The sequence below is a fragment of the Muntiacus reevesi genome, chromosome 7 (assembly GCF_963930625.1).
Source record: "Muntiacus reevesi chromosome 7, mMunRee1.1, whole genome shotgun sequence".
NCBI lineage: Eukaryota > Metazoa > Chordata > Mammalia > Artiodactyla > Cervidae > Muntiacus > Muntiacus reevesi.
In genome coordinates, this window is record NC_089255.1 from 92,008,295 (window position 1) to 92,152,473 (window position 144,179).

The following is a 144,179-nucleotide window of genomic DNA, read 5'->3' on the forward strand; positions in this document are numbered from 1 at the left end:
AAATGCATTTTGATTGACCTGCTGCAAATGAAATTAAAAATACCTATTGATACCTTCTTAGTATACAATTTATTTTAAAACTTTTCTCATTAAACTAATTTTGTAGGAGAGGTTTCATATAATAGAAATAAATAAAAGATGACTGGTTCCAGAAGTCAACTCCTTCTTGATTTGGTATCATCTCACTTGTGGTTCATTTTCATCATCATTTGCAGATTCCTTCTTTTATTACTGGCCTTATAACTTGAAGGGAAACCTTTCTTTATCCATATCTACACACTCCCTTAGTTTTCTGATCCAATCTTATTGCTTAATTTTTTTATATGCCAATGATTTCTAAATTTATCTCTAGCATGAATCTCTCCCTGAACTTGTGACTAATATATCAAACTACCTACTCTTTAGCTCCATGTGGGCATCTCATAACATCTCACACTTCACACTTCCCAAACATAACTGTTGATCTGAACTCTGCACACTTCACTCACAGTCTTCTCTGTCTCCTTCTGGGCTCTCAGTATAAAGTTGGAACTTTTTTTAATTGCACTCTTTCTTCCATATTCCATATCCAACCCATCAGTATATCCTGTTAATTGTTGCTAAAAACATGTGGTGGATCCAACTCCTTTTCCCACTTCCATTGTGGTCTCTCTAGTCCAAGCAGCCATCATCTGTTTTCTATGCTGCACTGGGCTTCTTACTGTATTTCTCCTTTCAGATCCTTGCCTATAGACCATGTCTATCATCTCTATTGCATCCAAGGTGGTCAAGTTAAAACTGAGATCAGATGATGCCCTCCTGTTTATAATCATCCAATGACAGCTCTCTAGGTGCATTTCTCAGGACTTCCAAAACAAAGTACCTCAAACTAAGTGGCTTAAAACAACAGAAATATGTTTTCACACAGTTATGGAAGTTAAAGTTGGAGATAAGTTGTCAGCAGGGCTGTGTTCTCTTTGAGGACAGTAGGAAAGAATCCTTCATTGCTTCTTTCCTGGCTTCTGGGGGTTACTGGTAATCCTTAGCACTCTTTGGCTTATAACTGCATAATTTCAGTCTTTACATTCACCATCACTCATCACTCATCACTTTACATCCACCATCACTTTCGTTCCTCTGTCTCCTCCAACAGGAGTCCTTCTTATTCCTTCTATGAAGACACTAGTCATTGGGTTTAGAGCCCACTCTAATGCAGTATGACTCATTTTAACTTGATTACTCTGCAAAGACCCTATTTTCAAAAAAGATCACGTTCACAGGTTCCAGGTAGATACAAATTTGAGGGAGGGGGTGGTGTTTTTCAACCAGTATACTCCTTCATTCCGTTTAGAGCAGTGTAGTGCTTAACTGGTGCAGTTTTGTTCCCTAGAGCACATGTGGCAACATGCAGAGACATTCCTGGGGTCCACAACCGGAATCAGCTTAGAGGTTAGAGGAATCAGCTTAGAGGTTAGAGGCCCAGACTTCGTTAAACATCACAGTGTGAGGTATTTATGCCAATTTATTTTGGTTCTAAACAATGGTCAATAAATGAATATTATGGGAAACATGATCTACAATCATTGTTTATTACTGAGATTATTAGAGAAATTAACTTTCTGGAAAATAAGATTGTTCTCTAAAAAAAAATTTTATATTTCCACTTGTTATTTGTTAAATAATTGCTGAATAATATTTGCATCTTTCTAATTTAATTTTCTTTGTGTTTTGTTAAAAAGAAGACTACAGACCCTAAAATGGAGTCACTTATGTTAAAGCCCATGTCATCAAAGGAGGACTTAATTACAGTTGGCTCTGTAAATTAGTTTCAAATGGAAATTCAAACCAATCAGGAATCACCTGATCAGCACTAGTTATCTGCCTGATAATTCACCATTTCTTCTTGCATATACCATAGACTTTACAGATATTTTTGAATAAAATATGTGAAATGGCAAAGTGGTATTTAACCCATGAGCCAAACCAGGTCCTTATAAAGATTAAAAACATCATAATGACTAATTTAACCATTTTATTATTACTCTTATTATTATTAATCACATGGTTATTAATTTAGTTTCATCAATTTCCCATATATTTTAAATGTTTATCTTGTTCTGAAAGCAAATAATTACTAAATTCATTTCCTTTTATTTCTAGTAGGTCACTGAATATTGTACTGTTTATGAAATAAAAATATCCTGAAATTTTGGCTCAATCCTTATTTGGGGCACTCAGATACAGATTTAAGCAAAATTTGGAAAAGGGCAATAAAAACATGAAAAAGAACTGACAGACTTAATTTATGAATTCAGATTAACATAATTACAGAGTAGATATTTTAGGGATTAAACAAATAATCCTAAAGGGAAACTAACATGAAAAAACACGCAGAACAACTACATCTGTGCAAGACAGTGAATTACATCACAGAGAAAGAGAAACAATGGATATATTTGTTTAAAAAGTTTAACACTGAACCACAAAGAAACCAGAACATTTAGAATAAAGATCAGAAATTATAATCTAAGAACCTCATAATAGCCACGGGATATTGTGTGAGGGAAACAAGAGGGGTCAAAATATCTGTTATTTACAATTGAATGAAACTAAGAAACCATTTTGGTTTCGGTTAAAGGTTAAGACTACTTCACAAATTCTATTTTTTAATTGTACACAAAATATATATTGGAAAGCATTCTGAGCAGAAGTACAGTTATTAAATTCTGAAGAGAGAGGATATTTAAATTTCTATTAGTTTTATGTTAGATAAACATCCCATCAGAGCACACAGCTGCAGCTTTTAGACAGCAAGAAGAGAGACCAGAAGTCAAGTTTTGATTTTCTACTCTGTTGGTATTTTGCCAAAGTCTAAAATAAAAAACCCGGAAATGACCCGTTCAGCAGGTGAACTGAAGGTTTCACTGGAATGATTAAATCGAGGGCTTGCTCTTCTTGGATAAATGATCTAACAGTAATGTACAGCTTTTCTAAAAGTGATTCCAAAGAGGTGTAAATCCCATCTTACTCAATTTCTCTTAACCTATTCAGTAAAACCTTTCCCTCTTTCTTAATCTCAAGTCCTCTTAACAGGTCTTATTAATTAGGTTGTCTCAAACAAAGTACAAATAAGAAAAAAAAAATTGGCATATGATGTACTTATGGTAAGAAGGACCAAATGAATCCCTTAGCTTGATTCATCCTCTTTCTTCCTGTCTTTGATGCTCGGAAAGCAAGTTCTTTTGCAGTTTGGGTCACCACAGCCACGACCATGACACATGATAATTTATGGTGTGAATTTTTGCTTGTCAGTTTTCGATGGGCTGTGAACTATGGCAGGAACATGGTTACCCTGAAGACATCTTCTGAGCAATCCTCTGACATTTGAAAAGAAAGGGAGACTGAAATAATCTCTGCTTGAGTTTGTCATGTGAAATTTCCAATTAAAATAGACTTTGCCTGCTGTATTTTTTAACTTTCAAATAGAAAAATATACACATTTGGGGATTTTTTAAAAAATCAAGCTGGAGGAATTATTATTTGAAATGTGAACTTAAATTCTTGTTCCAGCTAAATGATCAAGATCAGTGAAATCATGATGATCTGTGAGTCTTTTTTTTTTTTAATTAGTTGGAGGCTAATTACTTTACAGTATTGTAGTGGCTTTTGCCATCCAATGACATGAATCAGCGATGGATTTACATGTGTTCCCCATCCCGATCCCCTCCCACCTCCCTCCCCATCCCATCCCTCTGGGTCTTCCCAGTGCACCAGCCCTGAGCACTTGTCTCATGCATCCAACCTGGGCTGGTGATCTGTTTCACCCTTGATAGTATATTTGTTCCAATGCTATTCTCTCAGAACATCCCACCCTCGCCTTCTCCCACAGAGTCCCAAAGTCTGTTCTGTACATCTGTGTCTCTTTTTCTGCTTTGCATATAGGGTTATCGTTACCATCTTTTTAAATTCCACATATATGCATTAGTATACTGTATTGGTCTTTATCTTTTTGGCTTACTTCACCATCTGTGAGTCTTGAAACAAACATTTCATTTGCATGCTGACCTAGTTGCATCACGAATGAAGCAATGGGTTAAAAGATCTGTCCTGTTCCCTGGGTCTTGTGGGAACAGCATATGTAACTAAAAAGTAGAGTTGTTTTATGTCCCTCACATTGCTGAACACTTGTTAGACTTTAGGTGTATATTGTTAATTCCATCTCTCCATCTCGTTTGTAGTTACTGCACTTAATGTTCTTAAATACAGCTCAGAAAAAGACTTCCTTTAGAGTAAATCTTTACATTTCTTAGCAATTATAAATACACATGGTTTCTATAAATTTCTCTTCTCTCTTCAAGTATTAGAGCAGATTAGATGTGCTCACCTTTACACAAGAAATAAGGAAAAACTACACATTTCTAAAAGGATCAGAGAGATATCATTTGGCAAAGCAAGAAAAATATTATTTCAAAATGCTCATCCCTAACTGAAAATTAATTGTGACACTGAAAGTCTAGTTACCTTTGATGAAATTAAATGAAGATATGGACATAGGTAGAATTGCCAAGTATTAGCATTGATTTTGGCTGAAGGCTAATTTCCTGTTTATAAACTTATGCAAACATGAGATTTCCGTGTCTATGAGATTCTTTGAGCTTCAAATTTCGCACAAAAATGTATTCTCCCATTCTCAGGTTTATCTCTCTGCTGGGCTATGTTTTAAAGTGACAAAAAGAACAGTGGTCAGATTACTTCTTTAAAGCTTGATAGTGGTCCAGATAGCTCAGTTTGCACAATGGTGACTAATAATAGAAACAGAGAAATGTTAACTTAGGATGGTTTTTATTTCTTGAAACGAAGTTCATATAACCCTAAAATATTTTAATTCCTATTAAGTAAGTTATTTAAGCTTTGTTTGAGTTTCTTAATGCAAATTCATTGTTCAAATAATAACTTAAGAAGTGCACATAACTTTATTGAACTTAGTTTATAGGCTCTAACAAAATTAAAATATAGAAGTACAATTAGTTATAATGACTATATACATTGTGATTCTAGTGTATTGATTTTATAAAGGTTATTATAAAATATATTGGTTAGACATATTTAACAAACATGTTTAAATTACATTTCTTAGGATTAATATCATCATCTCTATCAAAATAAACATTCTTCCTAAAGTTTATAACAGATCTGAAGTTCAGGTAATTAGATATAAAATAACATAGCATTATGTATATCTATAGGCTTCCCCAATGGTTCAGTGAATAAAGAATCTGCCTGCACTGTAGGAGACACAGAAGACTCAGGTTCGATTCCTGGGTTGGGAAGATCCTCTGCAGGGAGAAATAGCATACCACTTCAGTATTCCTGCCTGAAAAAGCCCAGGAGAGAGAAGCCTGGCAGGCTACAATCCATGCAGGCTCAAAGAGTTGGATATGACTGAGCAGAAGCAGAAGGTATTAAGGGAGGTGGCAAGAATACACAGAAGAACTGTACAAAAATTATCTTAATGACCCAGATAATCATGATGGTGTGATCACTTACCTAGAGCCAGACATCCTGGAATGTGAAGTCAAGTGAGCCTTAGGAAGCATCACTACGAACAAAGCTAGCAGAGTTGAGGGAATTCCAGTTGAGCTATTTATAATACTAAAAGATAATGCTGTGAAAGTGCTGCAGTCAATATATCAGCAAACTTGGAAAACTCAGCAGTGGCTACAGGATCAGAAAAGGTCAGTTTTCATTCTAATCCCAAAGAAAGGCAATGCCAAAGAATGTTCAAACTACTGTACAATTGTACTCATCTCACAAACTAGCAAAGTAATGTTCAAAATTCTCAAAGCCAGGCTTCAACAACATGTGAACTTCGAATTTCCAGATGTTCAAGCTGGATTTAGAAAAAGTAAAGGAACCAGAGATCAAATTGCAAACATCCACTGGATCATCGAAAAAGCAAGGAAGTTCCAGAAAAACATCTCCATTTGCTTTCTTGACTACACCAAAACCTTTGACTGTGTGGATCACAACAAACTGTGGAAAATTCTGAAAGAGATCAGACCACCTTCCCTGCTTCCTGAGAAATCTGTATGCAGGTCAAGAAGCAGCAGTTAGAACTGGACACGGAACTACAGGCTGGTTCCAAATCAGGAAAGGAATATGTTAAGGTTGTACATTGTCACCTTGCTTATTTAACTTATATGCAGAGTATGTCATGCAATATGTTGGACTGGATGAAGCACAAGCTGGAATCAAGATTGCTCGGAAAAATGTTAATAATCTCAGATACACAGATGACAGCACCGTTTTGGCAGAAAGTGAAGGATAACTAAAGAGCCTCTGGATGAAAGTGAAAGAGGATTCATTAGGTCCCATTTGCTTATTTTTGCTTTTTTTCCCAATATTCTGGGAGGTGGGTCATAGAGGATCTTGCTGTGATTTATGTCGGAAAGTGTTTTGCCTATGTTCTCCTCTAGGAGTTTCATAGTTTCTGGCCTTACATTTAGAACTTTAATCCATTTTGAGTTTATGTTTGTGTATGGTGATAGAAAGTGTTCTAGTTTCATTCTTTTACAAGTGGTTGACCAGTTTTCCCAGCACCACTTGTTAAAGAGGTTGTCTTTTTTCCATTGTATATTTTTGCCTCCTTTGTTGAAGATAAGGTGTCCGTGGGTACATGGATTTATCTCTGGGTTTCCTATTTTGTTCCATTGATCTATATTTCTGTCTTTGTGCCAATACCATACTGTCTTGATGACTGTGGCTTTGTAGTAGAGCCTGAAGTCAAGCAGGTTGATTCCTCCAGTTCCATTCTTCTTTCTCAAGATTACTTTGGCTATTTGAAGTTTTTTGTATTTCCATACAAATTGTGAAATTATTTGTTCTAGATCTGTGAAGAATACCGTTGGTAGCTTGATAGGGATTGCATTGAATCTATAGATTGCTTTGGGTAGAATAGCCATTTTGACAATATTGCTTCTTCTAATCCATGAACACGGTATATGTCTCCATCTATTTATGTCCTCTTTGATTTATTTCATCAGTGTTTTATAGTTTTCTATGTATAGGTCTTTTGTTTCCTTAGGTAGATATACTCCTAAGTATTTTATTCTTTTTGTTGCAATGGTGAATGGTATTGTTTCCTTAATTTCTCTTTCTGTGTTAACTCTCCGACGTAAATCACAGCAAGATCCTCTATGACCCACCTCCCAGAATATTGGAAATAAAAGCAAGAATAAACAAATGGGATCTAATGAAACTTAAAAGCTTTTTCACAACAAAGGAAACTATAAGAAAGGTGAAAAGATAGCCTTCAGAATGGGAGAAAATAATAGCAAATCAAGCAACAGTCAAAGGATTAATCTCAAAAATATACAAGCAACACCTGCAGCTCAATTCCAGAAAAATAAATGACCCAATCAAAAAAGTGGCCAAAGATCTAAACAGACATTTCTCCAAAGAAGACATACAGATGGCTAACAAACACATGAAAAGATGCTCAACATCACTCATTATCAGAGAAATGCAAATCAAAACCACAATGAGGTACCATTACACACCAGTCAGAATGGCTGCTATCCAAAAGTCTACAAGCAATAAATGCTGGAGAGGGTGTGGAGAAAAGGGAACCCTCTTACACTGTTGGTGGGAATGCAAACTAATACAACCACTATGGAGAACAGTGTGGAGATTCCTTAAAAGACTGGAAATAGAACTGCCATATGACCCAGCAATCCCACTCCTGGGCATACACACAGAGGAAACCAGATCTGAAAGAGACACGTGTACCCCAATGTTCATCACAGCACTGTTTATAATAGCCAGAACATGGAAGCAACCTAGATGCCCATCAGCAGACGAATGGATGAGGAAGCTGTGGTATATATACACCATGGAATATTACTCAGCCATTAAAAAGAGTTCATTTGAATCAGTTCTAATGAGATGGATGAAACTGGAGCCTATTATACGGAGTGAAGTAAGCCAGAAAGATAAAGATCAATACAGTATACTAACACATATATATGGAATTTAGAGAGATGGTAACGATAACCCTATATGCAAAACAGAAAAGAGACACAGAAGTACAGAAAAGACTTTTAGACTCTGTGGGAGAAGGCGAGGGTGGGATGTTCTGAGAGAACAGCACTGAAACAAGTATACTATCAAGGGTGAAACAGATCACCAGCCCAGGTTGGATGCATGAGACAAGTGCTCAGGGCTGCTGCACTGGGAAGACCCAGAGGGATGGGATGGAGAGGGAGGCGGGAGCGGGGATAGGGATGGGGAACAGATGTAAATCCATCGCTGATTCATGTCAATGTATGGCAAAAAGCACTGCAATACTGTAAAGTAATTAGCCTCCAACTAATAAAAATAAATGGAAAAAAAAAACCAGAAAAAGAAAAAAAAGAAAAGAAAGTGAAAGAGAAGCGTGAAGAAGTTGGCTTAAAGCTCAACATTGAGAAAATTAAGATCATTGCATCCAGTCCCATCTCTTCAAGCAAACAGATGTGGAGACAATGGAACCAGTGAGAGACTTTATTTTCTTGGCCTCTAAAATCACTGCAGGTGGTGACTGCATCCATTAAATTAAAAGATGCTTGATCCTTGGAAGAAAAGCTGTGACCAATCCAGACAGCATATTAAAAAGCAGAGACATTACTTAGCCAACAAAGCTCCATCTAGTCAAAGCTATGTTTTTTCCTAGTAGAAATGTATGGATGTGAGAGTTGGACCATAAAGAAAGCGCAACACTGAAGAAATGATGGTTTTGTGAACTGTGGTGTTGGAGAATACTCTTGAAACTCTCTTGGACAGCAAGGAGATTCACCAGTCCATCCTGAAGGAAATCAGTCCTGAATATTCATTGGAAGGACTGATGCTGAAGCTGAAACTCCAATAATTTGGCCAACTGACTCATTGGAAAAGACCCTGATGCTGGGAAACTTTGAAGGCGGGAGGAGAAGGGGATGCCAGAGGATGAGATGGTTGGATGCATCACCGATTCGGTGGACAGTAGTTTGAGCAAGTTCCAGGATTTGGTGCTGGACAGGGAGTGCTGCCCTCCGTGGGGTCTCAAAGAGTCAGACAGGACTGAGTGACTGAACTGAACTGATTCAAGTCATCTAAAACAGGAAGTCAACCCTGTGTTCAGCAGCAGCTCCAGGCTTGCCAGTAGGAAGGAGAGGAGGCTGGTTACAGCTTTTCTCAGGTGAGTAACAGTATCATCTCTTCCGAGTGAAAGTTTTAGACTCTTTTCTGCACCCAGTGTTAAAACTGCAAATGTTTCGCTTCTCCCGAGAGCCTGAGAATTATGAGTGAAATTTTCATGTCTCGGTTTTAATTTTATCTCAGACTAACTAGGGGGCTTCCATTCACTTATTCAATCAAGAATCCACTGCATGTTAACTATATCTGCATGCCAGACATTGTGTTCCATGCTGGAAATGCCAGTTACCTGATTAGCTGGCTTGAATGTCCAAAGAACCAAATGTGTGCATGCACACTCACTCACACACACACACACACACACACACCAGTTCACAGAATAGATCCCATTTCTAGTCAATTTATACTCTTTCCTTGCTTTCAAAAACTATTGGCAGGATTTCCCTGGTGGTTGGGACGTTAAGAATCCACCTTCTAATGCAGGGCCTTTCTTGCTTAGTCAGCCAGTCTCTTCCGACTCTTCATGACCCCAAGAACTGTAGCCTGTCAGACTCTCTGTCCGTGGGATTTCCCAGGCAAGAATACTGGAGTGTGTTGCCATTTCCTCCTCCAGGCGACTAATGCAGAGCATGTGGGTTCAATTCCTGGTTGGGGAACTAAGATCTTACATGCGGAGGGGCAGCTGTGCTGTCTCACACCAACTACTGAATCCCTGTGCTCTGGAGCCCGTGAGCCACAGCCAGAGAAGCCTCTGTGGACTGCAAGTAGAGAAAGTCCACGTGTCTCAACGGAGACTCTCACAGACAAAAAAAAAAAAAGAAAAATTAAAATACATTTTTAAATACTGAATTGGCCAAAACGTTTTTCCCATAACATCTTATGGAAACCCAAACAAATGTTTTGGCCAACCCAGTATCTGCAGCCACATGCTAACCTTTCGACATGCCTGCTGTTTCTTCTTCTTCCTTTTGGCGGCTCTCTGAAGTCCTTCTCTGAAGTTTCTCCAGACGGCTCCATCCCCTGAAGGCTCAGAACGTGTTAGGACCTCTTTTCTCTGGCAGCCCCTGCCTGCACCAAGGCTAGGACATTTAGCACGCTGTTCTGGAGCACTCTGTTTATCTGTCTGTCTGCCCCCTAGACAGTGAGCGACTTGAGAGCAGGGCTTCCTCTCTGATCACTGACATATCACAAAAGCCTGTCTCGGAGTTTGGCAGAAAATGTATTGGAAAAAAGAAGAGAAATGAAGTGCAATGAAATGAATTGAAATAGACATCCTTGACAAGAGCCCATGGAGTCTCCTTGTCAGCCTCCTATGGAGGAATTCCAGCTTCTTCAGAATGCACATGTTGGGAAGAGGGGGTGACAGGTGTCACTGTCTAAATATTAGCCTCAAACACATTCCAGTAGCTTAAATCCCTTTTTTAAAAGCTAAAAGCATAGTACTTTGGCAGTAAAGGTATTATATAAATAAAAAAAAAAAGTAAAACAGAAATATATCACCCACAATCACTACTAAACACCTGGTGTCTGAGATTTGGGTGGAGGCCATTTCCCAGTGGAGATTCAAGCTGAGCCCATGCCAGTCTCCTGAGGCTGTTATTCAGAGATCTAGGTTAAATAGAACAAAGGGGAAGATCTACTTACTGCCTGGTGGCCCAAATGGTGCTCTTTCAACCCGGTATCTATCAAGATAGGAAGACGATAGCACCACTTTCCATCATTTACAGTGAGGCCAGAATGGCAGGAAGCAGGGGGGTTGATAGTGCATGGCTCACATTGCTTCCTTGAGGCTTTCTTAGCCTCAGAAACAATGCATATCTCTCTGAGGATTAGCTGGCTGAATGGCAAAAGAATCACACACGCGCAAACACCGCACCACCATCACCACACACACACACACACACACACACACACACATCACACACAAGCCACGGAGCAAAGCCAAGAGAGAGGGAAAGAGATGGGAAGTCCTCTACTCTAAAACTGAAAACAAATGTAAGCATCTTACCTTAACAAGGAAACACTAGCTGAATTCACTTCAATCTGATGTGCAAAAAATGGTGAATATGAATGAAAATGCTAACTTAAAGAAATCTTTTTAAAGCAGTGAAAAGAACAAAAGTGAAGACGTTTGGTCATGCCTGACTCTTTTTGACCCACACCGTAGCCCCCCAGGCTCCTCTGTCCATGGGATTTCCCAGGCAAGAATACTGGAGTGGGTTGCCATTTCCTTCTCCAGGAGATCTTTCCGACCCAGGGATTGAACCCAGGTCTCCCGCATTGCGAGCAGACTCTTTACCGTCTGAACCACCAGGAAAGTCTTAACTATAAATCATCTATAACATAACCACCCAGATTTAAAACAATTTGTATTACTGTATGTTATCTATTTCTCCATGCTTTCATAATCATATATTTAGTATATATTATTTTAAATATCAGATCAATAATTTCCCATTTTATTTTAGTAGTTAAATCCATTTTTATCATGCCCATGTGGCTTGCTATATGCATCCTAGGGAAACTGCTGCATCCTATTTGAGGCTGTATTAGATAATCAGGGCTTCCCCAATGGCGCAGCTGGTAAAGAACCCTCTTGCAATGCTGGAGACACAGGATACATGTGTTTGATCCGTGAGTCTGGAAGATCCTCTGGCGGAGGAAATGGCTACCCACTCCAGTATTCTTGCCTGGAAAATCCCATGGGCAGAGGAGCCTGGAGGGCTGCAGTCCAAGGAATCACAAGGAGTTGGACACAACTGAGCACCTATGCATACTATATACTAGATAATCCTGTAGTAAGCATCCACATACTATATATTTGTCTGCTTAGGATAAAGTTCAGGAGCAGAATTCCTTCCTTACCAGACATGAACATTGTTAGGGGCCTTGTTTTACACCAGCATGTTGCTTATTCAAAGTCTTGTTTGTGGTTATCATTTCAAGGATGATGAATGAACACATCGAGTTTACCAACAAATAGTAATGCCTTTTCATTTTTAAATAATACATTTATTTAATAAATCTAAAGGGTTGTTTTGGTTGCTTATATTTTATGAGTTTTTAAATTAGGGGTGACTCATTGCTTCGTGTACTCTGCCCATGTGTTTTTTTAGTGAATTGATGTTATAGATTGAGTAAAATGTTTGCACAGAATCAATGTTTGGCCTTTTTAAAGTAGTGGGTTGGTACAAAACTAATTGCGACCTCAGACCATGAATTTTAAATCATTATAACTAGGCTCAAACACATCTTTATTAATCAACATAGTAACCTTTACAATCAACACATTTTTTTTTTTTTTTTCCAAAGAGGAATAAGTTTTCTCTATTCATGTGTGTAAAAATCTTTCAGGAAAAAAGCTTTAGGGATTCAACAAACTCTTGGAAGGCATTTTTCTGCCTCCTGCTGGTCGTGGAAGTGTTTTTCTTACGAAAAGCTGTAAAGATGCTTGAAGAAATAGTAGCTGGTTGGCCAGAGGTCAGATGAATATGACGGATGAGGCAAAACTTCACAGGCCAATTCGTTCGACTTTTGAAGAATCGGTTGTGTGACGTGCGGTTGGGCACTGCTGTGCAGAAAAACTGTGCCCTTTCTGTTGACCAGTGCCAGCCGCAGACACTGCTTTGCATGCTTCTTGTCGATTTGCTGAGCGTACTTCTCAGATGCAATGGTTTTGCCAGGATTCGGAAAGCTGTAGTGGATCAGACCAGCAGGAGACCATAAACTGTGGCCATGACCTTTTCTCCATGGAAATGCTTCAGGCCTCTTCTCAGCCCACCACTGAGCTGGCTGTTACCGGTTGTCATAAGATCCACGTTTTGTCATATGTCGCAATCTGATGGAGGAATGGGTCACTGTTGCATACAGTAAGAGACTGCGCTTCAGAACGATGATTTTGTTTGGTTTTCAGCCAGCTCGTGAGATACCCACTTATCAAGCTTGTTCACCTTTGCAATTTGCTTCAAATGCTGAGTGACCACAGGATGGCTGACATTGACTTCTTGGGCCACTTCTCGTGTAGTTATAAGAGCATCAGCTTCGATGATGGCTCTCGATTGGTCATTGTCAGTTTCTGATGGCTGGTCACTATTCTCCTCGTCTTCAAGGCAAAACTTTGCAAAACTTCTTGAATCACCACTGCCCTATATGTCCCTTAGAAGTGCCTTGGCCAAATGCATTGTTCATATTGTGAGTTGTCTCCACTGTTTATGACTCATTTTGAACTTAAATTAAAAAAAAAAAAAACTACTCAAACTTGCTTTCTGTCTAACATTATTTCCACAGTCTAAAATAAATATAAAATAAACAGCAGGTAATGTCATTAGCAATAAATAAGTAAATAAAGCAAAAAATGCACATTAAATGATATATAGCATAACCACATTTATTTAAGAATGTATTCCATTATGAAACAGCAAAGTTCAACAATGCAAAACTGCAGTTACTTTTGCATCAATCCTGGTATTAAGTTTATAACACTTTTAAATGTGTATATATTAAATATCTTCAAATTTTCTTTGGGGATACAGCCATCATTACATAGCAGAGAAAGTTATATTTCTCCTTGGTTCTGATCCTATTTTGTTTTGGCCACTCTTGTTTTCCACCACACCTTGTTTTTGATAGAAAGCCGTTTAATTGTTTGTAATTTACTTAAGAGGATAGTACAATAAATGGATTAACATTCATCCTTTATAATTTTTTGAAATAAAAATTGCTATTCCATTATCTTGACATCATTTGTCACACAATCTTTTTTGATTCACCTGATTTTGAAGCTCACCTTTTTATACATAGTGAGCCTTTGTATGAGATCTTTTTATGACTTTTCATTGATATGTGCTTTTATTTTGTGCAAGTATTATATTATTTTGAAAATTGTTGCTTTTAAATGTGCCTAGTATCATTGCATTGGGTGGTACTCCTTATTCTCCCTTAATATTCCTTCAAAAAATATTACTGTCCTTTTGTTTTGTGTTGCTACTTTAAAAACACATTAGATTTTAAATTATCATCAATGGAAATAATCTTTAGATCTTCTTTAGTATGTGATCAATATCATAATTATACTAAACAAATCACAGAACATTTTAAAGTTGGATTTAGATTTTTTTTTTTTAAGAATTAGTCTTGTTAAAAAAAAAACAGAAATATGTGATTTTTCAAGACATTCTCTTCTGGATTTACCTTGGAGATTTTTATATTTCAGAGTTTTTCCTTGGAAATGACATTCAAGCCAAAAAAGTCTCTTTTATAGCTTGCAGTCAGATTTAGATATTAGATCCTCTAAGTATTGCCCATCTTGATAATTCACATAGTTCAGCAGACTGAACAGCAAAGGAATATTATTTATCTTTATTAACATGACAAAATATTGCATTGATGTGCATTCGATTAAACTAGAGAATGTTGATATATTTATGTAAATTACTTTAAGTAAGACAGTAGAAATTATTTCTAATTACATGTTGCTCAGGGTGTCCCAGGGAAATGATAAAGAATCCGCCTGCCAGTTGCAGGAGACACAAGAGACACAGGTTTGATCCCTAGATTGGGAAGATCTCCTGGAGGAGGAAACGGCAGCCCACTCCAGTAATCTTGCCTGAAAATTTCCATGGATGCAGGAGCCTGGCTATAGTCCAAGAGATCACAAAGAGTTGGACACGACTGAGGGAAGTGAACACAGCCCAGCACACATGTTACACAAAGGTGAATAGTATAAAGCTAGCATCAATTTCATCTAAATATTAGGGTAGTTGTGCACTCTGAGATTGACTGAGGCAAAATTATACAAATATTAGTCCTTTAATAATTAGTATGGGAGTGATCACACACAAAAATTTATGCTAAACCTTAAAAAATATTTAATGTGACACATTTAAATGAATTTTCTGTGACCTCTGAAGAACAATTGAGACACAATAGTTTTGAAAATAGATGTCTTAGCATTTTCTATGTTTCATCTATAGACCAGCGAAGCACATCACAGAAGCTTTTTAGATATGTGTCAAGGTCATGTTGGGTAAACAAGCCGAGACACAGAACCACTTCTCCTGAAAGAGTGGTTAGATCATTAGATTTGTAGGTCACTGATTATGGACTCATGGAAATTCACAACTAGGAGATCTTTTGAGAACATCTAATTTAAGCTCCACAAACAATGAGACAATTGTATCACAACAGAATGGTTTGATGTCTTAATGCTAACCAGATGCAGGACCATAGCATGCTACTCTTCCAATGTGTTCGGTTTAACACCTTGTAATTTGAGTGGTTAGTTTTTGCTTTTTTAGTCATACTTGAATAAAGAAAAAAATCCTAGCAAATATCCAAAATTAAGCTTAAAATTGAATTTATAATAAGGTTTATAATGATAAATAAGCTTTATAATATGTAGCTTAATTACATACTTGATACAATTAGGTTCCCCCTTACTTTATGATTCTAATACTAATGATAAAATTAAATACAATTATAAATTAACTGCAAACTACACTAAAACTTTAAATAGGAATCTTAATTTAGCATACTTTTTTTCTTATACTAAATCAGCTCTCATCAACTGAAGGCAGTAGTCAGTTTTGCTTATCTTTAATGCCATCTACCAGAATAACTCACTTCTACAGACACTCCCATCTATATAAACTGCCTGAATAGCTTTAATCATAAAGCATGACTTGGTGAACTTGAGTTTCAACTGTGTTTCAATTCCATTCAAATGGAATCCTTTTTGTGTTTGTGTAGTCTCGGTAAAGTCATTTCTATTTGTCTGCAATAATTTAGTCCAATGCCATAAAGTTTTGGACAGGTTCAAATTTTGGGGTTTGAAGTTTCCACAGCATAGGAAGCCTATTGAAAAACTGGACATTTAAAAAAACTTAAATATAAAATTAAGACTCTTAGAATGAGAAAAGAAGTCACAACCACTTAGACAGCTTTAAAATGTTGACAAATATTTTAAATATAAAAATTGAGAAAATAGCATGCTCATCAGTAAGTCCTCAATGATTAAAGAATATATATAAAATGAATTTAAAATCAAAGCACACATAATTAGAATCAAAAGTGTTTAAAGTGCCACTGCAATGTCTTCATTGGTGATCATGTGTAAGAACTTTCCTCACTGGAACTCCTGCATCTTCAGGTCATTTTGTGGCATTGCTAGAAATTTTACATTCTATTTTACCTGGAACTACTAGATTTTAACAACTCAAGATGAAGCAGTACTCAAAGATGGGATCTAACTTGTTGAAATTAGTAATATGTGACTTTACACACAGTTTGAATCTCTATTTTTAGTATTGCAACAGAGAAACTCTAATGAATTTTATAGGATTTCTATAAAAAAGGAAAATGTGTATCTTACATTGCTAATTTTATATGCTGCACTCTCAATTCTGCTGATAGCAGAGATATTACCTTCTATCAAATGCTAAGAACTAAATTTTTAGCATTCAAGTTTATAAACAGAAAGTTGAGAGGCTTTTCCACAGACTAGCTTCTTGGTGTGTATGCCTTAAAGCTTTTTTCTCCCTGACTATAGGCATACCTCATTCTATGGAGCTTCAGTTTAATATGCTTCTCAGATATTGTGTGTTTTGCTAATTGAAGGTTTGTGGCAACCCTGCTTTTTTCCATGTTTTTTCCAACAGCATTTATTTTTTGTGTCTCTGTGGCACATTTTGGTAGTTATCACAATATTTCAAATTTTGATGATTATTATGTTTGTTGTGGTGATCTGTGATCCGTGAACTTTGATGTTACTGTGGTAATTGTTTTGGGGCATCACTCTACCATACTCATGTAAGCCTGCAAACTTATATGATAAACATGTGTGTTCTGACTGCTCCAACAACCAGCCATCCACCTCCCCCCGCCATCTTCACTATTCTCTGAGACACAACAATGCTGAGATTATGCCAGTGAATACCCAGGAAGGAAGAAGCACATATCTTTCAATTTAAATCTGAAGCTAGAAATGATTAAATTTAGTGAGAAAGGCATATCAAAAGTCAAAATAGATTGAAAGCTGGGCCACTCGTATTTGTTAGCCAAAGTGTGAGGGCAAAGAAAAAAATGTTTGAAGGAGACCAAAAGTTCTATTCTAGTGAACATGCAAGTGATAAACAAAACCAGTCTTCCTGCTTGCATGGAGAATGTTTCAGTGGTCTGGATAGAAGATCAGACCAGGTACAACATTCCCTTAAGCCAAAGCCTAACCTGGAGCAAAGCCCTAACTCTCTTAAATCATTGAAGGCTGAGAAAGGTGAGGAAGCTGCAGAAGTCTGAACCTGGCAGAGGTTGGTTCATGAGGTTTAAGGAGAGAAACTGTCTCAATAACTTAAAGTTTAAGGTGAAGCAACAAGTGCTGTTATAAAAACTTCAGCGTTATCTAGAAGACCTAGTTAAGATAGTTAACGATGGTGGCCACACTAAACTAATTTTCAAATAGATGAAAGAGCCTTCTATTGGAAGAAGACATCATCTAGGAATTTCATAGCTAGAGAGAAGACCATGCCTGGCTGCAAAGGACAGGCTGCCTCTCTTGTTAGGGGCTAATGCAACTGGTGACTTTAGGTTGAAAGCAATGTTCATTTTCCATTCCCCAAATCCTATGGCCCCTAACAATTGTGCAAAATGTACTTTCAAAATCCTGCTGCTCATGGTCAATGCACCTGGTCACTCTGATAGAGGTATATTAATGCAAAGAGATGAATATTATTTTTCATGCCTCCTAGCACAACATCCATTTGGCAGCCCAAGGATCAAGGGGTCATTTTTATGTTCAAGTTTTATTATTTAAGAAATGCATTTGTAAGCCTATAGCTGCCATAGATAGTGATTCCTCTGATGGATCTAGGTAAAGTAAATTGAAAATCTTCTGGAAATGATTCAACATTTTAGATGTCATTAAAGAATTTCATGATTCAAGGGAAGAGGTCAAAATATTAATATTAGAAAGAGTATGGAAGAAATTGATTCCAACTCTCATGGATAATTTCAAGGAGTTCAAGATTTCAGTGGAAGAAGCGATTGCAGATATGATAAAAATAACAGAAGAACTAGAATTAGAAGTGGAGCCTGACATTGTGACTGAATTGCTACAATCTCAAGATAAAATTTTAATGGATTAGTAGTTGCTTATAGATGAGGAAAGAAAGTGGTTTCTTGAGATAGAATCTACTGGTAAAGATGCTGCAAAGATGGTTGGAATGACAGCAAAAGGTTTGGAATATTATATAAACTTAGTTGATAAAGATTCAGTTTGAGAGAAATCCCTCCAATTTTGAAAGAAGTTCTACCATTGGTAAAATGTTATCTAACAGCATTGCATGCTGCAGTGAAATCATTCATGAAAGGAAGTGTCAATCCATATGACAAACGTCTTTATTGTCTTATTTTAAGAAACTACCACAGTCACCCCGATCTTCAGCAACCATAGCTCTGATCCGTGAGCAGCCATCACCAGCAAGGAAACACCCTCTACCAACACAAAGATTACAAATGGCTAAAGGCTCATGTGACGTTTAGCGTTTTGTTTTTTTTTTTAGCAATAAATAAATTGATACGTACTTTTTTAGACACCATGCTGTTGTACATTTAATAGACTACACTATAATGCAAACAACTTTTATATGCACTGCAAGGCCAAGAGACATTCGTGTGACTAGCCTTATTGAGATATTCACTATATCATAGTGGTTTAGAACTGAGCTTGCCATGTCTCCTAGGTATTCCTGTCTTAATATCTTTCTGATGATAAGCAGTGTGGGCAATATTTATATTCTGATAAGACGTTCTGTCTGGATGTAGAGAGAGATGACATAATGGGCCAAATATTGCAACAGATGCCTGACCATGACTTAATCATGTGGACGCACCTGTAAATATCCGTATGTGTACGCGTCCTATTTAATGGTTGAATTCAGACCCCACAGACTCATATGTTGAAGCCCTAGTTCTCCATGCTTCAGAATGTGACTCTACTTGGGGATAGGGCATTTAAAGAGGTAACTAAGTTTCAAAAGTTCCTTAGTATGGTTCATAATTCAACCTGGCTTGTGTTCTTATAAGACATTAGGAGACAGAGAGAGAAACACCAGACACATGTCCACATAAAAGAAGGATCATCTGAGGACACAGCAAGACAGTGGCTAAAAATGAGGCCTCAGTTCAGTTCAGTCACTCAGTTGTGTCCAACTCTTTCTGACCCCATGAATCGCAGCACACCAGGCCTCCCTGTCCTTCACCAACTCCCGAAGTTTACTCAAACTCATGTCCATCAAGCCGGTGATGCCATCCAGCCATCTCATCCTCTGTCGTCCCCTTCTCCTCCTGCCATCAATCCCTGCCAGCATCAGGATCTTCTCAAATGAATCAGCTCTTTGCATGAGGTGGCCAAAGTATTTGAGTTTCAGCTTCAGCATCAGTCCTTCCAATGAACATCCAGGACTTATCTCCTTTAGGATGGGCTGGTTGGATCTCCTTGCAGTCCAAGAGACTCTCAAGAGTCTTCTCTAACACCATAGTTCAAAAGCATCAATTCTTCGGCGCTCAGCTTTCTTCACAGTCCAACTCTCACATCCATACATGACTGGGAAAACCATAGCCTTGACTAGATGGACCTTTGTTGGCAAAGTAATGGCTCTGCTGTTTAATATGCTGTCTAGGTTGGTCATAACTTTCCTTCCAAGGAGTAAGCATCTTTTAATTTCATGGCTGCAATCACCATCTGCAGTGATTTTGGAGCCCCCCCCAAAATCAAGTCAGCCACTGTTTGCACTGTTTCCCCTTCTAATTCCCATGAGGTGATGGGACCAGATGCCATGATCTTAGTTTTCTGACTGTTGAGCTTTGGGCCAACTTTTTTACTCTCCTCTTTCACTTTCATCAAGAGGCCTTTTACTTCCTCTTCACTTTATGCCGTAAGGGTGGTGCCATCTGCATATCTGAGGTTATTGATATTTCTCCTGGCAATCTTGATTCCAGCTTGTGCTTCTTCCAGCCCAGCGTTTCTCATGATGTACTCTGCATATAAGTTAAATAAGCAGGGTGACAATATACAGCCTTGACGTACTCCTTTTCCTATTTGGAACCAGTCTGTTGTTACATGTCCAGTTCTAACTTGCTTCCTGACCTGCATACAGGTTTCTCAAGAGGCAGGTCAGGTGGTCTGGTATGCCTCAGAAGATATCAAATCTGCCAACATCTTGAACTTGGATCTAGACATCACAACTGTGACAAAATATTTCTGTTGTTTAAACCACCCAATCTGTAGCCCTAGCAAGTTAATACTCTGTATCTATACCCCTGCCCCGAAAATACCATCACTACTTCCTTTGCTACCTGACTGAAATGAAAGAGAGGAAGGAAATGGCACTAGGGAGAGACAGTGATATTAACACACCTTATATTAGTAAATGTTGCAAAAATATATGACCCTGTATGCAGGTTCCCTTGCTACACCAAAGTAGAGGAGTCTTATGAAAACTTCTCTAAGCCTAGATGGCATAAAGCAAAGAAGCAATGATCTTAGGACGCATCTTTGTAACAAATGCACAAAGGAAGTTGGCATAGAGCTCATGATGGTTTACAGGCACTCTTCAAAGTTCCTGCGGCTCAAACTAAGATGCTAAGTGTAGTTCCAGAGAAGGAGTTTAGGTGGGTCACCGTCACTGCTGAGGTGCACGCTGCCTCTACAGTTTCCCTGCAAAACAAACTCTGAATATAATTTTCGTTTTTTGACTTTTTTTTTCCAATAAAAGAAAAAAAATCCTCTTTGAATTTCTTTCGGTTAGAGAAGACAAATACTCCTGTAGTAAAATGGATGCTTTTGAAAAGCAGGGGATTCCTGTACCCACTTTTAAGAGCATTCCAAGGGTCTTGGAATTAATCCATACAATTTAGGGGACATGACATTTCAGCATAAGTGTAGCCTTCCTAGTAAATAGTCCCTGTGACTATACGCATCCTCAGTCACTTCGCTCCTGTCTGACTCTTTGCAGCTCCACGGACTACAGGCTGCCAGGCGCCTCTCTCCGTGTAATTCTCCAGGCAAGAATGCTGCAGTGGATTGCCATGCCCTATTCAGGGCGTCTTCCTGACCCAGGGGTTGAACCCATGTCTCCTGTGTCCTCTGCACGGGAGGAAGATTCTTTACTGCTGGGCCACCGGCAAGCCCCAAGTATGCCCTGACTCTCTACACAAAGATATTTTTATGGTGCCAAATCAAAGTTTCAGCTTACTAAATGACCTAGAGTTATGTTCAATAAAATAATTCAATTTCAAATTTCCACTGAAAATAATGTATTTTGTATTTATAACTGCTAAACTAATTTAAAATGTTTGCACTGGAGGATATGGATGTGTTTTGTACTCTTAACATTAGAATATGCAATCCTTGTGGCCATCAGATATGAAAATTGCTATGTATATAGATTAATACTAACATAAAAAACTCACAAATGAAAATCACAACATTGCAAAGTAGCACCAAAACTAAAGGATAGCATTAGGTTATAGGGCTTCCCTGGGGGCTCAGACGATAAAGAATCTGCCTGCAATGTGGGAGACCTGGGTTCAGTCCCTGAGTTGGGATGATCCTCTGAAGAAGGCGACATCCAAGCCAATATTCTGGCCTGGACAATTCCATGGACAGAGGAGCCTGGCAGGTTACAGTCCATGGGTCACAGAGTTAGACACGACTGCACACACGTATATACATGTGTGTGTGTGTGTGTGTGTGTGATATTAGGTTATAATGTCGTTATCAAGATGATCCAAAATGTAATGATTAGGCCATTTAAAAATTATCATTGACATAGCAAACCTAAATTAAAAGCAAACACTTGGTTGGTCTGAAGGTAGTGAATTATTTCAATTGATTGTTCACAGTTAGTTACAGATTGAACTCCACATTCTACTTTATTCTTTCCCCCCTTTTCACTACAGCACTTGACTAGACTTAAAAAAAAAAGCTAACATGTATAGAGGGGAATTTGTGGGCACTGGACCTATCAGCCACAGCTTGACAAGCATTGCTCTGGATTTTGCTGCTTTCTTATGTCCTGTGAAAGAAAGAAAGTGATGTCGCTCTGTAGTATCTGACTCTTGGCAACCTCATGGACCATAGCCCGCCAGGCTCCTCTGTCCAAGAGATTCCCCAGGCAAGAACACTGGAATGGGTTGCCATTTTCCTCTCCAGCAGATCTTCCCGACCCAGGGATCAAACCTGGGTCTCCCACACTGCAGGGAGACTCCTTACCATCTGGGCCACCAGCGAGGCCTAGCTAATGTTCAGTGTTTCTTGTTGCTGATAGAATTTTAAAGTCACTTTGTTTATGTACTATTTAGGACAAGTTTGGATAGTTGAAGGACCATCGGAGCATCTTTATTTAGCTTCCCTTTAAGTTACTAACTCATCAGCTTTTCTGGAGAGAGAGAGCAGGACAGCTACAATTACAATCTATAAACACTTGTAAATGTGTTGTTTTCAAAATGTATATTCATTCTATAATTCTAAGATGAATCAAGTTGGCTTAAAACTAACAGTATTAAGTAGGATGAGCATACACCAGAGAGGACATCTATCTATATGAGATATAAGTAATGGTGCTCCAAAAAAAAAAAAAAAAAAAATGTGCTCATCATTGCCCTCGAGAATTGCACTTGAAAAGACATATAGCCAAACTAATTTCGAGCCATGAAGACCTATGGGAGTAGAGTGGATACTACAAGCATCTATAATTTTTCAGAATAGATAGAAAAATTATGCTTAGAACATAGTAAATATAATATGTGTCTGTTATATAAAATAAATAAGCAGTTCTTGCTGTAGCCTGGATAGCTGTGATTGGTGAGTCAACTGTTTTGTGGCTACTAGTTACACCAAGATTGTAACAGCATTTTTTCTTTCAAAAAAAAGAAGCTTTGTGAATAAAACCTTAACATTTTGGGTCTGTTTTTTAATGTTTTTCCTTTCAATGAATTTTCTTTTATATTAGGGCATTTTATGTGACAACTCTCAAAAGGTGTTAAGAATTTAATTGAAATAAACACATTCTTCTTTGTTAAAACTAAATAAAAATTAATGAATAAAATGATTAAAAGTAAATAATCCAAATAACTATAATTTTTAACTTTAAATCTTAAATACTGTTCCTTTTGTAATCTACATATTGATATACATTTATTTATAAAGTCAATCAATATACATTGCTGCTGCTGCTGCTGCTGCTAAGTCGTTTCAGTCGTGTCCGACTCTGTGCGACCCCATGGATGGCAGCCCGCCAGGCTCCCCCGTCCCTGGGATTCTCCAGGCAAGAACCCTGGAGTGGGTTGCCATCTCCTTCTCCGATGCTCACACGCACGCTGAGTCGCTTCAGTCGTGTCCGACTCTGTGCAACCATATAGACAGAAGCCCACCAGGCTCCTCTGTTCACAAGATTCACTAGGCAAGCATATTGGAGTGGGTTACCATTTCCTTCTCCCAATATGCACTAATGTACATATACTTATTGTTATTATTTAGCTTCAAAGTCATGTCCGACTGGTAGCTCAGTTGGTAAAGAATCTGCCTGCAGTGCAGGGGACCTGGGTTCGGTTCCCGGGTCCATCCCATTCCCTGGAAAAGGGAATGGGTACCCACTCCAGCACTCTTGCCTGGAGAATCCCATGGACGGAGGAGCCTGGAGGGCTACAGCGCATGGGGTTGCGAGAGTCCGACACGACTTAGCCCCTAAACCACCACCACCATGTCTGACTCTGTGACCCCATGGACTGTAGCCCACCAGGCTCCTCTGCCCATTGGATTTCCCAGGCAAGTATACTGGAGTGGGTTGCCATTCCCTTCTCCAGGGCACCTTCCCAACCCAGGGATCGAACCTGCATCTCCTGCCTTGTAGGCAGATTTTTTACCACTAAGCCCCTGGAGAAACTCCAGATGCATGTATACACAATACAAATAGAGAGATCATTTGATAGTGAAAATACCTACATCACCTCTGTGGTCAGTATTTAATGGATGGTCAATGGCCAAGGAGCTTAAGAAGTGTTTTTTAAAATCTTAATTAAGTATAGCCATTTTAAGGTAAAACTATCCAATTAGCCACTTTCATTAAAGATATTTTTCACTATAAATATTAGGTGACAGATTTTGCTCTGTCCTCTCTCTATCTCTCCTCCCTGTATCCCCCCTGTTTTTCCTTAAGAATTTTACCAGATAAAAAAAGACAGGAATATTTTAAAAAACAAAATACAATTCATAACGAAGAGTATTATCCCAGTGGAACAGGGTCCAAGAATAGAGTATACCAGATTACTTTTAAACCTGTTCTAGTATGTTAGAAATACATGACCTCGGAGACTTGAGACACCACAAACTCACTTCTTGGAATATCTTCTTGGGAACATAAATCCGTCCACAAAGACGACACCTGCAGAGCTTCTCGGAGCACTTTGTTGAGGATTTTGCAGCATCCTATCAACTCTGAAGGAAACAGCTCTGCAGTCTGTAAGTGATGGCTTCCGTGGATACTAGACAGATTAGCTGTGTGCTTTCTCATCTGTCAACTGTGGATGATGATATTTGCTCTGCATCTTTACACTGATGCTCTGAGAAGAACATGAATTGAAATCCGCTGATAACAGCAATCTGTGTTTAAATGTTTACACAAGGTAGTACATTTTGCAAAGCTCTTCTTTTAAAATTCTTATCCAAGTACACCGAATTTATCACATGTATCTTGAGAAAAAGAACAACGACCTGCTAACAATGCTGATTATTTGAAACTGGAAGTGGTTCTTGTGTTTGTCAGAGTTTATAACCATTCACAAGGGACCGACTAGCCATACCTGTGTGTGAACATACAGCTGTCAAGCTTCTCCACGTTGCTATTCTGTCAAGGGACCTCTATCTGATTACATATTCACGGCCACTTACTTCCTTTCTAAGTGTGCTGGCTGCTACAGAGGGATTCCCTACACATTAAATTATAAAGCAAAGGATTCTTTCCCTGTGACCATGATCTTACCACGTACAGTTTCCTACAATGGTGATTCTCTTGGCTCCTAAGAAGCAAAATGACAGTGAAGGACAATCAACTAATGCTCGTGTGGGCAATCAAGAATTTCATGGTAGCAACGTGGACTTCCATGATTTCCTCTTAGCCCATGTTTTCAGCCCTCCTCCTGTCCCCAAGGTAAATAAGCAAACGGAACACTTTTATAGTGATGAGGTAGGTCCATTCAGTTTAATTACATGTACACAATTTTTAATTAAAGCATTCAATATTTTCCATTTGATAGAACCTACTTGAAGGCAAGACTGTAGTTATTCGTGTCTTAACCTTGCTTCACACAGGGACAAGCACACACAGCTGTTCACATTTTCTTTCCATATATGTGCTATAATGGCTCATTATTTGTGCTGGTGCTGGGGACACAGTGGTGAGTGAGGGGGACACAGTGGTGAGTGAGGAGAACACAGTGCACACTCTAATATTAGAGCTTATAGTCTTAATAATATTTGGAGGAACTGCGAAGCAAAGGCATCATTTAGAAGGAGATATCATTACAAGATGGTTTTCAGAGGAGTATACGCAGCTGAGATTGTAAGGAAAAGATTTAAAAGGATTTAAAATACAGAAAAAGTATCTTCTGTTGAGACGGGAACTTCTTGTAGAGGACAGGTAAGTGTCAAATACCAGGCATTGTGTCAACCTCAGAGAGTGGCGTTCATGTGGAGGGATTAAAGGGTCTAAGAGAGAGACGGATCACAATAAACTGCTCACTTTATTAGCAGAGCCAAAGTTGGCTAGAGTATGGCCCAGTACCAACAGCTAGTTCACCGTCGTTATCAAATATCGTATTTGTGAGTCAGGGACTGGGAACAAATAAGATGCCTCCATAAGCATATCTGAACCCCGACAGAGACAAGGAGACCGTGCAAGCCACAGAAAGGCTCAGACTCCCTTCTCCTTGCTATCCAGAGGGAGCCACCTCTTACAAAACCAGCTGCATTTTTAATTCTCTTTTATTATTTCCATTTACTATTAAAATACATTGTGCACCTATATGAAACAAGTCAGACAGAGAAAGACAGGTACCATGTGACTCCACTTATACATGGCACAGAGAAAGCAAAACAATAAAAATAAATGAGCAAATCAAACCAGCCAAAAGCAAACACACAGCTACAGAGACCGGAGCAGAAGCTACCAGAGGGGGCACGGATGAGGGATGGGACCGGTAAAGGGGACCAGCTCTATGGTGACAGACGGAAGGGAAATTTCAGGCGGTGAGTGCACTGCAGTGTGTACGTAAGCTGACGTGTAAGGTTGCACACACATAAAACTTACACAGCGGTACCAACCAGTGTCCCTGCTGCCACCAGTTTATCTCTGTTTCTAACATTACTCAATCCAGAGCAAACTCCTGCTTCCTTGAAGCCTTCCCAAGTCTCCTAACACAAGTCCAGATCCTACGGCAAGCCCGTTCCAGCTCTCTCACGAAGACGCTCCATTGGTCCCATGGTGTGTGGCCTCTTTGTTACAGCGAGGAATGCAGCCACTGTATTACCTGGACTGTGGCTGTATTCCTGGTAGATGTGGCTGGTGAGTGTGAATATATTCAAAACATAGTCATGACAACTGTTGGCTGCAGTTGAAATGATGGAGGATCTAGGAGGACCTCTAAATCCCCCATGGACACTGCATGGTGAAACCATCCCGTGCAATTGGGGGTGAAGACGATGCAACAGGTTTGAACATATGACTGGGAAAGGAGGAAGAAAAAATGATTTAAAAAAAAAAAATTTTTAAGTTCACGAGTTATATCCAAAGGGAGATACCCAGAATGGTTCAAAGAGGTGCAGGATCAAACCTCAGCTCCATACTTCCACGAGAAGAGTAAATCTATTTCCATTAGTCAGAACTTCCTTGGTATTAATGACAGGGCCTTAGAAAACAAGGACTATTTATTTAAAATGATGCAGCTATAGCCACAGTAAAAATAAGGAGCGTGAATAGGACAGATGGCTAGGGAGTTAAAACTTTACAAGATAAATAACTTGTTTTCATTTAAAACTCATTGATTTTCAACAGTTTTTAATGCTCGCCCCTGCAATTTTACATATATTCTTTCCAGAAAGACATGGAACCTACAGTCTTGGAATAACAAGAGAAAGATAAACATCATGTTTATCAGAACGGATAGGGAAGAGTATATACAAAAGTAGGAAGCTGCCGGAAAAAATATATAAAACTGCACTCTCTTCCTGAGAACATGACTGAAGATGTTGAAGATGCAAATTGCAAAGGGATAGAATAGTCCTGTGTGCTTCGTGTTTTGGAATTCTTTCATGAAGATTTGAAAACAATTTAAGCAAATTATTTACGACAGTTCCTGTTTTGATTCTACCAGAGAGTAATATCTAAATTTACCTTCCCCAAGAAGTGAGCAGAAGTTAACGAAAGCTTTCTACATGAGGACATTTTCAGGTGGCACTTCAGGCTGACTCTAGCTGATGAGTGCTCTGTTATCCACATTAGGGCATTTTTAGGCATAAATTGGGCAGATTGAGATGAACATATATGCACTACAGTGTATAAAATAGATGACTAAAAGAGAACCTATTCTATAGCTCAGACAGAAAACAAAGGTAAAAAAGAAGTTCATACGCTTTGTTGGAGGAGAATGTCAATAGGTTTCAACTACTGTGCAACATTTAGGTAAAGGACATAAACAACAATCTAGGGGGAAATAAAATTCCCTTATTTGCAAAACTAGGGTTTGTCCTTCTTTGATACAGTTCAAAATAAAATAGCACCTAAGATAGATACTACTAAACGTGCTCTACACAGTGACAGAAACATGTTCTTTTAATCTCCAAAATGTCACCCACACTGATGAATTAACAGACCTGTTCCATAAGTTTTTTGACTTCCTCCAGCAACACTTCCTGTTACATACTAGTGATGCACAGAGGCACAGTGAAGCTTTTCTAATCTCTTTGTTATGAGTGTGGGTATGAATTTGAACATATCTGGATTTTTGGCTGAGTTTGCTCCAGGTTTTTACTGAGTGAGGTCATTCTGGCTGTTAATTCAAAGCAAGGAAAATCTAGACTATTTTGGTTTTGGGTGTGGAAGGCAAAGAGGAAACAATGTCTTTCAAGCGTTTGTAATGCGTCTTAGGAGGCAAGACATTTAAGAAGATTCATAAGCAGTTCTTGGTTCTATGACATAGAACTGAATCACAAAACATATGCTGAAAGCCCAAGATGTACCAGCCAATGTGTTTTACACTATTGGAACCATATGGTAGATATACTCCTTCCAATGTAAAAAATATACTACACTCCCATTGTAGCCAGAACAATGACAGCAATTATAACAGTTATGACTGGGGTCCCACTGTACCTACAGCGCTACTCTGATTGTTCTTTGAGAGTCTACAGGTTTCTTCTGCCTGAGTACCAACAGAGAGAGAAGGGTAGGTTTGATCCTCATCAATCACATGAATGGGAGATGCTCTGCCACTGTTTAAGAAATGCTAACTCCAAGCTCAAAATTTATGAATTCTTTACTTTCAGCTTCCTCAAAGGTTAATTCTGCATTCTTTTCTATTCCATAATGTCACTTTTCTCTTTTTTTAATTGTTATTAAACATAATTTTTGTAAAAATATTCAAGCAGTGTTGAGATTCTTGAAACAATAGCAGGTGGTTTTATATATCCCAGTGTTTCAATTAAATGCTTACTCATTTAATTCTTACTTTTTTCCATTCAGGGTAGATAACAAAAGTTTTAAACTCTCATTTTTTTGTGTATTAGTTTAAAATCACAAAGCTGGGAGAGACTTCTCTAGAGGCCCAATGGTGAAGATTCTTCCCTTCCAATGCATGAAGAATGGGTTCAATCCCTTGTTGATGAACTAAGATCCCATATGCTATCATCCCTCCCCACCAAAAAAAAAATTCACAAAGCTGATGAGTTGAAGACTGAGACCAGAAATAGTGCCTATTGTTTTCCATGCCACCACGGGGCTTCCTTTATAGGAGAAATGGGATAAGGACGCAAACAGGGTGGTCCAGGATGAGCATTCTTGATGACACAGGTTATTAATTTGGAATGAAAGGAAAAGGTTTTTAATCTAAAATGGAAGCATGGTTCCTTTGATCTAGTCCATGTTGAAAAGGAGCTCAGATCTTTTTCACTGTGTAAGAAAGATAGTTTTCACAGATCAGCCTCTGAAGCTTATATTAGTTTTTGTATGTGAATCAATAGAATACCTTAATACTATGTGTAGCATATTTACATAAATTTTCAAGTAGACAAGGGTCTTTTTTCAAAATTTACTGCATTGTCCCCAACATTGAAAGCCTGTTGATATACTGAATTAATGATTAATGCCTTGGTTGATGATAAAAGAAAGATGGACCATTTATATAAATAGAAATTTGCATCTAAAAATTTATTATAAATTAAGGTTTCCTTTGGTTTTTAATTATTTGACAGTGTTCATCCATAATCACTATTTAATTTCCTTTATCTAATCAAAATATGTATGAGAAAGAGTTCAACTGATATTTACTATCTAACCAGAGAGAAATGTCAGAAGTGCAAAAAGAATTAAGCGTTAAGTGGGTACTAGACAACATATTTTCCGAGCATTGGTTTCATATAGGCCTTTCTACTAAATGCAGTGATGACAATGTAAATTGTTTTCTCTGTATCCTTCTACCCCTATATCTAGGGCAGGAGTTTGAAATTAAATGCTGGCACTACTCTGGCTTCTTATCTTCCCCTTCTCCTCCCATCACAATTCTCTGTCAGGCATGTATTAAATATTGAGCCAGGGAAAGAGGAAATGACATTCTTCAACTCCCAAACACCGCTAAGTACAACTATAATTCACATGTAAAAGGGTGCTTTCTAAATGTTTATATTTTTTTGTGTGTGTTTCCTAAGATTTTACCCTCCACTCCTTCATCCAAACTTAACTTTTCTTTTCATTTCCAATCTCTTTTGATGTCATTCATTGTATATTTTAATGTCAGATTAATTTTTCCCAAACCCTGAATTTTCAAGGTGATTCCTTGCCCACAAATTTTCAATGGTTTTCCATGACTTAAAAAAATGTTCAGTTCTAATGTCAAGCATCAAAATTCTCCCTAATTTAGCTCAAAATTATTCCTAGAATTATAAGAACACTGGGAGGGACCTATTGTAGTGTCAATGACCCACATTCATTCTCATCTGTGTTTTGTTACCCCTCATATATCTGACACTTTCCATTCAAACCATCTCAATACTTTAGAACCTGGTTTAAGCCAAATTATTTTAACTATAGTTTTTTGAATCATTTCAGACTATAGCCTTTCTAACCACTCACAAACACTCCAAATTAGCACTCTGTTTTGTAAATCCTCACGCCCATATGTTGATACTACAAGACCATTCTGCAGTGTTTTAACTTTACGTTAGTATATCTCACCTGTCCAAATAAACTGTCCACTGTTTAAAGGAAGAGAATTCTTAACACTTCAATTCTTCATAGCATTTATTCTCATGTTATACAGAGTATCTTAGATGTTCAGGCAAAATTTGATCTTTGAAATCTGGACTTTACTCTGAACCAGAATTACTTTTTGTTTTCCCTCTCTTTGTACTTTATTATCTTTTTGACCAGGAGAATCTAAGAATGAATGAAATCAGTGTTTATGAAATATTAGCTTAATTACAGAATCAATAATAGTGTCAAGATAATAATGGTAAAGATTTGTGATAGAAACAGTGTAGATAGCTTAGTGATAAGTATTTGAATCAGGTAAATGTAATGAGAACCTAAAGAAGTAGGAATGTTTGAGGGATATTTTGCTGTAATATAGTTGAAAAACAAATACCCTATATGTTACTGCATTTCTGAATATCTGGGATCATTTTCAAGTTTTTCAATCATATTTGAATTAATTTCGGTAATTTTTATCACTGAACCATTATTGTAACTCTCTAAAATAGCTAAAATATGTGCAACTGACAGTGTAATCTTGAAAATAAAATATAATTCATGAAAAGCCCTTATAAAGTTTTTGACATAGAAGAAGCATGCTGCATCTATTTGTGAAAGTGGTACCTTAAAGTCACAGGTGCAAATATTGATAAAGTAACTCTTTAGTACTTGAAGCTTCAAAAACACTTACAAGTAACCCTATGATTTTTGATGTATACTTCCTTTTTCCTTCTACTTCCCTATTCCCTGAGCTCTCATTTTCATATCACTCTTTCTGATCTTTAACAATAGTGGATAAAGGAATCAGTCACCTTCAATCTGCTCTTTTAGAGCTTGCAAAAGTTTTAATATTATACAGATAATTGTACAATTGCACAAGTAATCAAATTGATGTGTTTTCACTGCAAACAAACTGAGATATAAGATAAAGCTTGCATGTGCGCTAAGTCGCTACAGTCTTGTCTAACCCTTTGTGACCCTATGGACTGTGGCCTGCCAGGCTCCTCTGTCCATGGGATTTTTCAGGTAAGAGTGGGTTGCCATTTCCTACTCCACGGGATCTTCCTGACCCAGGGATTGAACACATGTCTCCTATATCCCCTCTCTTGGCAGGTGGACTCTTTACCACTGTGCTACCTGGGAAGTCCTAGATATACAGATAGATAAACACATATAGATAGACAGGTATGGAAAGAATGAATAGTTTCCAGATAATGCTCTATCAGATAGTTTAATGAAAAACACTTAGTTTTGAAAATATTTTCAATAACAGACTTCCCATGAAGGAAAGATGGGGTGGTCTAAATGAGTAAGCTGTGGTGTGTAGTCAATACTTATATCATTGACAGGTCAAATTCATAAATGAAAATAAGCAAAACAGGAAAGTTTCTAGATATCCTACTCTACAATTTTAAAGAAATAAAATCACACATTGGGTTATTCAGCATAAAGAAGATAAGATGGAAGAATAGTTATCTGCAAGAGCCCTCTTAGTCTATGGATTTGCAAATTCTGGATCTTATAGAAAAAAAATAAAGTTAATTTTAGTTGAAGAAATGTTTTGCTGGCAATTGTAATCTTCTTTTGAATAATTTCTCAGTGCAGAATCTCTGTGGAATAGCCATGAAGCTTTGTTATTACACATGGGCCATAGGCAGAAGACACCAGAATTCAGAGTCAGACAGCACTCTTACAAACTGTTATAATTATTAAAAAGAGGATTCCAAGTTCTTCTACCTTTATTTTTAGAATGAGGTCAATACTAAAGCTTAGAAGTTTCAGTTATAAGGCTTCCTATATAGCGTAGAAAATCATTACTCATTTTTAAAGTTGAGCTAATTTTATGAATTTTATACTGCTGGATAACAGATTATCACAAGAGCTTGGAGTTAGCATCAGTTTATTATCTCCAAGTTTCTGTAGGTCTGTAGTTTAGGCAGACTGGGTTGGGTGCTCTGCTTAGGGTCTCATGTGGACTGCATGATGAGTCTCTTTAGTCATGGCCAACTCTTTGAAACTCTACGGACTGTAGCCCACCGGGCTCTTCTGTCCATGGGATTTTCCAGGCAAGAATACTGGAGAGGGTTGCCATGTCTTCCTCCAGGGATCTCCCTGATGCAGAGATCAGACCCGCGTCTCCTAAGTCTCCTGCATTGGCAGGCAAATTCATTACCACTAGTGCCACGTGTAGGGCCCCGAAGGTCTCACAAGGTCTAAATCAAAGCGAGAGCAGAGCTGCACTCTACCCTGAAGACATGAAGCTAAACCTGTTTCCAATACTATTCCGTTTGTTGACAGAATTTTCAATCTATTTGGTTGTAGGAGTGAGATGTTCATTTCGTTGCTGTATCATCTGCAGATCATTCTCGATTTCTAGAGGTCACCTATATTCCTTGGTTAGTGACCTCAACACCTCATCTTCAAAGCTGAAAATGGGAGGTCAAGGTCTTTTTGTTCTTCATATATCTTTAGCTAGCACTTACGCTATCTTCCTGCTTTTTTTGTTCTGACTTATTTTTCTATTTTTAAGGGATCATATAACTATGTAACTATATCTGGCCAACTAGAAAAATCCAAGATAACTTCCTTATATTGAGGTGAGTTAATTAATAACATTTATTTACATCTGCTCAGAGAAGGCAATGGCACCCCACTCCAGTCCTCTTGCCTGGAAAATCCCACGGATGGAGGACCCTGGTGGGCTGCAGTCCATGGGGTCACTAAGAGTCAGACACGACTGAGCGACTTCACTTTCACTTTTCACTTTCATGCATTGAAGAAGGAAATGGCAACCACTCCAGTGTTCTTGCCTGGAGAATCCCAGGGACGGGGAGCCTGGTGGGCTGCCATCTACGGGGTTGTACAGAGTTGGACACGACTGAAGGGACTTAGCAGCAGCAGCAGCAGCAGCAGCGTTTACATCTGCTAAGTGGCTTTATAATATAACACTCTCTGACACAGGGGAGAATGACCCTGGAGGCCAAAATTTTGCTTATGGTGCTAATTAAGAAGAAGGCTATGATTTGGGAGATGATAGAAAGAAGAGGCAATAGAAAAGGAGGGGAACTAGAGAATGACTGAAAAAGACTTAACTGCATTTACTTACCCTGTGCTTCAGTTTAAAGAATGAACCATGTTGCCAGTAAGTTAAAGGGACTTGATAAAGTCAAATCTGTGGCTTCCATTGCTCTGTGTTAGGAGGTTGGAAAGAGTTACTGTTTCACACTACCTCCTCTCTCAACCTGGAGCATTGCCAGAAATATTTGATTTAGCTTTCTCAAGAAACGCATGTGTCTCCTGTTTTCTAAATGTTGAGTTAAATGGTAGTTGCCACTCTGTGGAGCCTGCTGTGTCAAGATGAGGTGATTCTGAGTCAAGGGTTGGACACATGGAGAGCCATAAACTGGGTCTGGGTGAAAAACACTTACTTTTAAAAAAATATTCTCAATAATAGACTTCCCATGAAGGGAAGACAGGGTTTGACTTCCTTACGTATCACCCTAATAGTTGTTCCTTATTGGTCTTCATTTTTCTCAAACAAGCCAAGCTTCTTCTAACTAGAGAACTTTTGTCTTAATTGTTATTCATTTATATCTTACTGCAACTCTCCTTGAACTGTTTCTTACAATTTACGTTATAAGTTATAAGAATTTAATAATTCTACCACCATTCAAGAATCTGCAGCCAGCAAGATGCTCAGTTAGACAGAATGAGGGGACCTTGATCAGTCCATGAGTCACATTGTAGGAAAACTCAGCTATGAATGGCAGCGAGGCAAGAGGCCCCTGTTTGCTCTGCTTTCCGTTTCTTAAGGAGCCTCCATAGTGGCTGTGCCAATTTACCTTCCCACTAAGAGGAGTAGGAAGGTTCCCTTTCTCCAACCTTCTCCAGTATTTGGTAGTGCAGGGAACTCTGCCCAATATTCTGTGATAACTTAAATGAGAAAAGAATCTGAAAAACAGACACATGTGTATGTATAGCTGAATCATTTTGCGGTACACCTGAAACTAATATGACATTGTTAATCAACTGTATCCAGTATAAAATTGAAAGCCTTTGAACAAAGAAGCCCCTGGTGAAAAAGAGGCATGATATGGAATCCAGAGGATTTCGAAATTGTTCATGTTTGACACAGGGAGGCATTATGCTTTCTCCTTACCCAGTATGAGTCCTCTTGGGAAAAGAAACAAGAAAAGTAGTTAACTGAACAATAATTCCTCCCCTCTCCCCACCCCTGCCCCCTGCCTGCTAAACATTTCCTGAAGAAACAATTGAAATGTTGCAATTATCAGGATGAATTAAGTTTAAATAAGTTGGAGCCTTTAAATAACATGGTCTTCTGATTACCCTGTGTGGGGGACTTGCAGAAAAGCTCAATGTGTGGTAAACAACACCTGGACTATTTTTAGTAGGAAAGAAAAGTAATCTGAGGTGGGCAAACTTTAGCTATTCCATCCACCAGTTGATGGCACGTTTCAGACAAATGAGTGCTGTAATGCAGACATTTAGTAGTTAAACTTTATTAGCAAAGCAGTTACAAAACAGTTCATGAATTTCACTTTGTAAACTTTATGAAGTTTCACTACCGAGGTGCTCCCCTTAGAACCATAATTAAAGAGAAAGCTGCAAAATTCAGAGGTGGGATGCACAAATAGTGGTTTTTAATGGGGCCCATCCTCAAAGACGTATTACAGAGTTTTCTAGATATTAACACCATATTTATGCAGGAGTATTGAATTTGTATAAGGAATTTGTCACCCCACTTTGTTAATACCTCTAACCATTAATAAGACTCCACCCTAAACATTAGTCTTTCTAGCTGAGGGGACACCAATCTTACCAATAAAATGCAATTCCTCAGTGTGATGACGGAAAAACTCATACTGGCTCCACCCCCCCCCCCCCCCCGCCCGAGTACACGCTTTTTGCTATAAAAGTAGAATTAAATCATTCCAGGGATATGAATTCTTGACTAAGGCAGTAGATGCCCTTATATTCAAAGCTCAAGATAACTGACACATATGTATTATAAAACTATGCAACTTGACACTTCTAAGTAAATGAATATTATAATACAAGTCTCTTAATGTGAATTACTTTTAGCATGAATAAAATCAGATGGTAATGGAAGACGTCTGTGAGGTTACATTAAAATGAAAACCTAAAGTATAAGAAACAGTTCAAGGGGATTTATAGTAAGATAAAAATGAGTAAAATAAGAAAAAATCTTTCTAGTTAGAAGAATCTTGGCTTGTTTGAGAAAAATGAAGAAGATTAAGGGAACTTCAGAACAAGGTACAGTTATTAGGGTGGTACACAAGGAAGTCAAAGAAGAATGCAAGGCAGGTTAGATCCTGTGCAACCTTGCAGCCCCAGGATAGTATTGCGTATTGCAATAAATGAAATGCAAGTGCATTGGAGATTCTGAGATGGACATAACGTAATATGATTTATATTTATAAAGGATTATTCTGGTTCCTAGGGACTGTTGAGAAATAATATTCTAAAGGAAGAGACAAATTAGAGTCTAGAGCTGTACTCCTGAAAAGGTGATGGTGTTTTGCACAATTACAGAGAAAGTAGGGAGTAGCAACTCAATTTTGAATAAAATATAAAGTTAGCATGACTTGCTTATGATAGGATTAGCAATCCAGGCCTGAACACTTGCATCTCTTCAAAATGTTTGTGTTCAAACCTAAACCCCAGTATGATTGTGCTTGGAGGAGAGACATTGGGAGTTGATTAGATAATGTGAGGCTGGAACCCCTCTGCACAGGATGAGTGCCATTAAAGGTGAACCCAGGGAGCTCTCTTGCCCGCTGTGCCATTGTATATCTTGGACATGCTAAAAGATGGTCATTTATGAACCAGGAAGCAGAGATATCAATCTACTGTTGCAGAGTTGTAGGTGTAATGATGCTATTTCTTTATTATTCTTATGATAAAACTTTTAAAGGAGGTTCCATGACACTAATTTAAAGAATAGATCAGTGGCATATCAGATATATGTGCATAGGTTTTCTTCTCCTTTTCTTGATTCTTGTGGTTTCTATAGAAATTTTATCTATAATTATACATACACAAATATGCTTCCTCTATAAAAATGAATTTCATTGATAACCTGATGACATAACTTTCACAATGTGTCTATATTCTTATGTTGATTTATAAGGATATAACAATATAGCTCTATGTATCAAATAAATATATTCAGTACATCTGGAACCACATATAGCTACATACACAGTTCCATGCACACACATACCATGCACAAAATTTGTGTATTTATCAATCAGTTCAGTTCAGTCACTCAGTCATATCCGACTCTTCCCTACCCCATGAATCGCAGCACGTGAGGCCTCCATGTCCATCACCAGCTCCTGGAGTTTACTCAACCTCATGTCCATCGAGTTGGTGATGCCACCCAGCCATCTCATCCTCTGTCATCGTCCCCTTCTCCTCCTGCCCCCAAATCCCTCCCAGCATCAGGGTCTTTTCCAATGAGTTAACTCTTTGCATGAGGTGGCCAAAGTATTGGAGTTTCAATTCAACATCAGTCCTTCCAACGAACACCCAGGACTGATCTCCTTTAGGATGGACTGGTTGGATCTCCTTGCAGTCCAAGGGACTCTCAAGGCTCTTCTCCAACCCCACAGTTCAAAAGCATCAATTCTTTGGTGCTCAGCTTTCTTTATAGTCCAACTCTCATATCCATACATGACTATTGGAAAAACCATAGCTTTGACTAGACAGACCTTTGTTGGCATAGTAATGTCTCTGCTTTTTAATATGCTGTCTAGGTTGGTCATAACTTTCCTTCCAAGGAGTAAGCATCTTTTAATTTCATGGCTACAATCACCATCTGCAGTGATTTTGGAGCCCCCCAAAATAAAGTCAGCCACTGTTTCCCCATCTATTTCCCATGAGGTGATGGGACCAGATGCCATGATTTTAGTTTTCTGAATGTTGAGCTTCAAGCCAACTTTTTCATTCTCCTCTTTCACTTTCACCAAGAGGCATTTTAGTTCCTCTTCACTTTCTGCTATAAGGGTGGTGTCATCTGCATATCTGAGTTTATTGATATTTCTCCCAGCAATCTTGATTCCAGCTTCTGCTTCTTCCAGCCCAGCATTTCTCATGATGTACTCTGAATATAAGTTAAATTAGCAGGGTGACAATATACAGCCTTGACGTATTCGTTTTCCTATTTGGAACCAGTCTGTTGTTCCATGTCCAGTTCTAACTTTTGCTTCCTGACCTGCATACAGGTTTCTCAAGAGGCAGGTCAGGTGGTCTGGTATTCCCATGTTTTACAGAATTTTCCACAGTTTATTGTGTTCCACACAGTTGAAAATTTTTGCATAGTCAATGAAGTAGAAATAGATGTTTTTCTGGAACTCTCTTGCTTTTTCACTGATCTAGCAGATGTTGGTAATTTGATCTCTGGTTCCTCTGCCTTTTCTAAAACCAGCTTGAACATCTGGAAGTTCATGGTTCACGTATTGCTGAAGCCTGGCTTGGAGAAATTTGAGCATTACTTTACTAGCATGTGAGATGACTGCAATTGTGTGGTATTTTGAGCATTCTTTGGCATTGCCTTTCTTTGGAGTTAGAATGAAAACGGACCTTTTTCAGTCCTGTGGCCACTGCTGAGTTTTCCAAATTTGCTGGCATATTGAGTGCAACACTTTCACAGCATCATCTTTCAGAATTTGAAATAGCTCAACTGGAGTTCCAACACCTCCACTAGCTTTGTTCATAGTTATGCTTTCTTGACCTCACATTGCAGGATGTCTGGCTCTAGCTGAGTGATCACACCATTGTGATTACCTGGGTCATGAAGATCTTTTGTGTACAGTTCTTCTGTGTATTCTTGCCACCTCTTCTTAATATCTTCTGTTTCTGTTAGGTCCATACCATTTCTGTCCTTCATGAAATCCATCTTTGCATGAAATGTTCCCTTGATATCTCTAATTTTCTTGAAGAGATCTCTAGTCTTTCCCATTCTGTTGTTTTCCTCTATTTCTTTGCATTGATCGCTGAGGAAGGCTTTCTTATCTCTCCTTGCTTTTCTTTGGAACTCTGCATTCAAATGGGAATATCTTTCCTTTTCTCCTTTGCTTTTTGCTTCTCTTCTTTTCACAGCTATTTGTAAGGCCTCCTCAGACAACCATTTTATCAATAGTAGCTCTTAAAACAAGGTAAACATATATACTAAAAGCAAAATATATACATTTTAAATATGGAAAATGTTAAAGATACATGCTTTTTACAATTATAAGTTCATGGCTTTAAAAAAATAGATCTTTTCTAATTGTGGAAAAAGTGCCATAAGTCATAACACCCTGCTGTGTGGTTTTATGTGCATTTGGGAAACAGCATAGAATATGTCCACAATCATAGCAGCATGTATTCCCCAAAAGTACATGTTCACTGAAAATCAGCTACTGTTGAAAAATTAAAAAATGTTCTTCTTCTTAAGAGGCTATGAATTACCCTTAGGCAATCTTTATTAATTTGATTGAGAGCTTAAGGCAGAGAGAATTTATCTACCAGGGACATCTGGATATTACACAAATAATTTGCACTGGATACTGGACAATGCAGCAGTCAACACAGTGAATTGGCTGCCATAGAAGTGACCACAACAAATACAAGCACTGTAGATAAATTGTAATAAGTCTTTAGCATTTAATATATTTTTCAAAACTTACCAAGTTGCTCTTTTAACTTGACTCTTTATTAAGACATGCCAGATTAATATATAGGGGACTATGCATTGAAATATTTTACTAATGAGCAGAACAAGTAGAAATAAATGGCTGACACCTGTAGGATATTATGCCATTTTTATGTGTGGAAAATTGCATGGAATTTTGACACTTTTAGAATACTGTTAAAGAGGCACCTCACACATTATGCCATTGACTTTCCAATAAACCATTAAATTCTTTTTTATTTCTAACATAACTATTTAACTGCTAGACCAACATAACCCTGCCCAAATCCTCAGTAAATTGTGCAGACATTTCCATCCCGAAGAGGTAGGATTCAATGGCCTGGGTGCAAAGATCATTATGCAGTGCAGACCGCAAGCAAGAGGTTATTGTCTTCTGAATTTCGTGAATGAAGTGCTTTTTATCATGGTGGTGCACTCTTCACATTTGCCTAGTTATTGCAAAAGAAGTGCAGCAAACCCAGGCTTGTGCCTAGTTTGAGAGTTAGAAATAGAAGCAAAATCACTACCCCTCCATAGAGATGTTATGTACTCTTTGTCTTCCCCCACAGACAGTTGGGAAGACAAAAAAAAAAAAAATACTCTATAAAAGTTCAGAAAGCACATGAGTATTATTAAAGTGCTCACATCTTCTCAGAAGATTAGTCTGATTCATTGGTCTGATTTAGCCACTCTTCTTGCCTCCCAGAGCATGCTAAGGCTAAGTCTAATCCTACCCTGGAGTCTTTCATTATTTAGGTTCCTGTTTTCTTTGACAGTAGTTAGTGACCTTTAGAGGGTCTCATTAACTGAGTGCTTTTAACTTGATAGGTATTGTAAAGTCAAAGATGAGTGATTGTTGAATAAATTAATGAATAAATATATGAGTAAATTAATAAAGTATGCACTGATAAATGTAGCAGAAAGGGTAGATTTCAAAAATAAAGTAGAAATAACTATATTCATAGCCCTGGTATGCATCTATATATCTCTTGCTGAATTAATTCAGTTTCTCATCACATAAATTCTGCAGTATTAGGGTTTTCTTTTATTGCATCTTTTCTATATGTTTCCATTAATTTTGTGGGTATCTATCATCTATATTAGTCTGGGCTGCTTATAAGAAATAAATTTATTATAAAAATTTGGCCTACCTGGTTATGAAGGCTGAGAAATTCCAAAATCTGTAATCAGAAAGCTGGATACCTAGAAGGCCAATGTCACAGTTTTGGTTCTGGTCCAAAGGCTTGATTACCAGGTAAGTCAACAGTTAAGTTCCAGTCCATGTCCATATCTGAAGGCAGAAGAAGACCAATGTCCCGGCTTGAAGATAGTCAGGGAAAGCGAATCTTACTCAGATTTCTTGTTCTATTCAGCTCTTCAAGGGAATATATGAGACCCACTTACATTAAGGAGGGAAATTTTGCTTTCTTCAGTCTATCACACTAAATATGAATTTCATCCAGAAACCCCCTCAAAGACACACTCAGCATAATGCTAAATTGAATATGTGGGCACTCCATGACCTTGTTAGGTTGGAACATAAAATTAACTAGCACAAATTAGTCACTGATGTACAAAGCCCCCACCCAAATGAGCACTGCATTTGAACATGATAATGATGGGAAACCATCACTTAGAATAGAAAGGAAGAGTGATCCTTAGCTACAATTCGATTGCTTCAATTGATTCATTGCTAAAAAATAACTGTGACATAAAGTTCACACACAAAATATGTATTTCTTTATTTTCCTATGTAGTATAGCACTAAATTAAAACTTTTAAGATTATTCAGCCAAACTAGGCATTTAGCAAGTGTCAGATACTGAACTACCTTCTAGCAATACAATACGCAAATGCCAAAAGTTATGGATGTCCTTTTGAATCTCATGCTTTAGTTGAAAGGACAAGGAAGACACTAGCATAGAGTACATTTTATTGTCTTTATACAGCATAATGATCTTCAAAAAAAAAAAAAATAGGAGAAAAGGGATAAAACAGAAAACAGTTGAGATGAATGAACAAGAAATTAACATGGATATAAAGACTATTTTAGGTATGTCTAACCCTAGGTCTTTAATATCCCTCAGTGCAAACATTTGACTTCAGTCAAACCAAAATCCCTACTGTATAGTTTTCTACAGTAATAAATTGTCTTTATACTCTTGTTTCCATAGCTGCTAACCCTCATTTTTGATTAAAAACTTTTTTGATGTGTACTAGGAACACTTTATCATGAGTTGAGAAGTAGACTACCAACAAATAATATCATTGTGCTTTTTGTGGGTAGACTTTAACTGTCAGCATAAATAAGATAAGTTATTCATACAATTCCATAGCAAAGGAAAGTGAAAGTATCAGAGCAATGATACCCAGTTCTTTCACTCTCATTTTCCTTCTACAGGGTCACATTGTCTTCTGCCTGGCTCCTAGCCCAGATATGGCAAGTGCAGGGTTTCCTAGAGGTATTTGTTCCTCACTCATGTCCAATAGAGAAGAGATTCAATCTGATTGACATGGTTTAGAGCTCATAGACTCACTTGACCTTAGCATGGCGAGCAGAAAGACTAGACTTTTTGTGACCCCATGGACTGTAGTCCACCAAACTCTTCTGTGCATGGAATTCTTCAGGCAAGAATCCTGGAGTGAGCATCTAGTCCCTTCTCTAAAGGATCATCCCAACCCAGGGATCAAACCCAGGTCTCCTGCATTACAGGCAAATTCTTTACCATCTGAGCCACCAGGGAAGCATGGATGGTGTCAAATTTCCCATAGTCACATCACCTCCAAAATGAATATCTGGAATTGTTGGGAAGTGGAGTGCTGGTGGGGAGAAATTGACAAAGGTTATCATTGCTGTCATAAAAATATTTAAAATATTGGGATATATAACACCAGAACTAAATTCGCTAGGAATAAGGTCTAAAACATGTGTGATTTGCAATTGAGCTCCTTTGTTATGGCCAGAGTTTCAGCATTTGAAATTAACACCATTAATGGGTTAGTGAGGTACTATTAATCTATATTATTTGTATATTATTTGTTAGCAATAACCAACAAGGTTAGATAATTTATATGCTGTAGAAAACTATACAGGGAAGTCTCCTAACAAATCCAGTCTCAAGTAAAGATAAGCTTATATATCCCATGAGAAAATTCTGTAAAAAATAAAATTTTGTGAATGGTAATCAGAATCTATATGATGTTAACAGTTCTGTAAATTTCAGTCATAATTTTTCTTAGTCTATACTTAATTGAGAGTTCCCAAACATGAAACCGTGTACAGCAAAGATTTGAACGGTGAATCTGGGCTCCAAGACTGGTTTATCAGGTTAAGATAGTCAATCCTTTTTTTTTTTTTTTAATTTTTTTTATTAGTGGAGGCTAATTACTTCACAACATTTCAGTAAAAAAAAAAAAAAAAAAAAGATAGTCAATCCTATTCTTTAGTAAATTATTTTCTTTTGCTTCCTCTGTAAAAACAGAGCCATAAGCCTTTTGGGGCTGGCTTCTTAACAATTTCAGTTTAGACATGCCCTGAAGTAATTCCTACCAGGATTCAATTTAGTGGTTACTTTGTCTTTTTCAGTTAGACTTGAAGATCATGAAGAGCCCTTATACGACTCATATTCCGTGTTTCTACAAAAGTTTAATACCAAAAATTGACCATGAGATTCAGCAGCAGAAAGATCTCCATAGCAATGATAATTGTAAATGAGAGAAATGAACAAACTTCTTTTTTAAAGTACTGCAAATATACAATGAAAATTTCTTGTTAATTCAGCCAGTTCATTTTCATTAGGTTGGGTCCCATTCCCTTTATGGTGAAGGGCATTTATTTTTACTGACCACAGCACTAAGCAATCCACTTCATTAGGCTCAGTTTAAGTTTATTTGTACATTTCTCTCTCCTTCTCTTCCCTGTATTTACCCTTGTCTTCCCCTCTCTCTCCCCCTTTCTCTTTACCTCTCTCCCTCCCTCCCTCTCTTCCTTCCTTCTTTCCATCAACACAGATTTAACTAAATTATAGCTTATCTAAATCGTATTCCAGGGACCTAAAATACTGCACTGAGGGGTACAACCCTTTCCCTTCCATGATTCTTTAAAAGATGTGTTACATGACTTTCTGCCCTATGTGATCTCATTATGAGATTGAAGTTAAACTGCTCTTAATGATTGCTATATATGATCAGACCTCAAATCTTTCAATAGTCTGATATATACTTCTTTAGTCTTTTTAAGATGTCACTTTGTCCAAATGTATGTGTCTGCGTTATCTCAATTCTTGGCATATCGCTTTAAAATAACATTGTTTCAAGTTTCTCAGATGACATGGCACTATTCACAACATGTCCACAATATCCAGACAAGTTTGGAAATTCTTCCAGACACACTGATCCACAATTATTTTTTAACCACTGATGACTCATTAGTGAGGACAGAACCCTTGGCTTGTTTGTAATTTCTACCCTACACTCAAGTTCATTCAACATGTCAGTTCAACAATGTGTGATGTGTCAACTTCCAAAATTAAACAAGCCCGACAACACAGCACTTGCTCTACAAAGAAATTGGTTTGTTTCCCAACTTTCCATTGCTAGCAAAACTGCTTTTGACTTCTGTTTCCCACAAGCCTCATGTCTGGCTCAATTCTAACTTCTATTTTCTGTTTATTCATCAGAAACTTGCCTTATCAGCTGAGAAATATATCCAAAGATTTTTTTCATTTAAAGATCTTGTCTTTTTATGTAAATGTTTTCAGTTCTGACCCAGGGGTTACTGACAATTTAAGGTGCTTTTATTCTTTTTCAGAAACATTCTTGTAGCATATAAGGGAGATAATTATCCCTGTGTAAACTAAATTCTTCATTATTACTTATTTCTAGATATGAGGATCTCATTTCCTCTTGCTGTTCTTTGGCACAAATAAAATGTGAATGCTCAAAACTAGAACTGCAAATTAGAAGTATACATGATAAATCATGTACATCTATATGTGTATACAGACAAAAAGGTGGCAAATTGAAAACAACAAAATATCCAATTTTGTGTATTTATACACTCCCCTACCCCTCCATGGAAAGATCTATTCATGCTTGGTTAGTTTCCTGACCCTGCGTTTCGGCACAGAAATTTATTAATGAAACAAAAGAAAACTGAAAGAAAACCAAGAAACTGCTGCTCTTACAAACTGAGTTAGCAAGGGGAAATGAGAGGTTAAAGTAACCCAGCGTGGTCTGGGGTGGATCAGTCAGTGTGAAAACGGGTGAGACACCGAATCAACAGTAGGAAGAATGAGTCTGGAGAAAAAAGAAAGAAATTTCAAGACACTTTGATATAGCTCATAAACAATACTTGCTATTTTCACATAGCACTAAAACAAAGATGCTAAATCACCTTTAATTTTTATCACTTGGTAAGCTAACAAAATTTTATCTACAACCTTGTCATGTCAATACAGGGTGACAGATAATATTATGCAGGTTATATTTATTAACATGTACATTTATACATTTTTTAATAGCTGTTACTTCTCTACAGAAGGATTGAAGAGGGGTGAAGATTGATTTCTATGTATACTTTCTGTATGTTAAGTAAGAATACATTACGTTGTCAGTTAGAAAATAAGCAAATTAACACATTTTCTATAAATTATGACCCACAGAACACTAACATTTTGTTAATCTGGTTGGCAGTTAGTCAGTAAAGAGACATTTATCACCTTGGTGATAATCACTGACAGGGCAAAACAAGTATTAGTGAAAAATAATATCATTTCAAACAATGCAATTGAAGAAAATTCTAAGAATGTTTACATTGTCCTGAATCCACATGAACCTCTCACTCAGGTCCACTCTCTCTCAAAAAAAAAAAAAAAAATTGAAGGACAGTCTTTCTTGACCCAGTTATTTCCAATCCTCCTTGAGGTATTAGCTTTCACCGTGACCATAATTCATCACTAATCCAGAGAGGGTTTTCTTTCTTTCTTTTTTTTTTTTTTTTGTACCATATCTTTGAGTGCTGCCAAAAAAACTACAAAAACTCTCAAGCTTGTCATCAGCCCTCTGAGGCCCTCAGTATCCTTTGATTTTGAGCTACACTTTATTTCTGATGTAAATCCTAGTGAGAAGTTACTAGGAAGAGTCATGGATAGAAAAGATTGAGAATTGTTACTGAAAATGGGGGAAAAGAGAAAAGAAACTCATTATAGATAGCGAGCCTGCTCCCTGGTCCTTATGTTGTGTGTGTGTTATGTGTGTTAATCACTCAGTCCTGTCTGACTGTTTGTGATCCCACGGACTGTAGCCCACCAGGCTCCTCTTCCATGAAATTCTCCAGGCAAGAATACTGGAGTGATGCTTCCCTGTCCAGGGGTTCTTCCCAACCTAGGGATTGAACCTGGGTCTCTTGCATTGCAGGCAAATTCTTTCCCATCTGAGCCGTCAGGGAAGCCTCTTTATGCTGGGGAATGCTCCAACAGCAATACTGCCGGGTAACAATGCTCTCTTATACACAGATACTCAGATATCACAAAAATACCTGCTACACTGCTCAGAACTAAACTGAAGGACTTCTACTATGGAGAAGTAAGCATCCCTCACTACAGAGAAGCCAGAATAGAGCAGTCATTTTTTAAAGCTGTTCCTCTATAGAACAAATTAGTCACATTTGCAGAGAGATATGTTACAACTTAATAGAAATGTATCTTTTATCTCTCTGCTTATTGTCACTCTGCTTATTTAAGTTCTAGGCAGAGTACATCAAGTGAAATGCCAGGCTGGATGAATCACAAGTTGGAATCAAGATTGCTGGGAGAAGTAACAACCTCAGATATGCCGATGATATCACCCTAATGGCAGAAAGTGAAGAGGAACAAAAGAGCCTCTTGATGAAGGTGAAAGAAGAGAGTGAAAAACCTGGCTTAAAACTCAGCATTCAAGAAACTAAGATCATAACATCTGTTCCCCTCACCTTATGGGAAATAGGTGGGGAAAGAGCATCGAGGTGACGCTAGTGGTAAAGAATCTGCCTGCAGATGTGAGTGACACAGAGATCCCTGGGTCGGGAAGATACCCTAGAGGCAGGCATGACAGTCCACTCCAGTATTCTTGAAATTATTGGACATGATTTAGCAACTGAACAATAACAAATAAATTTTATTTCCACACTAAGACCTACATTGACTTGAACAAGAAAGTCAAAGATGTCCTTTTCCTGTCTGGAAGGAAGAACCAGTACCGTGTGCTTCTCTGACTCTGACTGTATGATTTGGACTCAAGTGACAAGCAGAATTAGAAATCTTGGTACCAGATTTGTACCAAGAATAGAATAGAGTTCCCAAATCATGCTGCAAAAACCAATTATGGATATTTTCAGAAATTAGGACTATAATCTTATGCTCAGAAATGTGGAGAACTACATGCAATATAGCCTCAAAAACACTAAGGATCATTTCTTTTGTATGTTCATTTCACAAAAAAATCATCCTGTAGACTGAGAGTCATTGCTACGAATGGATAGACTAGAAGGGGAAAAAGACATTTTCTACAGAAACATCCCCATCAACTCAATTTTTCTGACACTCTGGGTCTGCCAACACACACACACACACACACACACACACACACACACACACACACACACAAAATTCCCTGTTATGAACAGCAGCATTCCTTTGGCTATTTCAAAGCTGAAGGCAAACGATGAGTAGGAATACCTTTGAAACTGGAAAATGTTGTATGAAGGCATGAAACCTTATTAATGGTGACACTGAGCAATAATGAGGATTGATACGACTGTTTTCTCAAATGTGAAGTTGTAGAAGTGCTTCCAAATTTCTAGATAACTCATGTTAAGCATCTCTGCATCCACATATCTTTTTGTTCAATTAACTCATCTACCATGTTTTGATGTATTCAAAACATTCTTTCTGGTAACCATTTTCAAGATGTGAAACTTGATATAGGAAATGACATTTATTTTATTTTCCCATCATTTATCTTTTTGTGAATTTTAATTTCTAGTGTACCCTGTTTGGGGCTGAATTCTGAACCCCTAAAATTCATATGCTGAAGCCCTCCCCGTAGTTCTGAACATGAGTGTCTTTGGAAAGAGGGCCTTTAAAGACATGTTTAAATTCAAATGAGGCTGTTAGCATGGGCTTTAATCCAGTCTGACTGTTACCCTTGTAAGAAATGGGAATGTGGACACATGGAAAGTCACCATGTGTCCACTTAGAGGAAAGACGGTGGAGGAGGGCAAAAGTTGATCATCTATAAATCCAAGACAGAGGTCTCGGGAGAAATCAACCCTGCCGACATCTTAATCGCAGACTTGTAGTTTTCAGAAACATGAGAAAATAAATCCCTAGTCACTCAGTCACATCTGACTCTTTGCGACCCCAAGGACTGTAGCCCAACAGGCTCCTCTGTCCATGGAATTCTCTAGGCAAGTATACTGGAGTGGGTTGCCAGTTCCTGCTCCAGGGGATCTTTCCAACCCAGGGGTTGAACCCAGGTCTGCTGCATTGCAGACAGATTATTTAGTCTCGAAGCCACCAGGGAATAATGGATCAATAAACTATAAAAAAATTTGTATGTCCACACCTAGCTCTCTAAACAGCAGAATATTCACATTTCAGGAAACTTTTCTGAAGTTTAAGGCACATTTAAAATTAGGTCTTAGCTCCAGGCTTTCAGTGTATTCCACCAAGAAGGCCCGAATTGCTACCAAGACGGTTCTGAGAGCTCTCTGCGGCTTCAGCCTTCCAGGCAGGCCTCCCAGGTCGGACTGCGCACCATCAGGGGTGATGGAGCGTGAGAACCCAGGCTCTGGATCCACTCCTCCACCCTAGTCCCTGATTCTGCTTGGTAACAATGACCAGATGAGGTCATTCCAAAGCAGTCAGGAACAAATTACTCCATGGGCAGGTGCTTTGGTAAAGCTCTATATTTATGGGGATTACTCCTCATTTCCCATTACTATTATACCTGCGCCTTTAAAACTCTATGAGTTTTGGCCCGGAGAGACAGAAAAAAAAAAAAGCTTCTTTTATAGTCAGAATTTTTGCAGATGTCTTTTATGAATTGGTGAGACCTTCTTGTTATTTTATTCCATGGCCCCCTTTCACATAAATTCTATCAATAACTTCATGCTTAGTCCATGTAGATGTCTAGGATCCGTTCTGCTATTTATCTCTTCCTTCATCCAAGGCTGTGTTTGTGGTGGGTGATACAATTCAGGCAGAAGTTTGTAAAAGCTTCAACCTCAAACTTAATTAAAATGTCTATTTATCACCAAACATAACAAGTCATAAATTATATGGATGTTTCCATTTATTTGGCTCTGCAAACATGTCACTTTGTTCGATATAAATTTGACTTCACTCATGGACAGAAGCAGCCCTGAAAGTGACAGCTCAGTGATATTTTCTTCCCCAACAGAATTAAAGAAACCGTAGATGGAAGGCTGTCAGTTGAGTCTAAATAGGAAGTTGAGAACCAGAGAGTAGACAGGTCCCCAAGCAGGTAAGGGAAACTTGTAAGGAGCTTAAAAGAGGAAAAAAGATTATGGAAAACATGAGTAGCCATGGAGTTCTGTCATTCACTTTGCTACAGAATATTACAAAGGAAAAAAAAGTAAATAAAAACAGAGAGAAGTGATGAAGGTGTAGCAAGTTTTTACCTAAAGGGAGAAATACACACACAAAGTTTGAATTTTCACCAAAAGAAAATCAGAGAAGCATCCTCTGTTCATTTCTGATAGATGGATATGCAAATATTATAAGGAAAAAATGATCAAAAGAGAATTAACAGAAGGAGGTTGAAACATTTTGAAATCTGCAAATAAAATAACCTCATTTACAACCCACCCTGAAATTTAGGTATTTTTTTTTAATTGATAAAGTGTTATTTTTTAATAACTTAATCTTTTATTGAAAACTCCCAAATAGAACTGAATCAAGCACTCTGCTGCTTTTGCTGAATAAAGGGCTATAAGAGCTCAATAAATTTTCCTTGTTAGAATTCTCAAATGCAAGGTGGCCAGAGTAGATTTCTGAATAGCTAAAAAACATGACAACCTCTTTTCCTCATTAAAGTATAAAAATATGCTTTAGCTTGCCTGGATTTCATGAAGTCTTGCCTGCAGGTATAGAATTGGTATGTGTTAGGGGCCACAATTTGTTTGAACTTGGATGGTTTTATGGCCCATTTTAATTAATTTTCTTTGTCACATTCCATATATTTCCTTTACAGCATCCAAGGGACTGCGTAGAGATGCCCCAGGGTGGCTAATTTAACACCTGAAATTTCTGTTTTTTTCTTTTATGTCTTAGATTGACTAGTGGGCAATGATGCCATTGAGTGTGGCATAGAAAATTCCCATAGCAGGCATTTGGTATTGGATAACTACGCATTAAGAGCTCTTAATAAGGATAGCAGTATTTCCTTTGAAGTTCTGGGAAGGACCTCTTGTAATTCCCCATGTTGTTTTTATTTAGCCTGAACATATAGCTGCCCCGATGTTTGGTCTCAGCTCAAATTTCATTAGCTTGGTGTTTGCATTCACTACTTATGTAATGATGAAGAGTTTTTGATTTGAATAAGGCCGCTGGGAATATGTACATGTGCTGTGTGTACATGATTTGGTTAGAAATTCTCTGTGTAGTTAGGACTGAGGGGCCGAGAAATGAAGACATAACAGTAGACCTCCGTCTCTGACCAGGGCAATGATGCTGTGGGCAGATCACACGTAGACCTTCGGTTCCCTCACCTATGAACAGGGGCGCAACGGTGCTCTCTTGACAGAATTACTATGTGGATTAAATTAAAGAACAGGTAGAACAATACCTGGTAAACTATGAAACAATACATTAGTTGTTTTACAGTCAGGAAACAGGCATAACATGAGGCATTAAAGTCAGACGTAAGTCTGAGCTCATTTTCACCACTTTTTAGAGGCTTAACTTCTATCTGGGCTTCCCAGGTGGCTCATTGGTAAAGAATCTGCCTGCTAATGCAGGAAACTATGGTTTTTCCAGTGGTCCTGTATGGACGTGAGAGTTGGACCATAAAGAAAGCTGAGCGCCGAAGAATTGGTGCTTTTGGAACTGTGGTGTTGGAGAAGATTCTTGAGAGTCCCTTGAACTGCAAGGAGATCCAACCAGTCCATCTTAAAGGATATCAGTCCTGGGTGTTCATTGGAAGGACTGATGCTAAAGCTGAAACTCTAATACTTTGGCCACCTGATGCGAAGAAATGACTCATTGGAAAAGACTCTGATGCTGGGAAAGATTGAAGGTGGGAGAAGGGGATGGCAGAGGATGAGATGTTTGGATGGCATCACTGGTGCAATGGACATGAGTTTGAGTAAACCCCAGGAGTTGGTGATGGACAGGGGAGCCTGGCATGCTGCAGTTCATAGGTTGGAAAGAGTCGGACACAACTGAGCGACTGAACTGAATGCAGGAGACACGGGAGACATGGGAGTGATCGCTGTATTGGGAAGATCCTGTGGAGTAGGAAGTAGCAACCCATTCCATTATTCTTGCTAGGAAAATCCCATGGACAGAGAGCCTGGTATGCTACAGTCCATGGAGTCACAAAGAGTCTGACATGATGAACAACCAAGTGCACACACACTAACCTCTCTGCCTCAATATCTGTCATCTGTAAAATGGGAATAATAGAGCCTCTTCTTGTGAGTTTTGTGAGGCATGGCTAAAACACATATAAAGTGTTGTTTACTGAGTACCACAGTGGAAGGGGGCTTCCCAGATGGCGCTGTGGTAAAGAACCTGCTTGCTAATGCAGAAGACTACAGAGAAGCAAGTTCAATCCCTGGGTCTAGAAGGTCCCTGGAGGAGGACCTGGCAACAAATTCCAGGAGAATCCTATGGACAGAGAAGCCTGGCAGGCTGTAATCCACAGGGTCACAAAGAGTCAGACATGACTGAAGTGACTTAGCATGCAAGAAATCATCTCTGAAAGGTGATTTAAACAAAAAATTGAACAGACTACTGAGGACCTTCAGATCTATTCAAGGTGCCTTTTGAAAGAGAATGGGCTTCCCTGGTGGCTCAGATCATAAAGAATCCTCCTGCAGTCTGGCAGACCTGTTCCTTCCCGGGGTCACGAAAATCGCCTGGAGAAGGGAACGGCCTCCCATTCCAGTATTCTGGCCTGGAGAATTCCACGGACAGAGGAGCCTGGCAGGCTACAGTCCATGCAGTTGCAAAGAGTCAGACATGACCTATAGACTTTCACTTCACTTTGGAAAAAGAATAATCAATGACCCCCCCCGCCTTTTTTTTAATTGACTCTCTAAGCGACTGAACTGAACTGAACGGATACCATATGTTAAGCAGGATAGAAGCAAACTCTGAAGGCTAAAATCTTACTTATTAAAATGCAGTTGGGCTTCCCTCGTGGCTCAGTGATAAAGAATCCGCCTGACAATGCAGGAGACACGGGTTCGATCCCTGAACTGGAAAGAGCCCAGGTGCCGTGGAGCAATTAAGCCCGTGAGCCACAACTATTGAGTCTGTGCTTTAGATCCTGGAGCTACGAGCGCTGAATCCTACATGCCCTAAAGGTGTGCTCCTCAAGAGGAGCCATGGCAGTGAGAAGCCCACACAGTCAGCTAGAGAGTAGCCCCCACTCACAGCCACTAGGGAAAAGCCCACACGGCAATAAGACCCAGCACGACCAAAAACAAATACATAAATACAATCATTTTAAAATGCAGCTATAATCTAAATGACGGTGCATGCATTAGTCTGCATTTTTTATTTTGGGGCCCATCACACAGCACATGGGATCGAACCCTCAGAGCACTTCCCCTGCAGTGACAGAAGAGAGCCTTGACCACTAGTTACTGGGAACTCAGTCCTGTCTGTTTTTAAAATGCAGAAAGGAAGATTGGAACATTATGATCAAATCATAAGCTGGGGGTAATGAAGAGTCAATTCCTAGGCAGGTTGATAAGAAGTCTAGGGGTCCCCATGGAGAGAGGAGTTTGGAATTCTCAAGAAGGAAGAAAGGACAAACTTCTTTTTCCCCTCTACATTCCTTAGGATTATGTAACAATAGTGTATACTGCCTGAGGACAGTCTCTGAGAAAACCCTCTGGCTAATTCTGTTATCTCAAAATGTGAATCATGGGAGTGGGTCTGGTGAGGCCTTTACAACCTCTAGACATTCTTTTGATTCACTGTAATAACTAATTTGAGAGTATATAACTCCAGTGCTAAGGCTAGCAAGGGGCTACTCTTTCTACCCCCTTCTGATGTCTATGTCAGAAGCTTTCTCTATCTCCTTTATATTTTAATAAAACTTTATTACACAAAAGCTCTGAGTGATCCAGCCTCGTCTCTGGCCCCAGATTGAATTCTTCTCCTCTGGAGGCCAAGAACCGCGGCATCTTTGTGTGATTCAACAACAACCTTTCAGTAACAAGCTTTTTTCTTTCTCTCTCACCTCTGTGTTACTGAGTATCTGCTATTTTCTCACCAAGAATCAGGAACTATGATAGGCACTCAGCTTACAGTTACTGAAACAAGAAATTGGAGAGAGCTCTATCCAACAGTCAAGGAAATGGTACAACTATCTACACCACTTCTATTTCCCAAGTTGACCTCTGTTATCTTTGGTCATTTGTCAGACAGAGAGTTGCAGCGATTTCTCATTTCCACACTCTCATTTCCCCTTACTCCAACTCTTATTCTCATATATAAGCTTTCACTTGGCCAAGCATAAGGCTTCCTCTTTTATTCAAACTTAGCTTTCCCTAATTCAGTATAATAGTTGTGGGGAACCACAAACAACCCAGCATACCACAGAAATAAAGATAAAACCACTCAATTTTGTCAGAAAAATAATTAACTACAGAGCTGAGGCAATCAGCCGTTAGACTTAGATGTCAATCAATTGCCTACTTTCCAGACAAGATCTGGATCAACCTTAAATATTAGATTATGAGTCCTTATTTTCCATGGCTCTGGCATTTACTACTATGGTTTATTGCAAATATTTCTCCCACTCTCTCATTTTATTGCTTGCTTTCTCTGTAATATTTTTTATTTCAAATTTAACATTTTTCATGTGAATTAAGTCACTTATGGGCAGTTATTATTTGTCTTCATCCTACAGATGACTGACCTGAAACTGAGAGCCAGTGTGGATAGTTAAGGTCACTAAGGCAGTGTATTTGGTTGACTCACTGAAATGTTCTTAGAAACAGCTTCCAAATTTCTGAGTCTTTTCCACAATAGAGGCTCATTTCTTGCTCATAAAACACATTGGGGCAGGTGTTTGATGGTGATTTGAGGACCCCGGCTCCTTCCATTTGTGGCTTCATCATCCTCTTGGGTGCCATTATTTTGTCCTGGAAATTTGAATCCAGCTGGCTATAGGAGTAAAAGAGAATTTGGAGAAGCAATGTAAGAGCATTTAGGGGCCAGGCCTGGAGGTGAAGAACATCTCTCCCATCCCTTTCATTAGCTAAGACCCAATTAACCAACCATACATAACAAAAGGGAGAAAGGGACATGCAGGCTACCCCAAAGCCAGTGGGAAAGTGAAACATACTGATGAACAACTAGCCAATTTCTTCCTTTTATGGTCTTCACCTTAGGAAACAAAATGTCCATTTTGCTCATTCCCACACCATAAAATGCACACACCTTGTCCTCCAGGGAGCCACCTTAGAGGCCCACTTGGTAATTGCATCCAATTTAAAGCCCAAGATCCACAGGAAATACAGTCATTAGGAGCTCCTGACTTAATGATATATGAACTAAAGGGAGATATTATCCATCACTCCCCAACACCCAAGGTACAATGTTAGAAAAAGAGAGGGGATCACTCAGTGAGATTCCTCATTTAGAAAATGAACGATTGAGAGAAAACAGCAGATTTTGGCATCTTTTCTGAAATCCAGCTGAGCCATCATTATGAAAATCCTCTACCTGGGTGATGTGGAAAACTTACCAATTAGACCAGATTCGCTCTCCAGAGAAGCTCCATTGTCTCATGCCTTCAGTGGTACCTGGATCTTCCCTCCAGTGTATACTTTATTTCCCACTTTTTTCCATGATAAGGGATTGCTCAGAGCATCCTGGTAGGTGTATTTTGTCTCCGTATTATTAATAATAGCACCCCTTTCTATTCCTCAAAGCATCAGGTCAAGCAATAAAGTATGTGGTTATACTATGCATGGCCATAAATAAAATGGGTACTGGGGGATATCGCCTTCTTGAGGACCATGTACTAAGCCCCTTGAGTTGTGCATAACTCTGCCACCCCATGGATTGTAGCCCACCAGGCTAACTGTCCATAGGATTTTCCAGGCAAGGATACTGGAGTAGGTCGTCATTTCCTTCTCCAGGGGTTCATTATCAAGGATCAATGTACAAAATTGTGCAACACGTTTCAAGGAGCCATGAGCTCTCTAGGTAACAAGTCTAGCTGAAAATGCTCTTGACTCTGCCACCTATAAGACAAAAAAGTACATAGAGTTGGTGCCAAGTTAATATACATTAATAAATATCTATAAAGCTTTATGAAACACAAATCCCTTAAAAATTGTGTGTTTGAAATTTTAGAACAGATTGTTCAGAAATACTTAAGAGATTCTCTTAAATATTATGTCAAATTTTTTTATTTAATCCAGATTTTTCAGAGAAGTTTAAGAAGTATATTTACAGGATGATATATTAACCACTACCTAATTTCCTTAAATTATAGTTTTTGTTGATTAGCTATTTCTATGAAAATATTCACTAAGATATATGAATAAAACTAACTTAAAGAAACTAAACATTTTTTTTTTTTAATTTAGGTAAGTAATATATAGTATGTTAGTCGCTCAATAGTGTCCAACTCTTTCGAACCCATGGACTGTGTGGCCCACCAGGCTCCTCTGTCCCTGGAACTCTCCAGGCTAGAATACCGCAGTGGATAGCCATTCCCTTCTCCACGGGAATCTTCTGGACCAAGGGATTGAACCCAGGTCTCCTGCAATGCAGGCAGATTCTTTACCATCTGAGCCACAAGGGAGTCTCAGGTAATATATACTTGTTATTAAAGATTATAAAATATAGAAAAAAATAAGAAAGTGCAAATCACCCTTAACACCTTTTAAATCTTATATACAAACTATCGGAAAATGATTGGAAATAAAAATTTATATATTAGCTATTTTAAGTACGAAACAAAAATGTTATGTATTAATTTACTTATTACAACATTGTTAACATGTCCTTTGACAGTAAGTGATCTTAGAAGCGAGAATATTTTTTAAAAAATATGTTGGATGAAGGACCACAAATTCTACAAATACCCTCAGTTTAGATATTTAGGTTGTTTTTAATTTTTCTATTCTTATAAATTATGTTACAGCAATCATTCTTTTATAGACAGTATATCTTTAAGTATATCTGGTTATATCTATTATATAAATAAGTAGAGCTATAATATGTTTATTTCTCAATTACTCTTTATTTTAATCCATAATTGTCCAAAACTGCAAATCAATCCCTTTCTGCTTAATTTTGTGATTGTTGTATTTATCAGTGTGAGTCCTACAAACAATTATACCACTGAATCAAAATCTTATATAAGTTATCTTAGTTAATATTTGGACACTTTTCTTAAGCATACTTTTATTCTAGCTCAATATGACTTGTGAGGGTTTTTTTATAATATTGTACTGGCCGGGAATATTTGATGTTTTGGTAGCAAAGGCAACCAACGAAGTCACTCAGTCGTGTCTGACACTTTGCGACCTAATTCTCCAGGCTGGAATACTGGAATGGATAGCTGTTCCTTTCTCCAGGGGATCTTCCCAACCCAGGGATTGAATCCATGTCTCCCGCATTGCAGGCAGATTCTTTACCAGCTGAGCCACAAGGGAAGTCCAAGAATACTGGAGTGGGCAACCCATTCCTTCTCCAGTGGATCTTCCAGACCTAGGAACTGAACCAGGCTCTCCTGCATTGCAGGCAGAGTCTTTACCAGCTGAGCCACAAGGGAAGCAATGAAATCTATAGCCATAACTATTGAGAAGCCTGTGTGTGTGTATATGTGTGTGTGTGTGTGTATGCATATATATACAAGCATAGTAAATGTTATATAAAATATGTTTCCATATATACATACTTCAGATGCTTACGAACACACAGAACATTACTAATAGCTATTGTTTTATAGATACGAAGATATGATTTCATTATATACATGGAAACTATTTTATAAATCTAGACATGTTTCTATGTAAATTGTTCACATGTATGTATCTGAAAGAACACCTATATATACAATAACATAAATAACATATTGCATGTTTAGGCTTTAATTTTATTTACATCCTATAGTTAGGGAAACACATGCTTATTTCTTAATTCAAGCTAATCTATGTGAGCTGAAATTGGAATTTAAATTTAAAACTATAAGATTCATAAAACTTAAAATTATTTTATTATTTGTTGTTGTTTAGTTGCTACAATCTTTCCAACTCTTTGCAATCCATGGACTACAGCATGTCAGGCTTCCCTGTCCATTATTTCCCAGAATTACCTCAAACTCATGTACATGGAGTCAATGATGCCATCCAACTATCTCATTCTCTGTCTCCCCATTCTCCTCCAGCCTTCAATCTTTCCTAACTTCAGGATCTTTTCAAGTGAGTTTCTGTTTGTATCAAGTGGCCAAGTATTGGAGCTTCAGCTTCAGCGTCAGCCCTTCCAATAAATATTCAGAGCTGATTTCCTTTAGGATGGACTGATTGGATCTCCTTGCAGTCCACAGGACTCTCAAGAGTCTTCTCCAACACCACAGTTCAAAGGTATCCATTCTTTGATGCTCAGCCTTCTTTATGGCCCAATTCTCACATTTAAATATTAGCTAACTTATTTTAATATTATTTAAATAGTGCATACATTATTTTAATGAGTCAATAATTTAAAGCAATTAATGCAATTATTTTCAATGTATTTCTTTATGTGTGATTTAATTTTCTAAATTTTGTGCTTCACACATGGTTTGTGTTTTATTAATACTAGTTTCATTCCTCCTAAGGCACAATTTTAAGGCATCTCATTTATGTACTTGATTCTAATAGATGAGTAAATATCTTCACAACTATGGATTTAAACTTTCTACATATCATTTTAGTTTTTGGACTAAAAACATTATGTTTTGTTTCTGCTTTAAAATTTCATTGGTTGCATTATTTGTTTTTAATTAAGTCAATCATACTTTATGAAATGTGTCAGTTACTAACTATTATTCTTTATTGTATTTCTTTGATTAAGTTACTTTTTCTTTGAAAGTAAATTTAAGGGCTATCTCAATGACTAGATTAAAGAAGTAAATATTTTAACACAACTTTCAGAAGTGCGTTATTTTTCTTTGCATAACTAATGCCTTTATTATAGTTTTTGAAACACCTTGTCACTTTTATATTATTTTGACTCTTTTCAAAATGTGTAATTGCAAAGAGTGAGTGAGTGAGTGTTATTCGCTTAGTTGTAACTGACTCTTTGCAACCCCATGGACTGTAGCCCACCAGGCTCCTCTGTCCATGGAATTCTCCAGGCAAGAATGCTGGAGTGGATTGTCATTCCATTCTTCAAGGAATCTTCCTGAACCCGTGATTGAACTCAGGTCTCCTGCATTGCAGACAGATTCTTTACAGTTCTGAGCCACCAAGGAAACCCCAATCGTAAAGAAACACTCCAATTCTATGAAGTTCTTGTTTACCTAGAAAAAGACAATTCAAGAACTTTCACTGGGAGATATCCTTACAACAATTTTAAGAATCCATGCTAAGAAAAACTTAGTTTTAGTGTGCTAATCTCTAGAATGCTAATAATAGCAAATTTCTCTTTGGGAAACGTCCTGGGCATTCTCAATCAAGTGTGTTAGTCACTCAGTTTATGCCCCCATGAACTGCAGCACTCCAGGCTTCCCTGTCCTTCAGGATCTTCCTGAGTTTGCTCAAATCCATGCTCATTGAGTTTGATGCCATCCTACCTTCTCATCCTTTGTTGTCTGTTTCTCCCCTTGCAATCAATCTTTTCCAGGATTGGGGCCTTTTCCAATGAATCAGCTCTTTGTAGCAGGTGGTCATTTACTGTGAGAGAGTGAAGTCGTTCAGTCGTGTCCAACTCTTTGTCACCCCAAGAACTATAGCCTACCAGGCTCCTCAGTCCCTGGAATTTTCCAGGCAAGAGTGCTGGAGCCATTTCCTTCTCCAGGGGCTCTTTCTGACCCAGGGATCAAACCTGGGTCTCACGCATTGCAGGCAGACGCTTTACCGTCTGAGTCACCAAGGAAGCCCAAAGTCTGTCAGAAGCGGGAAAGTCATTTACTGTATTATGTTGCGGTTTAGTTGGTGGCTTGCTTTTCGTCTCCAGTAGAATTCAAGTTTCTCAAGAACAGAGAATGTATTTGGTCTTCTTGTGTTCCTATGGATTTCTGCAGAAAAGTCCTTAACCTTATCATGTTCAAACCATGCTGAATAAAGGGATAAATGAATAACTGATTGAAGCAGCAACAGTGAGCCACTTTCGAGTCAGAAGGTTTCCCCATGACTGTCTATATGCTGGTTCTATACTACGTCCAGCACATCTTCACCTTGCTGATTAAACAGCAGGTGTTTGTTTAAAAGGATGAAATGAAATAGCTTGTTGATTTTATTCAAGATGTAAAAAGTTTCAAAATAAAAGGACCATTCACAATTTTAAAGAAAATTTACCTGGAAATAAGCATGTTTAGCCTTGGTAGGCTGTGGAGTAGGGGGAACAATGAGAGGAAATTGTAGAATGATGTTTATTTAAAATGTAGAGAAACTTTTGACTCATATCTGCAGGAATATCAGTTTCTAGGGTCATCTAATTTGAAGTACTCCATATTTCATAAATGATAATTATTCTGAAATGTCCTTAGTGCAAGTATTTTCTCTACATGCAACACGATAGATGCTCTCCAGAGAATAATTAATTGCACTCAGGAGTTATTTCTAGTCCCTCTCTTCTTCCTCACTACAGTTTGAAAAGTCACCTGAAAATTTTCAAAGAGTAGAACTCACATAAATTTTACAGTCTTAATGGCTCTATTATAAATATTGAACCATTTTCTTTCAGCTAAGAAAACAGAAGATGACGACTTAAAATACTTCTTTGAAATTAGTTGAAATCCTTGAACACCAAAAGTCTATCTTTCAGTCAAAATTTAAAATATGTTTTAGGATATATGCAGGAAAAATTAGCAGGTATAGTTAACGTGTCCTGGTTTCCCAGGAGAAAACTTGCATTTATAGGGTTATATACTTAGAGTTCACATTCATGTGAGACTTGCAACACAGCAAGAAACAAAGAGTCATTAGGAGATCTTAAATAACACTGGGTTTTATAGTTTCCAAGGATATTGCTTAAAGGCTTAGCTTTCTAGGAACACTTCTTTTATTACTCTCTATGCATATTTCTATATGTTAGTATGGAAAACAGTATCATAGAGAACACAAACTCATAGATTTACCAATCCCATTCCACGTCTTTGCAAACCCAGTTTACCACAATTTTAGGCATATTCTAAATTCCCAGTAATGTAAATAGTAACAGAAATAAAATTACAATGATAAAAATCTTGGGGAAATAATTAAAATATGGGCGAGAAAGAGATAAAGAAATATTATTTTCAAATTCAGACCATCAAAGATATATCCTATTTTAAGTTCCTATTTCCTCCTATTTTAAGTTCCAGAGATAAAGTGATTCATTCAAGACCATATTTCTAATCATTTTCAAAGGTAGAATACTTTCCTTATTCAGTTTTTCACAATGCTGTGTTTTCTCTACTTCATTCATGTTTTTTTATTCCCTCTATAGACTGTCATCTTTATAAATAGGTAACTAATCCAGATCAAATCCTACATGCCACTCAAACTCTGTTACTTTCCTGGTACTGACTATAGCAGGACTCAGAACTGACTTTTTATAGAATAATGACAATGGAATTATTAACATGTGATTCAGGCAGAGAAAAACTTATTTGAATCTTGGGGATGCAGAGTTAATAGAATCAAAATGTTCTGAACTGTATGGGCATAAGAAGGAAAACTTGATTGTAGCAATCACTTCCATAACTCATTCTTATGAATCATGCTGATACTTCTGTGTATAAGACAAAGATGAAAATGTGTTGTTAAAATTTTTCCATGTATTATGCCTGTTAAGTACAAATGGAAAATGTAATGTTAGAAAGAATGATCTTCTGATTGCCAAAGAGTAGCAGTTTTAGGTAGAACCTAAATCTAAGAAAATCTAAGTATTGTGTCTCTTGAGATCTATGGCCTTTATTTTGACAGTTAAGACTAAACTTAAATTTTTATTAGAAGTTTTAGAATGCCTCTTGCAACTGGCTTCTAGAAATCAAATTAATTGAAGGAAATGAAAAGGGGACACTCAGCTCATTCAAACCAGGCAGTCCCAGAAATAAATATTTTGCAACAGCAGCGCCATCAATATTTTGGGAATACTTACACATGTGTGTACTTACACGGCATTTAGTATGTATATCCTCAAAGATTATTTGGGGATCTAGCCTTAGTAGGTAAGGAATATCTTTTCAAATGATAGGAAAATAGGCTGTAAATTTTCAGAAAGATATAGATTGATATAAGTTGGAGGAATTTGAATGATTTCATAGAGAACATGAAACTTGGTTAAGCTTGAAAGTTAAATAGAATTTGGATAGATACAATGGTGATTCATTTCAGACAAACATGGGGGAAGATGAATATATAAAAGTCAATACATAAAATATTTTAAGATATATTATATAGACCTATCTCCACAGATTTACAAGTAGTTAGTTAAGAAGGGAGAAGACTGCCATCATTTATAATGTCACATGAGCATTTTTATCATTTCTTTTCAGTCACTTAGAGTGTTGGAAGAGGAAGAGATCAGGTATAAAATTAGAAACACTATTTGGGGAAAGATGGGACCCACAGTAGATGGCTTGAATCTGGGTACTATATATTAATGGAATTTGAGCACATAGTCACCCTGGTGTTCAGCAGTGAGCAGAGAGGTGAATCGTCTTGCATAGTGAGGCAATACAGTTGCAATAGAAGCTCTAGAAGAGAAAAGAGGAGTGAGCCACATGCCCAGAGGCTCATGATTAAAGAGCAAGGTGGTCCTTTGAGATTCACAACGTTCTTGAAGAACTTGTAAGAAATAGGGATGTTAATTTTAAGTGTTGGATTTCCCAGGCAACCCAGCAGTAAAGAATTCACCTGCCAAAGAGGAGACACAGGCTCCATCCCTGGGTCGGGAAGATCCCCTGGAGAAGGAGATGGCAGCCCACTCCAGAGCTTGCCTGGAGAATCCCACAGACAGAGGAGCCTGGTGGGCTACAATCACAAAAATCATTCTTTTGAGTCACAAAAGAGTTGGACCCAACTTAGTGACTAAGTTGCAACATGAAAATATTCAATTTACACGCTATGAAATGGCTCTAACTCTCCAACTGTCCAGTCAAGCCTGCTAGCCACAGAGGTTGTCTGATGATGCTTTGAAGAAAAGCAGTGTAAAAATACCGATTTCCACAATCAAATTTGTTCAGACCAAAGGAAGAGGATATATGCAAGAATTAAAAGTTCAGTCATATCAGGGGTTATTTATACTTGGTTTGGATACTATCATGGGGTCTTATTTCAGGGAACTTAAATCATTCAGGTATTTGCTATCTTAGCAATTAAAAATTCAAATTGAAGAATTTATGAGAAGAAGGATAATACATTTAAAGCAATGTTCCATAGTAATCACAGCGTAGACTGTTGAAGGTTACTTTGAGACTATTGTTCAAATAGAATTATATCAAATAGCTATTATATGTTTACCTTATTTTCTTCTCCAGAAAACCCTAATATTTCTATTTTCTTCATTTCTTATTTGAAGAATGTTTCATTTAGCATCTTCTCTATCTAGATCTTTCCTTTACTGGATAAGCTGGCTTTTCAGTACTTCTACATCTTTCTAATTGTATTATGCTCTGAGTCCAGCATGAATCAAGGTAGAGATGGACATATGTACTGAAGTGTATAAAACATGCCACATAGAAATAAGTTGATGATAATTAAATATGAAACTTTGATGAAAAAATAAAGATTTAAGACAATCATTATAAAAGCAAGTAAATAAAAATTGGATTCACAGTCTAGCACTATGTATGTAAAGATCCCTGACTCCACTAACTGTAATATATTAAAAATAATGATATGGCTATTTAATAAACTTAAGTCTAGTGTTGCCATTATTAAGCTCAATAATAATAAAAGTAAAATCAATTCTATGAAAAATAAATTGATGGTTTCTAATTACTGTAAATAATATATACTCCAGATGTGAACTATTTACAGGTTGCCTAATAAGATACAAACAACTATTGACCATTTAGAAGAAAGCAATTTGAATTAAAATGTGGAAAACTAGTTAGTCATAGAGAAAGTTGACCATACATGTTTAAATTCATGGTTAGGTGCTTTCCTCCATTCCTGCTTTTTGTTTAGACTAGGAAGGAATTGGTTCTGTATTTGTTTGTGGAAAAACTTGCATACCAAAAAAATGTAAACAGATAACAGAAATTGCACAAAACTTTACAAAGGAAAAAATGTGGGTATTTCCTAATACCAAATGAATATGCGTTAAGAAAAAAAATATTTAATTAAAAATGAAGACAGGCTATATTTTGTATATTCTGTTAAACACATACTTTATTCACAAAATATTTGTTAATTCTTGAAAAATGTATATTCCAATTATTTGTTGAATATTCCCTGATGGCTCAGAAGGTAAAGAATCTGCCTGCACTGCAGAAGACACTGGAGACTTGGGTTTGATCCCTGGGTAGAGGAGATCCCGTGGAGATGGGAATGGCTGCCTACTCCAGTGTTCTTGCCTGGAGAATCCCATGGACAGAGGAGCCTGGGGGGGTACAGTCCATTGGGGTCCGCAAAGAGTCTGACATGACTAAGTGACTGAGCACACTCAGATACTGATTTAAGCACTGGAGAAATTAACTCAAATAACTCAATGCTCCCAAAAATTGTATAAAATCCTTGACATATAGTATCTGATATTTATGATATGAACAGGTATTCTTATTTTCTTTAATTAATAAAAACTGCACTAAAACTTTGCCATTGTAACACAATTTACCAAAGACGATATATTGGCTATCTCTAAAATCAAAATTTCATCTAATAATCCCAGTTTGGGGGTTTACCAATATACTGGAAACATTTAGACTTATGAAGTGGATACTTTTTATACATAAAGAAGAGTTTCTCAAGAAGAGATGTTGTTTTAAAACCAAGGCAGTAGTTAGTTGGGAAGAATGAAATCCAATAAAGAGTAGTGTTAAGATGTCAAAGAAAACGTATGGTTTAGTGATGTGAAATACACCAGAGATTACGAATATGAAGGGGGAGAAAGGTCACTGGAATTAGCAAGAAGAAAGCCATTTGAGGTCTCTGAAGGATGTTTCAGAAAAATGATGGGCCTGGAATTTAGAGAGCAGGGGCTTTAAGGGGGCATGGATGACAGGACATGGCAGCGTGAGTGTCAATTAATCATGAAAGTGGATAATGGCGATGGAAGGGGGGAGCAATTACATGAGCGAGGCGACAGAGCCAAGTAAGGGTTTTCTTTCATGAATTTGCAGTATCGGTGAAGCCTCTGAATATTTAAATATACCCAGAGAAGAAGGGCTTAGAGGGAAAGAAAAAAGAAGAGGCAGGCTGATGGGGACTCAAAAGGAATGAAGCGATCAGTTCAGCCTAAGGTTGGTCCTAAGTGGACATAATTCAGTGTTGGGTGAGACACAATATTGAGGATGCTGAACCTAAGAAAAGGATGCTTTTATAAACGATCTCAAAAGCTGGGGCCTAATGAAACTTTGGACGGACAGTTAGGACAGGGTGACGAAAGCACGTGAGTCTTGTCCCTGATGCTGAGTTTTACTTCCTCTTAAATTTCTTTGGAAAGTCCTCTGCAATTCACTATATCAACAACTCACCTAATTGCTCCAGGGATGGCATTTAGCATCCTAGCCCCTGAGTGGCTTATGATTGCTCTCATTGCCAAAGTTTCCACTGAAAAGAAATAAGCAGGAAACACTCCCCACAATCCTTTCCCATCTAACCCCACCAAACATAAAACGTCCTTTCCAACGCAAGGGAGTCTAATCTGCAAGGAATCAAACATGACATTAAAAGCCCGGGGCCCTCCACCAGATCCGGGGCTCAAGTCCTTCAGGAGCTGGCTCCGCCCGGACCCCAGCCTCACCCCTGCGCTCCAGCATCAGGGAACAGCAACTCCTTCCTGCCACACGCTGTGCTCTCAAGTGCCGACACTTCTGTCTGCCTCTGCCGTTCCCTTCTCCTGTTCTCTGGGTATCCTTCAGAAATGTGCTCAGTAATGGCATCCTAGAAACTTTTTTTGACAGTTCCAATCAGTTACTTCTTTTGCATACAAGAGCCTTGGTCCCCAACCAAGGATCGAACCTGCGTCCCCTGTGTTGGAAGCACAAAGTCTTGCCCGCTGGACCGGGGAAGTCCCCCTGTGATGATGCTTTGACATCTGTTTATTTACCCTAGGAAAGAAGAAGACCTACATTCAGAGGCTGTCAGTTTTCCCATAAGCGTTGCCATCTCCTAGCAGTTTGCGTGAAAGGCACGAATCCACTAAATGCGAAGAAGGGGAAAAAAAGAAAATAATAATGATGGCAATGCTAACTATACAGTAACTGCCTAAACTTTCCAGGGCTGTATGTATCTGTGTATAGCAGACACCATATTATTATGCTTGTTGTTGCTGGTAGGCTGCTGAGTCGTGTCAGACTCTCTGAGACCCAATGGCGAGCATATTCTTTACTGCTGAGCCTCAGGGAAGCCCAGTTATTACATTGTTATATGATAACACAAGTAGCAATAAACTCAAAATGTGAGTAACAAAATGATGTATTTTTCTAATTAAAAATTAGAGAAATGAGAAATTATCATTTATTGCCTGCTTTATATGTGAGTCATTTTCTAAGGAGTTGCATACATTTTATGCTTTAATCAGCACAGTAACCCTATGAGACAGAAGTTTTCAGCTTTATTTCACAGTTTAGGAAAATGAACTTGAAAAGATTAAGAATACTTGTTCAAAATCAAACAGGTAAAGTTAGGATCAAATTTAAATCCAAGTCGAAGCCTAGGTGCTTATTGAATGTTTTACAAGGTCAGTGCAGAGACTTTTTCAGGACATCAGACTCATTATTCAACGTAGAAATATTTGAACTGTTCCTTTCACAGAAATCTGATTCATGAAATGATTACACAGCAGTTCTGCTGCAATGATTGTTTTGGAGACAGGTCTCACTCTAACACCACTGATTTATCAGGGAACAATTTGAGCATAGCAGAAACTTTACCTGTGCTTATGTGCAATTTAATTCGTGGGAAACTCTATGTGAACACAGAAGACAGCACTCAGTGAACCCCAGCAAAATGTAACACACGCCTCAGACATTTATGGATTTTTCATCCAATTTCAGATAATCCTTCTTTCTGTCTTTTCACAGTAATTCATGAGTTGCAGCTCTTTCCAAGTGCACTTCCACATGCATCTGGTCTCTTACGATGCACGGTGCCATGTTTATTATACTAATTAGCACATCTTTCTCAACCATCTAGAATGCATTAGCTATCAGTTTTATTAAGTTCCTAATGTTTATTAATGCTTCATTGATGATCTGTTTGAGTGCAGCACCCTGATTCCATTTTTCTCATAAGCCTACTGGGTTTTGTTGTGTGATTTTGGACAGCACAGTGATTTTAGCAACATGTATGGGTCATCATAGCAGAACTGGCTGCACTTCTTGAGTAAGTGATATGCCATGGACTTGCTTGAGTATCTGAGAGACTATTTTTTCCAAAAAACTAATGGCCATTAGTCAATAGCACAGCTACAGTGTGGGATTATGAATGAAAAGCATAAGCAATCATAATACTTTTTATTTTGTTGATACACACTAAGTAAACAGCACGCAAAACCGATTATTACTGACTTCTCTGAAAATGAAAGGTTAGCTGACATTGGTGAAAGATGCTATTTCTAAAAATCCACAGTATTTCCTTCCTCCTTTGTCAAACTTTTAATTTAATTGTTTGTTTTAAAAGGCTAATGCTGACATTTTTAGTGAAATCTGTTTGTTTAAAAAATAACACAGCTGTTGGTCATATGGCAAGTGTTTCATAAAGCAAGATGGGAGGAAACCTGTTAAGAGTAAGCTCAGCCTGATCAAGATGCCTTCCCCTTCAGGTTAAGAGAAAACTTATTTTTCAATGGGTAAAGATTTAATACAATCTATCTGTGTCTATTTTATAGAAGGTCACATTCTGAGAATACTCACAGAATTCATACATCTGTCAAGAGATACAAATGGGATTTGTATTCAAGTCAAGAAAAATGTACTTGGAATAAGAACATGATCTGCATGGTTTCAGCATCTGTCAGATAATCTTTGTGTCTTTTGTCTTAGTACATCCACAAGATGGCATGAAGGTAGAGACAATGCTTGAAAAATCTCACAGCTTGTATGACAGAGGCGCTGACCAGTCAGATGGATATCAGCCCCGTAAAACAATCATGCCATCCTGGTGTGTACTAGTAAATGTCATCCTCACTGGAAAAAAGGGAAGGGAAATGCATAATTGGTGAAATAGGTGTCAGATTTCAAGCAAACACATGCAAACTACCATAGTATACTAAAATCATTTATTTTTTCACTGCACTATAAGCTGTTTTACTGCACTTAGACTTCCTGGGTGGTGCTAGAGAACCCTCCTGCCAGTTCAGGAGACATGAGACATGGATTCCACCCCCGGGTCAGGAAGATTCTTGGAGAAGGCACGGCTACCCTTTCCAGTATTCTTGCCTGATGAGTTCTATCGGCAGAGGAGCCTGGTGGACTACTGTCCATGGGGTCACAAAGAGTCAGGCGTGACTAAATCGACTTAGCACAGGATGTATTTGTCTTTTTCAGGGATAATGTCTTAAACGTTTTTAGTCTATCTAGAAGGTAATGCTATCCTGATCCATATAATAATGCTTAGGAATGCCAAAGTAATCAAATCACCCATTGGTTGAGTGTTCACCACTCGAAGTGAGAACTGTGTTACATGCTTCATATGCATGTCCTCTAACGACTCAAAACTCAGAAGGTAAATGTGAGTGTCCCCATTTTATAGGTAATAAAACTAAGTCCCCAAAAGGCCCATGGACTTGACTTGGGCCACGGTGTCAGACAGGGATTTAAATCAATGTATGACTGCTCCAAGATCCTGCTAGTTCATGTTCAGCCTAATGCAAATATGGTTCATGTTGATTGGATTGATTAAATCTCTTTATTTCAAACTGACCTTCACAAAATCTACATTAGACCTGTTTCTTAGATCAAGGGGAATTGTTCCAAGGTTGTCATTTAACACACATAGAGGATGGAAACATTAAGAGACAAAAATATCTTTGTTTCCCAAGTTGATTTACATATCAAAGCTTCTTGGAGAAGCCTGGAATAAACAGTTAACTTTCTGGAAACTTATTTAAATCAACATTCACATTCCTTGGAGAAGTTAACCGCAACATTTTAAGGAGAATGTATAAGCATCGCGAGTTGGCATAAGATCCATTCACATTCGTGTGGCCAAACATGGCACCCATTTTTTCCCCCATGACCTCACCAGAATCGTGGTGATCACACTGCAGAAATTTCTCATTTTAAGTCTGTCATTCATCCTAGCATTTTTTTTTCTTGCCTGGAAACTTTAAAAGTTTAAAGCTATTGAATTTATTCTGTGGACAATGTGCCTGATACAGATGTTTTGCATATGATCCTTTTGAAGTCACATTTCTTAGGAAAGGCCATTTACCTTGAGTGACAAGTTATAGAGAAAAATATGAATAAGCAGTTTTCAAAATACAGTATATAAGGAGGTGGCTTTGTGTGATGATGATAAAAAGAATTATTTTAAGCCAGAATCCTAGAGAGTGGTCCTCAGCTCTGCTATTTTTTTAGATGTGATCTGTAATGCCTATAGTTCAATTTCCACAATAATATAATATATAAAAAGCAAATTATCTCTATACTTTGAAGTGCATGAGTTTTACACAAGTAAAAATAATACTAAATGATATTCCAAGTTTCTACCAAGTGATGTAACTTACTTCAAAAGAGTTAATACTATGAGAGGAAAAGTAAAACTATTAACTTTTTATTGTGCAGCTTAAACTACTTAATATAAAAATAAAGAAATTAAAGTTTGACAATGAAAATGAGTTTAAAGTGTTATTCAAAATCTGGTAATGTATCACACAGAACTATAAAATAAGAAATTTTGGAGAAGAACCTATTCAACTCTTTCCTATTGACACTACAAGTATCTCCATAGACTGCTATGAAAATATAATGTGTATGTTCTAGAGAATGTGCCAAGAATTTGTATTCCATATGTATTATAAATTAGCTTGAAAGCTAAGATTATGTCAAAGCTTTAAATATCTATTATATGAGAGTTTGGACATTACAAATTTTCTCATTACTTTGGATTCATGTAGCATATTCATAAAACTGAATGTAAGAAATAAGATTTATCACCTTATAAAACACATTCAAATAAAAACATTTTAGGTATTTATATCATTTTATTGTATTAAATTAATGCTTATAAAATAAAATAAGTAATAGCATATTGCAAACTAATGTCTTTATTCAGAATTAAATATGTATATTCATATGCAAAGTCATATGCATATATATGTATATACATACATAAGTCTTAAAATCTATAACGACATACAACAAAACAATATATGGAAAACAGAGTGTAAAAATTTAGAGCAATAGTACATATTCAAAATTAAGTTGTTATCAGGTTAAAATAGAATGCTATAAATATAAAATGTTTTGTATAAGTTTCATGTTATACACAAAGCAAAAACCTGCAGTAGATACACAAAACATAAACATAGGATTGCTGTGCTGTGCTTAATAGCATCTGATGTTTTTTGACCCCATGGTCTGCAGCCCTCCAGGCTCCTCTGTCCTTGGAATTCTCCAGGCAAGAATTCTGGAGTGAGTTGCCACAGCCTCACAGGGGATCTTCCCAACCCAGGGATCTAATCCAGGTCTCCTGCACTGCAGGTGGATTCTTTACCAACTGAGCCACCAGGGAAGCCCATCAATACTGAAGTGGGCAGCCTATTCCTTCTCCAGGGGATTTTCCTGATCCAGGAATCAAACCAGGGTCTCCTGCATTGCAGGTGGATTCTTTACCAGCTGAGCTACCAGGGAAGCCCCCCAATTAGGCTTACCACTGCAGAATTTCAGAATCAGAAAGAACCAGAGAAGAGATGAACAAAGGAATTACAAAGTAGTTGGAAAATAATTCACAAAATGGCAATAGTAAGTCCATATCTATCAATTATTAAGTGTGGATAGACTAAATTTTCCTATCAAAGACATATGGTGGCTGGATGGATTAAAAAACCAAGACCAAATCATATGTTGCCCACAAAAGATTCACTTCAACTTTACCGACACAGGCTGAAACGAATGGGATAGAAAAAGATATTTGATTCAAACAGAAACCAAAAGAAAGCAGGAGGAACCATACTTACATCAGACAAAATAGATCCTAAACCAAAGACTATAATAAAAGAGACAAAGTAGGCCATTATTTAGCAATAAGGAGTCAATTTAACAACAGGATATGACATTTGTATATAGTTATGTATCTAACATAGAAACATCTAAGTATATAAAGCAAGTAATAAGAGATCTGAAGGAAGAAATTGACAGAAATACAGTAATAGAAGGAAACTTAAATACTCCACTTTCAAAAATGAAAAGACAATTCACATAAAATTAACACAGAAATTTGGACATAATCCCTACTTTATACCAGGTGGACACAGACATTTAGAGAACACCATCAAATAGCAATAGAATATAAAATCTTCTCAAGTGCAAATGGAACATTCTCCAAGACAAATCATACATTAGGCCACAAAATAAATATTAATAAATCTAAGAAGACTGAAATCATATCAAGTATCTCTTCTAATTACAGGGATATGAAACTAGAAATCAAATATAAGAAGAAAACTGGAAAATTCACAAACATGAAAATTAAACAACGTGCTATAGAACAACCTATGAGTAAAGAAGATACACAAAAAGTACCTTGAGACAAATGGAAATGTAAATACAACAAACCAACCTTTACAGGCTCTAGCAAGAGCAGTTCTAACAGAGAAGTCTATATTAATAAACACCTACATTAAAAAGCAAGAAAGAGCTCAAATATGCAGTCTAACTTAACATCTAAAGGAACTAGGAAAAGCAAAACAAATAAAGCTCAAAGACAGTAGAAGGAAGGAAGTATCAAAGACTAGAGTGGAAATAAATAAAGGCTAAAAGCACAATAAAAAATATTAGTGAAATGTGGTGTCATTCAGTTGTTAAGCTGTGTCCAACTCTGCGACCCCATGGACCGCAGCACTCCAGGCTTCTCTGTCCTTCATCATCTCCTGGAGTTTACTCAAACTCATGTCCATTGTGTTGGTGATGCCATCCAACCATCTCTTCCTCTGTCATCCCCTTCTCCTCCAGCCTTTAATCTTTGCCAGCATCAGGATCTTTTCAAATGAGTCAGCCCTTCACATCATTAGACTTACCAGAAAAAAAAAAAAAAAAAGAGAGAGAGAAAGAGAGAGGAAAAAAGGGATTCAAATAAATAAAAGTATATGAAAGAAGAATTATTATAATTAATTCTACAGGAAAAAAAAATAGGATCATAAAAGACTACCAAAAACAATTATACTCCAATCAATAGGACAGACTAGACTAAACAGATTTCTAGAAACATACAAACTACCATGACTGAATCATGCAGGAATATAAAATCTGAACAGGCCAATTACTTGTGAGATTGACTCAGTAATCAAAAACCTCCTGCATAGCCACAAGTTTGGAAGCCTCAGAAACCATTCAACTTTCAGGCGTCCATGGTGCCAAAAAAGATAGCTGGAGTTTGCATTCTAGTTCTGGTTTCCTGTCTTTGTTTCAGAGATTAAGGAACCAGCCCTCTCCTGATTTCTGTTCCTATAGTGCTCTATCCGGAGAAGGCAATGGCACCCCACTCCAGTACTCTTGCCTGGAAAATCCCATGGACGGAGGAGCCTGGTGGGCTGCAGTCCATGGGGTTGTGAAGAGTCGGACTCGACTAAGCGACTTCACTTTCACTTTTCACTTTCATGCATTGGAGAAGGAAATGGCAACCCACTCCAGTGTTCTTGCCTGGACAATCCCAGGGACGGGAGAGCCTGGTAGGATGCCATCTATGTCTATGGGGTCACACAGAGTCGGACACGATTGATGCGACTTAGCAGCAGCAGCAGCATGCTGCTCTATCATTTGCGAATCTAAACCATGATGCGTGCTCAGTCATATCCTACTCTTTGTGATTTCATGAACTGTAGCCCACCAGGCTCCTCTGTCCGTGGAATTTTCCCAGTGAGAATACTGGAGTGGGTTGATATTTCCTCCTCTAAGGGATTTTCTTGACCCAGGGATCGAACCCACATCTCTTGTGTCTCTTGCATTGGCAGGGGGATTCTTTTCACTGAGCCACCTGGGCAGCAATCTAAGCCATTGGAATGAGAGTGAATCAGTCGTGTCCAACTCTTTGCGACCCCATGGATGACAGTCCCTGGAATTCTCCAGGCCAGAATACTGGAGTGGGCAGCCTTTCCCTTCTCGAGGGGATCTTCCCAACCCAGGAATCGAACCAGGGTCTCCTGAATTGCAGGCGGATTCTTTACCAACTGAGCTATGAGGGAAGCAATCTAAGCCATTAGGAGCTGCTTTGCTTTTTCTCATACACACCCTGTCAATACCTGATCTCCTGGTTTGTATATTGGACATTCCTATGTCTTCAGCATCTTCCCATAACAATCTTCTGGAAGCTTGCTCTAACTGGAACCTTGCTCTCTCATAAACAGAATTATTTTTTTCCCCAAAAGGTAAGATTGATATTCATTTTGGTTTTAGATTATTACTTTTTTTCTCCTCTTTGCCCAATACAATGTATATTTGAGTTTACTCCATAAATACTCTTCTCCCTCTTTTCTTAATTGCTATCATTGACTATGTAGTAATCATTCCCCTTCACTGTTGATTTTGTTTTTGCTCCCATCTTCTTTGCCACTGAATACCTTTTGATCATTTTCAAGGACACCAAGACCTTCATGAATAAAGCATTCAAAACTCACTTAGCATCTTGGCATCTCCTCCAAAACCTAACAATTTTAGCCCCTGATTCCCTTGATATGCCTTAGATTTAATGTGTCAGAAAGCCAGACATATTTGCATTTTTAATTTCAGATATTCTACTTTGCAACCAGCATTTTCTATACTTTGGATTCAATTGCTCATTTACTTCCATGCCAAAATTATTTGACCTAACAACAGCTCTGATCCATTTTTCACCACCCTCATTCATGCTCACTTAAGTTCTCAAGAACTTGGTGGGTGATCTTCCTTTTAAGTGGAAATCTTATCTATTGGATAGGAACCCTTTTCTCTTTTTGCTATTCAAATTCAAGTCCGTCTCTTCTTCCTTTCTGATATAATGCCCCCGTTTTGTAGAAATCCATGTGTCCTCTCCTGCTGTAGGTAGATAACACGTCCTCCAGATTTTAAGAAACTCAGCTGCTTTGGTTTTATCTTTCAATTTCCTGTACCAGCATTCCCTTACTTTCAAATGGCTATTCCCATTGCTTTTAAAGAGCTTTTCTAGGAAGTTTCACCTTTAAAAACTTTCCAAAACTGAACCAGGAAGAAATAGAAGATCTTAACAGAGTCATCACAAGCAAGGAAATCGAAACTGTAATCAGAAATCTTCCAGCAAACAAAAGCCCAGGACCAGATGGCTTCACAGCTGAATTCTACCAAAAATTTAGAGAAGAGCTAACACCTATCTTACTCAAACTCTTCCAGAAAATTGCAGAAGAAGGTAAACTTCCAAACTCATTCTATGAGGCCACCATCACCCTAATTCCAAAACCAGACAAAGATGCCACAAAAAAAGAAAACTACAGGCCAATATCACTGATGAACATAGATGCAAAAATCCTTAACAAAATTCTAGCAAACAGAATCCAACAACATATTAAAAAAATCATACACCATGACCAAGTGGGCTTTATCCCAGGAATGCAAGGATTCTTTAATATCCGCAAATCAATCAACGTAATACACCACATTAACAAATTGAAAGATAAAAACCATATGATTATCTCAATAGATGCAGAGAAAGCCTTTGACAAAATTCAACACTCATTTATGATTAAAACTCTCCAGAAAGCAGGAATAGAAGGAACATACCTCAACATAATAAAAGCTATATATGACAAACCCACAGCAAGCATCACCCTCAATGGTGAAAAATTGAAAGCATTTCCTCTGAAATCAGGAACAAGACAAGGATGCCCACTCTCACCACTACTATTCAACATAGTGTTGGAAGTTTTGGCCACAGCAATCAGAGCAGAAAAAGACATAAAAGGAATCCAGATAGGAAAAGAAGAAGTGAAACTCTCGCTGTTTGCAGATGACATGATCCTCTATATAGAAAACCCTAAAGACTCTTCCAGAAAATTACTAGAGCTAATCAATGAATATAGTAAAGTTGCAGGATATAAAATTAACACACAGAAATCCCTTGCATTCCTATACACTAACAATGAAAAAACAGAAAGAGGAATTAAGGAAACAATACCATTCACCATTGCAACAAAAAGAATAAAATACTTAGGAGTATATCTACCTAAAGAAACAAAAGACCTATACATAGAAAACTATAAAACACTGATGAAAGAAATCAAAGAGGACACAAAGAGATGGAGAAACATACCGTGCTCATGGATTGGAAGAATCAATATTATCAAAATGGCTATTCTACCCAAAGCAATCTATAGATTCAATGCAATCCCTATCAAGTTACCAACGGTATTTTTCACAGAACTAGAACAAATAATTTCACAATTTGTATGGAAATACAAAAAACCTCGAATAGCCAAAGTAATCTTGAGAAAGAAGAATGGAACTGGAGGAATCAACCTGCCTGACTTCAGACTCTACTACAAAGCCACAGTCATCAAGACAGTATGGTACTGGCACAAAGACAGAAATATAGATCAATGGAATAGAATAGAAAGCCCAGAGATAAATCCACGAACCTATGGACACCTCATCTTTGACAAAGGAGGCAAGGATATACAATGGAAAAAAGACAATCTCTTTAACAAGTGGTGCTGGGAAAACTGGTCAACCACTTGTAAAAGAATGAAACTAGAACACTTTCTAACACCATACACAAAAATAAACTCAAAATGGATTAAAGATCTAAATGTAAGACCAGAAACTATAAAACTCCTAGAGGAGAACATAGGCAAAACACTCTCCGACATAAATCACAGCAAGATCTTCTATGACCCACCTCCCAGAATATTGGAAATAAAAGCAAAAATAAACAAATGGGACCTAATGAAAATTAAAAGCTTTTGCACAACAAAGGAAACTATAAGTAAGGTGAAAAGACAGCCCTCAGATTGGGAGAAAATAATAACAAATGAGGAAACAGACAAAGGATTAATCTCAAAAATATACAAGCAACTCCTGAAGCTCAATTCCAGAAAAATAAACGACCCAATCAAAAAATGGGCCAAAGAACTAAACAGACATTTCTCCAAAGAAGACATACAGATGGCTAACAAACACATGAAAAGATGCTCAACATCACTCATCATCAGAGAAATGCAAATCAAAACCACAATGAGGTACCATTACACGCCAGTCAGGATGGCTGCTATCCAAAAGTCTACAAGCAATAAATGCTGGAGAGGGTGTGGAGAAAAGGGAACCCTCTTGCACTGTTGGTGGGAATGCAAACTAGTACAGCCACTATGGAAAACAGTGTGGAGATTTCTTAAAAAACTGGAAATAGAACTGCCATATGACCCAGCAATACCACTTCTAGGCATACACACTGAGGAATCCAGATCTGAAAGAGACACGTGCACCCCAATGTTCATTGCAGCACTGTTTACAATAGCCAGGACATGGAAGCAACCCAGATGCCCATCAGCAGATGAATGGATAAGGAAGCTGTGGTACATATACACCATGGAATATTACTCAGCCATTAAAAAGAATTCATTTGAATCAGTTCTAATGAGATGGATGAAACTGGAGCCCATTATACAGAGTGAAGTAAGCCAGAAAGATAAAGATCATTACAGTATACTAACACATATATACGGAATTTAGATAGATGGTGGCGATAACCCTATATGCAAAACAGAAAAAGAGACACAGAAGTACAGAACAGACTTTTGAACTCTGGGGGAGAACGTGAGGGTGGGAGGTTTTGAAAGAACAGCATGTATATTATCTATGGTGAAACGGACCACCAGCCCAGGTGGGATACATGAGTCAGGTGCTCGGGCCTGGTGCACTGGGAGGACCCTGAGGAGTCGGGTGGGGAGGGAGGTGGGAGGGGGGATCGGGATGGGGAATACGTGTAACTATATGGCTGATTCATGTCAATGTATGACAAAACCCACTGAAATGTTGTAAAGTGATTGGCCTCCAACTAATAAAATAATATTTAAAAAAAAAAAAAAATTTTCTGAGGAATTTCATTTTTTCACAGAATTTCTTTGTTTTCAAACTTTCATAAAAAGCTGTCTCTTACTGTATTCTTGGTGCAATTCAATGAGGTTTCCCACCCATATTATTTAATGAAATGGCTTCTGAATGCTATAATGTCTTTGCTTAAAGTGACATAATATTTAAGTATATTAAATTATATGTAGTTAGGATATTTTTCTTTATTTCTTTTCTATATAAATTCTTTCAGGACATGGAATCTTGTTTATGATTATATCCCAGGATTTTGCCTGTAAATAAATATTTGTTGAATGAATTAATGAAATGGCCATGTTAGAGAATATCGTACAAATAGATAAGTTTCATTTAAGTTTAGGATATATATATATTTATAAATAGAAGCAATACAAATCATAATGCTATTAAGAAATCATTTTTATTGTTATGACTATGCTACCCAAATGCTATTTTGTGCAAGTTGAGGGAATTTAAAATTTAGTTGTAAATTTAAGATCAATACAATAAAAACATTCTATACCACCTAAATTGTATTATCAATGTTTGTGACATCAAGAAATTACTTGCGGTCTGAATAGGCTTTCTAACAAGAAATACACAGACCAATAGTTCACATTTCCTTATTCCATATATACCCTCAGGTGCCATACTGTCTCTTTCTGGACTTAAAGCCTCAATTTTATGTTCATTTCAAATTGATTTCATCCATCAATATATAATAACTTTACCCAGAAGAAATATAATGCGAGTTAATGGGCAATTTTAAATTTTCTACTAGTCACATTAAAAAAAAAGTTTTAAAAATTGAAATTATTTTTAATTAAATCTTTAATTTAACTAAGTATATCCAAAATATTATTATATCATCTTATAACCAATAATTTTTTTCATATTTTATATTCTATATTTCATACCAGCTTTTAAAAACCCAGTGAATATTTTATATTCATAGCACTTCTCAAGTTGGATGTGAAATTTTCATCTAAATTATAGAACTGAATTTAGATTTCATAAAATTTATAGTGAAACAACAGATTCACATTTTCACACATGCTCATAAGTATCCCATTAGCTGAAGTGTTATTTTCATATTTAAATTAATTAAAGTCAAATAACAAATTCAGATGACTTTTCATACTAAAACCATTTCAAATGCTCAACAGTCCTATGTCACCAGTGGCTGCCATTTTAGATAGCACAGGTATAAAAAATGATGGGTCATAATCCAATTACCTTTCCCTATGAAAGCTTATATGCAAGTGAATTACTTTAGATTTTAAAATATTTATTAACTACTTAAGGTGTGTATAAACACAGACTTACTCTAAACATCTGACATAGAGCAACACTCAAGTGGTAGCTTTTATTTCTATATTTTAAATAATTTCTCTTGAGCCTGGTGGAATGGCGAATATTATTCTAATTTTATAAAGTGATTATGCAAGAGCTAGATGATAAAGTTACCTCAAAATTCCACAATTCTTTTTACAAACTCACTCAACTGAATAATAAGAAAAGCTAGACTGAGACTCCTCCATGCATGCTTCATTATCACTCATTATTATATCTATAGATACCTAATTCCACATCCACAAGGATTCATCAAGGGCTAGCTTTGTTCTCCTACATGTTTATTGCAGTAGTGGACATTAGAGGAAAACATCTAAAATTTTTATTGAGGAAACTTACATATATGACTTGGTCCATTTCAAAAAGTACTTTTTATTAATTTCATTTTCCCTTGATTTATTAGGGGAAAAATCATTGGAAAAGTTACACCTAAAAATACTTGCTCATTATTGAAATCTATTTTAAAACAACTTCTTGTGGGAAAAATCCAGTCTAGAAATAGAATACTTTTTTTCATATACCTGAATTGGCAAAAATTAGTTAATAGCAATAAATTGGGTTATAAGTCCAAGGCTGTAAAATGGCATAAAATTGTGTATTACTATTTCTTGGAACAGGAAATGGGAAGAGCGTGCTATACTGCCATGGAAAGTTAACACAAAGAAAGACTGAGAATGGGGCTGCTTTGACACAGTGCAAAAAAAAAAGAAATTAAAAATACAGAAAGAAAGAAATATACAGATGGCAAGTGTTTCAATCAATTCAATTAAATTTCTTCTAACATTTTGATTTTTCCCTAAACATGTCATTATAAATTTCATCTATTTATACATAAAAATCTAAACATATCAATAAGAAATACCTGTATGGAAAAGCAGTAGATAACTTGATAATACAAATTATTATGGGCTACTGAAGGACGCTCATATCTAACTTGTCAGGTATGTGAAGAAAGGCAAGATGCTCACCTTTATGCCATCTTGGGGAAGGAAGCACTGTTTAACTCTTCAGAGTTTATTTTGGAATCCAGGGTGGGATGTGTTGGGGCTGCGTGCAGGGGGACAGCTGGCAAATGAGATACGGGGAGAAGCAGATGAAAGAGAGTTGAGGAAAGAAGACACATTTTCTGTGATGTTGCTATGGGTTACAAATTATCCGTTCTAAAGTTCTTTGTGAGTTGTAAGTGGAGACAGGAATTTTTTCTTTCTTTCTTTCTTTTTTTTTTTTGTAGCTGAGTTGTCCTACTTGGGCTGTTTCAGGCTGAGACAAAACCACGCAGGATAATTTATATTTGCTCACATTACTTTCCAGAGTGTAGAGTTCACAGTTTTGAACCTAAAATATCCAGATCCAAATGAAGACCTTCACTGTAAACCTGAGCCAAATGCATGTGCCCTGAAACTATCACACTGTTGAGCTCCTCAGGCAACAGAGCCGGAATCAGCCAGACAAGAGCCACTCCAGTTCTTAGGAAGCGTCGTCAGAGTCGGAGACAGCGTGCAGATGACACGAAAACAGAAAGAGGGATTTTGGTAGAGCAAAAGGAGGCTTGTGTGGTATTATGTGGGTTTACTCCACTGATGAAATCTTAAAGCCTTCCTGTGAAACCGCACATTGAAAATGAAGATTTCGGCAACTTCCTAGACACATGCTTTCTTAAGGAATGCCAGGCTCTTTGGGTGGAAAAAAATGGTCAATGGCTGCCGTGCTGGAGTGGGTTTAAGCTTCTTTCAGACCTCGCCAGCAAAGAGCAGACACCCTTTCCTACTGCGTCTCCTGGAGCTTGTGATCCATTAGCATTTTTGCAGCCCATAGTGGTAGGGTATAATTGCTAATAGAAACTAGAGAAATTCAGTGGATTAAGAGTTGTGTGACTCACCAGTAATGAGCTAGCCAGTAAATGCTGATGAACTGGTAGATAATATTTGCATTCCTAATGGGGGAATTTTCAGTGTTTACCTAAAGAGGAACTGGGTTCATCCAAGGGAAAGACACCTATTACTGTTATAACCTGCTTTTCAGTAGCAGCTGCCTTCAAGTTACACTATGTACACTTTTTAAACATTTTAGCTTTGCAATTTTCAAATAAAATTGTATGATTAAGTCTAATACATAAAATAGATCACAGCAAAGCTGCTCCCTGATTGAAGGGGGAGCAGGGGAGATTGCCCGCTTACCCTTCACTCCGCCTCTTTCCCTTGCCAAGCATGGACCCACAGACACCTCCAAAAAGCTGCTTTGGGATCCAGCTAAGTGCATCTTCAAAATCACAGCTCTAAACCATTCCCTTTTAATTTCCTGGATCCCAGCCAGTTGGTGCCAAATTATTAGGCAAAGCCCTAACTTCTCATTTAATAGACTTGTCTTCTGGGAAAGACTCTATTTTTCATTTGATTACTTTGTGCTTTCGCTAACTAAATGCCATCAATAGTTATAAGGTTACACAGCTACTGAGAGCATACTACGTGCCGGCCCGTCTCCTAAACTCTGATCATAATATGTAATGAGGAGATGCAAGGGACACAGTTTCGGTCCCTGGGTGGGGAAGATTCCTTGTAGTAGAAATGACAACCTGCTCCAGTATTCTTACCTGGAAAATCTCATGGACAGAGGAGCCTGGTGGGCTACAGTCCATAGAGTTGCAAAGAGTCAGACACAACTGAGCGACTGAACACAAGTCTACAAGGTAGGTATTATTAGTATTATTATCATTATTAATTGTTCCAGTTTTCCAGAAGAGGAAACTAAAGCTGAGGAAAATTAGAGAACTTATACAAATATATTCAACGCATCGGAATTCAGCCAGGGCTTTGAACGCAGGTCTTTAGGTCTCCAGCATCCTCCTACCTAACCACCAGGTGCAGCTGTCACCTTTATCATAGTTTGATACTCAGACAGTCCTTCTAGATTTCCAAATTAGAAAACTGATCTCGTCTCCCTATGCTGCCGTTTTTCCATCATTAATTTTATCTGAATATGCTCATATTTATTCTTCAACATTCAATACAATTAGTCACCACTTTAAATGTATCATCAAGATATGTTACAAACAACATGGGTCAAATGCTAGCTTAGAAGGTGGACGGGTGTTGATATATGAGTCACGGCCATTTGCCTATCTTGATAAGCTGATTTCTATCAGTGATAGGTCTACTAATGCAGAGAATGCTCCAGACTTTGCTTGGCCAAGGTAGGCATTGTTTATGTTCAGCTCCATGATCTTTCCCGGCTTTCATGGGGAAAAATACAAACTTTTAGCAGATTTTTGCAGCCCCAGCAAAACGTGCTAATCAGGTGCAGGCTGGGTTCCTTTCTGCCAAGATGGAAGCAAGGTTTGTGAGTTCTCTGCATTCCGCAGACTCACTGGAGGGTGCACCTGGTCTTAGTTAATTGGGGAAGGAGTTTTGCTGTGAGGTGAAAGGAATTAGTGACAGGTTTCCTATTCTCTTGACCCCCTGAGGTGGGATAAAAAGCATGACTGGCTCCCCCATTTTACAAGACCAGTTGGGGGAAGACATAATTAAGGGAAATATGGTGAGGCATGAGTTTTCCTCTTGTTTGGGGATGATAAAGTTCAAGTAACAAGGTTGGGTTAGCTAGATTTATGTTTAATATTTAGTTAGCCAGCAGTAGAGACGATCAACTAGATCATTTAGCACCACTGGGTTATAAATTTACCATTATGTGATTTAGTTGAGTGATGTTGAATAGGTCTTGTAAAGTTTATTGGAGTCCAAGAAAGGAAACCATCACACCTGGCTAGCTCTGACATAAGGGAAAGTGCCTTGTGGGAGCTGGTTAGACCTTCTAATATGATCAATGGCCTGATGTTACCCAGAAGAAAGAAATAAAAGACTTGACTTGGAAAGTGTGTTAATTCTTTCAGGCTATTTAGTATAATATAATGTACTGTAGAGTGCCCCAGGTGTGGAAAGAGTTAAACTCCCTGGACAAAATGAAGAATTACTCCCTTTTTCCTGGAAAGATCAGGCCTATATGTATAGAGAGAACTTTATTAGCAAGGGTATTAAAATTGGTTTCACTGTAAGTGATTTTTCTAGGTTCCATTTCCATGCCATCTGTCCATTTTTTCCTTACCAGTAAAAACAATAAAATGTACACATATGCTGAAAAGAATAGTTTTATGGTATCCAAGGGACATTAAAATTCTGTTCTCTTGTAGAATATTTCTTGATCTTTCAGAATACTGGTCTAACAACTGATTTCTAATATATCTATCTCAAGTTATTCATATTTTATGTTAATGGTCACATAGCCAAACTGGGTAAAAACCATGAACAAAACAAGTCCCATTAATATAAAAAATAATTGCCATTGAGAATACAAATTGCGGTTATAGTTTGACATAGAAAGGCAAATCCCAACATATGAGACATGAAATAGGGCTGACCTTGCCTTTGTGGTCAGTTTATAGCGAGGGAAAAAAAAGGGCATTGAAATGAATAGGAATTGGGTCTTTCAAAGAAATACTCATAAGTTCCTAGAATTGGGGCCTAATTGCAATAGAAAATCATAGGTAAGAAAGAATCAAAAGATTCCATCAGCCATGACCTTTGACGTTGCTTTTGTTAATAAAACACCACCTGAATTCAATGCAAGTCGATTGGGCCTTGTGCCTTTCCCTCCTATCTGTCCCTCTGCCTGGATTTAAGTTTTGTTATGAAGCATTTTCCTGCACTTGTTTAACCTTCAAACTACTAGTACTTAGTTTAAATTGAATAAAAGTTTTCAGTTGTACTTTTAACACCCAATCCAATATTCTCTGGTTTTGTAACAGGATCATATTAAGTACTGCCTCCAAGGAATTTGGCCCAAATGAAGACAGAAAACCGTACACATGTTTGGAGCTAGAGTTTTGACCTCTATATAATTTAGCTATGTCATTTCCTAAAATCTTGTGGGCTGGAATATGTCATCCTGTGATAGTAATAGTATTCTGAACTGAACCCTTTTAATGCACAATCTCAAATCATTTTTCAAAGAAATAAAGTGTTACACGTGTTATTCAACAAGGGAAAGTCAAGGACGGGAAACTTAACTTTCCTTTCTGAAGCTGTTCTCTGAGTTGGAAATATTTCAAGGATAGTGCTTAAAATAACACAGTATTGATTTTTCTGGGCCATTAGATCACAAGTATTTTATCCAACTGCATGTTTCACACTTTCCCAGAATGTGCTGGTATCTTATCTCTACGGGCCTTTCGGGGTTTTAGAACCCATTCTTGTCCATCATCTAATCTGATCTGCAGGACAGCCCTGTGTGCCAGTCGGTTTCTCTGAACCCGCTTTCCCAGTCCTAAAGTGAGGATGAGTAGCTGACGTGAGTAGCAGTCACCTGGTCAACTGCTGGCAAGCTCACAGGTTCAGAAAGTACCTTTCCCCTGCGTTGCACCCTCTGCTAGAACACTGAAACTCATGCTAGATTTTTCAGAGCAATCCTTAGAATACCTGGGTTTTTAAATAACATAGGAATACATGACTGTTGTCAAACATACAGGGAATATGAAGAAATAAAAAGAATCATCATACTCATATGCCTCCATCAAGACGAAAATACTGTCGACATTTCCTTTCCAATCCCTCAGCTGTACATTTGTGGCATAGCTGACACAATGTTATATTTTCATTTCTGAGAGCTGATTATTTCCATTAAAATTGTAATATAAATGTAATACTGAAATATTAAGAACTTTTTGTAAAATTCAATGGCAACTAATAACTGTATATATCAACATAGATTTCACTGGTCTATATTTGGACATATAAAACTGGATTATGATAACATAAACAGCTTTGTTCATAGAGTAGGGAATGAATTTAGCTTTGGTTGCTTAGAATTTTCTAGAGTTATAGTTTTGCAATTATGAAAATAAACATTTTATACTCTCCTGATTATTAAAAGTTCTCCCTAGTACAGTAGTCTTTGTTCTCTGAAAGTCTACATTTAGAACCCAGTTCTAGCTCTCATTCTTGTTAAGGTTAAGCAACTAAATCAAAACACTTAACTACTTTGATCTTTAGTTCTTCCTGTTTAAAGTAGTGATAATCACAGGGATCACAGAAGCCATTGCTTTGAGAGTTAGAAAATACAGATGCAGAACTTAGGATGATGCTGATAAATATCAAAACATTGCAGTAAATATTATATATTATATAATCCTCTTGCACATATAAAGACAGTTAACATGCATTCCCCTTGATATCACAGTATTTGCTATTGAATTAAGATGCTAAATGGATATCTCATCTGAGTTGCAAGGTAAATGAAATAACACAGGGAGGAATGCTAAAAGGCATACAAACACTTAAAAGAATTTCATCTATATAAAGAAGTAAAAAAAATGATATCTGATATAATCTCTCCATTATATCAAATTTACACTTTTTTAAAAAAATTTTGATTCATCATTCTCTGTTTTGTTCCTTTGGTCTTTTTTTTTTCTTTGTCCCATTAGCATAGGAGATACAGACATTAAAAAGATAATAAGACAATATTAAGAACATCTTTGTGTCAAAATTTTTTAAAGTAGTTGAACAATCTTACCTAAGTTACTGAAACTGTTTAAAGAAAAATTGAGAAATGAGAAAAAACACTCACCTAGTTTTTAGATAAAGATAGCACTTTGTCAAATGACTTTTTTGCTTTCTCTCTCTCTTTTTGATAATTGTCAGTTTTTCAATATTAATCTTACCATAGAACCAAGTTTTGGTTTTGTTGACTTACTCTTTTATATGTGTTTTATTTCACTACTTCTCCTTTTTTTCTCCTAGTTAACATTTTGTTACACATTTTTGACTAATTTTCATTTTGGTCAGAAGTGTAATCAATATTACAGAAATACAAGTTGCAGGGAGTGTGAAGATCAAATTATAGCATCTAATGTTATTAGACAGGAAATCCATATCTGATCTATAAGGTGTTTTTGCATTGTCATTATTGTTCATTGGTTGAGTTGTGTTTGACTCTTTTGTGACCCTATGGACTGGAGTCCCACAGGTTCCTCCCTCCATGGGATTTTCTAGGCAAGAAGACTGGAGTGGGTTGCCATTTCCTCCTCCAGGGAATCTTCCCGACCCAGGGATCGAACCAGCCCTTCTGCTTGGCAGAAAGATTCTTTACCAGTGGGTCACCTGGGAATATTAACTAATTATGCTAATTAATAATCTAAATGATTGATCTTTGTTATTTAAGTTACTATCTGAGCATGTCAAGCACAGTTGTAGGAGCAGGAGGAAAAGGAGAAATGACCTTTAATATGCAGAGACTAATAATCTTGCCAGTCTATTATTTCCTCTAACCAAAGGCCATATCTCACTTTAGCAAGAAACACTAAGTGGCTGTGGGTTGGAGAGAACATTCTCACACACAGTCTTTCTGGCAACATTTTTGACTCATTTGTTTGGCAGAAACTTTGATAGCCTTAAGCAGCCCCATATTCATTTGTATAAAAAGTGGCTGTTAGTCCATACTTCTTTATCCACTGGTGCAGCAAAAATTCACAGGCCTCATATAAATGTTAAATCAAAACTCAAATGATATCTGCAACCATGCACTTGGTTTCTATTTTACCTTGAGTCAATACTCAGCTTCAGAGAACTTCCTTGACTGTCCGGTGGTTAAGACTCCATGCTTCCACAGCAGAAGACATAGGTTCAATTCCTGGTCAGGGGAACTAAGATCCTATATGTTGTGTGGCCCAGTCAAAAAAACAGAAAGTCAGCTTCAGTAATATAACTTTTAACACCATCTCAATTTTTTTTTTTAATTTTAGGAATTTTGATTTATGAATTACTTATCTCTAATGAACTGAATACCATTTAGTCATATAAACAAGATTTAAACATCTCTATAATTTTATTTTTTTCAAACTCCTCCCTAAAACATTATAACATGGCATTTACTTGTAAGTAAATGTTTCCTGTTACTTGACTCAATATCTGATTCAGTAAATTCTTCCCCTACTTAATATGTGGGTTTTTCTTATGAGAGATAATAACTACTCATCTTCTTTAAAATGCAACATATACTGTATTTGTTGGCATATATTTATTTTAGAAATGATGGCAGCTTTCTAAAAAAATTCACCCCAAATTCTCCTTAAGTTTAGAGGACACTCAGATAATACTCTTATGTGACAACTTTTCATTCGTGTGTGTGTGTGTGTGTGTGTGTGTGAGATCATAGGTTTCTTTTGAAAGCAGTGGTAAAAAACTGAATGAAATAATTCACTGTGGAATGTTGGCCCCTCTGTGAATGCTAGGATACACATGATAAAGCTTCCTCACTTCCTTCAACTGACCCGAGAGAGTTTCTTCTGTGATAAATGTGGGAACATCTTAATGGACCAGTTTCTAGCAACAAAAGAATGCGCCTTACTCTCTATGCTAACGTAAGTGCTCAGTATACTCCTATGAACTTTTAAGTACCTTTTAGCTGACCGCCAAAGGCATTTCAAATCCTTGGACAAGAGGATTGTAGCATTTTTCAATTCAGCTTCCTACTTAAAATGATGATAGTAATGGTAATGGTATTCAGGAATCCCAATTGCCCCATTTAAAAAAAGAAAGTTGAAATTATTAATAAAGGGTAAGGTGCTAAAAGTTGAAAACTTAAATATGGCTATAAGGCAGAACTATAAACACAGAACTCATGATATCACATGAGAAGAAATACAGTTTCTTGCAAACAGGCCGAATGTGCGACAACAGGTTTGTTTTTCTTGGTGTCAGTGTCTTGAGTAAGCACTTTGCCAAATTTCCATTCTAGATCAAAGAGGGAAAAGAAAGCCACAGAGATAGTAATAACAAGACTTGGAAGGTTTGCATGATTTCTCTCATGTGAGTTAAGATTATTTTTAAGAGTAGACACAATGAAGCAGATTTGTTATTTTTTTTTTAATTTAAAAGTTATTCTGCTTTATGCTGAGAGCTAATATTTTTAAGAAGAATTGTTGAATTTGGGCCCTATGTCTGAGATTGGGGAGGTGTTCCTGTCAGACTATAGACCACATCTTTTTTCTTTTTCTTTCAAACTGTTGAGGTTATGAGGGGCCTGAATACAGTCAGGCAAAGAAAAAAAAATTATAATAATAAAATATGTAATAGGAACCAGGATCTTGGAATCCTTTAAGAGTCTGAACTTTTTACCCTGCTAACATTGCCTTTTCCCTCTCTTTCTCAAGATGTCAATCTATCCATTAATCACCATTAAATAATCCTCTGAGGATTATTTATAAAAATGTGTGAGTGTATCTGTGTGTGGGTTGATTTCCACTTGAGTGAACGGGATAGGTGGACGATGGTTGAGAAAGCAAATGAAAACAGTAAATATGTTACTAAAATTTAAAGTTTAGATTTGTCTTTCTTATTTTTGTCTCCCCTTCATTTACTTGGTAGTTTCCTAGTATTTTAATCTGTATCTTTTACTGAGGATGTCGTCTGCACAATCACTACTGCTCTGCACTTGGCCCATTGACCTCTAACCTTTTTATAACTAGGTAAAAGGGCAAAGAGGCTTCCCTCCATGGGTCAGCGGTAAAGGATCCACCTGCAATGCAGGAAATGCGCCATGTAGCAGCGGCTACAACCCACGGGGTCCCAAGAGTCGGACACAACTGAAGCGACTTAGCACGCAGCGCAGAGGGCAAAAATACAGCTAAGTAAAGGGAAAACGCTGTAAACACGTCTGGCACTCCAAACAGCAGTTCGCTGGAATATTTGACAGTGGGCCACATGCCACTCTCCCTGTCTAAATGTTGCTTGATGAAATGATGCCTCGATGGGGCTCGCTTTCTTACCCATGCTGAGTCATTTGAGTCCCGTCCGAGTCTGCGACCCCATGGACTGTAGCCCACCCGGCTCCACTGTCCATGAATTTTCCAGGCAAGAATACTGGAGTGGGTTTCCATACCCTCCTCCAGAGGATCTTCCTGAAACAGGGATTGAATCCATGCCTCCTGCGTCTCCTGCATTGCAAGTGGAATCTTTACCCACAGAGCTACTTGGGAAGGCTCTATCTTACAACTCTTCCTTTGACAACAAGATGTCCCCACACTGCTTAACTGAGTTGCATTATAGAAACTCTCGGTGGTAAAGAACCTGCCTGTCTATGTCAGAGACATAAGATATGCGGGTTGGACCCCTGGGTGGGGAAGATGCCCTGGAGGAGGGTATGGCAACCCACCCCAATATTCTTGCCTGGAGAATCGCATGGACAGAGGAGCCTGGTGGGCTGCAGTCCACAGGGTCACAAAGAGTGGACACGACTGAAGCGACTTGTCACAGCAGAGTACATGCCTGAATAAGTCTGTCTTCTCCCTCCTACATTTACATTCCTTGCTCGCTCCATGATACTGACACAAATAAGATGAATTTTACAAAATAAAGTAGGATTAAAGTTTGGATGTTTGTAGTTTATAATATGTATATTTATAATCTGGAAGGTGGTAGACATTTCTTCTTGTGTTTTACAATCTGTAATTATCATGCTCATTTGATCCTTCAAATGCTAATTTTCACATGTGAGTTTTATTAACTTGTTTTGTATTTTAAGTTCCCAACTTTGTTCAAGACATTTTGAAGCATTACTTTTTGACCTGGTTTATAGTTGTAATGCTTTACTTGGCAAAGGGGGGAAAAAAATGAAAAGCTTGAATTTCAGCATACAAACTAGATTTTTAAGTGTGATAAAAGTTTCTTTAAAAGGTTTACTCTTATTAAGTTCCCAGTAACCTTAATAGTAAACACTTCTATGTTACCTTTCTGCATATATTCTTTATACTCTCAAATTAAAAATTGAAATGAATTGAAATGAACTGGGTATTGCAATGAGGAAGGCGTTTTTTAAAAAAACAATGTGCTGTCAGAAATGTTGGATAATCTCAGGGAACCTGTATTACAGTGAATCAATAACAGTATCTCATTACTCACTCAATGAAATTCTTTTTAATTTTGGTGTTTTGTTTGGTGTTTTGGAGGTTTTTGTTTGGTGTTCTGGCCTGGGACCTTCACCCAGGAAGTCGTGGTCCGCATCAAGGAGCTCGCCTCCTGCAACCCCATCCTGCTCGAGGAATCCAAGGCCCTTGTGCGCTGCAACATGAGACTGGAGCTGGAGCAGGCCAATGAGCGGGAGTGCGAGGTGCTGAAGAAGATCTGGGGCTCAATGCAGGGCATGGACTCCATGCTCAAGTACCTGCAGAGGAAGATCGACAAGTTCTGACGGCTGGGCCGCCAGACCTCACCGGGGCCACGCGGCGCCAGACCTCACAGCCCAGGCCAGGCTCTCCCGGAGCTTCCGCTGGGAAGCAGGACTTGAGACAGCCAAGCTATTTATTGCCAAGGAGTTTTTAAGTACTGTAACTTTAAAATAAATAACTACAAAACTAAAAAAAAAAAAAAAATTAAAGAATTAACCTTTAATTGGGTCTTTAATCTCAGTGATGGTTTCAGTTCAGCTCAGTTCAGTTGCTCAGTTGTGTCCAGCTCTTTGCGACCCCATGAACCGCAGCACGCCAGGCCTCCCTGTCCATCACCAACTCCTGGAGTTTGCCCAAGCTCATGACCGTTGAGTCAGTGATGCCATCCAACCATCTCATCCTCTGTCATCCCCTTCTCCTCCTGCCCTCAATCTTTCCCAGAATCAGGGTCTTTCCAAATGAGTCAGGTCTTCTCATCAGGTAGCCAAAGTATTGGAGTTTCAGCTTCAGCATCAGTCCTTCCAATGAACACCCAGGACTGATCTCCTTTAGGATGGACTGGTTGATCTCCTTGCACTCCAAGGGACTCTCAAGAGTCTTCTCCAACACCACAGTTCATAAGCATCAATTCTTCTGTGCTCAGCTTTCTTTATAATCCAACTCTCACATCTATACATGACTACTGGAAAAACCATAGCCTTGACCAGATGGACCTTTGTTGGCAAAGTGATATCTCTGCTTTTTAATATGCTGTCTAGGTTGGTCATAACTTTACTTCCAACGAGTAAGTATCTTTTAATTTCATGGCTACAGTCGCCATCTGCAGTGATTTTGGAGCCCCCCAAAATAAAGTCAGCCACTGGTTCTCCATCTATTTGCCATGAAGTGATGTGACCGGATGCCATGATCTTAGTTTTCTGAATGTCAAGCTTTAAGCCAACTTTTTCACTCTTCTCTTTCACTTTCATCAAGAGGCTCTTTAGTTCTTCTTCACTTTCTGCCATAAGGGTGGTGTCATCTGCATATCTGAGGTTATTGATATTTCTCCCGGCAATCTTGATTCCAGCTTGTGCTTCTTCCAGACCAGCATTTCTCATGATGTACTCTGAATACAAGTTAAATAAGCAGGGTGACAATTTACAGCCTTGGTTTATACCCTATCAAAAAAGTTTATCCTCAAAAGGTATACAGCACTTAACTATCTTTTTATATTCACAAAACTAGCTTATTAGATAAACACCCCTTAGGCAAATGAAGCCTCAATCATAGATTGAGGAAAAAAAATAAAAATAAAGATCTACAAATTGTCAAGAGCTATGGATAAAAAAAAAAAGTGTTATTAAATTTGCTAAATTTAAAGCAACAAGAAAAGGTGGTCATGTTGCTATCTTTCTTAAATTGCAGGAAATATTGAGCTTACTGCAATTTTCTGATTATTTAAACCCCTTAACTGTATTACTTAAAAAATAAAATCTTCAGATGCTCTGTAAGTCAAGTCGCTCAGTCACATCTGACTCTTTGCAACCCAGTGGACTGTAACCTGCCAGGCTTCTCCATCAATGGGACTCTTAAGGCAAGAATATTGGAGTGTGTAGCCCTTCCCATCTCCAGGGATCTTTCTGACCCAAGAATTGAACCTGGGTCTCCTACATTGCAGAAACATTCTTTATTAACTAGTTGTAGCTATATACACCAATCATCAATATGAAACCTGATTTTGATATTAGGACCAGTTATTTTAAGTGGCCTCATTTAAATGAATATTTTAATGATTCAGTTCAGTTCATTCACTTAGTCATGTTCAACTCTTTGTGACCTAATGGACTGCAGCACACCAGGCTTCCCTACACCAATCATTTTAATGATTAGAAATGTAGTATACCAATACACCAGTCATTTTAATGATTAATGCAATTTTTATCTGATTTCCAGGGAAGTAAATAATAAGGGAGTGAAATGATGAAAGTAATATATCTGTCTTGAAATCAGAAGTGTTAAAATGTTGAACTCTATAAAGCAATCTAATTTGAAATCAAATGTAATAATAAAAAAAGATCAGTTATAGCATATGTGGCTTCTGGATTTCTTTCATAGATTCATTTTATTGATGAAACTATTCTCTTAGATTATGAATACATATTGGGACTGGTGGGCAACCATAGAGCCTGCACTTCCTTTGTCTTCTTTCTAATAAAATAAAAAAACAATAGCAGATAAAAAAATAGAAAATATGAATGAGCTTCCCTCATAGCTGAGTCAGTAAAGAATCTTCCTGAAATGTATGAGGTACAGAATACAGAATGTGTGGGTTCAGTCCCTGGGTCGGGAAGATCCTTGGAGAAGGAAATAGCAACCCACTCCAGTACTCTTGCCTGGAGAATCCCATAGACATAGGCTGGCAAGCGGCAGTCCCTGGGGTCACAAGAGTCAGACACGACTTAGTGACTAAACCACCATGACTGAAGATATTAGCTTTGGCTTTAGTATGGATGTTTACACTATAATTTCCTGGTATTGCCCTCTTCCACACTAGTTTTGTTATTTGGGGATTATTGAAATGCATAAAATTATACATTATTTAAACCCATATGAACATAATTGACTTATATAAGCAAGGGAAGGAAAGAGATCACCAGCTTTGCATCAGTATGTTCCAATGCCTACATTCTGTTGTATTCTGTTTTTCCCTCTGGATGGACAGATCTCAACAGCCTGAAGAGAAGCATATACAGCTAATCATTTTTAAGGGCATATCGTGCAATTGTGCATAGTCACATTTTCTTGAAATATACATTATTTAGAAAATATACATTATCAGGAAAAGTAGGCTGGTGGTGAATATTCAAGAGATTTAAGTGCTAGGATAAAAGAATTCCCTGTTGGTGTAGAGGTTAGAATTGTGTGTTCTAAATGCCGAGGGTTTGGGTTTAACCCGTAGACAGAAGACTAAGATCCTACAAGCTGTGGCATGGCCAAAGATAAAACATGTTCTAAAGTAAAACTCCTCGACTTTACCCTGTTGATAATAGAGAACTGTTGATATGATTATATTTTACTCCTAGGGTAAAAATTTTTTATGTACCCTTAGAAAATGATCCAAAAATAATTGAGGCTGATTTCAATTATCTATTTCAATGAGCATACCACCTACTTTAGAAAGTGACAAAATTACTTAAAATACTTAATACTAAAAAGCATCTCTGTAATTATAAGCATTCTTTATGGAATACATAAATAGGATAGTGCTTGATCACAAATAAAGACATGGCATCCACAAACCATATGATTTTTCTACATACAAACAGCCCTAAAATCTACAAACAAATTACCAGAAGTAAAGATAGAATTTAGCAAGGTAGGTATATAGAAAACCATAATCCAAAAACAACAAAAATTTTTAAATTGCATTTATATTTGAGCAAAAACTGAAGTAATTAAGCATCATCTCATAATTTTTAAATCATGTCCATTCAAACTCATGTCCATTGAGTTGGTGATACCATCCAATCATCTCATTCTCTGTCATCCCCTTTTCCTCCCTACTATAAGTTCAGTATCTACAAGTTCAGTAGGCCAATTCTAAATTGTATATGGAATAGCAAAAGTCCAAGCATAGTAAATATTTATTGAATAGTAAGAAAAATGTGACAGGCTTAGTCTTACTATATTCCGATGCGTATAATAAAGCTATAGTACTTTAAATGTACGTTATTGACTCAGTTCAGTTCAGTTCAGTTCAGTCGCTCAGGCATGTCCAACTCTTTGCAACCCCATGGACTGCAGCACACCAGGCTTCCCTGTCCATCAAGAACTCCCAGAGTTACTCAAACTCATGTCCATAGAGTCGGTGATGCCACACAACCATCTCATCCTCTGTCGTCCCCTTCTCCTCCCACCTTCAATCTTTCCCAGCATCAGGGTCTTTTCCAATGAGTCGGTTCTTTCATCAGGTGGCTAAAGTATTGGAGTTTCAACTTTAGAATCAGTCCTCCCAATGAATATTCAGGACTTATTTCCTTTAGGACTGACTGGTTGGATCTCCTTGCAGTCCAAGGGACTCTCAAGAGGTTCTCCAACACCTCAGTTCAAAGGCATCAGTTTTTATATCTGTGTCTCCTTTGCTGTCTTGCATATTGGGTTATCGTTACCATCTTTCTAAATTCCATATATATGCATTAATTTACTGCATTGGTGTTTTTCTTTCTGACTTACTTCGCTCTGTAGAAAAGGCTTCAGTTTCATCCACCTCCATTAGAACTGATTCAAGTGCATTATTTTTTATAGTTGAGTAATATTCCATGGTGTATATGTACCACAGCTTTCTTATCCATTCACCTGCCGATGGACATCTAGGTTGCTTCCATGTCCTAGCTATTGTAAACAGTGCTGTGATGAACACTGGGGTACACATGTCTCTTTCAGTTCTGGTTTCCTCGGTGTGTATGCCCAGCAAAAACCACTACAATATTGTAATTAGCCTCCAACTAAAATAAATTAATTAATTTTAAATAAAACCATCAGTTCTTTGACACTCAGCTTTCTTTATAGTCCAACTCTCTCATCCATATATGACTATTGGAAAAACCATAGCCTTGACTAGATGGAATTTTGTTGGCAAAGTAATGTCTCTGCTTTTTAATATGCTTTCTAGGTTGGTCATAGCTTTTCTTCCAAGGAGTAAGTGTCTCGATTTCATGGCTGCAGTCACCATCCGCAGTGATTTTGGAGCCCGAGAAAATAGAGTCTCTCACTATTTCCATTATTTTACCACCTATTTACCATGAAGTGATGGGACCAGAACCATGATCTTAGTTTTCTTAATGCTGAATATAAATTTGATCAATAAAATGAAGCGAAGAAAACTTAGAAACACAATCCACATGCATACTGAAACTTGAAGTATGAAAAAATGGCATTGTAGATCACAGAAAAATAATGAATTTTTATAGTAATAACTTTGTGTAATAAAAGATGGAACTAAATTTAACATGGTGGTCATTTTACAATATATAAAATTACTGAATAACTATGTTGAACACCTGAAACTATTATAATATTATGCATCAATTATAATTCAATTAAAAATGAATTATTTTCTTTAAAAAGGATAAATCAAACAATTATATGAAAAAATGTAATTAGATTTGAAATTCACATCATATACAGACATCTCAGGCAGTACTATGAAAAGCAAAGTTTAAAATTTTAGAAGAAAGCATTTAAAAAGGCCATGAATTTTAGGTAGAGAATAAGTTTAACTTAAAGGAAATATTGATTAATTTTACTAATTAAAATTAAGACCTTGAATTTGCCAATAGATTCTACCAAGCACATGAGAAAATAAATCACATTTATAGTGTTTATAGACTAAATATAAAAAGGATCAATATTCAGAACATGTAACATTTTCTACTATCAATAACAAAAAAAATACAACTGAATATAAGAGTGGGGAAGGTAGAGCAGATAATTAAGAGAAGAAATAGCAAATGTCAATTAGCAGTGAAAAGTTTGTCAGGTTTCACTTCATGGTGTCCCATTTCAAAACCTCCACGTTAGCAAAAATCAGTCTGAAAATACCAAAAATTTTGACAATATAGTGCAATGCATATTCATAAATTGCTGAGATTAGTACTGCAAAATAGGAACTATATAGTAAATTTGAAGATATATATATGCAGCAATTATACTCTCATTCACTAATATGGACTAGAGAAAATCACTCATATGTACTGGATCACATGGAAAATTATTATTAGAAGCATTATTATAACTGAAAAAAATGGAGAAAAATAAAAGTCCAGCAAAATAATGTCGATTAATGAATTGTAGTACATTCACTAAATAGAATATTTTAAAGCAGTGAAAATAAATTAGAGCTATGTGTACAAATGGAGCTTCCCACGTGGCGATAGTGGTAAAGTACTCACCTGCCAAAGCAGGAGATGCAGGAGACGCAGGTTCTATCCCTGTGGTGGGAAGATTCCTTGGAGGAGGTCATGGCAACCCACTTCAGTATGCTTTCTTGGAGAATCCCATGGACAGGGGAGCCTGCTGGGCTACTGCCCACAGGGTCTCAAAGATTCAGATGCACATTAGCACACATATGTGTAAAAACATGTGTAGGTCTTTAAAACTTGACATGGAATATAAAAAGAATATTGTAGAAAAGTAAATACAATCTAATTCCAGTTATATAAAGCTCAGTTCATGTAGAACTAAACAATATGGCAGGGCTAGTTTAGATAGAGGAACCTGGAAGGGAATGAACACATAGAAAAAACAGAATTAGAAATATTCTCCTATTTAACTAACATTTTTTATAATTTTTACTTTAATTTTTCCATTAAAATTAATATATATATGGTATGTATAATCTTCCATGCTTTAAATTATACTTATATAAATTTCAGAGTTAACATTAGCACTCCCCCACCCCACTCTCCAATATGAGCACAGATGGGTGTTAATGTTGTAAAATGTGGAAGCAAATGTTAGTCTGTCGCTTACTAGCTGTGTTAACTACAAGAGGATATATAACATTTTGATAGATAAATGTAATATTACTTTCCCACAGTGTTTGATAGGAAAACAAAATCGAATTCATATAATGCATGTGGCAGAGTGCTTCCAGTATAACAAATGTTCCACATCAAGTACATAATTTTAAAATTTCTTGGTGATACATTATACCAAGCTATTTTAAACTATCTTACAACTTTGGTGAGATCAAATATTTTGAAGATAATTTTAAAAAGATTTGAAATTCATTGCAGGTTAACATTGGTAGGCAAGGAGAGGAGAAACTTATATCATAAGAAAGTAAATGTATTAGAAGATCTGAAATGAAATAAGAAAAGAAGGAGGGAAAAAAGGAGGAAGGAAGATTCCTGATTCATGAGCAGATAGATATGACATTTCAAAATCATAAGTTTGATTGAAAAGGAAGGCCTAACACAAAAAATAGTAAGAAAAGATGTTTGGGACCGGGTTGAGAAACTGGGTCGCATTCATGGCAGTAGAGAGAGTGGGACTTAGGCATTGTCTTTTGCTTTTGACTAGAATGTCCCCAAACCTGCAGACAGCTATAATCTGAGTGAATTACAGGGATGCTCCAAGACAGTCATTATTGAGGATAAAACATGACTCAGACAATATCGTCAACAAGTGGTGCTGGAAAAACCAGATGGCTACATGTAAAAGGATGAAATTAAAATGTTTTTTCACATCATATATAAAAATAAAGTCAAAATGGATTAACGAGTTATATGTAAGATCTGAAACCAACTCCATGACATAAACTTCAGCGATTGTTTTTTGCATCTAGCTCTTAAGGCAAAATAAATAAAAATAAAGTTAAACAAATGGAAGTAATTAAATTTAAAACTTTTGCATAGAAAACCAACAAAATGAAAAGACTACCTGCTGAATGGGAGAAAATATTTGCAAATGATATGACTGATAAGGAATTAATATCCAAAACACAAAAACAGCTCATACAACTCAATGTGAAACAAACAAATTTAAAAAAAAAAAGACTTAAAAATGGGGAGAAAAGATGACTATTTCTCAAAAGAAGATCTGTAGATTGTCATCAGGCAAATGAAAAGATGTTCAACATTGCTCATCATCAGAGAACTGCAAATCAAAACCATAATGAGCTATCAGAATGTCTAACATTTAAAAAGCCTGTAAATAGCAAATGCTGGTGAAAATGTGAAGAAAATGAAATTCCTGTACACTGTTGGTGAGGATGCAACTTGGTGCAGTCATTATGGAAAGCAGAATGGAGTTTCTTCAAATAACTAAAAATAGAATTACCATATGTCCCAGCAATTCCACTCCTGAGTATATATCTAAAAAATATAAAAACAATAATTTAGAAATGTATATGTGCCCCAATGTTCATGAAGTGAAGTAAGTGAAGTCACTCAGTTGTGTCCGACTCTTTGTGACCCCATGGACTGTAGCCCACCAGGATCCTCAGTCCATGGGATTTTCCAGGCAAGAATACTGGAGTGGGTTGCCATTTCCTTCTCCAGGGGATCTTCCCGACCCAGGGATCGAACCCGGGTCTCCCACAATGTAGGCAGACACTTTACCATCTGAGCCACCAGGGAAGCCCCCCAATGTTCATAGCAGCATTATTTACAAAACCAAGATATGGAAGCTCGTATCCACCGAAAGATGGATGGATAAAGATGTGGCATATGTAAATATGGTGTATTACATAAAAAAGAGTGAAATCCTGCTATTTGCAACAAGATGCATGAATCCAGAGGATACTATGCTTAGTGAAATAAGTCAGAGAAAGACAAGCAGTGGATGTTATCACTTGCTAAAACAAGTGAATCTATATCACATACAGAAACAGACTCTATAGAGAATAAAATAGTGGTTATCAATGGGGAGAGGAAAAGGGGAGGGCCAAAACAGGTTTAGACAATTAAGAGGTACAAAATATTATGTATAAAATAAGCAACGAGGGTACATTTTATGACACATAGAATATAGTGATTATTTTATAATAACTTTAAATGAAGAACAACCTATAAAACTACTGAATAATTTTGTCACATGCCTTAACTAATATAATATTGCAAATAAAAAAAAAAAATAGAAGCTAACAAGAAACCAAGACTTTATAGGAACAGGTATATACACAAAGAGACAGTCATTATTTTCCAAATGTTTTTCAAATATTTTTTTCTTCCTCCATCCTGCCCTCCACTTACTATTGCTCTCGTTCTTCATCTTTCTATATGAACTATTAACTAATTTTGATATTCGATGTCAAAAATTAGTTAAATGCTGATTCTTGGTGAAAATTCATAATGTAATGTTGTTTGGGGAACATAATTTATACTTAAAAATATTTCAATCAAATACTTCAATCAAATATTTCAGTGAGCTTGGATATTTCAAAATTCAGAAGTTACATATTAAAGCATTTTGATCATATATATATATATAATATTTTATTTTGCATATTTTTCAGAAAAGTAATTGAATATAGTATTTGAGCTTTATACTTTGCTTACCCCGTGCTTACTGTTTTTAAATTGTTGATGGTGATTAACTAAAAATTTGTTAAAATGATCTGGTATCTACTGTTTTCTTGTGATACTCTTAAAAAGTAGAGTTTGAGGCAAGTACTGCAGTTCATGCAGTTTCTTAGTGAGGGGTTTGGAAGAGGCGGGAATAAGAGGAGTAGAGAGTGAGACAGGGGAAGAGACAAGCTAGCGTGACATCCTTTGCTGTGAGCTGCAAGGATGTGGCTCCTCCAGGATCTGCTAGACAAGGAAGTCGAAAAAGAGGGACTCCCTCTTCTGTGGAAGAGAATACCTGGAGAATCTCTCCATTTGCTCCCAGTCCCCACTGACTACAGGTGACCCCTGGATGGTGTTAATTCTCCCATGATTCCCAGCTGCACTTATGTTTGAATTAGATGATTTTGTCTTGGAGAAAGCTCTGAAGCTGAACGTGAAAAGATGACAAGTTTTGCTAGAGAAGCGACCCTGCCCAAGTCCAGAGCAGAAATGTCTCTTTCACTATATATATACATACATACATACATATATATATAGAACTGCCTCCTGTAATATATGTATGCATATATATATATAATATAATAAATCCCAATTTTAATACCAAGATATGCAACTGTTTGACTGCAACTATAAAGTTATATAACACACAAACTAGAACAGTCTCAAAAATTTTACTGTTAATACTTAATATACTATATTATCTAATCATGTAAAATAATGAAGATTGTATCTGCTTTCACGTGTTCCTGTAATTCTCTATCTCAGCCTAAAACTGTTACTTCTTAGTTATATTTTAAAAATAAATAACATTGCTAATTTAACTACTCTGACACCTTGCTAAACAAAATATCTCTATAGGACAGAAAAGAGCTTGTTGCTCTTTTTAAGTGTCTGCAAATATAGAATAAGAAGCAAGTTACCCTCATGAGGTTAGTTCCAGGAGCATGAGATCATAGTAAAGTACCTAGTCACAAGATCACACGTTGAGAAATCCAAAATGCTTCACAAGTTACAGAGCTGGTTTCCAAGACTAGTGTTGGGGACCCATGAAGCAAAGAAATAGAAAAGATACTATTTTGAATAGTGCATGTGTCCATGATATAACCATATAAATTCAAAAGATGAAGAAAATATATATCATACTGGTTAGAGACCATGAAAAGAAACATTTGGAAGAATGTTTATTTTTATCATGGAAATATCAGAACAAACTACTTAGGACAAATATTTAAGTGGAAAAAAATTTTTTAAAAATAGGAATATATGAAAAGATTCATAACTGTGTTCATTGTACACAGAGGCAGAATACAAAGTCAAGAGCCATGGCCAACAACTGTATCGGTGTACCCAAACCTGAGCGTTGCCTGAGGCAGACCAAAGCTGCGCCTTTCACTTGATGTCTGGTCCACACCAAGCTATTTGAACATTCTACCGCAGCACACTAATTTTTGAAATACAGAGAGAAGCATGTTCTATGTCATAGGCTGCTCTGAAGATTCAGTAAATTAATATTAGTAATATTAGCCACATTATTGATGGCAAATATTCATCGTAATAGTAAGTTAATATTAAGATGACCCAGGATATTTTTTGTTTATATTGTTAATAGCACTCATTTACTGACAAAAGTGTCTCGCCTTTGGAGAGAAATTATATAGTTCAATTCAGTAACATTTATTCTGAGAAGTCTGAAGTTTAAATAATCCATTTTTAATTTACAGAGAAGGCATAGCACATGGCCTGTCTCTAGATTCAGATGTGTATTAAATGATATTAGAAGATTCTAATATTCTAATATTAGTGATTCTAATAGAGTTCAGGACACTATATTTCCTCAGCTTTGTGCAAAGTATTAGAATACCACTTGCTTTTGTTAGATATGAAGCCTTTTTGCTAAGTAAAATAAAAAAGAAAATTACCAAAAGTTTATGAGCTAAGAATTTTTTAAATTTCTTTGTAATTAGTGTGGATAATGATCATTTAGCACATTGTTAAATAATAATTATTGGTAAGTCAAAGCAACTAATTGAAGCGAAATTTTGAACACCTTAAATAAATATATCTTTATTGCAAAAACTACATGAAAAATATTACCATGTATTGATACAGTTTATGCACTTTAAGCAAAAACTTAACTTCAGGAGAGTATGGTTGGAATGCTCATTAATGTTACTTAATAAGTCTTCCAATTTTAATCATAAAGGATAATTGCAAAAGTTAGTAGACAATATGTAATCAATATTTTGAAATTCATGATATGAAACCATTTGAACTTCAAATCCATTTTCACAGCTATAAGAAATTTCAGCATTTTATTTTAACAGCATAAAAAGAAAAGTGATGGTTTTAAAAAATGAGTATATATTTGGAGCACAATTCAGAGACTTATTACTCTGAAATCCTGTTAATACTTATAGATAAATTTCCTTCAATTGGCGTAAAGAAATCATAAACTTTCTTTTGCCATTTGCTACCACCAACATGCGTGAATAAAATTTCCTGTTGAAGAAGATATCCAAAAAACCTGGAGCGACCATTGAAAGTGTTGATCAATTTTCAGGTTAAAATCTGGGAAAATAAAATGTTCACAGACGCCAATTCATGTTTCTATTTTAACGTTTTTTAATATACCCTGTTTAAATTTTCAAAGAATTAAAAATTTAACTTTTTTCATATTTCTTTTATTTTGTGTATTTTTTACTTATGTACAATTAGACTAATTCATTCTTTCATGGAGCCCCAGAGGCATCCAATGTCCTTCATTTGCCCCGCTATGAGTATAGGTATCATTTCTCTGTGTATCATGGTATGAAAAAGATGGGGAAGCAATTCATTTGTTAGCAATGGTAATGAAGGTCAATTGTTTGAGAATGATAAGATAAAAATATCAGAGAAATATGTAGCTGTATGCAGTTTGGATTGAAAGAATGGAGACTTGGATTATGCCAAAAATGGCCAGTGGTGAGGTAAGGAGAATTCTTAAACTAGTGAACACCTGTGGGAACAAAAGAGAGAATGAATCCAAGAGTCTCGGGAAAAGAGCAACCCTGTGGGAGACTGAGGGTATAAGTTCCCTAAGGTTTCACCGTTGTGTTAGGATATCTTGTTACTATGATAATCATGGACATGAACAATTCTGTCTTGGCACTATGCCTAGATGTCTTTTTTTTATGTTTAAATTCCATTTATCGTATGTCTTGTTCAGTTGCTAAGTCATGTCTGACTCTTTGTGACCCCATGGACTGCAGCACTCCAGGCTTCCCTGTCCTTCCCCATCTCCCAGAGTTTGCTCAAACTCACATCCAGTCATCTCATCCTCTACCACTTTCTTTTCCTCCTGCCCTCAGTCTTTCCCCACATCAGTGTCTTTTCCTATGAAAGGAATCAATGAATCAGCTCTTCAAATCAGGTGGCTAAAGTCCTGGAGTTTCAGCTTCAGCATCAGTCTTTCCAATGAATATTTAGGATTGATTTCCTTTAGGATTGACTATTTTAATCTCCTTGAAATCTAAGGGACTCTCAAGAGTCTTTTCCAGCACCACACTTCAAAAGTATCAATTCTTTGGCACTCAGCCTTCTTTATGGTCCATCTCTCATATCTCTACATGACTACTGGAAAAACCACAGCTTTGACTATAAAGACCTTTGTGGCAAAGTGATGTCTCTACTATTGATATGCTGTCTAGGATTGTCATAGCTTTTCTTTCAAGAAGCAAGTTTCTTTTAATTTTGTGGCTCCAGTCACTGTCCACAGTTATTTTGGAGTCCAGGATGATAAAATCTGCCACTGTTTCCACTTTTTTCCCATCTATTTGTCATGAAGTGATGGAATCAGATTCCATGATCTTAGTTTTTTGAATGTTGAGTTTTAAGCCAGCTTTATCACTTCTTTTTTACCCTCATCGAGAAGTTCTTTAGCTCCTCTTCACTTTCTGCCATTAGAGTGGTATCACTTGTATGTCTGAGATTGTTGATACTTTCCCTGGCAATCTCGAGTCCAACTTGCGATTTATCCAGCCTGGCATTTCAGGTGATGTACTCTGTATAATTTTACCAAATCTGTCACCTAAATTCTGCCAGTACTCTTGGTGACTGGGAATTCCGAGAAGTGCTAGAAAAGAGTTCCATGCCCAGTGAACGCAATGCACTCTATATATCATCATAATTTAGCCCTTTATGTCAATTAGCTTTAAGGTGTGACAGACTCAGTCTGGCCACTCATAGGGTTACCTTCCGTCCCTTTACAAAGTTCCATTTCTTCTGTAGTACATTCAAGCATGATTGATAAAATTTCTTCTCCTTCCAAAGAAGTGAATCAACTCTCAAGGAAATTTCATAAAATAGAACTGCAGGAAGTATAAAGTTTACCTTGAGATTTTGTCAAATTCATCTCTAAATTTCTTAAGTGTAAAGTTTGTGGCCTCACAAATAACAGAAACTGCATGTTTACCAAGATTCCTGAAACCACAGTTTAAGAATGTGAAAATTTTCTGATGAGGAATGAGAAGGCCGATATTTGATCTTGAGATCCGTCATGTACTGAACTTATATTTACAGGACTTCTCTCTGAATCTTTTCCTATCAAGTGTAAAATGAACATAAAGATTTAAGCCTACTTTGCATCTCATAGAATTGTTTTATTGACCAATTGTCATAATACATTTCAGAGCCCACTTTAAACTAACAAGAACGTTACAAACATAGTGGAAGTGCATATTAAATAATAAATGCCATGATCGTTTCTTTCTTGTCAGATTAATTAGGTGTGAGAGATTTATAAGGTAAGTAGTTTATTTTCAAGCAATGTGGCTTCTCTGCTCCAAACTTAAACAGCAAAGAGTTAAATCCCTGTATTTTTAACTTCACAAAAACTGAGTTAGTTGTTTGGACAATCTAAAGGAGCTTGTCAAATAAAAGGGAGTAGGCATCCATATAACATATAACTCAAGGTTACAAAAACAAAGTCACTTAATAGATGTTTCTCCTGCCTCAGTTTTAGCCAGATCTCTGGATTAGGACTTGAACCTAAAATGAAGCCCGATAAAGAATATGGTTTACTGGTGACATGGACAGTAAAACTCTCAGCTTGTGAGGCATTTGTGAATCAGTAAAATAACATATTTCAGATAACACACTCCAGTCAAAGAGCCAAAACACCCTCTTTGCCACAACCTTGGGCAACTGTAAAACACAATCTGCAATAACAGTTAAACATAACAGTTCTTTGGGGACTTATATACCAATATATAAAAGTAAATGGGTCACCGGCTTTCCAAATGGGGTTTGCCTTTTGGAAAAGCAAAGCTACAAACTAGGAAACGTGCTAGCAAAAGGGACAGTCTGTGCGTGGGCACTGATGCACTTGAGTTTCTGTTTTGTTGGCCCAGATGAAGGTATTGCCTAGCATCACACAAGTGGCACCATTGTCTTGATTATTAACTTATGGGGAGCAGAGAACTAAGTGATCAGTAGCCTTATTAAACATAATGAAGTTCCTTTCTTCTGGAGTAAGTTCCGTAATTTAGTGTTATCTGAGAATTGCAGGTTCACAATTACGGCAAGTAGTGTATCTTTGCTGGGATTTCCCGGGTGGTCCAGAGGTTAAGGATCTGCCTTTCAGCGCAGGGGAGGAGGGTCCATCTCTGGTCAGGGAACTAGGATCCCACATGGCGTGGGGCAACTAAGCCTGTACACCACAGCTGACTCAGCACAGACAAGAATAAATTAATAAAATACATTTAAAATAATAATAAAGTACACATTTCAGTGGGTTTAAAAAAAGTATATATTTTTTTCTGTATATTTCTTACTGGGAAAAGAATTTGCTTCCTAGTTGTCATGATTTTAATGCTTGAAGATTTATTTTCCTTTGTGGGTACAAGCTAAGTGTCTTCAGATGTGTCCAACTCTTTGCGACCCCATGGCCTGTATCCGGCCAGGCTCCTCTGTCCATGGGATTCTCCAGGCAAGAATACTGAGTGGGTTGCCTTATCCTCCACTAGGGCATTTTCCCAACCCAGGGATTGAACCTGCTTCTCCTGCGACTCCTGCATTATAGGCAGATTCTTTACCACTGAGACACTAGGAAAGTAGTTATGTTCCTTAAGAAAATAGCAAACACAATAATAGTAAATCATCACCCACAGATCCTAACTGTGGATTATTAGTTGGGATATACAATATGTCAAGTTATTTTCTCTGGTGTTACCTTTAACATAAGTGTTATAATCCTCTTATTCCAAGAATAACATAGAGAAGGATTCACACCACAGCTCTTGACCCTCATATGAAAGAGTAACCTCAAATCAGTGTAAACGTGGCTGAGATACAAAGGGAAGAGAGGGTGACAAGTTCACGTGGCAGCCACCTGGACGATAGAGTGTCAAAATGCCCTCTGGCCATATTAAGCCAATAATTAAATCTGTACCATTGAATTTGGCACTTAGCCATACACAGGCTTCTTATTTTCTCTTATATACATATATCCCTAGGGCTTCCAGTTTATAGGAACAAATGGCTTAAATCAATTGTCAAATTCGAATGTCTTTTTAGTGGCTCGCAATCACACCAGCTGATCTAAGCACCCAGCTCTGCCATGAGAAACATCTTCAAGTTTCTCAATAATGAGATATGAATCTGCTCATGTTCTCAAATTTCTTTGACAAGACCCCTCCTGACTGCCTCTTCCATCATTATAGAACAGTGTTGATACTTCATCAGCAGAACCATAGGGATGGGCTGTCACTAAGCCTTTTCTCCGGGATGAAGATTGATGTGTCTTCCTAGGGCCCAGTGTATCAGGCATGTTCTCTTTCCTCTAGCTGAAAATCAAAAGCTCTTTTTTAAAAAAGATAGAAACTCTAAGAGACACATCGAGAGCCACCGTGTCATCATTCTCTAAATGCTGTGTCACAATTTAAGTTCAGTAGAAACAACTTGATTTTCTAGGATCCTCCATTTTCCTTCCTCTTCTACTTTCACCCTTTACTTTTTTCTTTCAAGATTTGATTTCCTACATTCAACTGGGCAAGGAACTTAAAAAATAAAATGAATCATATTCAAAGCTTCTACCTTATAGGAAGACAACCCAAAGGAGAAAAACAAGAAATAACATAGCACCTAAGACCACTGAGAAACGGACATTTAAAAACATTTCCATAGTACATTGGTTAACAAAAGATCTTTACTACCTTAGACAACTTCCATTAAAGAGTGTGAACTGTGCCTGATTAATAGTGACCTGCATGTGTAATGTGAGTTTTCCCCAGAGAATTGTAACTTACTATTTCACAAAGGACATTCATCACAGTGATGATTTTCCTTATGGGGACAGAGTTTGAGAAAAGTCAGTAAATCTAATTTCCCCAAAACTTTCCCATATTTCACTGAATACCAAAAGATATCACATCCCACCAATAATAATAATAATAATAAAGAAAGAAGAGAAAGAGAAAAGAAAAACTAGCCCAATAGAATAATGTTTCATTTATTTATTTATTTACTTTAATTTGTAAAAGAAAAACATTGATAAGAATGTGACATGGAAACCTGAGGAAGTTTCCAGATAAAGGCATTTTGGCTAATATTTTAAAAAGAAGATGACTTCTTGAGAGCAGTGATATTTCTAGCCCTAAGGAAACCTAGAGGTTGTTAGAAAACAAATATATGTAGTATGCCTCTAATAGGTTTAACAGCTACTTGAACGAAAAAGTAGGCTCAATAAAAATGAAAAGGACAGGAGATTCAAACAATAATGAAAAATTAGGGGGCAGGGACTTATTTTTTATCATATAGCAATGAGTTTCATAAACGTTCAAAGATAATGCACTAGTAAATCTATCCTTGAAAGAAAATGAAAGTGTTAGTCACTCAGTCATGTCCGATTCTTTGCGACCCCGTGGACTATAGACCAGACTCCTCTGTCCATGGAATTCTCCAGGCAAGAATACTAGAACAAGTTGCATTCCCTTCTCCATGGGACCTTCCTGACCCGGGGATTGAAACTGAGTCTCCCACATTGCAGGCAGATTCTTTACCATTGGTGCCACCAGAGACATGAATGATAAATCTAACAGCTCATGTAAAAGGATTCAGCTCAATTCAGTTCAGTCCTCAGCCATGTCTGACTCTTTGAGACCTCGTGGACTTCAGCGCGCCAGACCTCCCTGTCCAACGCCAACTCTGGGAGTTTACTCAAACTCATGTCCATTGAGTCAGTGATGCCATCCAACCACCTCATCTTCTGTTGTCCCTTCTCCTCCTGCCTTCAATCTTTCCCATCATCAGGGTCTTTTCAAATGAATCAGTTCTTTGCATCAGGTGGCCAAAGTATTGGAGTTTCAGCTTCAGCATCAATCCTTTCAATGAATATTCAGGACTGATTTTCTTTAGGATGGACTGGTTGGATCTCCTTGCAGTCCAAGAGACTCTCAAGAGTCTTCTTCAACACCACAGTTCAAAAGTATCAAAACTTTGGTGCTCAGCTTTCTTTATAGTCCAACTCTCCCATCCATACATGACTATTGGAAAAACCATAGCTTTGACTGGATGGACCTTTGTTGGCAAAGTAATGTCTCTGCTTTTTAATATGCTGTCTAGGTTGGTCATAACTTTTCTTCCAAGGAGCAAGAAATTTAATTTCATGGCTGCAGTCACCATCTGCAGTGATTTTGAAGCCCCCCAAAATCACAGCCCCCCATCACTGTTTCCACTGTCTCCCCATCTATTTGCCATGAAATGATGGAACCAGATGCCATGATCTTAGTTTCTGAATGTTGAGTTTTAGTAAAAGGATTAAGGTAACAATTTGCAAAGAACTAGTAAAATAGAATCATTTGAGATGATTGATATGTGTATTTTAATAAGACAAGGAAATCAGAAAGGAAAGAGGAAAGAAACACTAAAAAATAATACATATACAAGCTAGATATAGGCACACATGAAAAAATAGGATAATCTGGGTTAAATGTTGTTCTTATGATACCTTATATTTATAGGTCATAACATTTATTTGCAAGTATCTATTCCTTTAGGTACCTGTATATATGGCCTACTGTTTGCCATCATGGCAGACAAATGTGAGTTTCACTCATCTGTCAATTTCTGAGCCCTGGAATTGTTCTAAATAATTAGAGATACTCCCAAGTATTATCACACTGGCTCCAAGTTACCTCCCTTTGAACAGAGATGTCTGCCTTTCGTTACCCACTGTATCCTTAATCCTGTTCACAGTAAACATTCCATAAATATTTATAGAATAAGTAAAGAAGTGAATGAATCCTGACATTCAGAGGAGTGGGCCATAAATGCCTACATTAGTAATAAGACACAAAATATTAGCAGGCTCATAAAATTAACTGAATAACTTGTGATGTATAAATTTTGCACAGTTCTGCATTAATGTGGACACTACCCATTTTAACAACTAGAGATGAAAAAGAAAGGAAATCAGTCTGTTAGTGTCCACCATGCCCCACCAATTTATTCTCTCTTATGTTAAGAACAAATTAATATGCAATGAATAATTGAATTCCTACCTGAACACTTTCCTCTCTCTACAAACATCTTATACCAAAACTTCATCATGGCTAGTGTGTATCTTGGAATCTGTGTAAAACATCAGACCATCTTCCTAGAAGTCAAGTGAAAATGTGATGAAAGAAACAGGATTTGGAGGTATAGATGGATGCCTGCAGGGGAGGAAAAGAGGTAAACATCAATCTCCCTTGTGCTAAAAAACAAACCAAACTTCTTGGTGAGATTGATTGAATTATGAATCAACAAGTGAACAGACAAAAACCCAGCAAGTACAGCTTGTAACATTGAATACTCAACTTCATTTCTTGTTTCCGTATTAAATAGATCCTAAAACAACATCAGCCACTCACGTCGCAGTGTACCCAGCTGGCAGGCTGCCGGTCAGAAACACAGAAAAGCGTGCACATAACTATCAATTCTCAGTTACATTATCCTCTTCCTCTTTTCCCTTCCCTCATCTATCCCATTCCTTTCTTGTCTCTGTGGATCAAACTGCAGCACATACACTTAGCAACCGAGATAATTTTATTATTGATCCATTGACTTTAGGTACTGGGGCTCAGCTCCATTAGTAGCTGCAGTTGGGTACTCCTCTGAGCCCACGATTCAGAAGAGGAGACACTTTAGCCTTGACATGTAAATTGCTCAGAGGGAGGGAAGAGACTGCTGTATCCATTACTCCCATTATTGGCCAATTTGTCAGCAACTCAGAAAGCAGAGCAGCTCTATTACAAGTCAAAGGAGACATAAGATCGTCCCCAAGGCAAGAGAAGAGGAGATGAATTGGAAGAATTTGATTTATTACCGGAGGCCAAATGACAAAATTATGAAGGAAAGGGAGTCCTACAGTCCTTCAAAAGGTGGGACTGGGGAGAGAAAAAAGGGGAAAAAAAGCATGTGCATGCCCATAAATAGTGTAACTATGAAGATTTATTTTGTTTCACCCTCTCTGTGTGTATATTTGTGTATTTTAATCTCCAAAGCATTGTTATAGAACTGGTATCAATGAAGGAGAAATTTGACCAAAGTTTTTTTGATTCAGTAACTAAAGAAGTAGGTAAGATGCTTTTAGTTTGATCCTTAACAACAATGGCTACCAGCAGAATATCAGAGAGAATGAATAAAAAAAGTCCTGCTGAGAAGATAACACACACACACCATCACACACACTGGAATAACCCAGTTGCTGTTACATTGAAATGCAAGTTCTCTTCTCTTTATAAAGGAGCTCCTGTCTGCAAACCAGTCTGCTTGCTCACTCCTTGTTTTATCTGGCACTAGTCCCCGAACAAAAATCAAGCTCCAATTCGTTTTAATGTTTAGTACTAAATCTAGAAACCGAAACCAAACATGGGAGTCTCATATTTATAATGGAACCTCTTTTATCAGGCTGGAGGGCAACCTTCTAATCAAGAGAATGAATAAACAGTCATTTACTTACTTTCAGGGAATAGAGGAGACAGTTCAATCTTCTTGAAGCCCAGGCAAACCAAAAGGGCTTCCGATTTGTAAATCAAAGCATTAGCAGTTTGCTAATCTAGCCTGGAAATTATTAAGATGTTAAATATTTGGGATTACTCTGTTTACTGATGGAGGTTACAGGTAGGAGCAGAACTATTTGATTTTCTTTCTTTGTGGAAGAAAACTTTCTAGTAATTGAGACAAAGGCTTTTGGGGCATATATTCAGTGAAGCTTTTGTTGATGTTTAGTCGATAAGTCCTTCATGACTCTTTTGTAACCCCATGCACTATAGCCCACAAGGCTCCTCTGTCCATGGGATTTCCCAGACAAGAATACTGGAGTGGGTTGCCATTTCTTTCTCCAGAGGATCTTCCTGATGCAGGGATTGAAACTGCATCTCCTGCTTGACAGGCAGATTCTTTACCACTAAGCCACCCGGGAAGTCCCATGAAGCTATATATATATATATATTCACTACCTAAAAATTGAGAGTTATGTTTTACTCAGTGGGAAATTTTAGGATTTCAAGCCCAGAAGACAATATATCAACCGACCCTGAGAGAACTGCTCCAAGGAGGGGAGGGGAGGAACAAGCTTATATAGAAGTTTTACAACAAAGGACAGGTGCTGAACATCAAAAGATTATTGTTGATGAAAGGGAATCAGATATCCCATGTTAAGGAATTCAGCATTTTCCTATGTATGGGAAGATGCAAGAGTCTGTGCTCAATGAAGTCATTGCTTTCACATGTATCTCAGGTATCTGGGGCCGGTGTCCTGTGTTATTCCACATCCTGAGCATCCTTGGGGCTCACATTAGGGAGTAATTGCAGCCCTGATGTCTGTGAGCTGGTAAGTATTCTTCTCCTTCCTGAGTGTCCCTTTGTTCAGTTCATTGGCTCAGTTGTGTCTGACTCTTTGCAAAACCCCATGAACTGCAGCACGCCAGGCCTCCCTGTCCATCACCAACTCCCAGAGTCCACCCAAACCCATGTCCGTCTAATCGGTGATGTCATCCAACCATCTCATCCTCTGTTGTCCCCTTCTCCTCCTGCCTTCAATCTTTCCCAGCATCAGGGTCTTTTCCAATGAGTCAGCTGTTCACATCATGTGGCCAAAGGATTGGAGTTTCAGTTTCAGCATCAGTCCTTCCAATGAACACCCAGGACTGATTTCCTTTAGGATGGACTGGTTGGATCTCCTTGCAGTCCAAGGGACTCTCAAGAGTCTTCTCCAACACCACAGTTCAAAAGCATCAGTTCTTCAACTGTCAGCTTTCTTTATAGTCCAAATCTCACATCCATACTTGACCACTGGAAAAACCATAGCCTTGACTAGATGGACATTTTTTGGCAAAGTAATGTCTCTGCTTTTTAATATGTTGTCTATGTTGGTCATAACGTTCCTTCCAAGGAGTAAGCGTCTTTTAATTTCATGGCTGCAGTCACCATTTGCAGTGATTTTGGAGCCCAGGAAAATAAAGTCAGCCAGTGTTTCCACTGTTTCCCCCTCTATTTACCATGAATTGATGGGACCAGATGCCATGATCTTACTTTTCTGAATGTTTAGTGTCCTTAGGGCTGAGGCTCTCACATTGGAGGACTGGAATTACAGATGACTGTGGCATCCCTGCTTACTGATATGGCAGGAAATACTCCATTTTTCTCTCTCTCTCAGGAAAATATATGTATTTTAATGATTCTCAAATGTTCCAGAAAGTAAAGAAGGAATTCAGAAACCTAAACAACAATAGTATTTATAGTGTTACTTCATTGTATATTCAGAGTTATGGTGTTTTATAAGACACACACACACACACACACAAATGAAAAAGTAGAGTATTGATCGGTGTCTTCACATCCAAACTGAGTAATGTCACACACACACACACACACACACACACACACAGACACACACACACACACACATAGTGAGTCCTGGGTAAATCCAAAAGAAACATTTCTTATGTTTGCATCTTCATTACTGCTATTTCTTTATCCATATCAGTAGCCTCATTTGTGTAAACTTATTCACCTAAATTCAAATAGAAAGAAGTAGAAAGGACTCTGTCTCACATAGCACAGAAGATGTGAATCTGTATATTTACTGTGGTAGACACTGAGGAAATAGCATGCTTTGATGCGACCAATTGGACAGTCAGCTTTTCGACTTAGAAGTTCTTTCTGACATGGCTTTATTTATGCGGCCATTTCACAAACCTAAATCAAACTAGTTCCACATTATTCTCACCCTCCCAGTCTCCTCAGATGTATTTCACTCAGTGAAGCTGAAGGAGGAGTGGTGCTGGCAGGAAGATGTCTGTTTCATGCATAATCTGATAATGAAATAAATTCTAAAATGGGATGGCTTAGAAAGGCACTAGAAGAAAATCTAAGCAAATATTACTGCAATTTCATGGTAAAGAAGAATGATAAACAAAGCTTCAAATTTAGAAGACAAAATGGAGAAAACAGTGGTAGGGCTGATGAATGGAATAATAAAGTATTCCACGAACAAATGTAGAAGGTAAATAAACTTGGAAACTATTTGGAACAATATGTTACTAATGTGGTATTGATATTTTTCACAGAATTAAAGCTCTTTGAATTTTTTTTTTCCTAGATGGATATCTCTACTGTTGAGTTTTCTATAGGATTATTGTCTGTGATTTTGATATACAATGGAGGGCCTGCTGAAATCATGAAATTGAAAAATCAAAAGGTAACCCCTAGAGAGTAGACAGGGAAATGTGGCAAGAATGAATATTATCAGTGCTATAGTTTAACACCGTTCTGGTCATGATAGCTAGAGGATATAGATATCAAATAATCACAAGGCACACTATCTAATAAATGTATTTGTCAGTTTTACCTGTTTATAAATCTGAAATTTTAAAAATCCTGTGAAATTTATTGTTGTTGTTTAGTCACTAAGTCGTGTCTGACTCCGCAGTCCTGAGGACTGTAGCCCACCAGGCTCCTCTGTCCATGGGATTTCCCAGGCGAGAATACTGGAATGAGTTGCCATTTTCTTCTCCAGAGGATCTTTCCAACCCAGGGATCTAGCTCACAGCTCCTGCATTACAGGAAGATTCTTTCCTGCTGGGCCACTAGGGAAACCCAATGTGAAATGTATGCATAGTATTAAAAAACACTGCCTTTTATGATAACGCTCTTTGTTCTTTGACTACCAGTTTGTGAAATTGAGCTTCTTGATCTCAATCGTGTGCAATGGCATAAGATATTCCACAGTGGGGGTGTTCAGTCGTGTCCCGTTCTTTGCTATCCTGTGGATTGTAGACCACCGGGTCCTCTGTCCATGGAATTTCCCAGTTAAGGATACTGGAGTATATTGTCATTTCCTCCTCCAGGTGATCTTCCTGACGGAATCCATGTCTTCCACGTTGGCAGGAGGATTCTTTGCCGCTGAGTCACTCTAGTGAAATACTTTACAACTCTATAGTGGTGCTCACCAAAGCAAAACAGGAAGGGAAAAAGAAAACCTGGTGAGGAAAATTACTCTCCCTTCCAAAGTTCCATTGAGACTGAGTTGCCGCCAGGTGACCTGTGGGTCTTCTCAGGGCATCATAGCACACTGGGGTCTCAGAACTGGTCATGGCCGATGCTTTTATGCACCCAGCTGTGGGACTCATCAAGTCCATCATAGCAAACAATAAGTCCATGTTTTTCAGCCCATACAAAACTTTCGTTGATGCCACTACAGATATTTGGTTTATGAAGCCTTTGAACAAACAGTTGAGTTGCTGGAGGAAATGAACTTTAAGTACATATTGTCTATGGGTCTATGGGAAGTATTCTCTGCAACTAGGGTCCACATGCAGATGTGTGTGTGTGTGTGTGTGTGTGTGTTCGAATGAAACACAATTCTGAAATTCATATTCAGAGCCCATTATGGCCTTCTATTATATTGTTCCTTATCCTAAACATCCAGCCAAACATCAGCCATTGATCATGTCCTTATGTAAATCCAGGCCTCGGTGTGTATCTCTATGCAGAACAAATAGACAGTGAAACATTCTGCTTGATGTTCTGCCAGCAGGAAGGATCGTCCCATAGTCTTTCAAGAGCAGCCTTGAAGGAGCTGGAACACTTCAGGAGTCACCTGTATGTAGTATCACCAGACCCAGTTTATTTTGTTTTGCAGTCAACTCTGAAGTCAGAGGAACTCCCCTGTAGATTTAGAAGGATATCAAGCAGGCAGTAACAGTGCTACCGGTGGATGCCCAGGACGTTGGCTTCTCATGGAATGCCTTTTCTTTCAGGCTTGTTACCTTTGGAAAGAAATGCCAGAGAGCAGGGAATGGATCTCCAATACTCATGAGACCATCAGTACTGTCTGCCTCAAGCTTGGTTGTATCTCTTTTAGTCCCTTTCCCTCTCTTTATATTTCTTTATTCTCCTTCTAAGAAATGTTACATGATTTTTTGTGTGATGTTAAGCATTAAAAATCACACAGGTTATTTGGGAAGATAAGATTGCTTTAGCAAACTTGGGGTTTTCACTCAACTGCACACCTTTCTTTAAGACAAGAAAGAAAAGTCAATCATCTGCTTATGCAGGACCAGAGAAAGTGAGAAAATATACAGAAGGAAACTTTAAAAAGAAAAAAGAAAGCAAAAGAAAAGAAAACAAAAAACTACAGGAGCAAGGAAGAAAACAGAAGAAGAGAAATTTTTTTTTAAAAAATTACATTAAGCAATATAACAAAACTTATTTGGTCACTTGTATTTTTATTCTTGTAAGTATAGCCATATTTCACTTCAAAGATGTTAGAACCAGGGAGAATCAGCATTTAGCTATTTTTACGGTGTCACACTATAATTTCATCTACTGAGTGACGTTATCCTGATGAACATACGCTGCATGTGGCTTCTCATATTGGGTCATGATACCGGTGTGTGCTACCTGGCTTTTCCATTATGAATCAGCTATTTGCAAAACTATAAGACACAGAGAGCACTTGCAGAGAGATTCCTCCCAATTTTCAAGGCTTTTCAACCCTCTTGCCTAAACATTTTCTCTTCTTCTCTCCTTAGTTACACCATGGTTTAGCAGGCCTTTTTGTTTAATGAAAGAAAAGGTTCTGAACGATTCACCCTGAACTGCTAGATGAGTTAATATTTATTCCTTTTCTGCACACGCCTAGAAAAGATAAGGCTTAGTCTAAAGTAAATACTGTTTACCGAATGGTAGAATTCACACACCACCGTGGTACTTGACAATGGCAGTAAGACTCAACTACAAATTCTGAAGCCATTATCTGTTAAAAGATGTGTTGAAAAATCAAGTTCCTGGCAGAAGAGAAAGCTCCGTCTATTAAGCAGTGATTCCCAGCAAGAGTTTCTCCAAGTTGTTAAATAGGTTTGGCTCTTTGAAAGCCTTCTTATAGTCCATTAGGCAGTGTGAGCATTCCCAGAGGAATAATGTTCACTGATGATCAATCGCATTGTTGATACAATTAAGATCCCCACAGCTAGGGACTTTAAATACCTATCGTTATGTTTTTGTCATTTCCTGAAATCCTTCTTTTTTTGTATTTTCCTAAGCATAAGGTTCATGAAAAGGTGAATGTTAATCACAACATTTGAGAAAAATCCCTTAGCTCATTATGTGCCATGAATATGTGAAAAATAGGCTTAAACCACTGCCAAAAATGTTTTTTGTGACTTTTTAGTTAATTATGATAACTTCCAGAAAAGAAAAAAGGGTAACTTTGAACTTCGTGCCCTTTGTAAGTAAATTCGAGCCAGAAAATCTTGCTCTTATAAATTTTAACATTTTGCATTTTCATACTTATTAAATCATAACTTTGATTCAGTGTTATTGTTTAGCATTTTACTACAGCAAAGAATCTGGATAAATTCATACTTCATAGGAATCAGGGGATTTTTAATGTCTAAAGTACTTAAGAGCTCAACTTGCAATTAATTAAAATAATTTGTCCAAATAAATAAAAGGAATGCACAGGGTGTCTATTTTTACATAATCCCCATTTATTTTAAAATCTATTCACAATAGTACAACATCAATTTAATTTTCATAAACTGCCAAAGAAAATATGCCAAAAGTGATCATTCTTTTCAAAAGCAGCAAAAACACATGCTCAATAGTATTTGCATTTTAAATACTGAATATTCTATTTGTTTTAGTCAATAATTTGTCTTTTAAAGGGATTACAATATTTATTTATGCTCATGAAATAACCTTGTAAGAATACATCTGACTAAGTAACAATTTTCAAGATAAAAATGATTAAATTGTGGGCCTTGCAACCTAACAAGGCCATATTTGTTTTAAAAATTGTTTTTATATTCTCTAGGGGAAGTTTTGCTTAATATATGGAATTAAATTAATGTCAGCACAATTCCAAAATCAGTTATAATTTTTGCTTTAAATAAATTTTGGAAGTATGTGTATAATTTACTTACAGGTTTTGGGTAATTGATTAAATTCTACTCTGAAAGTAAACAAGTAAAGACAGCTTGTTTGTCCTTAGGTGGAAATTAGTTGAATGCATAAATTTTACCAGCTTTTCAACAACTCTTTGGGCATTAGGTTAGGCAACTTATCAAGTGCCTAACTGTCTCAGGCTTCACAGAAGCTTTGGCTACTTCAAGGGAAAAACAAATACTGTAACACAATGAAGGGTAATCCATTACCCATTTTAGTCTATTGTTCTGGCTTTTGTGGCCCCACTCCTTGCCAAGACCAACATGAAGGAACTTGAGGTCACCAGTGAAGTGCTGACAGGGAGCAAATTGCCATTCTTAGTACCAGCATGTGTCCCTGTTTGTTTGCACAAAAGGGTCGTGTCCTGTCTCTTTGGTGATGGTTTCAAACCTAAGGTAGAATATCGGCTAAAAATATTGGAAAGTATGCAAAGAAGATACATCTTCAAAACAGTGATAAGCACAAAGCAAGTGTCCTACCAATGCATAAAAAATTATGTCTTTATATGTTAGATATACCATTGATATCTATTCTCATATGATAGTAATCATACGAATATTACCACTGTTAACCATTCACAATGCAGAGAAACAATTCTTCCTTCTTAAGCCACACCTTTCTTTGCCTAGCATTACCTCCCTCTTCAAAATCTGACATTTGATCCACTGACCTACTTTGCTGTTGCCATGTATGCAACATACCTCTCCTTGGCTCTTCAGGAAGTATTTGGCTTTGCTTAAAACCAGCTCTGAGAGAACTGTCACGGATCTCTTGGGTAAGATTAATTCTAGAGCCTGCTGGCCTCTTGGCCAAGTTTATTACTGATAATAAATCACACTTGGGCCACCCACCCCCTCTGTCTTCTCTCTTTTTCAATGGTGTCCGGCAATCTTCTTTAGCCCGCGCTGTCTTGATGTTCAAGATTTAAAAGGTCTTGCTCCTGCCTGATCCACTTTGAGAACTCCCATTAATTTCAATGTACAGGTTCATACCTACACAGAATTCATCAAAAGATTTTAAAGTGTTAGCACAAGCTGTCAAGTTAATGAAATTTAAGCAGACTTCACATGCAGGGAATTTAACAATATACAAATTAAGAAAAACAAATCTATTCCCTGAGGATATCTTCTTCATATATATGTAAATTTTAAAGCAGCATTATATCATATCATGTTGAGGCTTTTCTTTCATTAAAATTTCTAGTTATATGATGTGGCATCCTGTGTTACATGAGGATTTCTAGTTTGTTTGTTTGAAGTACCGATAAATCTGCAAACTTTAGACTATAAAGGAGATGGCAACTTCTTTAGTGTCATAAAGTAGCACCAACGTTAGCAGCCTACACAACTCTGACTTGTTCCCTTTTCTGTTCATCAACTTTTTAAGCCATGTCTCCTTCCTAACTCCTAACATATTCTTAAGAAAGGACATTTTACCAGCCTGGACATACAAATGTCAAGATAGTATCAGATACAATAATCACATATCCTTTATTTTTTTTAAATATGCTGCTTTGGGTTGCCAATTCACCTTTTCCTTATTTTAGAAAGATCAATTGAAATCCAAATACTTTGGTCTAGAATTCATTAATTAAAACTCTCACTTGCTTACGCTAAAGCTACTCTGCTGATTTTTATGAGAGCAGCCAGATATTATTTAAGCTAACCTAGCAGCCTCTTGATGACCACAGGCACAAAATTAACAGACGCTCACTCCTTGGAAGAAAATCTTTTACAAACAGACAGCACATTAAAAAGCAGACATTGTTTTACCAACAAAGTTCTGCATCATCAAAGCTCTGGTTTTTGCCGTATTCATGTAGGGATATGAGACTTGGAACATAAAGCAAGCTATGTGCCCAAGAATCGATGCTTTCAAGTGGTGGTGCTGGAGAGGACTCTTGAGAGTCCGTTGGACTGCAAGGAGATCCAACCAGTCCATCCTCAAGGAAATCAGTCCTGATTATCCATTGGAAGGACTGATGCTGAAACTGACTAATAATTTGGCCACCTGATGTGAAGAGCTGACTGCTGATGCTGTGAAAGATTGAGGGAAGGGGAATGAGGGGCAACAGAGGATGAGATGGTTGGATGACATCATCGACCCAATGGAGCTGTGTTTGAGCAAACTCCAGAAGGTAGTGAAGGACAGAGAAGCCTAGTCTGCTCCAGTTCATGGGGTCGCAAAGAGTTGGACACGACTGAATGACTGAACAACAACAAAGGCAGCATGTTCAAAGAAGATAGCCACTTGCCTCACTTTCTCTCCCCTTCTTCAACCCTAGAAGATCCACCTTAGTGAATCTGACATCCAATTCTTTATTTTCAATGGTTGTGTGCGGATGACCTATGACCCACTTGTGCAGATGAAACTGGGGATACACTCTTAGAGGTATTTTTGAATATTTTATATAAAAAGGAGAAACAGTGTGGAAGGAAGCCAACATCTCCACTTTCTTCTTTTCCTTCTCTCTCTGGCATCTTCCTTCCTTGACTATTACACTGGAAGCTTCTTAGTTGCTGCAGCTGTCTTCCAGCCATGGATGGAAGCACTGGAAATGGAGGAATAATAAAGGAGGAAACAGGCCTTTACATCCTCTACCTGGTGGCTTAGCCAGTTCAAGGAGGCTTTTGCTCTTGCAGGTCTTGCTAAGCAATTTATTTGTTTGTGTTGTTTTATGGAACCAAAAACATCATTGCTGATACAAGGACATAAGGTTTACAGATCAACCAAGAGTTGAGATAGTAAATGCCTCTGTAGAAAAATCCTCTGTGGGAAACTTTTGATTGTTTATGAAGCATAATGTAGGACAAGCAGAGTGCTAAGAAGTTAACTTTTCTCACAACACGTGAAGACTCTTCTCCCAGAAGTCTATGGCCCAGGAGACCTATTGAAGCTGCAGTGGTCTAACATACAGAATCACTCACGCCCCTCCTGTGTGATGTGCCAGAAGTTTTGACTCATGCCTTGATTTTAAAATCACCATGTATTTTTGTAAAGAATAATAGACATTGGTCTTCCTTGTTTGTCCATAAGCCAATTGATATTTTTATATCAGAAGTAGATTTCTTATGCTATATAATCAAATGCTATTGAATAAGGCAGCAGGAAAAGTATATATACATATATATGAAAATATTTAAATATATATCTATATATATGAAAAATTATTATGTTTATGTATCTATGTCTATATACACATGTCTATCTATCTATAAATTTTAACTTGCTTTCCCTCCTAAATTTTAATCAGTCATAAGACAGGGCAGTAGATAATATTTACAATTAACTAAGCATTTATAAACATATAGGTTATATATATGATATATATTTTGATATTAGTGCTGAAAAACTACTCTATCTTTTCTCAGAATTTAGTGAAGAGGGTTGAATATCTACATTACTTTGATAACCATCACAGGTATTTCTGTTGACTAGCTTTGAGAACACTTGACCTGACAACAAGAAATAGAGAAGCAATGGCAGCTTGCATCCAGAGACTCTAGAGTGCTGCCACTAATACATTAATTGAAACATAAAAGTACCCAATAAGAAGTGCCATTCTTTCCAGTGAATCAGATGAATTCTATTGCAAATAACAACAAATTCATCAGCTTCAAATGGCCTTCCAACTAGCCTCAGGATTCTTCTTATTTTCTTTAGTATCTTGTTAGTTCCATATCATTTTCACTCCACATGGACTTACCTGTCTCAGTTTAGTGGATTTCCAATTGAGAAAGTGCAATATTCAGAGCTATCACAAGCAGGTCATTTCAGGGGTATGGCTGTTGAAAGGTTTCGCTTATATTCCTCTAATCACTGAAATATCAGTGAGAGCGACTCCAAGCCCAAGTGCCAGGAATACTTCATCACTCTCCAAGACTGAGTCTATTCAGGGCAAAGTGAACCAAAACCCTGTCAGAGAAGAAAATAAGGGCTGTTCTCAGCCAGAGAGCTCATTATCATGATATTTGTCTCTGGTGCTTCTAACTTGTCCTTGCAGATGGACCTGATTCATAAATTCTTTATACTCTCGTTCACTTTAGTTAAAGTTTGAGATCATTTTTAGAATAAGGGCTTCAGTGAAGGTCCTTGAGGATTATTCAAATAAATGGAAAGCTTTGGTTAAAATATTTTCTGTAAATACAGTAGATCCCTTTTATCTGCAGGTGATAGTTTCCAAGACCCCCATGGATGCCTGAAATCACAGCACTGAACCGGGTATATATTGTTGTTTTTTGTTTTTGTTTTTTTTCCTATATATACCCAGGGATTGAACCTAGATTGCCTGCATTGCAGGCAGATTCTTTACTGTTTGAGCTACCAGAAAAGCCTCATACAAACATACCTATGAAAAAGTTCAATTTATAATTTAGGCAAAGTAAGCGATTAACAACAATAACTAACAGTACAATAGAACAAATATAATGCAATATTGCAATAAAGTTCTCTCTTTCTCAAAAACATCCTTTGTGTAAATGTAAGGTCTTCACTAATCACTTATCCTCAGGTGGCACATTGGTAAAGAATCCATCTGCCAATGCAGGAGACACAAGAGACACGGGTTCGATCCCTGGGTCAGGAGGATCCCCTGGGGTAGGAATTGGCCACCCACTCCAGTATTCTTGCTGGAGGATTCCAGGGACAGAGGAGCCTGGAGGGTTACAGTCCAAGAGGTTGCAGAGAGTCAGACACGACTGAGCATGCAACAGCAAGCGCCTCTATGGTAGAGAGGTTGTACTTTTGCAGTTTCAGTTGTGACAGAAAAACTGGCATGAATTTCTTTTTCCTTGTTCACAATTTATTACAAGATTAATTCTTATCATAGATCTTAGAGACGTCAGGATGCAATATTTGTCCTTATTAAGTGAAGAACGTTCACCTTTTTCACAAGGAAGTACTTTACAATTTCTCTTTGGCTTATCTGAATTGCCAGTATCAGTACTCTAGCGGTTTGGGGTCATTATTAAATAAAATAAAGATTTCTTGAACACAAGCACTGAGATACCACAAGAGTCCATCGGAAAATCAAAACAGCTACTCAGTGGCTAAGGGGAAGGACGCCTGGACAAAGGGATGATCCTTGTCCCGGATGAAGCGGAGCATCTCAGCAGGAGATTTCATCAAGCTACTCAGAATGCTGCACAATTTAAAACACAGGGATTGCTTGTTTCTGAAATTTTCCACTGAATATCTTCAGATTGCAGTTTATAGGTGCATAACTTCCCAGGGTAAGGGAAGTTTTCGATAAGTGGGGACTTCTGTAAGGGGGGAACAGCTAAGCAATTTAAGTGCAGGAAAACCAGGGAAGGCAGCTCTGTGTGAAAGATATGGAGTCATTGGAATTACATTCCTGGCAAATTAAGTTATTTATATTTTTCTGAGCTTCCTTCTTTAATTTACAAAGCAGGGGAAAAGATATTTATTGTTTTAATGACAAAAAATCTGTCTACAAAACAGTCCTTGGAAGGTGGTAAGTAAGAACACCATAAAAGTCAGCTAGTATCACTGTAATTATTAACACTTACTATATTTTAAAATGATTTAGTAGGAGTTCCTGAGGAAATATGACTATCATATTGTATGCTATCACTAAATTAATGTAGAAACCTAAATCTAAAGAGACAAAATTAATTAGCATAAGATAGAAATAACAAAAGAATAACATATGAGCTAGGTAATTGTATCTGTTCTTGAAGAGTTCATCAAAAGTTCAACCATTATTCTGTAATACCATTAATGATTTGAATTCTCTGATAATCATTTTTTGGAGTAAAAATAATTAATTTATTCTTCTATTTTACTCAAAATTGCAAATACACTTAGCAAAGTATATTATTTTTTAACTGTGGGGCACAGAAATATATGGAGATAGAATTCTTAACCTCACAGCTTATAAACCAATAAAAAACCTAAGTAATGGTTTTTATTTTTTAAAAAGTAAATAAATAATTAATACGTGAAGCAAAAGTTAGATACAAACATGAGAGAAGGCATAGTGGGATTTCTCCCACAATTCAGGGAATCACAAAAGAAAAAGCAAAAATTAGTGTTGAATTAATCATGAATTGGATTCCTAGTAAGAGATAGTTACACAGGGAATATTGTAGAAGATTTTGAATGATTAGGACTTATACAACCATATTTGAGGTATGATTACATGTCAGACAGAAAGATATGTGTGAGAATTAATCATTTCTGGAGTCACAAAAGTCCTTACCATGTTCACTGAAAACAGACAAAGGGCAGGAACAAGTCTAGCAAACTTGACTCAGGCTAGATGATAGGAAGCCATCAAGGGTTCAGAGAAATGTTTACAGGGTAGTTTAAAGTACACTTTGACAAAAGATAATGACAAGTTTACAAGCTGATATGCATGCTAAAGAAGAGATACACAGTTGAAAGAGTATGTAAACTGAACTACTTAAAAAATTTGAAAACTAAAAAGTAAGTTAGAAATTTGAAAAAAAATATTTTAACATATATAGTAGATACATTTCAGAATAAGTAGCATTTAGAAATCAGTAAAAACAACAAATTTTAAAAATTGCTTGGAAAGACAAATGATCAGTTTATCAATGAAAAATTCATCAGATAAGCCATAAAGATACAAATAAGCACAAGAAAACAGCTCAAATTACACAATAAAAAAATAATATAAATTAAAACAGTATAAAGGTATAAAATAACTATAAAGTTGATAAAAATTTATTTTAATGACAATGAAGGTCCAAAATAAGGGGAATGTCACACACATTTACTGTAAGATGAACAGGTTAGGTAGGAAAATGAATTTCTTCTTTTTGAAACAAAAATGATATATATCAAGTGGCTCAACATTTTCCTCCTAGTCTGAGAAACACTATATATGCAAATTCATCCTAAGCAAATTATTATGAGTGTGCCCAAGAATGTTCATTATATTGTTACTTAATATATAAACTTGGAATTGTTTACAGTGGATTTGAGGCAGGGCCATCAAAATGACCTTATAGAAAGGAGCATTTTACATAAACTATAATTCATAGTCCAGAATTTTTCAAAATAGTGGTTCTGATTTGAGATATTATTTGCATAAATTGTTGAAATATATAATGCAAAAGTAGAATTACTTTTATAATCTAAAATTGATAATATGCAAATATATTTATTTGCATAATAATGTATTAAATGAAAAAAGCAACTTATAAGAAAATACATATGCAAAATGCAAAAATAAAAACAAATACGTATAAATAAAGCAAACATATGATAAAAGTTTAGAAATAGACCCAAATAACTATTTTTTAAACATGTAGATGGTATATTTGTTGTTATATTATGTATTTCTGCAAAATGAACATTCCATTAATGTCTCTTATGAGAACTACAAGTGGATAAGCAGAGGGACAGCATAAACAATAAAATATTTAATTTTTTTTATACATTAAGGATAATATATATGGAATGTATATGGTATGTATATGGGATTAGGGCAAAATCACTTGGAATGGAAATAAGGATGTGGAGAGCTTATAATAAGATGTTCTCTGGTGAACTTATAGGAGTATATAGATTTGGAAATCTGCAGATATAACTCTTATAATGGAAGGTTGTGAGGTTTTCCATAAACATTAAAAAAATTCATTGAACTCCAAAGGCTAGGGGAAAACTTGAATCTATAAAGGTTTTTAAGAAATTCTGTATATTGATATGTTGTCAGGTCAGCTTGCTTGAATACATTAAGTCTATCTACATTTTTAGAAGACACGGAAGTAGAATTTTACATTCTTTGTTGCCTGAAAGGTTAATACTGCAAGTTCACCACCTCAGTGTGCAGACAAGAAGTTCTTGTTCAAACCAATCAGAGTCCAAGTTCTAATACCTTTGATGTAGTGGTGTCACTGAGGTGGAGACACTGAATAAATTTCCCCGAGGGGATTCAATTAGTCTTCTCAGAAAGTCCAAATGAAAGTCAAAGAAGAATTCTCTAATTGTAAATTTAAGTCCATCTGACAGGCTCCTCAAATATGAGAGGTCTTGGTTCTTGTGTTTTAAGATCGTCACACTCACACTCGGTCTTTGAGTTCCCGTCTCAAAGCATTCAATTGTCTCTTGGAGTTAGGTGTATTTGAATGGACATTTTTATAAGGTGATTACCTAAGGATCTTCTCTCCAAGCCTCACGTCAGAGACATACACACACAGCACAGATCCTAGACAGCTTGACTTTTCTTAATTCTAACATCTACATTTCACTGGAAAAAAAAAAGAAAAGAAAAAAAATTGCAGAACAAACTCCTCTTTCAAGTGTGGAGAAATAGTGCGGTGACAACTCATCTTTGATCTTTCTCTTTACAAGTGCTGAAATCTTTTATTTTTTAACGGTGATAGTAAAACCTGAGCAGGAACACAAATTAATTTTATCATGGAGGAAATTACCTTGATCTTAGAGTAGTTTTCAATATACTATCAGGCAAGTGACCCTGGAGATATGGGCAGAAACCCTGAACAGGCTGAATTAAAATGCTGGCATTGGATGGTTTATTAAATCTATCTGAAACACGTTCTGTGAGACTCTTAAGAAAGTGCATGGAGTAAGCCAGGACACGTAAAGTACTGTACAGATAGAGGAGCAGGATGATGGGAATCCTGGGGTATACACCGTTCAGGTATCCTTTCTCTTAGACTGCAAGGGTATGCTTGGGGCCAACGACATACAAGAGTGCTACCTGAGGGTTTCAAGCCCAAGTTGACCTGTCATACCTACAGCTCACCAGTTAGCTGGCTGAGCAGCTCTGGATTTCATGTGCGTGTTGGGGAGAGGACGTCTAAAACCAGAAGAGGCATCAGCAACGGGAAGCTTCATTAAGACTTCCTGATTATGATGCGTCACATGTGCTTCTTGTGTGTTTGCTATATCATACGTGTTCAATACTTTAGTCAGCTCGTGGATATTTAATCCCTGGTCACCATTTAGCATCTCTTACATTTAGAGCCGTATATATCTTAAAAGTCTTTTGTATTCTATGTATATTATGTTTCATTTTTTTCCTTTCATCCTTTTCTATTTTCACGTATATGCCCTACTCAGCAACTGCTTTATCTGTTCAAATTCATCTTACAAGTTTCATCAGATCCATCTTTTATTATTTTTTTTGTCCTCAAGAGCAAGCTTGAATGTTATCAGGCAAAACAACATATGCACATTATAGATTAAAAATCATATTTGTATTTCTAAATGTTGGAATATAACACATCTTTTTCTTTAAAAAAAAATGAGAGAACCCTTAAAATATAAGGGAACAACATTATACTGTAATCTTTTTTTTTTTTTTTTTAATTGGCCACACCGCATGGTTTTGGAATCTTAGCTCCCTGATCAGGAATCAAACCCAGTCCGTAGTTGGTGACAATGTGTAGTCCTAACCATTGGCTTCCCTGATAGCTCAGGTAGTAAACAATTTGCCTGCAATGCAAGAGACACAAGCTTGATCCCTGGGTCGGGAAGATCCCCTGGAGAAAGGAATGACTACTCACTCCAGTATTCTTGTCTGGAGATCTCCATGGACAGAGAAGCCTGGCGGGCTACGGTCCACAGGGTCACAAAGAGTCGGATATGACCGAGTGACTTCCAAACCACAGGACAGCCCGGGAGTTCCCCATGCTGTAGCTGTTACAGCTCAGTTCTTTCTTAATTGCTCTCTGTTGGACAACAGAATATCATTTAGCGAGAAAAATATTGCCAGAAAGTATACAAATTCTCATTAATTTGGTAAGTTTATATGACTCATCTGAACAATTCCTACAGTTATATATACATGTATGCAAATATAAATATGGAAGTGGGTTATTCAGAGCTGCTTTCAGATGTCAGTTTAATCATGCATTTTTTACAGGCTTTACAATGTAATACAATAAGGCTTACATTGTGCAGAACACAAACGTATCAGCTCAGGGTGAAAGGGGAAATATCAGAATACCCTGAAAATGATTATTTGTATACCTCTACAAACATTCTCCTAGCAACACCATATACAGTTTTAGAAGTGCTATATTTTTAAAAAATAGAGTAAAATAAAAGAGCATGTGCTTGGACCTACAGTGATAATGAAGTCAGAAAGGGGCTCGGGGTTGATGACGACACCAAGGTCCAGGGTTTATATTAAGAAGCTGAAAAAAAAAAAATGTCCATGATCTTAAACAATAGAAAAAATTCCAATTATATTATATAATATGTAGTGGACATGTAACTATGTTGTCTTCATTTTTGGATATTTACATAATCAAATTAACCAAAAATCTTCTCTTTTTGTATTTCAATAATGAAACAGGGATGGCTTTGAAGGCAAGTGCAGTTCAGTTCAGTCACTCAGTCATGTCTGACTCTTTGTGACCCCACAGACTGCAGCATACCAGGCTTCCCTGTCCATCACCAACTCCTGAAGCTTGCTCAAACTCATGCCCATCAAGTCAGTGATGCCATCCAGCAAAGTCAGCTTAAAATCTAACAACAAAGCTGTTATAAGTGTAATATATGATCATTATAGAACTTGAAAATAATAAAAGAAAAAAAAACTCAAAAAAGTGTCCCCACCCAATAGTAAATGTCACTGTTTCACCGTATTTCCCAAACCTTGTTTTGAACATATTTACATTTACATAATTAGTATCAAATGTATATATACATACATATGTATGTTAGCATATATAGTCACTTTTCAGTGTACAAAGCAACTAATAATTAAGCTCATTTTATGCAAAGACAAAGCCTGTACACCACCACAAAAAAAGAAAGCAACAGGAAAATGGTTTAATTAGCACTTCAGTACTGTAAAAAATACCACAAAACTCCATTTAATAATTTCTTTGAGCAAAGCAATGCTGCCTTAGTAAATTTATCACTACCAATATGATTTGGTTAATATTTTTTTTTCTGGATAACTTTATATTATATGCTGGGCAAACAAAAGTTATATTAAAATTTTACTAAAAGTGAGAAAATAAGTACAAATATATTTCAAAATATATTGGCAAATAAATGGGGAAACAGTGGAAACAGTGATAGGCTTTATTTTGGGGGGCTCTAAAACCACTGCAGATCGTGACTGCAGCCATGAAATTAAAAGACTCTTGTTCCTTGGAAGAAAAGTGATGATCAACCCAGAAAGCATATTAAAAAGCAGAGATATTACTTTACCAACAAAGTCCAGCTAGTCAAAGCTATGGTTTTTCCAGTAGTCATGTATGGATGTGAGAGTTGAACTATAAAAAAAGCTGAGTGCCGAAGAATGGATGTTTTTGGACTGTGGTGTTGGAGAAGACTCTTGAGAGTCCCTTGGACAGCAAGGAGATCCAACCTGTCCATCCTAAAGGAAATCGGTCCTGAATACTCATTGGAAGGACTGATGCTGAAGCCGAAAGTCCAGTGCTTTGACCACCTGATGTGATGAACTGACTCATTGGAAAAGACTCTGATTCTGGGAAAGATTGAAGGTGGGAGGAGAAGGGTATGACAGGATGAGATTGTTGGATGGCATTACCGACTCCATGGACATGAGTCTGAGTAAACTCCAGGAGCTGGTGATGGACAGGAAGGCATGGCATGCTGCAGTCCATGGAGTTGCAAAGAGTCAGACACGACTGAGCGACTGAACTGAACTGATATTTCAAAAAAATTATACTAGATGCTTCCAGAAAATTCCAGTAAATACAACGGCTACTGATAAGACATGTTCTGTATCTATATGTTAGATATATTTTAAGAAGTATTAGAATATATCCTGCAACCTCAATCAGTTACATCACTTTCACCAAAATTCAAATAAAAACTTTATTATTTTAATTTTAATCACAAAGCAAGTAATAGCAACTCTGAGTCCCTCTATATTAGTAATTAGATCCTTCTTTGATTCCACTTTTTTCTTGTTCCAAACTGTTAGCCTCACACTATACATCTACTTTTGTCCCTGAAGTGTGTAAAAAGTGCCTGGAATTCTCAGTATCTTCCAAAAACATGCCAATACATACTTCATTATGGGAGGAATAAATATCAACAAACATTTAGCTGCTCAAAAATAAATACTTATATTTTCAAACTGATAATACATGAGATTTGGGTGTAAAACAGAAGGAATGTGTTTTAAATATCATCCCATTTCCATTCAGGAAATAATCAGTATATCCAGGTCAAGGATTACTCTCTCTGGCTTTTGGCCATGAAGTAGTTATGAACATCATTAAACCACATGCTTTCCAGTGTCTGCTTTAAAAACTTTCAGAGATGAAAAAATTAAAACTGGGGTCTCATAGGCATCAAGCATAAAAGGCAGAGGGAGCTATGACTAATGATTCACCACCATGTGGCTATGCCTGCTTGTCAGTCACTTATTCTGAGTATCAAGAATGGTCCTCAACCCTCAAGGGTCAAGAAGGACCCACAATCTAGATGTTTAATTAGCCTTTCATGTCTGCAGGATTGTGTTTAAAACTTCACAGGATTTCCTCAAATGTTTCCAAAGAAGAAAGAATTTTTCTTATAAATATGGAAGGTATAAATCACCTGTGATGTTTTCTAAGGAACACCTCCAACATATGCTACTGTAATTCCAAAGTGATATTTCCAGTAATAAAGTAGCTGACAAATGAAGCAGGTTGAAACATTCAGTCTCCTTAGAGTCTCAGAAAGTTAAAAGTGAAATGTATTCATTTGGTTTGCTCACAGAAATAACAATAAACATTTATCTTCAGGAATGACACATTCATTGGTCCAACTCTTTTTCATGCCAGTCCATCTAGGTGTTGAAAGGTCATTAGTGAAAAGAAAGCAAGAAGTGGAAATATTCACACCAATTAATGATGCTGAAGAATGGGCAACTCCTCTTTACCTCTATCTTTCCATGAAAGCAAATATTCAAACCAGGAATTTGTGGACCAAGAGTAAAAAGAAAGACGTAGTTAGAAGTATAAACTGAAGATAGAGTGATTCAGTTCCCAAATTACTGATATATGGCTACATACAAATCATGAAACTTTGAGAAAATGTAGAATTATGCAAACACCCAGAATCTATGCCCAGATTCTGTAAATGAGATAATTAAATGAGTCTACTGTTGAGTCTCTTTCTTCCTGTTTCTTTCTTTAAAAGAGCTGAGGTCCATACTAAAAGTCACTCAATCAGCATTAGCTGTTGTGTCTAAAGTTGCTAATGCTGAATTTTTTAGTGTTGGTGTTGTTTATACTGCTTATATTCATTAGTGTTGTTTATGTTGAATTACATGGTTTTGAATGTTTGGAAAGTTGTGCTTTAGGAAATGGATTAGTTTCATTCCACTGTCCAGTTTTTACAATCTAAATAAACTCTAAAACAAGGAACATAATATAAACCTTTAGAACCTGTAGACAGAACCAACATAAGTAGACAGAACCAACAATTCAACATAATGATGACTGGAGCCAGCCTGATCTTAAACTGATGTGTCACGTGATCATTTTAATGTTTTTTAATTGAAATATAGTTGATATACAACATTATACAAGTTGCAGGTGAACACCATATTAATTGACAATTTTAAGATTATTCTCCATTTGCAGTTACCATAAAATATTGGCTATATGCCATGTGTTGTATATTACAGCCTATAGCTTACTTTATACCTATGAGTTTATTCCTCCTAAGCCTCTGCCCAGCCCCTTCTCACCTTCTGCTTACTTCGTGTTGTTGTTCTGTTGCTGACCCTTTGTTCTGTGTCTGACCCTTTGTGACCCCATGGACTGCAGAATGTCATGCTCCTTTGTCCTCCACTCTCTCCTGGAATTTGCTCAAACTCATTCCGTTGAGTCAGTGATGCCATCTAATCATCTCAACCTCTATTGTCTCCTTCTCCTCCTGCCTTCAATCTTTCCCAGCATCAGAGTCTTTGCCAATGAGTGGCCAAAGTACTGGAGCTTCAGATTCAGCATCAGTTTTTCCAATAAATATGCAGGGTTGACTTTCTTTAGAATTGACTGGTTTGCTCTTGCAGTCCAAGGGACTCTCAAGAGTTTTCTCCAACACCACAGTTCAAAAGCATCAATTCTTGACCACTCAGCCTTCTTTATGGTAGAACTCTCACATCTATATACATGACTACTTGAAAAACCATTGCTTTGACTAGACAGACCTTTGTCGGCAAAGTAATGTCTGATTTTTAATATGCTGTCTAGGTTTATCAAAGCTTTTCCTCCAAGGAGCAAGCGTCTTTTACTTTCATGGCTGCAGTCACCATCTGCAGTGATTTTGGAGCCCAGAAAATAAAGACTTTCAGTGTTTCCATTTTTAACCCCTTTAATTTGCCATGCAGTGATGGGACTGGATGCCATGATCATAGTTTTTTGAATTATAAGCTTCAAGGCAACTTTTTCACTCTCCTCTTTCACTCTCATCAAGGGGCTCCTCAATTCCTTTTTATTTTCTGCTATTCAAGTGGTATCATCTGCAAAACTGAGATTTTATTTCTCCCAGTAATATTGAATCCAGCTTGTGATTCATTCAGCCTGGCATTTTGCATGATGTGCTTTGCATATAAGCTAAATAATGAGAGTGACAATATACCGCCTTGTCATACACCTTTCCCCAGTTTCAAACAGTTGTTCCATGTCCAGTTCTAATTGTTGCTTCTTTAGAAATTCATGTGTTGATGGACTCTTCATGCTTCCATATCTTGGCTATTGTAAAAAAGGATGCTATGAACATTGGGCTACATCTGTCTTTTTAAAATATATTTTGTGTTTTTCTCAGATATATGTTCAGGAGTGGAATGGACGTTTTCCAAAGAGGAAAGGCAAATGGCCAACAGGCATATGAAAAGGTGCTCTACATCATTACTCATTGGAGAAATGCAAATCAGAATCACAAAAAGATGTCACATCACATCTGTCAGAATGCCTATCCTCAAAAGGAACACAAATAGCGAAGGCTGGAGAGGATGTGGAGTAAGGAAACTCATGCATTGTAGGTGGGAATGCAAATAGGTATAGACATTATGGAAAAGAGATGAGGGCTTCTCAATATTCCAGAAATAAAACTACCTATGGCCCAGCATTTTCATTCCTGATCAGTTCAATCTTTACAAATATAGGTACACAACAGTCTAAGATAATCTGGTATTGAGTCAGGAACTATGACTATGTATACACACTATGCTGTTGAGAAAATGTCAATCCTTTATGTTGGTCGTTTTTATAAATACTAGTATTGGATTATTACAAATCTAGGTAATTGAAGAGTCACAGTTACTATCAAGGCTCAAAGAGCAAAGGTGTGGATGACTAATCATCATTGCTGCACAAGACAGTTACATTCTATCCTCTTGTCAGTATTAAAAAAAACACCAGACGATGAGTAATATTTCCATATGTATTGTTTTTATTGAGTGCTTTCCAACAATTTATGTTAGTAGATAATAATGTTGAAGGAAATGTGGATGGTACAGTTTCCCATCAATCAGCTTATAAACTTGTTGGAAGAATGTGTGTTTAAGAGACTGACATCATACCTATTTCAGGAAAAGAAAATTGAAATATCATTGTTTACTGGCCAAAGAACACACCTCTGCTGTGTTTTTAAAAATGTTTACTGAAAAAAATTAAATTGTTTAAGAATATATTATCAGAGTGTGTGTGTGTGTGTGCGTGCGCTCAGTCGTGTCTTACTCTTTTGCAACCCCATGGACTGTAGCCCTCCAGGCTTCTCTGTCCGTGGGATTCTCTGGGAAAGAATCCTGGAGTGGGCTGTCATCTCCTCTTCCAGGGGATCTTCCTGACCTAGGGACCTGACCCAGGTCTCTTGCATCTCCTACATTGGCAGGGGAATCTTTACCACTATGCCACCTGGGAAGGCATCAAAGGTTTTGGATTTATACAATGCCTAGAATGATTTCATACAGAATCTCTTTTAAAGCAGGAAGAAATGCTAAATAAAATATTTTTTAAATTTATATATATATATATATATATATATATATATATATATATATATGCATGCTGGTAAATAAAAGGGTAAAAGTGGAAGTAGTGATGGATTTCCTCTTCTTGTGCTCAAAAACCACTGCAGATTGTGATTGCAGCCATGAAATTAGGAGACAATTTCTTCTTGGCAGAAAAGTGATAACAAACCTAGACAGTGTGTTGAAGAGCAGAGACATTATTCTGCCAACAAATGTCCATATAGTCAAAGCATGGTCTGCCCAGAGGTCACCTACAGTTGGGAGAGTTGGACGGTACAGAAGGCAGAACACCAAAGAATTGATGTCTTAGAACTGTGGTGCTTGAGAAGACTCCTGAAAGTCCCTTGGATAGCTAGAAGATCAAACCAGTCTATCTTAGGAGAGATCAACCCTTGAATATTCACTGGAAGCACTGATGTTGAAGTTGAAGTTTCAGTATTTTGGTCATCTGATGCAAACAGATGACCCATTGGAAAATCTCTGATGCTGAGAAAGATTGAGGGCAGAAGGAGGCAAGGGCATCAGAGGATGAGATGACTGGATGGCATCACTGATGCAATGAACATAAACTTGGGCAAACTCCAGGAGATGATGAGGGACAGGGAGAAAGGGTGTGCTGAAGTCCATGGGGCTGCAAAGAGTAGGACATGACTGGGCAACAACAAAATGTGCATGCATGCATGCATCTCCTGCATTGGCAGGCAGGTTCTTTACCACCAGCATCACCTAGGAAAAACCAAGTTTGAAAGCAAAAAGACATGTCTTCAAGTACAAGAAACCAAAAAGGAATCGCATGGCCAGAGCAGGTAATGTTCAATACGAGCAAGCGGGAATCTAGGGTTTCATCAATCTCAAAACTAGGCTCGCTAAGCTATGGACATAGCAGTTGCTGTTGTGTATACATTCGACTTTAAGGAATCTCTTTCAGGCTTTAAGACTTAACTTTGTTTTGAGATTAGACAAAACATTTCCATGATTCAAAAATCAAAATTATTTTAAAAGATGTGTTCAGGTAGTACGCACTCTCTTCCCTATCCTGCCCTGCTGCTACAGCTAACTGCTTTCAACCATTTCACTAGTCATTGACTTCCACTTCCGATGTGTATGTATGCATACACATGGAGAGTTGCCCTTTGAACAACACAGTTATTACCTGCAGGGATCCACTGATCCTCAGAGTTTTTTCAATAGTAAATAGTACAGCGCTACATGATTTGTGGTTGGTTGAGTCCAAGGTTCTAGGGCCAAGAGTAACCAGGGATATAGAACCACATACACTGTCAAGTTATAGACAAATATTCAATTGTGAGTAAGTTGGTACCCCAAACTCCCATGTTGTTGAAGGGTCAACTGTATATATGCATACATATATATACATTAAATGCATGCATATGCATATATTGTTTGTGTGTATACGCACACATACATGTACATTTGATATGCATGGCCTTTGTGCACACACACATGTGTGTTTGTGTGTGTATATGATGTGAAACTCATATTAAGTAAATATCTGTTCTATTTTCTGAAAGGCTTTCTCATTAGTTGGTGTTGATTTTTGTCAGTCCTGTTTAGTGTCTATGAAGATAATTATATTTTTTCTGCATATCAACTGATGTGAATTATATTATAAATTTCCCAATACAGAAATATCTTTGAATCAATACTGAAAATACCCCACTTTGTCATTATATATTAATTTTATTATTACATTATTATTGTGTTGCATTGATATTCATAAGTAAATCTGGTCTTTAGTTTTTGTTTTAATGTGCTACTTTGATCAGTTTTTGGTTTTAAAGCTATCATTTTAAAATTGCTAATTTTCTGTCTTTTCCTATAATCTGGATTTACCTCAAATTATTTAGTCTTTGAAAGTTTGGTAAAATTACTATGTGAATCCACCTTTACTTCTTGTATTTTTATAACTGTAGATTTCTGTGATAACTTTATCCATTTGTTCTACAGATATTTTTTTCCTAGAACACCATTCATTTCAAGGAGGCTTACATATATATTTATATACAACTTTATTTTATCTTTAATCTCTCACATACAGAATCTCATATGCCCAAACAATTTTAAAAAGGACATGAGCTGTTTTCCATATCTGTATGTTAGGAATTTAAAATTTTAGAGGATATATTTTTCAAATTGTATTTGTTGGTTTTAAATTTCATATTAGGACATCATTTTTTGATTCTGGACAAAAAGACACACATCAAAGAATCACTTTGGAAAAGATTTAGGATTTAAAATAAGCTTCTACAAGTCCATTCAATAACTACCAAATATCTTACTAAGCTGAAAGAAGAAAACTATAGGTCTGTATATTTACTCAGGGATCCTGACATTACCCAGAGGACTACAGAGCAGTTTTATTATAACACTGAAAATATGACTGTCGTTCCCTAATACTGTGTTAGAGATTGAAAACAGAATGACAGAGACCTTCCATGCTGGGGAAACACTTGTAACTAATACTCGATTTAGGCACCTGAGTCCATCATTTTCAGAGCAATAGGATTGATACTGCGAACTATAAGCCTACATACAGACGGAAAGGGCAACAGAAAGGAGTCAGTGCTGTTATGATAGTTGGCACAGCCCCTAAATGAGGAAGGCACGCGCTGCCTTTTGTAAAACCTGGAGAAACGCCTAAGTCACGTGATTCAAATGAGGCACGCGGAGAGTTAGAGGGATTTAGATACGAATGAGGCAGGGGGAAAAGGATAAAGAGAAACACTCGTAAGAATCAAGCGGTGGCTTTCTGGCTTCCCTTGCTGCCTTTGCAAGTTCTGCCGACAAAAAAGAAGAATGTTACCCGACACAGGTAGGGCCACACTGCGCCTATCCCGGAAAGAAGAAAGCGGGAGCTCCCCCATCAGTAAACAGCCCAGCGGATGCTGTGCCACAGGCTCCAGATCTAGTCGGGTGCTTGTTGCTGTGGTTTGGTCGCCAAGTTCCGTCCACCTCTTTGCGACCCCATGGAGCGTAGCCCGCCAGGCTCTTCTGTCTGTGCGCTTTCCCAGGCAAGAATACTGGAGTGGATTGTCGCTTTCCTCCCAGGAGATCTTCCCGACCCAGGGATTGAACCCACGTCTCCTGCATTGCAAGTGGATTCTTTCGTGATGGGCCACTGGGGAAGCTGAATAGGGTGGTTCGGGAGCCACAGATTGAAGCTGGTTTAAGGAGATGACCTGATTTACTGCACATTCTGTTCCGGCTGGAAATCAAAGGCAACAGAGCCCTGCCAAAGCTCAAGGGAGGAAGTCTACAGAGACATGGAGCTCCCGGTGTCTCTGAAAAGACGTGGTTCAGGTAGGATGCATCTCCAGGAAAGTAGTGGATGTTTGAGATTCTCATTCTAAGCCATGCTTACATATTTAAATATATTGAGTCTTCCATCGAGAACTCAAAAATTTTCACGTCACGGGAAGAGAACTTACTTCATGACAGCAAGTTTTCCGGACTAACCAAAAGCTATTAATACTGGCTAAGACGCTTGCTCAGATAGCCTTGGTATAAGATGAAAAAACAGTCCCCAAAGAGAAGGTGGCGCCCTCCTGAGCTGCAGTCAAAATGAACAATAAAAGGCATCATCTTTGCTCAGACCCGGACAGTCTTTCTCTCACCCCTTTATCTTGCCTCCTTTTCATATGGAAAAAATATGTTGATGATTGCTCCTGACTGTATTCTTCAAAGGGAGGGGGAGTTAAAACCTCATCCTTCAACACCTCCTTCACCCCAAAGGCATTCATTTATCTTTTTTTCCCCTGAATTCTTTTCCTTTGGCATCCCCTTTGGGTCACTCTTTAACCTTCTCTTTGCCACCCATATGATTTAAGCAGTGTTCTAGCATCTTCTGCAATCCTTGTTTAAGTTTGTGTTTTGGTGCATTGAGTTTTAATTTTTTGATGTTTTTTTATTTCATAAGGCATTGCAAATACATTATTTGTGAGTATAGCACAACGTGTGAAAACCTTTGCATCTCTTCCTTCTTACCATGGACTGTAGCCCGCCAGGCTCCTCTCTCCATGGAATTTTCCACACAGGAATACCTGAGTGAGCTGCCTTTCTCTTTTCCAAGGGATCTTCCTAACCCAGGGATTGAGCAAGGTCTCCTGCATTACAGGTGGACTCTTGGCTGTCTGAGCCACCAGGGAAATCCATTCCTTCTTATACCTTGTGCCAAAGCTAAGAGCCAACCGTTAATGGTGATCTGCTATTCATTTAACAAGCATTTTACAACTAAAGGAGTTGTTGTGACTCCTTATGAACGCTAAGTGAGGTTTTTCATGCAAAAATGTAAACTGTTATTCTTGTGCTTTAAATAGAGGTCATCTTGTGAAGAGGAGACTTTTAAAACTGTACTAGAAGACAGGCGACAGTAAACATTTTGAGTCTAATTGTCTATAAGCATATAAGCATTTATAAAAAGACAGTATTTACTTGCTTGAGTGATCAGAGGAAATATGCTTAAGAAGTTGGTACAAGCATACTTGAGAAACACTGCTCTTTGGTTCCAGGCAAGGGCAACAGCGTGAATGCTGCAATAAAGCCAATCAAACAATGTTTTTCTTGCTTTTGTTTTTCCTAGCATATATTACATTGATGCTTATACTATATTTTAGTCTATTAAGTGTGCAATAGCAATATGTCTTACTAAAAAATATTAGCCATCATCTGAACCTTTAGCAGGTCATGGTATTAATATCCAAGATCAGTGATCACAGCTCTCTGTTACAGACAGAACAATAAGGACAAAGTCTGTAATAGTGCAAGAGTTACCAAACTGTGACACAGCGAGAAGAAGCGAGCAAATGCTCATGGAAAAATGGTGCCAATAAACATACTTGATTTGGAGTTGCATAAGCTTCAATGTGTAAAACAGTGCAGTATCTATGAAGGCAATAAAGCAAAAAGCAGTCAAGGGCAGTATAACTGTACATTCAAACAAATTCTATAAATCAAGACGGAAAAGAGATTTTCTTAAGTTTTTGAACAGCAGGCTGCCAAAATGAAAAAATATTGATTGTACCAGGTACTATATAGGCATGTGTTTTGGTTAAATATTATTATCAACCCTATAAAGTGGTATAAAATAATGTTGTACTAACTCAGACTGAGTACCAATATGAGAATTGAACCATAAAGAAGGCTTAGCACTGAAGAATTGATGCTTTACAACTGTGGAGCTGGAGAAGACTCTTGAGGGTCCTTTGGACAACAAGGAGATCCAACCAGTCAATCCTAAAGGAAATCAACCCTGAATATTCATTGGAAGGACTGATGCTGAAGCTGAAACTCCAATATTTTGGCCACCAGATGTGAAGAGCCGACTCATTGCAAAAGACCCTGATGTTGGGAAAGATTTAGGGCAAGAGGAAAAGGGGGCAACAGAGGATGAGATGGTTGGATGCCATCACTGACTCAATGGACATGAGGTTGAGCAAACTCTGGGAGATATGAGAGAACAGGGAAGCCTGGCATGCTGCATCCATGGGGTCACAAAGAGTTGGACACAACTTAGTGACTGAACAACAAGATGAGGCAAAAGGGATGCCTGACACATAAAGTGTCGATTCCTAACGACCAATGGGATTATTATTTGAAGTTGGACAATGTGTGTGTGCTAGTCACTCAATCATGTCCAAATCTTTGTGACCCCATGGACTGTAACTCCACAGGCTCCCCTATCCATAGAATTTCCCAGGCAAGAATACTGGAGTAGATTGCCATTCTTTTCTGCATAGGATCTTCCCAACCCAGGGATCGAATCCATGTCTTATGTCTCTCGCATTGCAGACAGATTTTTTTTTACCATCTGAGTTACTATGGAAGCCCAGGTCAGTATTATTCACTGTCTTTTTTTAACCAGTACCATGATATTTGGTTTTCCTCATCTAAGCCTTCAGTATTGAAGTAATTTCATAAGTCTAGGAAAAGGACCAGGTGGGTGAAATAAAATCCATGAAAGACAATAGGACAATGGAATATATTTTGAAAAAATAATACAGCTATTTTGCACATTTCACTCTGATATTAAGAGGCTTTTGTTGAGCAGGACTGCCATCACCCTCTGAGTTAGGAGCACATCACATGATTTTCAAGAGCAAGCTGCACAGTTGCTCTAGGAGTGGGAAGGACTCTGACAGTGATCTTTTAGCCTTGTCTGTCTTTTTCTGAAGTGTGCATGTCCTGTTTACACAGAGAAAGAGGATGGTGTTTCCTCTTTTTATACATCTATTTGTCATCAGTTCTATTTAAGGTTCATTTACCTTGAGGGCTGAGGAATCGTGTCTTCTGTAAGAAGAAAAGAATAAAAAAAGGATTCTAAATAGTTTTACTATTTTCACAAAGAAATCAGCATAAGCACAACTTTCCTCATGTCAGTTTCATGGAGAAAAAAAACTGGAAAATTTGAAACTATTGTATCAAATATCCAAAGAAATGTTCGTAACTTGTTATTTGTGTTATTGTGGGACAGATGATCAAAGATGTCAAATTTAAACTAATAGAAGTCCAATTTTTTATATCCATTTGTGAATTTTTTGTGAAGTATGGGCAAAGAGAGCATTTTTTTCTTTTTCTTCCTAGCAACGTATCAGCCCTAGAATGAATGGATTTCTGCCCAGACACAAGTGGGTCATTCAGCTGGTCAACAAGGATGCTTCTTATGAGAGCAGATTTTTTATGGGGACAGCTGTCTAGCAGGAAGTATATTGCCATGTGTTCTTTTTGAATTTAGCAAAAGACTGTCAAAAATTCCTAGTAATGACCCACTTAATTTTATAGAGAGTACTTTTACATAGAAGTGTATTAATAATAAATATGGATCTGGAATTGAGGTTACTATACGTTGGTTTTAGACAAGACTAAAAAATAAATATATACTATGTAATAAATGACAGCATTTATGTATTCATGTGAGCTGACTTCTATTCACTCCAAAGAAGCAAGTAACCTTGAATGTAACCTCATTTCCTAAACTCTCAGCATCCAAACCTGAAAAATACACACTTTGCAACCATTCCATGGAAGAAATGTTTTTTGCTGGTAAAGGCAGATGGAGTAATAGAGTCATTTTTCCTTAGCTTGGTAAGAACCTTGCAAGGACCAGCTTTTCTTAAGCTGTGGGGATATTTAGCTCTCCAGTTTCTTTGAGGTGTAAGCATTGACCTTTAAAAATATGAAGCAATTTACTGTGGTCACTCCAATGAGCAATGGCTATTGGGGGGAATGGACCCATCTCTTGTTTGCAGTGGTGTCTAGTTCTTTAGGAAATCTAAGTTGATACTGTTCATAGTATGGATATTAGCCTTCACATTATCTTAATATAGGGGCTTCCCCAGTGGCATTAGTGGTAAAGAGCCCAGTTATCAATGCAGGAGTTGTAAGAGATGCGGGCTCGATCCCCGGGTTGGGAAGATCTCCTGGAGTAGGACATGGACACCTACTCTAATATTCTTTCCTGGAGAATCCCGTGGACAGGGAAGCTTGGAAAGGCTATGGTCCATAGGGTCACAAAGAGTTGGACATGACTGAAGTGACTCAGCACACATCCTACCATAACTTATACCAGCAGCAAATACTAGCAAATCATTGATATGGATTTATTGAACTCCATGGTGGTAACAGAATCATCTACCATGAAGAAGAAACAAGATTCTCAACTTGCTATTTATTGCCATTCAAGAGTTTACGCAGCTACTCATTGGAGATGAAGCACTTGGGCATGCTCCTATCCCAATGGGGTCACAGACCCACATTTATACCATGCAACTCAGCAGCTCACTGGCCTGAATTTGATTCAAGTTTTGATCCTTGGTCACTTTTAAAATTCTGTTAGTCAGGAAGATGCGCTTTTCAAAATGTTAGAGGCTTGTGATAATATGGACTCTGATTTTCATATCTTGTGGTCAGTTCTCAGATTCAAAAAATGTTCCCACGGGACAACAGTAGTAAAAACCAACAAACATATCAGTTGATGTTGCTTATTAGCCAAACATTGGTCATATACATCTCCCTCTCTCTGCTGTTCTCTCTTCTCCCTGATCAAGTCTATGAGTTCTTCATTTCCTGGCTAGTTCCATATAGTGATAGACCTTAATGCCCAAAATAGCCTGATATAATTGGAAGGGAATAGGAGCTCTTTGCTACAGAGGGATCCAAGTTTTAGGCCAAGGCCCCATGATAAAGACAGATATCATTAGTGCTTTGATGATATACGATTTGGTGGACTGACCTGCGTATATGGCTCATAGGGTATACCATCCGTACTTGCCTGACATTTTCTGATTTAGCACAGAGAATACCCTGGCCTGGGAAACTCCAGAGTCCCAGGCAAACAAGATGGTTGCTCACTCTAATTCTGAATCTGTTCTATTAAGTTTCAAAGGCATTTCATTTCGCTTCTAAAGAGTACAGAAGAGAAAGTCATCAGATCCTGCTAGAATTGATGGTTCTGTGAAATATTGTCCCTTGGTTTCAATGAAAGTGATTTCCAGTTGAAATAGTTCTGGCTTATGTCTTCAGAACAAGACTGAATGGATAAGATGTTTTGCTAACAGAGATTCCTGTTAACAAGTGAGATAAATAGAGATAGAGCTATCTAACAAATCAAACAATAGAATGCTTGCTGTAGAGTAAAACTATGTAAATATAATGATGGCAAATGATGCTAGTCTCAGAAGGATTTCTTAGTGTCTAGTGATTGCAGTATGAAACAGTACTATATCAACATGAGACAGAGGAGTTACTAATTCAAACTGCATGATGGTGATTGACTAGTTTGATGATAGTCATGATCTTGTATCACTCAAATTTTCTTGCTCTCATAACATATATTCTATCAACTGAAATGGTTTCATTTGTTTAATTTTTGCCATCTTTTTTTAAGGCTTTGAATAAACCAAGAAATGTGAGATACTCTAACTGATTTTTTCTTCACTCATCATAGTCCAGAGAATTCTCCTGCTCGTTGGCAAAAGTGTATTTACCATATAATTTACTTTTGATCTTAAGAGGGTCTTGGTCTTCTCTGGTGGCTCAGACTGTAAAGAATCAGCCTGTAATGCAGGAGACCTGGGTTTGATCCCTGGGTTAGGAAGTTATCCTGGAGAAGGCAAGGGCAACCACTGCAGCTTTATTGCCTGGAGAATTCCATGGGCAGAGGAGTCTGGCAAGCTACAGTCCATGGGGTCACCAAGAGTCAGATATGACTGAGTGACTAACAATTTACTTTCAAGAGGGTCTTATTTGTTTGTTTGTTTGTTTGATTGTTTGCTTGCTTATTTTTAATCTTGGGAAAATACATTATCTTGAATTTTTTTAGACTAAAAAGCATATGATCTTTCTTAATGTTCTTACAGTTCTAAACTCTTTTTGCTAAACCATTGTATTTTCTGTTCTCTCTTTTATACCCATACATAGAAATATAGCTTGAAAATGCAAGTTACTCAAGAAACACTTAGAGATGAAGTGTTTCTTACTTTGTTGAAGCCATATAAATTATTAAACATATCTAGGTGATGTAAGATAACTGATTGAAGATGACTTTGGCCGTTTTGAGAAGTAGCAAAATATAATGCATTGAAAGATAGGAGATACTTATTCTTCTTCCAGATTATATGTCTATAAGCTATAGTGCTTTAATATTTCTTATATGTTAAGAAGTCTCTACTGCTCTTTTTCATCTAAATAATAAACTAAAACAAATAGTATGTTGATATTAAATTGATGACAGTTCCATTTGATGGAAGCAAGGATTACTGATTTTAGAGAAGCTACATGTCATCACATAACAGGTAGAAGTACGCATTGTGGTGTCAGAATGTGTAGGTTTCAAACATAACTCTGCTACTGGCCAACAGCTCTATGGACTTTGGGAAAACGTTCAGCCTCATTGTGCCTTAATATTTTATCTTACAAACTAATGTCCTATATCATAGGGCTGTTATGAGAATTAAAGCCAAGTTAACAAATGTAAAATACTTAGAATGGTACAGGCATAAGAACTATATCTGTTAGTTACTGTATCTATCATTTTAACTTATACCTCTCTTTCCACTCCAGTATTTTTGCCTTGAAAACCCCCTGGACTGGGGAACCTGGTGGGCTACAGTCCATAGGGAGCAAAGGGCCAGACATGACTGAGCACACCAGCAGTCAGAGACGGCCTGTTATGTAACAGGGAATGTGTATGCCAGGAGTGTGTGCGTCTCTTACCTTTTTACCATGAAACTAAAAGGTGCTTGCTCCTTGGAAGAAAAGCTATGAGCAACCTAGACAGCATATTAAAAAGCAGAGACATTACTTTGCCAACAAAGGTCCATCTAGTCAAAGGTATGGTTTTTCCTAGAGTCGTGTATGGATGTGAGATTTGGACTATAAAGAAAGCTGAGCGCTGTAGAATTGATGCTTTTGAACTGTGGTGTTGGAGAAGACTCTTGAGAGTCCCTTGGACAGTAAGGAGTTCCAACCAGTCCATCCTAAAGGAGATCAGTCCTGGGTGTTCATTGGAAGGACTGATGCTGAAGCTGAAACTCCAATACTTTGGCTTCCTGATGCAAAGATCTGACTCATTTGAAAAGACCCTGATGCTGGGAAAGATTGAAGGTGGAAAGAGAAGGGGACGACAGAGGATGAGATGGTTGGATGGCATCACCAACTCGATAGACATGAGTTTGAGCAAGCTCCGGGAGTTGGTGATGGACAGGGAGGCCTGGCGTGTTGCAGTCCGTGGGGTCGCAAAGAGTCAGACATGGGCTAAACGATTGAACTGAATTCAACTAAACTACATTTTTAGTTTAGTTAGATTAAGGAAATGCAGTAAACAAAGCTGCTTATAAAATATCTTTAAAAGATAAAAGCAAATATCTTATTATTTAAGAACTGTTTTCCAGTTACCGTTATTAAGGTAATGAATTAATTTTATTCACCAGGACCCAAACATGGTTCTTTATACAATAACAAAAGGAGAATTATAATCAGTTGCTGTTTGTTGGTCAACAAATTGATAAGCAATGATCCCAAAGTAAAAGCAAGTTGTCAACAAATGTATGCATGTGTATGTGTGTGTCTATGTTTAGTATTTTCCTATTCTCAAGACTGAACATGTATTCCTTGTATGCCATTCAAAATTTTTGCTTGCTTGTCATCTTGTTTAAATATATAAATCGATTCTTAGGCTTTTATTTTATTTTTATTAATGACCACTATTTTCCCACCTGCAAAACAGAGATAATACTTATTTCATAAAACTAATGGTTGAAAAGTTTGTAGAAAGGGGTAATAAACATGAAGCAGCTTGGACAGAAACTGGCTTAAGAACAAATTTCCTAACCCATCTCCCAGTAAAAGTTCAGGACCTTTGGTTTATTGACTTGGGAACTCACTCCAGTATTTTAAAACCCACTGTGATCCTCAAAACCTTATTAAAATGTTCCCATTTTCTTCACACAAACATGGAAATTTGGTTTTAGACCACATTCAACTTTGAATTCCCCCCAGGATTACTTTGTCCCCCTTCCATTTACTTCTTTTCTGTGAATAAAATATTCACAATACTCCTATTATTACAACCAAAATTCTTAGATTTTCTGAAAAGTCACACCTGAGTGAATCCAGATTTAAGAAATTTGAAAAAGTGAAAGAGTTAGTCTCTCGGTCATGTCTGACTCTTTGCAACCCCATGGGTTGTAGCCCACCAGACTCCTCTCTCTATGCGGTTCTCCAGGCAAGAATATTGGAGTGGGTTGCCATGCCCTTATCCAGGGGACCTACCCAACTGAGGGATCGAACCTGTGTCTCTCTCATTGTAGGGAGATTCCTTACCATCTGAGCCACTGGAGAAGGCCCAAGAAATGTGAATCCAGATATAAAATAATATGCAGAAGAAGATCCAGCATTAGTAGAAGGGCAGCAGCATTTAGATATGAGAGCCTTTCATTTTAGACCAATTAAATGCACACACACGAACACTTTCTACTAATATTATCTATGCCATAAAATTAATAAATGAAACTTCCATTCCCAAAGATTCAACTTTCTTCCCTTACATGATCTTGTAGAAGGAAAAATATACTTTAAAAAAAAAAATTGTAGCTATCTAGATTTCATCTTACAGAAAACTTAATCACAAAGTAAGTTATTTGTGTATCTTTGGTAGATACATCAAAAGCAAAGAACCTTTTTGTAAAAGAAGATTTACTAAATTCCTGCTGCTGCTGAGATCATCCCCCTGCTAACCATTTCTATCCACTAAGAGAATTTTTGTGAACTTAACGAGTGTTTTAAGAGTGAAAAATAGCCTTTCATAGACACGCACACTTCAAGTTAACTGAAATAGTCTGTCATCCAGAAAACAAACTCTGAATGGGGATCCTTGGACGTTGTTGAAAGTTCTTGTTTTGACTACATGAACTTTTCTAAGCAGTTGAATCAATGCAGCATTTCTGCGGCACAACCTGGTTTTCTTCAAGTTCAACTCAAAAGATATACCCTACTTACATTTAAATCTTGTTAAAAGATACATAACACCCTGCTTAATGTTGTTTGCATAAACAGCATTCCGATTCTATTTTGTTCTGATGATGGTTTGTTATGTGCTAAGAACATGGTTTAAAGTTACTTCACCTCTGCGGTGGTGAGTTGGGTTCAACTTCAGTATAGAGACAGGTTGAGATGTGGTCTTTTCCCACATGCCAATAGTCACATTCCATCAGAGTATCATTATTGTCACTGCTTCATTCCAGAAATAAAAGCAAAACCATATTAAAGAAAAAAGGTGGGGGTGCGGAAATGGGGGAATGGGGGAGGAAAAGGAGAAGAGCAAAACAAAACAGTTACCACAAAACTCCTTTTCTGGTGTAGCTGGTTGACAATCTAGAAGTCACATGTATGATATTTTACATCAAGAACAGCAACTGTGCTTTTTGCTTGT